Here is a 144179-nt window from a genome sequence, read left to right as displayed (position 1 = left end):
ACAATTCGGAGGGTTTTTGCCTTCCTACTATTCAACGTGTCGCAAGATTCTATTTTCATTCCTACCTCGACACATGTGTGACCCATAAAGAGCTATTTATTATTGAGAGCAACTTCATAAAACCCTTTCTTGTGAGGCAGAGTCAAGACTTTCGAGCACTCCGAACCCGAATTTCTTTCGAGAAGGGATGGTTATTTCTCTCTCAACTTTTAAGGATGAGATTGTGTTCATTTATGTGTCTAACTTCTTATGACTAGTATGCAGAATCTCTATGTATTCGTAGCGCGTTGGATGCTATCATTTCGGAGAACTAGTAAGTTGGTAAAGTAGGTTTTGTGGGTATATCTCTAGTAAGCCCTCACGAGACTATAACTCGTCCACTAGGGACACCTAGGGGTTCAAAGGCTTGTTATACGTGCTAAGTGTGACTGTAGCCTCGACGACACGGAGTTGTATGTATGTTTTAGAAATAGTTTTGTTTGATTTTCTCGAGGACTAGCAAAGTTAAGTGTGGGGAATTTGATAGATGTGATAAACACCTTGATATTTATCTATTGTTTATGCTTTCTTTGCGAGTTTTCATGTAAATTATGTATCTTATGTGTGCTTTTGAGTGTTATAGGTACTTTGGAGTCATTCGGAGCAAAAGAAAAGAAATTAGCCATTTGGAGCGAAAATGACAAAAGAATCAATTCACATGCGATATTTGGGACAAATTAATATTGCCCAAGAAGGAGCGATGAATGAATTGTCAGTTTTCTGAGGCCGACAGGCCTCATATTCGGACTGTTAGCCCTTATCCAGTAGTGTAGGGTACCTGGATAAGTCCCGTGTCTATTACCAAACCCAAGTGGGGTGGTGTCTTTATTACAAACCACCTGAAATTCAGAGAAGCGGAGAAAGAGAGGCGCGCTGTTGTCTGTTCTCTGAGAGTTAGAGATGCAGTAAAAGGAAGAGATTCACAGAGAAATCTAAGCAGAAGGAGTTGGTGATTGATTGAGATTTTGAAGGAGGATATCGGATGAAGAACGGATCTGTGTTGTCAATTGAATTTGAGAAGATGTTAGGGTTTTGAATTCGAAATGGATTTGGGAGTTTCATAGAAATTAGAGTCCTCGGATGGAAGATAACGAAGAAATCAATAATGGATTTTGGTCGAATTTGAGCAGAGATGGAACTGTAGGTGAAATCAGGGTTTTGAGATGGAGAGTGAGATTATGTTTCTGCTGCAGACGAAGTTGGTGATTCTGTTGGTGCTGTATTTGGTGGAGGCTGTTGAATTGTGAGATTCAGGAAATAGATTTGAGTTGATTAAGGTGTTAAATGTCATGGGTATGTGTTGGATTCAAGCTACAGGGAGAGGAACTCGAGAATTGAAGCCAAGAAAGTTGCACGGATAGTGAGCTAATGGGTCTGTGGAATTGGTGGTGGTCTTGATGAAATTGCAAACTGGTTGTGCTGTTGTTGCCATGGGACTGAAATGGGCATGCTGGATAAGAAGCTGAGGATGGCAGAAGAATCATTGGTTTCCTGCAATGGGTTTGTATGGATGCAGTTACAGATGTGTGTGTTGGTTTGCTAAGATTCAAAAGAAGAAATTAGAAGTTGAAATGAGATTTTGGTCATGAATTGGAGAATGGGCGAAGCTCTGTTGGAGATACAAACTGAAGGAATTGTGTATGAATGCTTTGCAGGAGATTTTGTGTTGTTGCAATGTAAAGAATGGCCTGAACTGGATTTTGCAGCTGCAAGGAGTTAACTGGAGTTGTAAGAAATGAATTGAATGGATGTGTATGTGAAGCTACAGGAAATATGAAGTTGCGGGGAAGCGGCGCGCTGAACCGCAGTGTGCAAGTGAGCCGGAGTTAGGTTGTGGTGTTCTTTAGATGAATGCCTAGGTTCAGGTGGCAGTTGCGGTACTGTGGAGCTGTTGCAGTTGAGGCATTGCAGGTCATGGGTTCTGTCAGAAGTTACAAGGTTGTGCTGATGCTATAGAGAACAACACAGAGACATGGAGGAAGAAGGTTCTGATGGGTGTTTGCTTTGTGTTGGTGACTGAGCTGCAGATAATGGAAGTTGTGGATTACAGGGAAGATGCAGATGTTGTTGCTGTTGATATAGAGACAATGATGGAGTTTGTGAACTGAATTGAAGCTACAGAAACTGGTGCTTATATGAGATCAAGGAATGGAACTGATGTTACAGAAGGCAGTTCAGGTGCGGGCTTTGACAATGGTGATTGCAATGGAACTGTGGGGTTTGTGCTCAACAGGAAACTGCAGGTGGAGTAGGTACTGGATGTCTAAAAGGGTTTCAGGCAAGGAGATGCAGAGAGCTGGCTCTGCTGGTTGCCATGCCATTGCAGGAGGTTGTGTTGGTGATTATATTAGATAAGATGGAGCGGGCGATACAGTGTTGTCAAGAGTTGGCTCAGATTTGCATTTCAGGAGTATTGTGCTGCAATAGATGAACTTCAGGTTGCAGGGGAAGTAATGTACAATGATGGTGCAAAATGGCTTAGGCCTGTGCAAGAGAAGCTGGCAGCAGGCCAAGATGGAGCAGCAGAAGACTGTGGCCTGAGCAATTGCTCAGGCCTGACCTTACTCAGACCAGTTAGCCTAGTCAGTTCACCTGACTATCTGACTCATGTCTGACATGGTTATGACTCGTTACTTTGACCGAGTCGACTCATTCTATCTGACCAAGTTGACCAACTATGACTGGTGACCGGGTGAACTTTGCCAGGCACCTGAGCTACTTGCAGGCGACTTTCAGGCCAACTTCCGGCACCTTCACCAGTTTCCCGGCAACTACTTTTGGGACATAATTTTACATGGGTATTTCTCACATATGGGCTTGGTGGACATTTTGTATTGGACTTGGGAGATTGGACCTAATTTTAGAAGTTGGAGAAGAACTACAAAAGAAAGAGTCTTCTACTTCTTTGGGTATGACGTTTTTTTATTCTTCTTGGAGCTTTGGAGAAAACTACTTCTAGGGTTTGCTTTGTTTTCATCTTTTTCAATTATTTTATGATTATGATTATGATGAACTCCATTATTATGAGTAACTAAACTCAATTATTGGTTATGGGATAAAAGTTGATTTCTCAAGCATGTTATTTAAATCAATGAATTAGTTTTGTCTCAAAACTTTATTGTTTATGATTCATGGTTGATATTGTTTTATGATTTGAATGCTAGTTTGGTTGAGTCCGGAATCAATTAGATTAGTCTTCATCTCTATTGCTAGATTAGGGTTTTCAATACGAAATAGTTGTTTATCCCTGATTCTAAGTAGCATAGTGCCATTATTATTTGTTGTGATACATCTTTTTAATTGCTTATGAATCATAACATTTGTTAAAACGAATTAGTGCTTTTACACGTTTGTTTGCATTGATTAGTCTTATTTCATAGAACTTATTTCTCTTAGGGAATTAAACTTAATTGTGCTTTTACGCTTTAGGTTGCTTTCTAGGTAGATTTCACAATAGCATCTTTTAATGTTGTTTGTGATAAAATCGGGAAATAAACGGGATATTCTTGCGATCAAGATATCCTAGGACTTCTAATAGATGAGAGATTAAAATTCCAATTCTAGTCATTGATGAAAATACATGTTTGTGAATGATACTATCCTGTGACCAATATCTTCTCCGTATTGATTATTCAATTATTTTATTGCTTTTAATTTACTTTCATTGCTTTGTTTATTTAGATAAAACAACCCCCCCTGGTTACTAAGAAACTGAAAATTGATAACAACAAAAGCCTCTCTGTGGGAACGAACTTTTTCTTATTTGCATACTATATTTATTTCTAGTTGAGTGAGGAAGTGAATTATATTTGCACGGCTGACAACCGGTCACAAAACACCAAAATTTTTCGCCCAAAATTCCCTCTCTTTCCGATTTCTAAATTCCTCAAATTTATTTCCCTCTCAAATTCCCCCCAAGTCTTTATCTCACACCATCAAATAAATTTGAAACTAAATTCATATAATCGACATCAATTCCCACTATTTATTTTGGTTCCCCCCATTTATTTGGGTTGTCTTAAATTTGGACAATCTTTAATTATTTTTTTTGGTAAACATCTTTAATTCTCTTTTATTTTGTATTTTATTTTTCTTTGATAAAATTCGGTCTTGGTCTTAACTCTTAATATTTCGTTTCTCTCTCTCATATTTCCTTTCCTTTCTTGTGTCTTTCTTTCTTCTCTCATTCTCTTATTTCCCTTTCTCTTCAGGTCAAACAAAGAGAAATCGAGCGCGAGAGAAATCGAGAGAAAACAGAGATCAGATCAAACCTTATGTGTTTAACTGACTTTGTAAACCTAAACAGCTTTATGAAAAACCCTATTTTATAGAGAAATCGATAGAAACAAAATTGATTTGTTTCCCCAGCTGCGCCTCTCTTTCTTCAGAGAGTAACACCTCTCTTTCCATACCATATCTCAAAGCCAAATTTATACCTAAATCGACAAAAAATCCTTCTTAGATCAATACCTTTAACCCTATTGGAACTTACATTTATTCTTCTTCTTCTTCCAAACTAGCTAGTTTGTCTTGTCTAAATGAGGTACAATTATTTATGAGTAATTGGATCCTGATAAGAAGCAGAGGTAATTCTTATCTTTTTCTGACTTATCAAATCAAAGGGAAAATTGCTTCGGGCAATTATTGGAAAAGCGGGGGTATAACAACCACACCCACTAATTCGTTCGGCAATCTGTATGGACTAAACTCCAATATAATTCTGGGAGCACCAACTTAAAAGCGAGCTCAATAAGGAGATATATTAAAGAGTTCTATCTCTATTTATCAATGCAATCAGCAAATCGAACAGATAGAAATTCGTGAGCCTGATTGATATGAGAAATAACTTGGACGATACCAAATACCAATGCCAAATTGTTAATCAAATTATATCCAACAAACAAGGTCGGATTTATCAACTGCTTAAACTGCGCACAACATGTGATATTTCAATTATATAAATAAATATAATGCGGAAAAGAAATAACACAGACACCGGAAATTTTGTTAACGAGGAAACCGCAAATGCAGAAAAACCCCGGGACCTAGTCCAACTTTGAACACCACACTGTATTAAGCCTCTACAAACACTAGCCTACTACAAGTTAACTTCGGACTGGAACGTAGTTGATCCCTAACCAAGTCTCACACCGATTAAGGTACAGTCGCATTCCTTACGCCTCTAGAACCACGTCGAATTCTGCGCACTTGATTCCCTTAGCTGATCTCACCCACAACTAAGAGTTTCTACGACCCAAAGTCGAAGACTTATAAACAAATATGTCTCTCACAAATATGTCTATTATTTATTCGGTTTTTGTTCTGTCTTTTGATAAATCAAGGTGAAAATGAACCAATTGATAATCCGGTCTTATACTCCCGAAGAGCAGCCTAGAAATATCAATCACCTCACAATAACCCAACTGATTAATAGAAAAATTTATTATGGAATCACAAGAGTCTGAGACGAAGAACTGTAGTGATTACTTTTTATATCTTACCTATCGGCCATGAATCTTGAGCAAATCTTAGAGAAGATAGTACTCAACACGATAGAACAAGTAAGATCAGAATACACAACTACAAATACATATGGTTTACGGATCATTATGTAAGGGGCAGTGGTTTTCATGTGAGATGAAGTATTGACAAAGGGGGAGTGATACATATCACCATAGTATTATTGTCAAAGTTGTGATACAATTGGACTTTGATGATGTGTAATAATACTATGACGATGTATAACAATGATTGAGAGCTACTTTTTTCTCATTGTTATAGCTACAGATCCTCAACAACTATGATGCTGAGTTGAACACATTCAGAATCACTGGAGTACTTGGAATTGACGAAGATTTCGAGTAACGTTGAAGAACCAAGGAAATCAAGCATTTGGATTAAGAGCTACAAAGTTTATTTATTTTGTATTCCATATGTATTGATAGTTTTGTCACTAAAACTGACAAAGGGGGAGATTGTTAGAGCACTACTCTGTCGAACTCGCAAGCGTTGCTATCTCAAGCTTGTTTGTAAAGTTTAGTTTCCAAAACTATAAGTCTTGATTTTTAGTCTACTTATAGCTAAGTCTTAGATTAGGATAGAAAGTGTAGTTGAGCAGTAGACCTCACGACGTTCATCGATTGAAGACGAAAACTACTAAGGGGAGTTTGTGGAACTTCATCAACAAAAGGTATATGGATACTTGAACTCGTCTATCACTCAAAAGTCTATCTACTCTATCTCCTATTTGAGACAAAAGTCGTATAGCTATATAGACTTCAATTATATACATTTGATATTTCGAGCTGAGTTTAATTCGCTTACATATTTCTCGAAATATGTGTTGGTAAGATTTCGCTTTAACCAAGTTCATCTTATATTCGTGATGAAAGTCAAAAGATGATCATGTGAAATCTCCTGGTAACATCTTACATGATTTGTGTGAGACAGTCATTTGATGTAGACTCGGAATGTTTCGTATTGATCATTCGATCACTTGAAAATTGCTTTGAAGCTAATAATTTGTGTGAGACAGCTATTGTCGTCTTCCAAGAATGTTTCAATGGTTGAAATAAGAGTTTAGAACAATTGGATATAAGCAGAGTATGCGTGCTTGCATATGTGTGATCCAAGTCCGGGAACCATGGTATGCATACCCGTATGCGTGCTGATTGGTTTTGTAGAGGTCTGAAAACTAAGTACGCATACCGGTACGCATACTGGCGTGAGATTCAAGTTCTGGGACCTAACTGAGTTTGGTGGTATGCGTACCCGTTCGCATACTGGAGAACCCAAACTTAGTCCGACCACTAAGGTATGCGTGCCCGTTTGCATACTTGAGTGGATTATGTTCTAAAATCGGTTTGCTCATGAACTAATACAGTTATATAATAAGGAATGCAATCCTTTTCCAACCGTGGCTATAATGTTCATGACTTGATTCGAGTGTATCAAAATAGATTTTGCTTCAATTGTGTCTTGTATAATTCTACGAGAATATAAACAATTGAACAACTCTAAAACTAATTTCATTTGAGTCATTTGAACTAGTTTCATTTGGGTCATTTGAACTAGTTTCATTTGACCATTATTCTTTCTCCGCCAAAAGAAACCCTAACTTTTGAGACCTGTAGAAGCGTCAAAGCACTTTCAACAACTAAACTTGAGGAGATCGAAGTAGAGGTTAAGGTACAACCTCACTGTTAATTGAATTTTAGGGGCTTTAGTTGAAGTTAGTTGGGGGTATAACTTATTTTATAGCAGTAGGGAAACTAATAAGGTGATTGATTTGATTAAGAAGTTCCATTATAAAGGTAACTTTTGTAGTTCTCTTTTCAAACTTATAATTTAAAAACATAACCAAACATTAGGATCATGACGAACACTATTTATGGAGATAAATGTTAGAAATTGTGCTTGATTTATGATGGAGATATTTTCTGAGATAAATATCGTGTAAGCAACTTCTTTCAGACCATAATCTCACCTAATATAACTTAACTTTCAATACCTTTTCAAGATAACCTTCTGACATGTAAAAGTTATACAATGATGATCCCTGCATCACCATAATGATTATATTTGTTTGACTTTTAAAATATAATCCTTAGATTGGATTTGTTAGAATTTTTACATTTGGCTAATTAATGTATCATGGAAACATGATGCCTGTAAGTTGCTCCAATGATTTCCTTGAACCAGTATTGGTATGGACTATTGATGATAACCGAACTATGATGTTGGAGACAGGGACATCTTAATCACTCAGGATGATTTGGCATTCTTTAGCAAAAAAATTCATGCAACCCAGTATTGTCTCAATGTGGGGGTGGTAAACCAAGATACCCTTTACTCCTTGATTTTTGTAGTTTGCTTCTTAGATTTAAATAGTAATGTATAACTAAGACTATCTTGGTTTCACGCAAGTGTTTGTACTTTCAGTGAACAGTTTTAAGTTTTGTCAACTTTTGACCGCTCGACCACTCTCCCTAAATTTGGGCAGTGAGGTAGTGAACTACGCATCACAAATCAATTTGATATCAATCAAGCATCGTTAGCTATGTCTAGATGAAATATAAGGCGTACTCTTTTGATAAGTCAATTATGTTTGATGCAAAATATTTGTATCACTAAAAATAGTTACATTTATATTTTAAATTTACGAAGAAATGGATTTATAAGTGTATTTTACTGATGTCAGAAGACATTCTCCAAATTACTATCTTTTGTTCTCATAGTGTTTTGTAGTTGCTTTATGGCTTAGTTTGGTGTTATTTTCTAATGACATGGCTTATAGTGGTACAAGTTTGTTTAGTAAATTTGATACAAATTTTTCGAACATTTATCAAACTGAGGACTAAAATGTTGAAGTCTGTTTATTAGTCAACATTTATGACTAACACGATTTATAAGAACTGTGACAAACAAAACCTAAGGCTATGTTTGATATGGCTTTTAAAAACCGTTCTATGTTTTAAAACGGAAAACAGAATGTAACACGTTTGCTAAACGTGTTTCCTGAAAACTTTTCTCCATTGTTTTCAGGTTTTAAAAACGAAAAAAAAACAATGGCTTATCGTTTTCTCTGTTTTTTTTTCCTTTCTTATTTCAAATGAAAGGTATGAGCTATGGTAAAAGAGTTGGAGGTATGATCTCTTCAAAAATATATTTCATGATTAATTTATCTATTCAAACATTTAATCTTCTATTCACTTCAATTTCCAAAATAGGATGTTGTTCCTTTGCTTTCATGTTATATAAGAGGATGAAAATGATAAGGGAATTAAACCCAGGATCGTTGCCTATACCATATTGCTCAGTTGTTGTTGCGAATTAAGTCAAATTGATTATGAGTTTTATTTGTTTTGTGAGATTTTTAAGAGACATTACGATCATAATATTATAATGATCACTTTTCTGACCAAATAAATGGAAGATTTGTAATGCGCATGAACTGTTTGGTAAAATGGCTGAAAGGATATTAAAAATTAATAGTTATAAAAAAATTCATCTTGCATTAGATCCACTAATTATATAGAATTTATAATCAGTTTTGAAGTATTTGATGGAGTTAGCTAGTATGAACTGTTGTTGGTTATAATTTATAAATAAGTTTTGTTCTTAAAAAATATATTTTCCAACACAGTTTTTAAAATTTCACACCAAAAACCATTTTCAAATCTAATGGAAAATGAAAACAAGAAAAAACGATATGTTTTAAAAAAAAACAATATAAAATGATTTTTGAAAGTTGTTTTTGAAAATTGTACCAAACAAGCCTTAACTTTTACACATATAACAAAGGAAGTAGAAATCGTATGAATACTATGAACATTTCCAGATAAATATTTGTTTATCATATTATTTACATGTGTTTTTTTTACCCAAATGTATCAAAACTAACCGTTACTTTTTCAAATGAAACTCTATATGTTCTTATTTTTATGGGGTCCAATGTTATATTTTCAAAATGTACTAATCTTCATACACCATACCGGAAAAATTAAAAGTCGAGATGTTTAATTTGTTTTATCTAAACAAAACCTGGCATACTATTTTCATACACCATAAGGAAAAATTAAAAATCATGATGTTTAATTTGTTTTATCTAAAAAAAACCTACATGCTAGACAAACAAAATGCCATACAACACAAATCAAATGAAGAGTAATAGCAAAATCCTCGACAGGTCACTTATCACCTACATGCCTTGCAAAATCTCGACTTTTAATTTTTCCAATGTACTGAATTAAGGAATATTTTTTTAATAGGTTACAAAAAAAATTCGGTGTAATAAGTTGTCCTTATCTATTATGTTTTTTTTATTTTTTTTTTCCAAATGAAACAAAAAAGTAAAATTTTTTGAAAAACTGAGTGGTGGTGGTGGTGTGGTGAGGAGATGCAACAACAAAGAAAAAACAACATAACCTTTTAACCATCTCAGAATATATATCTTGAGAAAGCTAGAAAATCACATATTTAAATACTAATTAATATATTAACTATAGATCAACGATCTTACAACTTTTTACCCACGGTACAACATAACCATCGTTGATTTTGTTTAACTATTAATGTTTAACTTAACAACAGTAAAAACACTAAAACACTACTAATTAACTAACCGAATAATCTAAACATCACCAACAGAGACTCCATGATCCATACAAACACAACTACTCGTTACCATCACCAATACCCATCACCAAACACACATCATAAGACAAACATGACCAAACACCCATCATCAGACAATCATCAGATTTACTATGACGCCCCAACCTAATCACCTTCTTAGCTAACAGGATTTCAACCTAAATCAAAGCATCAAACCTATATACCGATCTCAAGAAAACTCGGTTACATAAGATAATTCCAAAGACAACTCATACACTCTGATATTGTATAAATGAAGAACTCTCTTGTGATATGAATATATTAGTGTGTTGTTTCATAAAAAGAACTAAAGAATAAAGATATATAAAAGATTCATAGTATCTTTAACATCGCAAAAAACTTTAAGTTACGATAATTCACGCGCACCATTTCTTCTGATTACTGAAACTGAAGTGGGAACGAGTGAGCACATCATCCCAAAGGGGTTCCCAATGGAAACATATAACCTAGAAGTAATCACTAACATGCCTCACAGTTCTAAAAGATAATGAAATTAAAACAGATTAACAGAAGAAAACAGATAACACCTTTTACACACAACACGAAACAGAAGATTGCTTCAACTCTTATCCCCAGATATTGCGTCCATAGTGGAAATATCCGTGAAAGATCCACCATCGGATGGATCTATGAGAAAAGATTTAAACAACCTAAACATATGTTATCCCAACCTCGTCTCCCTCAATGGAGAAGAAGATGTTAGGAATAACTCCAGTCTCAAATGATAACAGGAATCCAGGTACCGTAAGATATTAACGTGGAATGCGTACACATCATAAATCCCAATGCCACCATCTAATTCTAGAATATAATAAAATTTTGATTACTATGATCTGTGACCCCCACAACAGGTTCACAAAAGGCTCGGTCATTATTCGTAGACCGAAGTCTCCAAATAATAACCATATCCAGTCATGAACCTAAAATTTCTTCATAAGTCAAGGTCATAGTAACCCAGTCATACTACTAAGACTGGACAATCAAGTATGATATGCACGGAGTGATATCCCCAAATAAAATGTAGTATATATACTATTAGCCGGGATAAAGCCAGACTACTAGGTAATAATCAACCGGGATAAAGCCGGACTACTATCTTAAGACAATAAAAAGTAATAATATTTATCCGGGGTAAAATCGGGCTACTAAGTGATATTCAAACAATGTAGCATTGCCCTACTAAACTTAGCAAAGAGCTATGGGGAATCACAAACAATCTTCGCGGGGAACCACCCAACGCATATCGCACAACATACCCATTCAATTACAAACAACATGCTCAAAGAAAATAAGGACTCATCATGCTCGAAGATAAAGTAACTTGATGATTACAAAAAAGGTTACAAGGTTCCCACCTGTTTTGATGACAAGCCACGCCTACATTGTATTCCCAATTCGCTGGTATATTATTTGAATCGATCGTTGTTCATAAAGATCAATTGTTGATCATATAAATACTCTAAAAGTTTAGCCAAAAGGCTCACACAAGACTCATAACATAATTTCATACAATTCTCTAATTATTGGCTAAGTAAAATAATTAATGATTCTAGTTCTATTAATTATTCGATAACCTCGTATTAAGTGTTCCAGGCATAACTTAATATCTATTTACCCGTGTGGGGTCAATTGGATGTCATCGTAAATCCTCGAAAAACTCCACAACTTTGCAGAAGGAACCGAAAGCTAATTCGGACTAGAAGTTGTCCAAAAACTCAAATTAATGTTTCTATCACTAAGCCCAAGCCCATTGGGCCTGACCCATGTCCGACCCATCAATCCGGCCCATTAACCTACTTGGCTGGTCCATCGGGTCGATCCACGACCCGGTCCAGGCCCGAATGGTGTGACTCGTACCGAGTCAACTATCTGACTCGATCATCTTCTTCACAATTTTCAGAAAATAAACCAAGTGTTGGTTATTAAACTCAGCTCATGTAGTCATATTCAAGGGTCTCTAGATTACAGTATATAAATCCCAGTTACACAATCTAAGGTTAAAGAGAATCAAGGGATCACCCTCTACAACTTTATCCTAAAGAATATATTTCAGTTTTAACTCTAACCTAACTTACCAAGCACAAACTTATGTATCATCGTGACTGATTACACCTGGGTTTTTCTGCGTCGACTAGTTTTCAGGCATCTATATATTACTCGATACTCAACCGATTTGGACAAACTTTATATATTAATAATCTTCACCTGGCGTACTACAAATTCTATTTATAGATCTAAGTCTAATTCAATCCCTAAGGTACCTAGAAAAGTCTATAGATTATGACCAGTGAACAAAAACCCATACATAAAATCATGATCTTCATGCATAAGAATATAACTGATTTCTAACTATCTTGTAAATCTAAGAGCTACCCAATTAATATAAACACACTAGAATCATCTAGAAAATATTACCTTGATTGGTTTAACTAGTTTGCAACATCATCACTAGACCATTAATCCTCACCACCATGATCTTCATTAATTATCTCCTCAAGAACACCCAAGAACATTCACCAAGATTATTCTAACTCCACTATCATCACCATACTTTGCAATAACTCTACTTTTTTGCTCACTCTAACAATCTCTCAACTTCTTATCAACTCATCATCAACTAATTCTATATGTTCTATCCAACTAACATTCCTGTATACTATTACTCTCTAACTATATCAACAAGAACTTTCACAACATTTCTTTCTTTTCTTCTATAAAAAGAAAACTCTCGCAACTCTCTTTCTTACTCACTAGCTCTCTGTCAAACTCCCCTTCACTTCTTATCTCTACATGGTGAAACAGGAGAATGAAGAGATAACTCTTCATCCAAAATCGGTCCCAAAACTAAATAATTCAAATCCTAATTAAAGCTTTACTATTCAATATCTAAAATAACACTAAGGGGTAACCTACTGTTAAACAGAGATACAAACAAAATTAAAGGTCCGGTAAACTAAGCTCAATGGCCAAAGTCAGGTTATGGTTCGTCGGTCAACGTCAAGTCAACTCCGGTCAAACTTCAACATCTGAATTTCGAATTGCGATATCTTTCTCATCCGACGTCCGAACGGCGCGTTCGAGTAGTCCATTTCACATAACATTTTGAGATCTATCCGAAGGTACTAGTTTCATGTCCAAATTATTATTTTATCAATTATTATATTTAATGTTAAAATTTGATTAATCGAATCATTAACGGTTAAATCGTCTCTTGACTAGTCTAATAGCGTTGATGAGCTTGAGGGTCACTACATTTACATCATCAAACGTCTTCGTCTCATCGTTTGTGATTCCACAATATCTTGTTTCACTACCATACGATTAAGATTATTGTGAGGTGATTGATATTTCTAGGCTGTTCTTCGGGAATATAAGTCGGGTATATCAATTGGTTCCTGTTCACCTTGATTTATCAAAAGACGGAACAAAACTCATAGGTTTATTTGTGAGAGATAGATTTATCTATTCAATAGACTTTTCTGTGTGAGACAGATTGGTTTATCAAGTCTTCGACTTTGGGTTGTAGCAACTCTTAGTTGTGAGTGAGATCAGCTAAGGGAATCAAGTGCGTAGAGTCTTGCTGGGATTCATAGATGTAAGGAGCGCAATTGTACCTTGATCAATGTGAGATTGGTTAGGTCTCAACTACATTCCAGGCCGAAGTTAACTTGGAGTAGGCTAGTGTCTGTAGCGGCTTAATACAGTGTGGTATTCAAATCAGGATTAGGTCCCAGGATTTTTCTGCATTTACGGTTTCCTCATTAACAAAACTTCTGGGCCGTCTTTGGGAGCTTTGACTACATAAATCTTAGCTAGGGAATTTTTTTCTCTAACTTGAGCAGGATTATCTCAAGATGTATTAATAAAGATGATGTTTGTCTTTCCGTTATATCCATCACGGGTTTATCATGTATTATGTTTGTCTCTCCATATTTTAAATCTGTATTTTTATAAAATAATTATGTATTATGGATAAAATTGTCGGAGAAAAAAATAAAAACATAACAATAAAGTTAAAAAAATTGAAAATATTTTGATTAATTAAAATAACTACCTCTATAACCGTCTAACCCAGGCAAGGATATTGGTATCCTGGCTAGTTTGGAGAATAACATAACCTTGCTTTTTTAGCTTCCTAAAATCAAGGAAGATTTAGTTGTTCATATCCTAGACTAGAATTAGAACAAGACAAACATAATTTAAATGTATTTTGTTGATAACCCAACCTAGGATAGGCATTTCCAAGGGTCCAAACACGACCCTGATGTCTGTGTTATTTCTTTTCCGCATTATATTTGTTTATATAATTGAAATATCACAGGTTGTGCGTAAGTTCAATCAATTGTTAATCCAACCTTTGGTTATTGATTAAATTGGTTGACACTTGGATATTGGTTTTTGATACCGTCCAAGTTATTTCTTATATTCAATCGGGATCGCAAATTCCTATTTGTTTGATTGCGGATTGAATTAAGAAATTGACATATAACTCTTTGATATACTTTTCTAAAGATTGAGTCTGACTGTCTAGTTGATTCTCTTAAAAGTACATTGGAGTTAGTCCATATAGATTGCTAAGCGAAATATTGGGTGTGGTTGTTAGACCCCCGCTTTTTCAAAATGTTTCAAGGCAATTTTCACATGATCATCTTTTGACTTAATATTAAGTTTCCAACAAATAAATTGTCTCCAACTAAACTCGTCAAGAATAATGATGAACATAGTTAAAGCAAAAATCTTCCAACACATATTTCGAGAAAATATAAGCGAGATAAACTCAGCCCGAAATATCAAATGTGTATAATGTAAAAGTCTATATAGCTATACGATTTAGTCTCATTAGAAGATAGAATAGAATAGACTTCTGAGTGATTGATAAGTTTTAGTCTCCACATACCTTTTGTTGATGAAGTTCCTCCAAGCTATCCTCAGTAGATCTTCGTCTTCAGTCAATGAACACCGTGAAGTCTAAAGATTAACTACACATTTTATCCTAATCCGAGACATAGCTATAAGTAGACTAGAAATCAGGTATATAATTTTGATCAACTAAACTTGACAAACAAGCTTCAGATAGCAACGCTTGCGAGTTCGAGGTGAGATCCTTGATATTCCTTAGTGAGTAATTTAAACATGAGCAGAAATATTATTTATTAATTGTTCAAAGATATTCCTTGATACTCAAGGTGAGATCCCAAACAGAAATGTTTGAGAATATTTTGAGATTTTAGAATATATATGTTTTTGTTTTACCAGCAAACAAAACATATCTCGGGAAAGATATATTAGTTAAGTGCTAGCTAATATTGAGTTGTCCAAGAGGGATTTCGGTTATACAGTTGGATATTGGTTGAAATAAGACAAAACCGAAAATAGGAATATATTGCATATCTTTTAATATTTTCGGTTATGAGAATTCCTTGGTGTCCACACTACCTTGGTCTATAAATAGTGAAGTTTTTTATTCTTACAAACTTATCCAGAGGCAGGCACTTCGTTTCATATTCACTGTTATAGCCGAATAATAGTATTCTCGTAATACTAACTTGGAGAGGAGAGTAACCTAATTAGGATAAATCTTTTACATCCGCTAGTTTAAATACTTTTTAGGGATCAAGAGCGTCTAGATGGTACTGTTAGTGGGAAACTAGAATTACATTGTTATTTTGGTTTTCAATTATTGATTTGATTGACTAACGGTTGTTAACTCTTGATTGCACCTAGTTTGATTAATATTGGGAGCCTTCTCTTATGACATAAGCTCACTCAAACTAGATCAAGAGATTAGCGGTAGTTCAAATATGATTTTAGATCTAACATCGACTTGTGATCATCCATTGTTAACAAACTTCATTCTATGTGAGATCGATCATAAGTTGGAACCAAGTTTGTTAGTGTGCAGGTACAAAAGAAGACTACTGAATATTTGAAGACAAGAAGATTTTCTTATTGGTTTCATATCTTTGTGATTTGCATCGTGCACTTACTTTATCGGTTGGGATCCGACTAAATCTCGTTTATATTTGATAGACGATTGATTGATATAGTCGTAATATATCAACATCTATATTTAGTATCTCTTTGAGATCTATTTAGATTGATTGTGAATCCAGATTTGATTATTTTGGTAATCTTGATTGATCTAAACCCGACAAAGGAGTTTAATTGATTTTAAACAGTAGATCCTTTGTCAGAAACTCAACTATAATATCTCTGATTAACTTCTTGAGATAAGATGATTGGTTACCAAACAGATTAGTATTTTACTTTTTGGAAGATGATCCAAAGGAGTTGAGTGCATAAAGATTTGAGGGAGGATGAAATAACTTAAGATAGTGGAGTCTATCTTAGTATTCACATGCGTTGGCTAAATTGGTTGTAGGCGCAGTGATACTGAGGAAACTAGGTGACTAGGGGTAGTTTACTTGGTCTCAACTATACGAAGTTGGTAGTGTCTTTGTATAGCGGCTTAATTCTGAGAGTACTCAAAGCTGGACTAAGTCCCGGGATTTTTTTGCGTTTGCGGTTTTCTCATTAACAAAATCTTATATGTGCCTTTACTTTTACTTTCCGCAATATAATTATTGTTTTAGTTTAATTAAAAGTAAATATACTGTAAGTTAATCCCACACTTGGGTTGATCCCTATAATTGTGTTTGGTTTCAAACTAGAAACTTTATACGAAGTGTACACCATGTGTTTTGCTATTGTTGATACATGAAAATAACCAATCCTAGAATAGGCAACCCTTTAATCCATTAAGGGTTACCTTTTAGGATAAAGAGACTTGGGGACTAGGCCAAACCCATTAAGATAGGGAAGCCATAGTTTACCCAAGAGTACACATGGATAGTTAGGCCTTGGCCTAGAGGGAGACGCCCTTTAGGGTTTGATATTAACTTAAGGAAAGAAAAATGGCAAGTTTAGTAATATGGTAATCTTATGGGCACTTATCCATAACAGAGATATTATAAAATAGAAAGAAGGTACATCTCTTAAGGCATCATTAATTCCCTACTACTTCCCTAAACCTATCCACTCCTTGGGAGTACTTTCTGTGATTAGGGCTAGTTCCTCCTTCCCACATTCTACCCATCAACACTGCGATCACAGTGGGAGGTTCTTAGCCTCTTTTCCAGCATGATACTCTCAGGTGCGAGTCAGGAAGTACCAGCGGCTGGAGCAATACCTGATCCGAATGGCGTTACCGTAGAAGATGTACAAGGGGAAAGTGATGAAGAAATACATTTCCGAGAAGTAGTCACGACACCTATTTTACAAGGGGGATGATCATCCAGGGTGAAGGAGCGCTCCAGAAGAAAGGAGAAATTCCTAGATAGAAAGCCGCAGCTGAGACCAGCGAGCAGGAGATGTCCGAAATACAAGAGGAGTTAGACGCGTCCATTAAAAGGCAACAGGAGCTGCGCGAACGTCTGAAGCGAGCAAGGGAACAAAGCGCGGCAGCCATTAGAACAGTCATCACAAAAGACACAACTCTGGGCATGACATAAGACGCGATCGCCAAGTATCTAGAGGCCCATTATCGAGTAACGAAGCACAATGCTTACGATTCACTGGAACCCCCGTACTCTGCAGAAGTCGTTGATTACTTATATCCTGAGGATTACACATCGCCAAGATTCAAGACATATGGAAGAAAGGGGAATGCGCGGGAACATGTGAGCCGTTTTATATCAGCAATGAATGCGTACGCTCAGGATGAGATCCTCTGCATGAGAGAGTTCCCTAAGTCACTCACGGACAACGCTTTTACCTGGTATGATAACTTGAAACCCGGAAGTATCAGCTCGTGGACCACCATGGTACAACTTTTTCTGAAGAAGTTTTACTCTGCACAAAGAAGAGTCACAACAATAGACTTGGGAAGGTGCACCCAGCGTGTCGGAGAAGAAATTGGGACATATATCACTCTCTTCCGAGATTTCACAATGGAATGTCACGAGGACATCCCAGAGGAGCGCTTGGTGGAGATTTGTATTCGAGGAATGGATGCAATCTTCCGGCTAAACTTGACGAACTTCAAGTTTCAAACTTTTGTGGAGGTCGAAGAGGCTGCAACCTGGATATCAGACTGTGCGGATGTTATGAACTCGGGGACAAGCAGAAACAATTGACAATTACATTCTGTTAACACTGCATCCAATGACCAAGGAGGTGGCAGAGGAAAGGGAGGAGCTGCCGCTTTCAGCCCCTACTGAGGAGGAAAATCCGGCAGAAGAGGGGGAATAGCGGATGGAGGAAGATCAAACCCGCCACCACCACTGTCGTGCAGCAGGAAGTAGATAATAGGACTTCTAGAATAATAGGTGGCCAAAAAAGAAGAAACTTTTTAGCATGTGGCTACAGAACCTACCGCGGCAGAAAAGATGCACGAACGATACTGTCATTATCACCGGAGGGTCCATCATCCGACTGCGGAGTGTTTTTCTTTGCGCTACATAGTGCGGAGAAAACGATCCAGATGCGAGATAGAAGTAGGAGAACAAAGCATCCAAAAGGACCCACTCCCTCATCACCAAGTTATGATGATCTCCCATGAACCCGCAGAAGGAGAAACCTAGAGACCATGGGAAGACGCGGAGGAAGAGGAAGCATGTGAGGCGTCTGAGACAACCATATTTTCAGACACAAATGGAGTCGCTAGCAAATTCTCCCAAAACGTTTTGGCCCAACAATTCTTCGAATCCCTTGGTTTCAGCGAGGATCAAGTCCGCGAGGCATCCAAAGCCATGACAGCAATTGCATCTGGAAAGGTGTACAATCTGATGCCTAAGGAAGCTATTACTTTCACTGATGAAGATATATGCTATCCAGGGGAACACCTCCAGCCCTTGTACCTCACGATACATATTAACAAGCAACCCCTCAAGCGAGCTTTCATAGACGGCGGAGCTTCCCTTAATATGATCTCCCTACACACATTGGAATCTTTATGAGTATCAAGAACGTCGATCAAAATGCGCAAAATGATCGTAAGAGGATTTGGATGAAAAACTCAGACGACAATGGGAATAATACATTTGATGATGAAGATCGGGCCTATCAGAGCGCTCACCCCTTTTTACGCGCTTGAGGATGATACCACGTTTCATGTTTTACTAGGGCGAGGATGGATTATGAACCACAAGGTAGTAGCATCTACATATCACCAGTGTGTCAAGACTAACATTGGAGGAAAACAATTCCAGATCCCAGCCACAAGTAATCCATTTGGTCCTGAGGAGGCTTACATGGCAGACGCAGTTTTCTACACGCAACCAGTCACGGACCAATTGGGCAGTCGGAGCATTTCACCACCCTCCCTAAGTGGGAAGAGTTCCAGCCTGAGTCACAAACGAAAGGAAAGGATAAATCAGTCTTTAGTCCATCTCGGATGGGACCTGCCGTGGGGACTAAGAGGGTTGTAGTCGAAACAAAGAATAGTCAATTTAAACGCTTCTCACGTCCAAAGGGCGAACATGTTTACCGTTTATAGCAATTAGACGGGGAAGCTTCCAATCGACAACATGACTGCGCTATGTCATCGAAGGACGAAGAAATGATGGAAGGAACCCCCAATGATTGAATATTTGCAGGAAGAGGTAGATCCTTTGATCTCAGAAAAAGAAATAATAGAAGGTTTACCTGAAGAAAAGACAAGACCCGATCCGACCCTCGATGGATTAGAAGAAGTAAACCTTGGCACGGAAGATGAACCTCGCTGCGTGCGCATTAGCAAGCATCTGGAAGGAGAAGAAAGGTCACGACTGGTCAACCTGCTCTGTGAGTATCGGGATGTGTTTGCATTTACTCATAACGAAATGCCGTGTCTTGATAAAAGTTTGATCGCGCACAACCTCAACGTCTCGCCCGAGTATCAGCCTGTGAAGCAGCGGAGGCACAACTTTCCGGAGAAGATAGAATTGGCGATCAAGGAAGAGGTGGAGAAGCTGTTGAAAGCTAATTTCATTAAACCGATCCAACAACCCATGTGGCTAGCTAACATCGTACTAGTGGAAAATAAGAATGGTAAGGTCCGGTGATGTGTCGACTACCGAGATCTGAACCGGGCATGCCCTAAAGATGATTTCCCAGTACCAAACATCGATATAATGGTAAATAACACATGCGGGTATGATATGTTTTCTTTCATGGACGGATTTAGCGGATATAACCAAATTAAGATGTCCGCGGAAGATGCGCACAAAACAGCTTTCCAGAACCCATACGGGAATTCCTATTATACTGTAATGCCATTCTGGTTGAAAAACACGGGCGCGACCTACCAACGGGCAATGGTGGCTATCTTCCACGACATGATGCATCAAATTTTGGAAGTTTACATAGATGATGTGGTGGTGAAATCCCGAGCAAGTAAAGATCACCTCAGCCACTTAAGGCATGTCTTCAACAGATATAGAAAGTATCACCTGAAGATGAATCCTCTCAAATGCGCTTTTGGAGTCACCTCCAGAAAATTTCTGAGGTTTGTTGTTACCGACAAAGGGATACAAATCGATCCGGATAGAATTGAAGAGATAACTACTATGAGGTCACCCGCAAACATAAAAGAGTTGCATACTTTTATTGGTAGAGTGTCTTATGTCCGAAGGTTCATCCCAGGGCTGGCACAACTGTTATGTGCATTCACACCACTGCTAAAGAAGAACAAGCAGTTCCAGTGGGGAGATGAGCAGGAGCAGGCCTTTTAGAAGCTTAAAGAACGTTTAATCAGCGCGCGGGTCCTACGACCTCCAGTCAAAGGCAAGCCTCTATACTTGTACACTGCATTTACCAATGTAGCGATTGGAGCACTGTTGGATCAAGACCTCGACAACGACCAACTGTGCCCAATTCACTATATCAGTAGAGGGTTCAGGGATGAGTTTCGATATTCGAAGGCGGAGCAGGAATGTTTAGCGCTTATCTAGGCCCCACAAAAATTACGATCATATTCGCTTGCTCATGAAACCATAGTGGTGGCCACAGTTAATCCGATCGCTTACCTGGCGACAAAGCCAGTGTTATCCGGCAGAACGGACCGTTGATTACTACAGCTATCCGAATTTGAGCTAAAATATCAGCGGTCGAAAGGAGTGCGCCGGCAAGCATTTGCAGATCTGCTAGCCGCGTTCCCAGGTATGGATATGACAAAAATAAGTGATGAAATGCCCAGAGAAGTTGTGGAAGTCCAGGGGGAGAACGTTGGACGATGTTTTTCGACGGATCGTCCTACGACTCTTACGGAGGAGCATGGATAGTATTTGAGACGCCCAAGAAAAAATTATTATCATTCGCTTTTAAGATGGACTTTGAATGTAGCAACAATGTGGTAGAGTATGAAGCTTTGATTCTTGGGTTAAAAATGGCCGAGGAACTCAATCTAGGGGCAATCGACGTCAAGGGAGACTCGAAGTTAGTCACAAACCAAATATCGGGTGATTTTCAGGTATAAGAGGCACATTTTGCACCATACAAAGCGAAAGCTCAAGAACTAATAGCGAGGAGAGGAAGTACCGTCATCGAGCATTTGAGACGCCCAAGAAAGAATTATTATCATTCGCTTTTAAGTTGGACTTTGAATGTAGCAACAATGTGGCAGAGTATGAAGCTTTGATTCCTGGGTTACGAATGGCCGAGGAACTCAATCTAGGGGCAATCGACGTCAAGTGAGACTCGAAGTTGGTCACAAACCAAATATCGGGTGATTTTCAGGTAAAAGAGGCACATTTGGCACCATACAGAGCGGAAGATCAAAACTAATAGCGAGGAGCGGAAGTACCGTCATCGAGCATACTGGAAGATCCACCAACAAGCATGCGAACGCATTGGATACCTTAGCAGCCAAGCTACAGTTAAACGAAGCCGACGAAGGCACCATAGTGGTAAAAAGAAGAGCACTGCCCAGCACATGAAAAGAAGATGCAGCGTTCGATTAAAGGATGATTGGAGAACAACGTACATCGAAGATCTGACTAGAGAGGCGGATGATCAGTTATTTCCCGTTAAAGTGCTGAAACAATTTGTTGTAATCCGGGGAGCATTATACTTCCGAACATCCGGAGGCGCTTTATCATGATGTGCAGGAAAGCCAGAGGCGCAGGAAATACTAAATCGCGTCCATGAAGAATCATGCGGACAAACAGGAGGAATCTTGTTGTACCGAAGGCTACAAAGGATGGGCGTATACTGTCCGAATATGGCAGTCCAAGCAGCCGTAGTCCAGGATAAATGTGATGATTTTCAAGCACCCCCACAACAGACGGAAATATGTAGTGCGGAGATAGGGGACTGGAGACAACCTTACATAGACTTCATCCAGTACGAACGCCTACCTCCAAATAGACAAGAAGCGTTCAAAATTCAAAGGAAATTCGGACGATTCTTCATGAGTGAAGGCATCCTCTATAGGAAGAGTTTCGGGGACAACATACTACGTTGTCTGTCACAAGAAGAGGCGAAGATAGTCATGGCTACAACTCACGATGCCGAGCATCAAGGTATGAGAAAACTCTTCCTACAGTTGCACGAAGGTGGGTATTACTGGCCCACGATGAAGTTTGATACGGCCGAGCATGTGAAGAAGTGCCAGCAGTGTCAAAGCCATGGATCATTAATCCATGCCCTGCATACCTTGATACATAGTGTCGTCACCCCATGGTCTTTTCATAGCTGGGGACTTGACATTATCGGGCCGATACGCCCAACTTCATCCGGACGGCACAAGTATATCATCACCGCGACCGAATACTCTACCAAATGGGTTGAAGCTATTCCACTCCGGGACTACTCAGGTGCCACGATCGCTGCATTTATCAAAGAACACATCATATGTCGATTTTTTTGTGCACCTATGATTATACGCTCGGATAATGGTACTTCTTTTGTTAATCAAACTGTCATGGATCTGTTGAACCAATATGGGATCAAGTTCCACACTTCGACTGTCTATTACCCTCAGGGGAACGGGAAGGCCGAAGCAACCAACAAAACACTGTTAAGGATACTAAGCCGGACAATGCATGATCATCCAAGGGGCTGGCATGAACAACTACCTCTTGCACTCTGGGCATATCGCATCTCCAGGAGAAGTTCAACTGGTGCCTCCCCTTATTCCTTGATGTACGGAGAAGACGCGATACTGCCAACAGAAATTGTGATACCGTCCGCATGCGTGGCTATGGCCAGCCTCACAACCCCGGATGAGGTTAGTCGTTTCGCTCATTTGGATACCTTAGAGGAACGACGAGCCAAGGCTGAACGTTTCGCGGATAAGTATATGCAACGGACGACAATATATTATAACCAGAAAGTGAAAGAACGAGTCTTCAGTGTGAATGATGTAGTGATGAAAATCGCACTGCATGCCCAGCGCAATGAAAAAGCAGGAAAATTTGCTGCAAATTGGCAAGGTCCTTATATGATTAGTGAAGCAGCAGAGAGCGGATATTACTATATGAATCGAATGAATGGCTCACGCATCAATACTCCTATCAATGGTAAATGGCTTAAAAATTATTATGCTTAAGTAACCTAATGTACGCCGGATGGCTGAGAAATAATAAAACAATTATCTTATATTATCTTTTGAGTCACGTTGAATTCTCGCTTACGACCCGACATGACGCGCCAATAGTCCAAGAAAGGACAACTCTGTGTATGGCTTAGATGAAGTGCACCAATATCCCGAGAAAGGGCTAGGCTCCGTGCATGGCTTAGATGAAGTGCACCAATAGTCTAAGAAAGGGCTAGGCTCCGTGCATGGCTCAAATGAAGTGCACCAATATTCCAAGAAATGGCTAGGCCCGTGCATGGCTTAGATGAAGTGCACCAATATTCCAAGAAAGGACTAGGCTCCGTGCATGGCTTAGATGAAGTGCACCAATAGTCCAAGAAAGGGATAGGCTCCGTGCATGGCTTAAATGAAATGCACCAATAGTCCAAGAAAAGACTAGGCTCTGTGCATGGCTTAGATGAAGTGCACTAATAGTCCAAGAAAGGACTAGGCTCCGTGCATGGCTTAGATGAAGTGCACTAATAGTCTAAGAAAGGGATAGGCTTCGTGCATGGCTTAGATGAAGTGCACCAACAGTCCAAGAAAGGGCTAGGCTCCGTGCATGGCTTAAATGAAGTGCACCAATAGTACAAGAAAAGACCAGGCTCCGTGCACGGCTTACATGAAGTGCACCAATAATCCAAAAGGAATTAAGCCCTGTGCATGGCTTGACAAAATGCACCAATAGTCCCGGACATGACTAAGGTTCTATACTTAGCTTGACAAAGCACGTTAGTAACTCCGGAGGATGATACCTTCTGTGCATGATCAGTAAAGAACGCCATAAGTGTAAGTCCTGACTAATCCAAATGATAAGATATTTCATAGAAGTAATATTCTTAAAGGAAATTACACGTGTATATGATACGTGATAAGCACGAAAGTGCTACATTTTATGCCCATATTTATATTAGCTAGGACTCGATATTTTGGCTAATAATATTGTTTTAAGGCTTTTGCAGGAATTACAAACAAATCCAATCACCTGAGAAATAAGTGGTTAAATAAACAACAAATGACATTTGCGACTAAAATGGGTAAATGTGGCTGGCCTGGTATTCCTATGTATCAGCACCACTGCGCGGCACCAAACATAAACGGATCTTTATGAACTTGCAAGGAAAAAGGAGTACATGATTAAGTTCACGATTCCTATAGACGTAGGCAGAATTAAAATTCAGTTGGCTAGTGTCACTGGCTTGGCACTCACGAGTTCACAACGGGCATACAATTCTTAATCTCAATTAATGCATGGTGAAGCGAGTCGATGTCAGCACACTGATACCACCTAAGATTGGTCAAGAGTGACTTTATTATTGTTAGCATAAGAATGGAAAAATATCACCTCCATGACCACGTGCAAATGAAGAAAAGGGAAAGATTAATATATCTTGTCCTTACATAAGTTCTCTTACTATATTTATATAAAGAATCTGAAGGAATATTTGAAGCCAAATGACGTCATTTTGCAAATACAGTTAAGGTGGGACCCAACACATGCAAGAAAATATCATGCTTTCTAAATGAAATTCATATACTATGGAAAGTGGAGATTCGGTGATACTTTACAATGTCTCGTCATATTATGACACGCAACACAACATCATTGGGTGAATTTATATTTTCATGACATGTGGCAGACTTCTATTGGGAGGTGATGTGGCGACGAAGAAGAAAAACGTGAATTTATTTGTGATCTATATTTATGTGTTGTTTCAAAATATACCAGGGAGGAAGCCGGAGGCGGCTGCAGAGCTGGGAAGAGGAGAAGAACAAGGGTTTGCCGTTTTGATTTTTATTTCTCCATGGTTGGCTAAATCGTTTGTTAGGGTTTAGATGGAAGTCAATTTAATTTTATAAACTCTACGGTGATATTTCTAATAATGATTCATTGACTAGTAGTTTCTCTTCATATAGCTTGGTGTTTAATCGTTTATGTGATTTTCTAGATTATTTATGCTTTTGAATTGATACTGCGTGCTTCGGTTAAATCCCTTGACGTGGTATGCAAGGATAGATAGGTAATGCTTTAGAATCACTACTCATGAAGCGAAGACAACTATAGCGGAGAAACAGTATTTGAAAAAGCATGGAATATACTTTTAAAGATTAGTAGAGTTTGCATAATTAATTGGTGGAAACCGAAAATCCTAATAACCCACACTCGTTTTGTTTATCTTTAAATTATTTATCATTTCATTTTGTTCCGAATTTCTAAAAATCCTTAAAACATTATCTTGTTGATTATTTAATTTTTGGTATTAGTTGGTAGAGTATTTCACACTCCCTGTGGGAACGAACCGCATTTGCTATCTATATTACTATTGACCTGTGCGCTTGCGGATATAACTGGGTTTCATTTAATCATTAATTTTGGTTATCTAAAATCTCTACCAATACGCGGAAAATAGCACAAATAACATGCTCATAAGCGTCCGACACGACATACAGATAAAATAATATATTCTGTGGCAGAATCCACTAAGTCAAAGAAATGAAGATAGAACTAAGTGCGCGCGCCTCAGTCGACCACGAGCAACATCCAAGCCTTCTTTGCATTCCATCCGGTCACGAGCGTTAGCAAATGCTTCAAAAGCCTCATCCACAGCCATCACACTTTCTGTTGAAGGATCAATCCGAATAGTACTCAGACGATCCACATAAAGATCCATAGCATGGAAATACTACATCTGGCTAACCCCAAATAATTCCTCACATTCATGAATGAGATGGGCATTACCAACAACAGTAGCTTGCAACAGTTCCATTTTTTGTTTCCTTAGAGAAAAATATAAGGCACTGACTGATTCTTCCATTAGGGCTAAAAAAATAAAATGATGAATGAATGAGAGGAGAACTTTTACCTGGAATACTTAGGCTATATACAAACAAAACAAAAAAAAACGGGGAGAACTTTTAAGTCGATTTAGTTATGAGCATGCGACAATGCGTGATTTCTTGCTCTACATCGCGCATCATCACAAGCGCTTCTTCACATTGAATAGTAGCTACAGTCAAAGCTGCCCGCAAATATCCTAGCACCTGATCTACCTCATGCAAAATCCTCTCAGACGCATTGTTCTGGCGAGCCATGTTGGAAGTCTCATCCTGCTCCTCGAATGCCTTACGTGCAGTTTCTTGCAAAGCTAACCTATGAGTTCGCAAAATTCCCAATTCACCCTCCAGGACTAGTAATCGTACCAATTCCACCTATTTATTTGAAGGATGCACCAAGGCGCGTATCATGCACAAAGACAATGCATAACCATGCATACGACGACTCGGCAGATGAGACGTGGATATATCATAGTCCGCGATTACCTGATCAATATCCATGATCATGAGATTTATCTCTTGCAATAGTCCATCAGCTTCATGGCGAGCGGAGACAGCATCATCCAGTGCACTCTGAATCCTGAAAGAAACTGGCCCGGACACTTGAGTCTTCCGAGCTGTTAAAAATATCTTATATTGTTTGTCGAACTGAGCGCGAGCTTTTGTACGACTCGCCAGCCTTCTCTCCCTAATCAAATCTATCTCGGCTCTTACGAGCCGCAAGCGAACTAGTTCGGATCCTCTCCTATACGAGGATACTAATGATGGCACAGAAGCCACAGACAGCACATAACCATGCAAGTGTTCATCCATGTAGCAAATAATAGCATAGACAACGAACAGAGTACAAAATGGAGACTTCATACTAACACAAATAGTATATTTATAAGAACTACGCTACCCAAAAAAAAAAAAAATCATCATCATGGTAGCATATTAATCTCCAAGCGAACCTCAGCAAGGGCCATCTCAATGTATCTAACACTGTGACCCGCCTCAACACATCGAAAGTGGGTAATCGTACGTTGCTCCCCGCAATAACCATGATACTCCAGAAGGGATAAATCGGGAAGACCACCTTCGCTCTGAATCCTCTTTACCAGATGATCCGCAGCAGACAGTTGCTCATGCCAACTTGAGTTCTCGATCTCGAAAGTATCTCGAGCAAGGCACATCACCCGAAAAAGACGATTTAGACGTTCCAATTCAAGAACTAATCTCACACGATTAACCATAAATCCAAAACAAATGAAAGAAAAGGAGAAACAAAACTCAAAGAATTTTATGGTGATTAATCAAAAAAAAAACGTTCATATATATAATCAAGAAAACACAATATCTGAGGAGACAAAAAAAAATCTTCAAGATGAGGATGACCCATATATAAGCGAGCGGCAGTAGGAAATGTCTTCGTCCAAGTCTTGCATCATTAATTGTGCTTCCCCATACTGGGTAGTGGAATCGGTATAAGTATTACGCACCTACTCCAATACTTGATGAACCTTACGCATAACTTCACCAGAAGCACACGCTTTTTGAGCCATATCTAGTGTCTCTTTATGCTCGTCATAAGCTTTGTGAGACTTGTCCAGAGCGATCAGGCGATGAGTCTGTAGCATCCCGACTTCATCCTACAAAATCAACAGACGCGCCAACTCCTCTTTCATGTCGGCAGGACGAATAAGAGCATACACGACACACAAAGCCAAAACACACCCACGGAGATTCGTACCCGCCTGTTGAGTGATGAAAGCGCGGCAATCAGCTATTGCCTGTTCAAATCAGCGCTTCCTGAAATAGGCGCTCAGCTTTGTCCCGGGCAGCTATAGCATCACCCAGTACACGTTGTACGGATAAAGTTATTCGTCCGGGCACCTGTGACTCGCGAGCCATCGAGTAAGTCTCATACTGCTCATTAAATATCGCACGCGCAGCCATTTTATTAGCCATTATAATATCTCTAAGTACATCCACTTCAGCTTCCACTGACAACAAGCGAGTCATCTCATAATCCTTTTTATGAGGGATAACCAGTATTGGCACCGGGGCTAAAGCCAAGGTATATCCGTGAAGGCGATGAGTCATCAGCTGCACAAAAAGATATACATCTAACAACCAGAGGGTGAAGGAAATACAGAAAGAAACTTGAGAGATGTCGTAGCAACTCCATTCATCCCTACTTATAGAAATGCATAGTGATACCATATTAAATACCACCCAACCATAATAATAATTGAAGTTAAACCATACAATAAAATATGTCTTACAAAAGAAAAGCAAACCATAAAATCCTCAGTATCACCAAAACAAATAAATTTTTCAAGAAATCATCATCAGAAAATATCCAGAGAAACCAGCTCGGCCCTCTTGCTAGTTAGGCGCCCATTGACCTCCTCGGCAGCATCCCGAGTGGTCTTCAGATCCTTCGTAGCTCGACCCACGTCCGCCATGAGTTGATCATAAGTTTCCTTCTTAGCATTTGAAACATCGAGTAGCTGCCTGTGTTCCCGCTCCAACTCCTCGATCTCACAAGGTAACGTAGTCCGCGTGTTGTGGCTAGCCTTCGCCTGGTCCAACAGATTCTTGAGCCATAGAATGGGGAATCGAAGAACTAGATAAGTCTGAATGGTAGCGTCCCACTTCCTCAAGATATCCGGACTAATTGGAGTTTCATCCGCCAGGGAAAGACCCTCTGCTTTGATAAGCAGATCCCCATTAGCTACGATCAAAGAATTGATGGGCATTTCCTCATGAACACACATGTAGCCAAACTTCTCAACTATGCGCCGATAGGTGGCTGGTTTGGACGAAGGGACCCAAAATCCGCGTACCAGCGCATAACAGTTGTCCACACCAGCCTCCGCCGCGGAAATGGTACGGGGATATTTGAACCGAGGATCCTCAAGAACAGCCATAAACTCAGCATCTGCATCCACACTTTGAGAAACCTTAGGGGTCGGCTTGGAAGATTTCTGTCGCTTGTCATTGGCACTGCCGGACTCGCTGCCTTTGACCTGCTGGTTCGAGTCACTTCCTTTACCATGAGCGTCATCCCGTTTTCCCATGTTCTAAAAGAGGGGGAAAGAAGGAGAGACAGAGGGGGAAATCATAAGCAAAACATCCTGATATGATAAGGAAACAAAATTCGAATAGAATATATATATATATATATATACCAGAGCGGGAGAAAGAGGAGGACTAACTGGAGAATGAACATATTGGCGAGAATAAGAAGAAAAACTCGACGTGGCCGGCTCCGAGTGACCTGATGAAAGAAAGAAAAAGGAAGAGAATAAAATAATCTTGACAAGAAGTACAGGAAGTGAAGATGTTTATATAGATCACCAAATGCATTTAATAATCATAACAGGAATATTGCTACTGGCACGTGTCGGTATATGGAACTTAACAATTATGAATATAGTATACTCACGGGATTTGGAAGGGGAAGAGCTCTGATTCTGGGCGCCACCTTGAAGACCACTACCTTTCGGGGAATAGTCACGCAGAGAATGATCCGACTCAGACTCATCCCCTGCATCTAACATATCGGAAGGAGTGTGAAGAGGATGATTGGGATCTTTAATTGTTTGTACGATTAAGAGAAGAGTAGAGTGAAGAATCAAACGAGAGAGTATCTCAGGACCACTTTGGTTGACTGATCGACCAAGTTGTCGTTCCACACGCTCGATGAAGGTACTCACGGATGACGACCCCACTTTGGTATCGTGCGTGGAAAACGGAGGAGAGATATTAGCAGTGCGGATGACAGGCAGACACGGAATAGGAAGCACGCCGGCGTCCCGCTTCATCTTCTTAGCCAACCGATCGTCCCTCCATTCGTTAAGAGGCAAGTTGACGTACTCTTCAAAAAAGAGACCTCTGGGTTTGCATCCGATAGGCGGATAATTCTAAAAGAATATGGCAAACTAGCATAAAGAAACTAAGCGCGGAACCAGATTAAAATGATAACCAAAGGAGAAAAAAGATACCTTAGCAGGAGGAGGTGCAGCCGATGGGACATGCAAAGGCGTCAATGATGGAACGTGCCTTCTTTTCTTGGAACCGTACGGAGGTAGAGCGCTACCCTTTCCATATTCTTGAGAAGACAGGGCCCCCGAAGGAGGGTGCCAGCTGGTAACTATCGGACGAAGAGGACGACCCTTGTTGCTGGAAGATACTTCTTAGCAACCTCAGCATTTAGCTTTACGCGACCTGATGCATACATCTCTTTGTGGTCTTCCTCGGTTAAAGCTATAGGTGCAAATGGCTCTTTGATGAGTAGATTCAGCACGCTCCGATTAACATTATTACGATAGCCTAGCCACTCGTTGGTAACACTCACAGGTCGGCGTAGCTGAGGTTGGAAGAAATCAAAGAAGCATGCGCAGTCGCTCATCTGGAGACCGCTTTTAAAGACAAAGCGATCAAAGCTTTTCCGGACCTCCTTATCCTCATCTATTGAAGAAGGAGAAGGGTCATAAGGAACTCCTTGGTCAAACCCCAGCTGTCGCGCCACACGGACAGTATTGTAAGCCTCAGAAGAGAACTTCCCACCATGAAAGCTGAGAAGACGCCTAGGTAAAATAGAAACAATCATATCAAACTACTCAGCCGAAGGTATGTCCGCTGAAGATATCCTCCTCCGGGATTGGCTAGCAAAAGAATAGTGAAGAGAGCCAGTGCGACCGTCCTGGTAAGTGATAGGGTTGAAATACGCACCCTTGTCCATGTAATCCTTGAGCTTTTCCTTTGGAAGATGACCCTTCTTGTGGTAAAGAGCCATCCGAGGATGAGACTCGGGTTCTGTCACTAGCCACTTGGAACTATCCTCTTGAACAACTTCTTCTTGCCGAGAAAGTGCACGGGGATTCAGCTGAGGGGGCCTATACTTGGGGAAACGTTCCCAAGCCCATGCCTGGATGAAGTTAGCAGGAAGAAAAGTTTCAACCTCATGGGATCCGTCCACGCGACGGATGTCACCTACCAGCAAATCCAAATGGTGGTACAAACCACCCAGGAACATGGGAGCAAGCAGGAACGACACGCCGCGGGACATCATCATGGCCATAGGGATCAGTTCATTCTTGATGGTGTCCCGGGGAATGTATTCGAAAACGTCATGACATAGCCAGAAGAGGAGGAAGGCAGCTAGCTCCGCTCTATCTGTCTCCCCCTCTCGAGGAGGAACACCTTTGTCAGGACCAGACTGCAGAGGAGCCCAGTATTTGATCCAGCACGAGAAGGAAGCTCGACGTTGTCCGGATTTTGGCTTCTGATCGCTCTTCACTTCTTTCACATCATCAGCTTCTTCCGTAGCATAAGGCTCTGGTCGAGCAGCTTTTATTGCGGTCGCCATGAATTTTGAAGAAGATGAGACATTTGAGGGAGAACCTTGAGAAGCTGACGCGGTGGCTTTACCCTTCCCTTTATCCATTGAGACTCCAGCCTCGTCCGGAACTTCAGCCTTAAGCTCTTCGGGGATCTGAAAGGTTATAGAATTCTCCTTGGATTTAAGCAAACGGTCACGAAGGTCTCTGTCATCCTTGTTCAAATATTTGTAGAGACATCAACTGTCTTAAACTACGTCACCGTGGATGGGTAGACCCGTGAGCGCCACCACGTCCTCAAGGATACGGGTCGCTTCTCCCCATGAAAATATGAATGTATGAGGGTCGATCCCCCAACGTGCACATAATCGATTTATACTATCATGGTCCCGCCGAACGTATCTAAACTTGGAGGCCTCTAGAGCTGCTCCTATACCTAGAGAGAGGATGACCCTTGCATTCTCCGGATTGGAGCGAATGTAGTCAATCCAGGGATCCCAAGCAGCATGAGATTCAGCGGACGAACGTAAATGGATCGTAGGAAAGACATAATCCCCTCTATGTACCGCCAAGCGGGGAGAGTCCTCAAAGGAAGGCGCAAGGGGTGATTCTACCTGAGGCAGATAAGCCATTCTTCTGACCCGGACGGAGGAAATGGATGAGGATTAAGCATGCGAGCAACCCAAATATCATCGGTTGGGAAAAGAGTAGTACCATCATCCGCAGAAGGCGGTCGGATGTCATCCTTGAGACGAGGATTGCTCATGAACTTGTCAAGTGTATAAGATTCAAGCCGGGGAGGCGAGTCGTGGATAGGAGATTCGTTAGACATGGTAAGCAGCAGGGAGACAAAGAGAGAGGAAAGAAGACAGTGAAAAGATGAGATTTTGGGGCGAGGTCTCTTCTATTTATAGGAGGGTAAAAGAAGTAGCAGTTACTGAGCAGACCAGTAACCGTCGTAACCTAAAGGTCGTGAGCATTAACCGCCTATAACCCCCAATGATAACCGCAGCACACCAAGAGTCGTGAATCAAAACTGCCCATAACCGCCTATCTCAACTGAAGCATCAACAGGTGACTGTTGACGCGGTCCATGACCAGTCAAACAGTCAGGGGACTAATGTTGATACATGAAAATAACCAATCCTAGAATGGGAAACCCCTTAATCCATTAAGGGTTCCCTTTTAGGATAAAGATACTTGGGGACTAGGCCAAACCCATTAAGATAGGGAAGCCATAGTTTACCCAAGAGTACACATGGATAGTTGGGCCTTGGCCTAGAGGGAGAGGCCCTTTAGGGTTTGGTATTAACTTAAGGAAAGGGAAATGACAAGTTTAGTAATGTGGTAATATTATGGGCACTTATCCATAAGAGAGATATTATAAAAGGGAAAGAAGGTACATCTCTTAAGGCATCATTAATTCCATACTACTTCCCTAAACCTATCCACTCCTTGGGAGTACTTTCTGTGATTAGGGATAGTTCCTCCTTCCCACATTCTACCCATCAACAGTTATCTTCTTGATAGTCTCTGTCCATATTAGGTCACGCAAGGTATCAGACTTATAGGTGTATATCGAAAAGATTGTGGCGTACTTGGTACCCTCGTCATTTCACTACCCAAATATCAAAGGCAAGCATGAAGAATAACCAAAGACGTGAAGGATGAGTACCATCAGTACTACGGACATCCAACCGAAGCCTGCAAGCATTTGATACACACTTTACAGAGACTCATAGGTGAAAAGAAACTCACGGAATACGTTCAGTTACCACTCGTACCCGCAGGGAATCATTGCAAAAAAGGGTATAACTCACCGAAAACGGAAAGTTCTTGAATATCATCATGTATTTGGCGCAGGATCCACCTTTATTACCCAAATACGTTTTCTATATTGCTCGAAATAGCAAGAGGATCAAATCTCACGAGGTATTTAAGCTGAACGATGTTCCTATGAGCACGTGCAAAGATTGGATAGTGACACCAATAACATTCTCAACAAAGGATATCAACCAAGAAGTCAAAATGAATATTAACTCTTTACTGTTGACATTTCCCATCCACGGATGGGATGTCACGAAGGTCCTCATCAATGGGGGTATCTCCATGTATGCACTTTTTGTTTGAAATTTTCCATGGGATGGGTTTGAAGGATGAGAAAATATATTTGTTCAGTTGCACTATCTAAGTCTTTAATGGAGTTATATCCAGACCAAAGTGTGAGATTGTTTTGCAGGTACGAGCTAGACCCATGGTAACCACATCAATATTTTATATAGTGGACGCACTCTCGCCCTACAATTTTTCCATGGGAAGGCTATGGGTCCATTATTTAAGATAAACTACTTCGACGTATCATCAGTATCTGTGTTTTCCTACACCCTTAGGGGATATGAAAATCAAATGGGATCATCATGATTCGAGGATGTGAAACTTAGTGGATGTAAGTCTGAACGAAGAAACAGTCGAAGCACGAAGAAACACCAGAAAAAGAAAAGGAGAGGCAGGAAAGGAAATGAAGCATGGAGGTTACAATGCATCGATAACTTCAGCAGAAAATATCGCCAGCATCTTACAGATCCCTACATCAAAAGAAGCGTAGAAATAGTAATTTGTATTGTTCTTAGTAAGTTGGAGATGAAATCAACGGAAATTGAACGGACAATTATCGGATAATAGTAACTCTGTCGGAGCATCCTTAAACTCTATCAATTCATTCTTACCCAAAACAGGGTTTCATTACAGCTTAAATACTCCAATGATTGGAGATAAAACCCTAATGATAACTAATCTAAGCCAGACACGTGTCTCAATCATAACAGGCAACAACTGCCAAATAGTCAGTTGACACGTTACAATTATTAAAGGAAAATGATAAGGGAAGACGATGTTTATTTGGGCAGCCGAGTGTAAACTAGAGAGATAGAAGGTATACGACAACACCCTACCCATGAGAAAATCCTTGTCCTCAATGATGGAATTTTGGAAAATGGTGAGCTATGTGTTTGGCATCCTTCTAATTAGCATCCTCGGTTGAAGAGTTTGTCCATTGTCTAAGCAGCTGAGGTACCTAAATCCCATTGCGCAGAATAGTTCTTGAGGATAGAGCAGCAAGAGGGATTACAAGAAACTGACCATCTGCATCTAAAACAGGCAGTTTTGGAGATGGAATGTGAGTGGCACCAATGTGCTGCTTCAGCTGAGAAACATGAAAGACATTATGAATTCTGTCTTTAGCTGGTAATTGAAGTTTGTAAGCTACATGACCAATCTATTGTAAGATGGTAAATGGGCCATAGTACTTGGCTGCTAGTTTCAAGTTACTTCTTAGAGCCACGGTCGCTTGTTGATAAGGTTGCAGCTTCAACTAGACTTTGTCTCCTACAGAGAACACTCTGTCATATCTCTTTTTATCAGCAAAGAACTTCATCCTTTCCTGGGAATTGTGTAGAGCTTCTTTGAGTAATTCAAGCATAGCATCCCTCTGTTTCAAGTATGACTCCACCTCAGCAACAGAAGTGATGGCAGTGGAAGGAAAATCCAAGTGTGGTGGGAGATAGCCATACAAAGCCTGAAATGGGCTCATCTTCAAGCTGGTGTGGTAATTAGTGTTATACCACCATTCTGCAAGTGGAAGCCATAAATGTCATTTCTTAGGTTGATGGCTGCACATGCATCTCAAGTAACTCTCAAGGCAAGAGTTTACTCTCTCAGTTTGATCATCTGTTTGTGGATGGTAAGCAGAACTGAGTTTTAGCTGAGTGCCTAGAGCTTTGAATATGTCTTTCCAAAATTTGTTGGTGAAGATTTTGTCTCTGTCAGACACAATAGAAGATGGTAGACCATGAAGCTTGAAAATATGAGCAATGAAATCCCTTGCAACAGAAGAAGCAGCGAAGGGATGATGTAATCCAATGAAGTGGCTATACTTTGTTAATCTGTCAACCACCACTAGAATAACAGATTTCCTCTCACTCATTGGAAGCCCTTCAATGAAGTCCATGGAGATATGCTTCCAAGCATGGTCAGGTATGGGCAATGATTGTAAGAGACCAGCAGGAAATGTGTGTTCTCCTTTATGTCTCTGACACACATCACAAGTGGAAACATACAATCGAATGTTTTTGTAGATGGTGGATTTTCGACAAGGGATAAAATCGTAAACTCATAATTATACGAAGCTCTGATCCAGCAATCAGACGTGAGTATCGAGACACGGGTCTCTCATCGAATTCTCAACGGAGAGTACTTTCTCTCAGATTACATGTAGATATTTAGTCTCATGAATGGAAAACGGCATATCTCATGAATACTGAATACTTTCAGTGATTATTTCTATATAGTATCACGAGATGGACGGCTCCTAGACAGCTTGCTCTGCTAGTATAGAGCGATAACTTCTTCAGGAACAAACAACGAGTGTACCCTGACTATATAAAGGATATGACTTACCGACAAGCTCATATCGGGATAACTAATGCTCCTAGACAGCTTGCTCTGCTAGTATAGAGCCACAAAGTTAATTATTCTTAATTATATTTGCTCCTATTCCATGGTCGAATCCACGACTGGTCTCATGGAATGGCAACAACAATTGATCTTATTCCATGGTTGAATCCACGACTGGTCCCATGGAATGGCAATAACAATTGCTCCTATTCCATGGTCGAATCTGCGACTGGTCCCACGGAATGGCAATAAACAATTATTCTGATTCTATGATCGAATCCACGGGTTGATCTCATAGAATAGCAATAACTATATTATCTCATTACTCTGATTTCATGATCGAATCCACAACTGATCTCATAAATGGTGATTGATAAATCTTAATTACTTCGATTCTATGGTCGAATCTACGATCCCATGGAATGGTAATGCTCACTTTATCATTCTGAATTCGTAGTCGAATCCTCAGCTAATCCTATGAATTAATAATAAATATCTTATTACTCAGTTTTGTGAATTATTCTCCACTGATTCCACAATTAGTAATAAATAATCAACAACCGGGCGTCTGAGCTACCTCTAAGTAAGCCCCGATTCAAATGGTGAAAGTGTATTCAACGACGATACACTAACAGTCACCGCACGAACGAGTATTTCAAAATACAACGAAACGATGAACCTATGCAAAATAGGGAAAAAAATAATAAATAATTAAAAATATTGACCAAGGTGCTGGGAACACGGACACACGACCTACCGACCGTGTCGTGATCAGTTCCACGCCAGTTTTATATTTTTAATACATTTTTATTATTTTCCATGATTTGATGAAAATTCTCTCATCCGATCAAATCTCCTTCGTCTCGAGGAATCTCCTCGGTTTCATGGTACTTCCATCAATCCATAACAAATAATATAAAATTAAGGAAAGGAGTGTGGGCCTTGACCATTGGCCAACCGGCCACGCCTTGGTCCCAGCCGGCCCCACACCCCACGATTCCTTATTATTTTATTATTATTATTATTATTTCTCTAATTTCATGAAAAAACTCCTTGATTTCATGGTATTTTTTGCACAAATCATCATATAATAATAAAATAAAATAATGAAAACTTGTGGGACCGGGCCACTAGCCGGCCGGCCATGCCCTAGCCGGTCCCACACGCCCTTTGCTTTATTATTTTATTATTATTTATCCTATTTTTCCTTGAATTCATCAAATTCCTTGATTTTATGGTATTTCTCTCAAATTAGGAAAAATTCCCTCAAATCATCAAAAATACCTAAAAATATTAAAAAAAATTATGAAAAACTCGTGGGACCAGTCCATAGTCGGCCGGTCATGCCTCCATGGTCCCACATGCCCATGTTTTTATTATTTTAATATTTTGCTTCCATGAACTCATGAAAACTCCTTCAATTCATGGAAACTCCCTAAATTCATCAAATTTCTCAAAATTCATGAATTTTTCATAAAATCATCAAAATATTATAAAATTAAGGAAAAGGCACCACGGGACCGTGGTCACGACCAGCCGACCATGCCTTGACCAAGGCGGTCCCACTCCTACTCATTCCATATTTTATAATTATTTTTCATCATCTCACGGTGTTTTCCTCAGTTTCGTCGAAACCCTAATTTTGGCATATTTTCTCGAATGGATGCTCAATTGCACGCCAAAAAATATCAAAATTCTCAGAACTGAGACGCGGACGCCTTGGGGACACGAGAACGCTATCTTGATCGACCAAGATTGGCTCTGTGGCTCACGGAAGCCGGTCCCATCAATTTTCACAGTTTTGACCTAATTTGCACAATTGCTCGTATTAGGTCCAAAACTCTTCCAAACACTTTGGATTTTCATGAAGTGACCGTCAGGCGGTCACGTGACAACCCAGGTCCGGTTTCATGACTCCATGTTCGGTCCCTCGCCTCGTCATAATTAATTAGGTTTTCTCACCTAAGGCTCAGACAAGCATTTTCGAATAAATGATTAAACCAGCATTTGATCACCAACAAATCGTCAACTCTTCAGGAGTTCTTTGTATTTGCTCACGTGGGAATATGGACACTACATGGTTGATCCACGGTCCCATGTAGTCGCTCCCTCCTTCGTCCCATGGTTAAAATTCTGACGAACCATTAATTGATCATCAATTGATCAAATTAGGGTTTCTGAATCCAAGGATCATCATTCCAGATTCCAACCTTAATAATTTTATGACGACCTTATGGTCATTAATTTTATTAATTATGCTCGGTTCAATGACCAGTATTCTAATTAATATTTTTTGTACGCTGCTAATAATCCATCAGATGAGCAACACGTGCTCAGATGATCAAATATTCAACAATTCATCACATGAGCAACACTTGCTCAGATGAATATTTGCTCAAACCAAGGAATATTGGTTCAACAATCAATATTCAACGATCCATCGAATGAGCAATACTTGCTCACTTCATCGTAAGAACTATACCTCTGTCTCATGACATGTTCAACTCATGAGTTTCAGAACATCATGTTCAACTCAGCAACTACATGGACTCGTCGTCCCATCAAACCACGAAGTCATCAATTGACTAACATACCACGAGACGTCAATCGTGTCACTTTGGGGGATATCACTTAGGGTTTTGGTCTGGCAGTCTACGGCACGTGTGTTCAAACACACGACGGAATGTGAGCAAGTCGTGCAATCAGTTGAAGGAATTCACGAGGTAGTGGGTGAAAAATCGACCAAGTCTCCACACGTTGAGCAACTGGTTTCAAACACGATCTCCACTTCCCCACTCCTTGATTCCATCAACTGTCACACTTCATGGGATCATGGTGTCTAAAATTCCAGCAATATAAATAAGTCTCTGAATCATGATTGAATCATCAGCATCAACATTGTCATCAATCTCACGTCTCATCGAAAACACGAGATCATCAACTCATCAATTTAGCAACTACTCTCGATTGAGCAATTTCAATCATTCAGAGCTTATCATATTCAGAATTCACACACCCATAATCTTTGATTACCATTGATTCCACACATTTCTGAGATTTCCTCCTACAGATCAACCCATCCTCTCTTGTGACCGAATTTACTCTGGAACGGTCATTGTCTTGATTTAGGCCGGAGTACTACAGATTGATCTCTCGAATCTAAAGCACCCCCTTTGCAGCGATGCATCTGTGTGAGGTTTAACATTTCGCTCGGTTCGAGGTGTCTCCTCCGTACGGTCGTCTCCTCAATTCCTTAAAAACTAGCAAATCGTTTTTCCCCATCCACAGTCTTTTTTCATAGCAGACCAAAATAAGTAATATTTGGCTCTAAGGTAAGTAGCATGCATACCTGAATGGCCACCCACAACTGAGGAATGAAGTGAGTCCAAAATTTTGGACTTTTTTGTGGAAGAATTCCCTACATACAGCCTAATCTTGTATCTCAAAACCCCACTGGAGTAAGTATATTTTGGAGCCTTGTCAGGGGTAAGTGTGAGCTGAGTAATAAGATGTTGATCCTGAGGATCATCAGCATAGCTAGCAATAAGTTCATGTGCCCAAGCTGGTTGAGATAGAGATAATATTGAGCATGTGGCTTGCAGGTGAGCTCTTCTAGATAGGCCATCAGCCACTTTGTTGTCTGATCCCTTCTTGTACTGTATTTCATAATCAAAGCCTAAGAGCTTAATAAGCCATTTTTGTTGTAGGACTGTAGAAATTTTCTGTTCTAAGAAGTAGTGTATGCTCTGGTGATTAGTCTTGATAATGAAATGTTGTCCTAGTAAATAGTGTTTCCACCTAGTGACTGCCTGCACAATTTCTAGAAGTTCCTTCTCATAAGTGGACAAAACAGCAGCTCTTGGTCCAAGTGGTTTGCTATAAAAAGCAATAGATCTTCGTTCTTGCATAAGGACGTCACCAATGCCTAAGTCACAAGCATCAGCTTTGATGGTGAATTGCTTACTGAAATCAGGTAAAGCCAGAACCGGTGTAGTGGACATCGCATGTTTGAGTTTATTGAAAGCTGAAGTTGCTGCAGGGGACCAAGTGAAATCATCCTTCTTCAAAAGATCAGTAAGAGGTCTAATGATAGTTCCATAATCTTTCACAAATTTCCTATAATACCCTGTGAGCCCCAAAAATCCCCTCAAGGCCTTGATTTAGTTGGTATAGGCCATTCCACCATGGTAGATATCTTTGCAGGGTCATCCATAACTCCATTGCCAGTAATTATGTGTCCTAGATGCTCAATTTCAGATTGGCCAAAAGAGCATTTTGAGAAATTTGATGTCAGCTGGTGGCTTCTAAGGAGTTCCAAAGTAGTCTGTAAGTGAAGCAAGTGAGTCTCCAAAGAAGGACTGTATACCAAAATGTCATCGAAGAAGACAAGAATGATTTCCTGAGATGGTCTTTGAAAATGTCATTCATGAGAGCTTGAAATGTTGTTGGGGCATTAGTAAGGCCAAAAGGCATAACTTTGAACTCAAAATGACCATGGTGAGTTCTAAATGCAGTCTTGTGGATATCTGAAGGAGAGACTCTAATTTGATGGTAGCCAGACTTGATATCAATCTTAGTAAAATACTTTGAGCCATGTAATTCATCCAAGAGCTCATCAATAATGGGTATTGGAAATTTATCCTTGATAGCGAGGCTGTTTAGTTTTCTGTAATCCACGCAAAATCTCCAAGTATTGTCCTTCTTTTTGACAAGCAATATGGGAGAAACAAAAGGACCGTTGCTTGGTTGGATAATGCCTGAGTTGAGCATTTCTCTGACTAAGTGTTCAACCACTTATTTTTGGACATAAGGACATCTATAAGGCCTGAGGTTGGCTGGTTCAGAGTTTGGTTTGAGAGGGATTTTATAATCCAAAGTTCTTGTAGGTGGTAGAGTTTTTGGCTCAGTGAAAACATCAGGAAATTGGTGGAGCAAGTTGGTAAACTGGGATGGAGTGGTGGATTGAACAGATGAGGAGGAAATGGAAAATAGTTGGCCCAAAATACCATGAGAATGTTTTTGAAGGAACTTCTTAACTGCAGAGCCAGACATCATGCTGAGTGAAGATTTTTGTTGAGCACCAGTTAAAGTAATATTCTTACTTCTATGTTTGAATGTAATGTTGAGCTTGGATAGGTTGAAGAGAACATCACCCAGATTTTTAAGCCAAACAGCACCCAAGACTATGTCACAACCACCAAGGGGAGGTAACCTCAAATCTCCACAGAATTTGTGGCCTTGCATAGACCATTCTAATTGAGAGCAAAGACCAGAGCTCACAGTTTTGTCACCATTTGCCACTGTGACTAATAAACTAGCAGTTTGGGAAATAGGACAAGCTAGACTGGTAGCCAAAGCAGAATCAATAATACTATGTGTGCTACCAGTGTCAATAAGAATGGAGATAGCTTGTTTCTTCAAAAGGCCAGGAATTCTGATAGTATCCCCAGAGATAGTACCAGTTAGAGCATGTAATGAGATCTCCATATCACGTCCAATGGTGGATCCTCATCAGTATCATTTGGTGTTTCACCCCCTTGGTCAAAGATCTCCTCAGCTTCATCCCCTATAATGACACATAAATACTGTTTTTTACAAATATGGCCCCTCTTGTAAGTTTCATCACAGTTGAAGCATAATCCTTGTGCCTTCCTGGACTGTACTTATTCAGGATTTAATATTTTGAGTGGTAAGGTTTGATTATCTTTAGGTGTAGGGAGTTGGGTGGATGAAGTGGATGGCAGAGTAGTAGGTTTAGGGGAGAAGGTGGTAGGTGGAAAAGGTCTAGTAGTGGAAAATGAGCTAGAGAAAGCTCTTGGTGTAGGCTTGAGTGTTTTTTGTTGCATTACAAGGGTTTTCTATTGCATTCTAGCTAGTGAAAAAGCATGTAGTAGTGTTTTGGGATCAAACATTAAGACTGAACTGCGAAGTTCTTCCTTTAAACCCCCAATAAAGCTAGCAATGAAGTAAGATTCAGGAAAATCTTGTTGAACACTCAGTAATAATGCCTTGTAATATTCAAACTCTTCAAAATAAGCATCAACAGTGGTTAGTTGGGCCAATTTATTGAATAAGCCAATTATGTTATCTTGAGCAGGGTTCTCAAATCTTGCAGACACATTATCACAGAAATAAGGCCATGGAATATCAGGTTTATTAAGACAAAAGTTATCATACCATTTATGGCTTTACCATCCAGATGTATGGCCGCCATCCTTGTCTTGTGAGTCTCATGTATATTGTGCATCTGAAAGTAGTATTCACATTTCTGGATCCAATTTTTGGATTATCGCCATCAAATCTAGGAAATCGAGCTTAGGCATTCTATGAAATTGATTAGAATCTCGACTACCAGAGTGAAAATTAGAAGTAAATCCTCCAATATTTGAACCTGAAGCTTCATTTTGATTTTTGTTTAGATCTCGATTAGAAAAAAAATTCTAACTGAGATTGAAAACTCTTTTCAATATCTGTCCTGAGTGTTTGCATATTAGTACTCATCTCTAGCTTCAGCGACTGTAAATCATCTTTGATAGACATAATACTGAGTTGCAGAGCTAAATTGTTTACCTTTGAATGTAAGGTATTGATCTCATGTTGTTGTCTATTGTTGGTTTCTTGTAGCTCCTTGCAAGTCTGAGCCACCATGATGCTAGGACGGAATGGCTCTGATGCCAATTGTATTGTTCTTAGTAAGTTGGATATGAAATCCACGGAGGAAAATGAAAATTGAACGGACAATTATCGGATGATAGTAACTCTTCCGGAGCAGCCTTAAACTCTATCAATTCATTCTTACCCAAAACAGGGTTTCATTACAGCTTAAATACTCCAATGATTGGAGATAAAACCATAATGATAACTAATCTAAGCCAGGCGTGTGTCTCAATCATAACAGGCAACAATTTCCAAATAGTCAGTCGACACGTTACAATTATTAAGGGAAAATGATAAGGGTAGACGATGTTTATTTGGGGCAGCTGAGTGTAAAATAGAGAGATAGAATGTATATGACATAGTTACTTAAAATCACTCCTCTAGGACATCGTAAGCCAACCTTTGCATTGGTAGATCCAACTAAGAAAATTAACATAGGTTCATCAGATCAACCAAAGATGATAAGCATCAGCACCTTGTTAAGAGAGGAAGAGGAAGTGAAACTACATCAACTACTCAAGGAATACTCGAATATCTTCTCATGGAAGATGAAAGATATTCTCGGGATCGACCCTTATATGGTGTTATACACCTACAAATAAAGCCGTACGCAACACCTTCAAACAATGCACATGTAAAGTGGCTCCAATTCCCCACAACGATGTGGATAAGAAGTTGCAAAAGCTTCTAAAGGCAGGATTCATCAAGGAAGCAAAGTACCCCACATGGGTATCTAACATATTAATTTTCCCAAAGAAGAATCGAGGGGTCGAGAGGTTGTCCTTCATGGATGACTACTCAGGTCATAATCAGATTGAGCTAGCTAAAGAAAACCAAGAGTCACGGTGAACATATTTCCAAGCAATAGATTGGAAAAATCCTTGAAGTTTACGTAGATGGAATAATCATGTAAAGCAAATAAGCCAAGAATCACCCATCGGACTTAAGAGGAATTTTTGAGGAAATGTGAAGTTGCCACATGAAAGTAAATCCGGAGAAATGCACATTCAGGGTAACCTCCGGGAAATTTCTCGGATACCTGGTGACAAAGAGGGGGATTAAGGTATATCCTAAAAAGGTCTGAGTGGTAATGAAGATGTCATCCCTTAAAACCTTAAAATGAGTTCAGAAATATACTCAACATTAAATACGCAGTTCCTCAAGAAGTGGATAGGCATACTCATCGAACGTCTCTAAGGAAGTTGTAATTCTTTATAGGTAACATGGTATACCTGCCAAAGAGACTATGTAAGCCGATACTCTAAAATTTTGTTCTGCAACAGGCAAATGACCAAGTACGCGGTCTTCATTCATATATATCCAATATATGTGACATTTTATGGTTGGATCAGGTGAACGAACAATGAATGTACAACATATGCACATACCATCCAACCTCAATGAACCTAAAGATAACGAAGAAGTATGACACCGAGATAAGACCATAAATACTCAACTTCACTTCAAGAGAATGGACACTCAATTACTAATAGAAAACTAGACCAGAGCTTATACATGTAATCAATACTAAGAGAAAGAGCATAATACTTGATACTTTCTAGATTTATTACCTTTGATATTAGTAAAGATCATTTAACCTCACTCATAATATTTTAAAAGAATAGATCTCATTATCCCGTGGACGTAGGCGAAAGGCGAACCACATAATCCTCTGTGTTGCTTGATAACTTAGCTGCACTTACATTACTTATTTTAATCGCTTATATATATCCTTAGTTATATTAGTATTAACTCGTATTACGAACGCATAATTACTTCTTAGCATCATATCAACTTAGGCATCAATACTCATATAATATTCGATTCTCTGAGTTAATCTCATTAGGTAGGCATTCAGAAAATTACAAGTTACGGAACCCAACATCAGGAGGAGTGGTAAACGTCGTAGAGGTGAAGTTGACCATCATGGGGTGTACGACTTTGCTCGATGCACCTACTTGTTTCCCCCAAGTTTTTCTCCATTGCGTGTCACCAATCTAAATATTAGATTTAGGAATGGTGAATTCATTTGGAATTGGTACACACATAAAAGACATGAGTAACCAATAACTTGGTGATACGTATTGGAAAAAACTTTGGGGACAAAGGTAAAGGTCCCCATACTCATATCATAGTTAGATATTTGGCAATGTATTTTTATTAAGTTGTTCATATATGACATATCAACTTTGTTAAGCTTTCTGTGGGATTGAGAATAAATTGCCTTTGAAATTCATAATTAACAATTTGTACCCGGTCTCCTTCGATAATCAAATTAGTAGTTTTACCTCCGTATTGTAGTTGGGTTTCCAATATAACACCCTAAGATTAGCCACAAAAGGTTTGGGATGTTTGCTTTTACAACTACGGACCATTATGGTACCACAATTCAATATTGCATTCAGTATATCTTGCAACGACTAAAGCTAAGGAAACTACTTTATATTAAAACTTATTTTAGCATTAATCAAATCTAGGAAGCACACAAACTTTATAAGTTGTAAAAGCAATATTTTAATTAGATACTTAATCGTGAACTTCAACATGAATACCCACATTACTAAAAAACACTTAAGCTATACAAATTATAGGAGAGATTCCTCTCTTTAATTTTTCGACCCTTAACTTGGAGGATAAGGATTCTTATTATATATGGATAATGAAGATAGACCCTCATGATTATGTGTTACATAGGTAGTATGCAAACTCAGTTAAATACATATTCTAGAGTATCCCAACTAGTGCATTTGGGATTGCCACATAGGTCCACTGTACATCTAACAACTCTGCATATTTTTTCTTCATCTTTTCAGCGGTTATATTTAATGGGTGGGTAGTAAATTCCCTAAGCCATTTTCGATGAAAATGTACCACTAGCTTGTTTGTTGTATGGACTATTAACTTGAGCTGTAGGAAGAAGTTTTAGCAACTTGGACAACTCACATCTCCATCTTAAATAACATAAATAAGTTTATCTCTTGTAGGCAGGATGTCTTTGACATGTTTTCATAAATATTGATTGATTCTTAGCAGCAAAGGAAGCTTCCGGAATTTCTTGATTATCACCTGCATTCTTCAACCCAATGAATAATTTATATTCTTCTCCTCAAACATTTTCATATAAGCTGATTTTACAGAGAAAAAACCATTTCTTTTAAGAGTCCAGACCATTCTGTCTTCATGTTCATGATGAATTAAGATATTAAGAATGAACCTTGATGTAGTAGATTCAAACAGGGAGAAGATAAGCGGATAATCCCAACTACCTGTTGTTTGTGGGTGAAAACTGTTTCTGCTGATTTTGGTAATTTTGGGTGTGTGGATGAGAAACGAACCTAAACCCTAAACAATGCACTGCACGGGAATACTTTTGATTCGAGAGATCAATCTATACAATCCTGGCCTACACCAAGAAATGGTCGCTCCAGGCTTGCTTCGGTCACAAAGTGAAGGAGAAGGGTTGGTCTTAGGGAGGGAAGCGAAGAGAGTGTTGAGACCAGAATGGTTAATTCTGAAGATGTGGCTTGTTTTATGACTTGTATCAGAAAGTGGAACTGGCTTGCAGAGTGAAAAGCTATCATTTCTTGGTGATTTCTGGATACTATGTTGTTGCCGACCAAAAAACCTTTTGTTTGGTGGAAATAGGTGAAGCCTATTTATACAAGTCATATTGAAACGTACCCTGGTCTCGTAGGAAGTGGGAACGATTGGGTGATGGAAGAGTGGAGTAACGTATAACCGTCAGAAACCCATGCTTCCATGATGAAGGAAGTGGATCTGTTTACACCCGTTACTTCTTGCCGCCATTAATTGTCCCGCTTCATGACACTTTCTTATAACGGGCGTATTGCACGCCGCACGCTGTAAACCGCCAGACCAATACCCTGATGAGTATCCCCCAGTTTGTGACATGTTTGATGTCTCGGGTGTTTTTGTGGAAAACGTGTAGCAGTTTGCTACGTGTGGCAAGTCAAAGTCAAGGGACTTACCGCAGGAAAATAACATGTGATGTTATTAGGCTCGTTTTGGCTGGTCGCCTAAAAATTTCCACAAGTATGTTAGTTCGTTGGAGAACTTCAATGGCTGAGATCGCATCTCAGGAGGAAGGGTAGCCGTTGATTATGGCTACCTTGTGTTGGCGCCTGATAATGGCGCAGTGGAGTTTTGGTGTACGCCATTGGCAATGTGGCATGGCTGGCACGGATCGTGCATGCCAGTGGTGTAAGTGGCGCCTGGCGTAGCCATGACCACTAGATTTAGGCGGTTGGTCGCCTAAAACTTGCCACAATCCTGTCAGCTGGGTGGCGGACTTGGATGGCTGAGATTGCATCTCATGAGGAAGGGTAGCCTGATAATGGTACAGTAGCGCCTTTAGAGCACGTCAGTGGCATTGCAGCATGGCTGGCATAGTTCGTGCATACCAATGGCGTGGTGGAGTGGCTGGCATAGTTTGTGCATGCCAGCGGAACGATGGTGTAAGTGGCGCCTGGCGTAGCCATGGCCACTGAAATTTTGGCACGTTGGTGTTAGACTCAAACGTGGTGTGGCAACATCAGTTTTAATGGCCACATTTATCCCCATGTTCTGTGGAACATTGTTTGGCTCGGTTGGCGTGGCAAATTTTCCTAAATTAGGTGGCCGCGGCATGGCATTTTATACAAACGATGCCATAGTCATGCCGGAGCAGCCATAGGCAGGCCACCATGTAGAAACGACCACAGGAACAAATATTTCCACGAGTGGCCATGGTGTGTCGTCTTTTTTAGGGCTTCCTAAATTCGTACGGCTTGCGGCATGTTGGGGGCTCGAGGTGACATATTTTTGGGCCACGATTCGAAATTAAGGTTTCATCCACCGCCACTAGAGCATGGCCGCGCCTTTAGGCTATCCAAATTGAAGCCCGTTGTGAAGCTGGTCACGCACAGAGAGTGGGCTGGAAAGTTTTGGCATGCTATCGCGGTAAGTGGCGCGTTTGGCATGTGCACTTGGCATTCCTATTTGGCGTGTGCGATTGGCATACTGTTTGGCATGTGCGCCTGACATGTTTGTTTTTGGCATGTATGGCATGTCGTTAGTATGTTGGCATGGTTTTTGGGAAGCCAGCTTAGTATGGTGACCTCTTGACACAATTTTCACCTCTTTTAAGGTTGTGGCAGGTTTAGAGCAACCTGATTGGTCAATGAAAGTAGGGAGCCGTCCAAGCATGGGTGTGGCTACCCTTTGGGTGCGCGTGGCAGGTTTAATGCGACCTGATTGGTCGATGGGTAATATGGCAGGCAAGTATGGGTCCAGCCACAACTCATGGGAGTGTGGCAGGTTTAAGGCGACCTGATTGGCCGACAAAGAAGTAGGGTCGGTTAGGTAACATGGGGCGAGGCCAAGTGGCGCCGGCTGGCCTGTGGTGTGGCCACGCTTCCTCTCATTGTTTCTCCTTCTCCGTGGCTCCGTTACTCTTTGTTTTCTAATTTTGGGCAGGATTCTGCACCTATTAATCCGCGGTGGATCAATTGCTCAGTTGCTAAAGCGTAATTTCGACCAACGGGGTCTAATATACTGCGCAGGGCGCAAAAACCCTAATTTTGCAAATTAGTCAGGTTCATGAGTTTTTTGTGAGTTATCACGAAATTAATTGGATTTTGTGTGCTGCCACAAAGTTCCTTATTTACAGACTGCAGTGTGCTTTCTGTCTGAGCGTTTTGTGCAATGGCCTTAACTTTGGTACTTGGAAATCCGTGCTACTCTGCTGCGAGTGAACACAAATCCGTCATGCCATACCGATATTAAGGTTTTTGCCGAGGAACATAGCACAGGAAAGGTACTCAGTGAATCTTATATTAATAAGTAATATAGGCATTGCGCCGAAATTTACAAAACATCTGGAATGGTTGCTACATGCGCCAGTCTGGATAAATTTCATGTAAATATATTAAACGACTCAATAAATATGTCAGTGGAGAGGTTAACACTCACGGCTCTGTTTCCTTACAGAGTGACGTCACATCAGATGCAAGGTTTTACAAATTTAACCCTAAGCTAAAAACTACCATCAACATTAAGTCCCATGCTTATCTCGGAACAGTGGTATTGTTGCGGGGTAAGCATGAGATGGTGACAGACAAGGAAAAAATCGAAACGGCAAGTCATGAAGAGATTTTCAGGAAGATTTGGCTAACCTTTGTCATGAGGCATGAAAAAATCTGTGATCCTTGCATTGGCGGCTTTGCATAAATTCGGCTTGGCCATGGGGTGTTGGCATCAGCGCTGCAACTTTGGCTATTGATCGGCAGAGGTGGCACTGCAACTTAGTCCTTGGAACGGGCGCTGGCTGGCTACGGAAAGGTGAATGGCGTTGTTGGTTAGGGCGTGGACTGTTGGCGCTGGCTTGGCTGCGTACTGATGGCGAGGGCTCGGGTGTGGCGCTGGCTGGGACACGGACTGTTGGTGCTAGCTTGGCCGCGGCCTATTGGCGCATGGAGCTTTTCCCGCGCGGGTCCGGTTTCCTCTTTCCGTGTATAGCCCAAAACAAGAAACCTTCCTCCATTCGAACTCCAAAAGGTGTTATGCCTATAAAAGGCTTCACCTATCCTATTTACCTCATATTATTGGCTTTGTTTCCACGTCTTGGTGCTAGTGGCAGAGTGGTAGCAATAAATCAGGCGAGCATATTCCAGGTAAGTATCTCTGTGTTTCTTCTTTTTGTTTGCTCTTCTGTCGTTGGTGTAAACCCTAGCCATAGGCATGTCCGCCATAAATTCGTAAAATACTTCAATGTGAATAATTCCTCTTTGGAAGTAGTATCGTAATAATATCAGCCACCATGTTAATGGTAACGAAGCCAATTGCTCATGCAAAGTAGATATGCACAAACGGGTAGCTGCCGTTTAAACCTCTTCCACAAAAACCTAGCTTTAGGGTTTCCTTTTTTTTTTTTTTGAACGCAATTATTTACGTGGCATCCTCTTGGCCGAAGGTATATTTCCCGTGGCATAAAGTTGGGGTGGATGCCAGTCTCCACTCCTTCGGCTACCACTCCTCTGACTGTGTGCCCTTTTGGCCGTGCATGCTGCGGCTTGCGACCAAATAAATTGGAATGTGACCAAGATAAATTCTCCGCCATTGATAAAATAATCTTTATGTACCCTTTTTCTTAGTAGTAACTCTTCTTGGTTTTTATTCGTTGTAGTTACTTCGAAAGTGAAAGCAGCATAAGGGAATTTCGTTAGGATGTCGCCTGAGAACAGTCCCGCCGCTATGTTGAAAAACGTTGACAACTCCAAACCAAACATGGATGATGACTTCTTTACAAGGTCTGCCACGGTCAAGAAAAACCATCCCAAATATGTGGTTATCCTTCTAACCGGTTCGGAAAATGAAGGAGACGTCCAATCGGTTCGGCCAGGGCGCGTGATGCGGTTTTGTCTTCAGAAAAAAGAGTATCCTGCTTCTCCCATTGACTTCAGGGATTGTCAGAGTCCATTGCGCTCTTTTGATAAATGGATGCAATTCATGATAAGTCAAGACCGTATAAGGGACAATCTGACCAGGGCGCAAATCATCAATACAGTCATGGATTCTGCAACACTTCGAATCAGGAAGGATATCGCGGGCTTGGTCACTTTTATCTCCAGATGGTGTCCGGATACTCACACGGCCATATGCAGGTGGGGTGAAATGACCATTTCTTTAGAGAGTGTAGCTATCCTGCTGAACCTTCCAATAACAGGGAATCTTGACATTACCTTGTCCGATGGAGAAGAAGAAATGTGCACCATTCTTGTCGCAAAGTTAGCAAAATTCGTCCCGAAGGATTGTGGGACGAAGTGCTTCTAAAGCTGATGGGTGTCTGAATGGTTCCCGGACGAATCAGAGCCGGATCAAGTGAATATTACGCATCATGTTGCGGCGTTTTTGGCCCTGTGTCTATCCAGAGATATTTTTGATGATGGCTCCGGCAAGAAGGAGATAAGACAGGAGCTCATCAAACTAGATATCAAATTGGCGAAAGGTGTTGTTCTCCCCATTGGTGGCTTGTTTCTTGGATCTTTGTACACCCATCTGGATCACTTGGCTGCGGACATGTATGCTTCTAATGGTTATATGAAAGTAGACTCGTATGTCTACGTTGCCTTTCTCAAAACGTGGTTGTGGGAGCATTTCAAAAATTATGCTCCCAAGCCGCTGGCCTCATTTCCTGCCTCCTACGGCGGCTCCAGGTATTCCGATGGTTGAACAAGCGCCCAAAATATGGCTCAAAGCTCATCGACTTCCTCGACAATGCGTATAGAGTTAACTTTCGTCCTTGGGCTCCGGTCCATGCATCCATAGCTCAGCCGAACACTTTTGCCTCTGCCCCAAACATGACTTTGCTTTCTGCTGAAAAGAATATGAGCATTGGAGAAATTGTATTCGTGCGGAGCTGTATACCCGGACATGTGTCGTCTTTTTCAGAGGATCCTATGAGGCGGTTCCTTATAATATTGACAGGGCCGCCCGACATATGGGCTTTGACCAAGGAGTCCCATTTCTTCGTCAGTTGGTGGCTCCAGAAGAATTGTTGTCAGCTGCTTTTGATGTCAGTGTTCTTGCGCCAGGTAAAAGCCTCCCTTTCCTCCTCTCGGAACGAAGCCCGTCAACGACCTCCAAATACAGCGTGTTCTGGCAGGATGAATTTTTTTCCATTCATGGATTCGTGAATGACGTGGTGAAAGATCCTCGCAGCAAGCCTTCTCCTGCGATTTTAGCAGAACATCCATTGTTGAGGGAGCCTTCCTCGATCAAACGAAAGTCCCCTAGCCCGGATGCAGACAGTCCCCAGGAGAGAGAGCAAAGGTCAAAAAATCGTGCGGGTGGGTTTCGGTCAGATTCGACGGCTCTTGTGACCTTCAGCTCCTCCAACATACGGGTATGTATCACCTTCTTGCTGACTTAGCCGAGTTGCATAAATATTTTGTTCCGTTACTGAACGTATTTCCTCGTCTTTTACTCAGGGTCTCAACAGTGTGAACGCCTTTGCCAAACTTGCGCGTAACCAGAAGACTGCGCCTCTCGAGGAAGAGGGTGGCGACACTGATCTCCCCATGGTGAAGGAGAATCCGAAAAGAAAGAAAGCTCTGAGTCCAGTGATGATGAGGATAGCTCTTCTGAAAGATATCGAGGAAGAGGGTGGTGACACTGAGTCTCCCCATGGTGAAGGAGAATCCGAAAAGAAAGAAAGCTCGGAGTCCAGTGATGATGAGGATAGCTCTTCTGAAAGCAGCGCCTAGTCTTCCTCCAGTGGGTCTGTCGGTGAGTCGGTGACTCTTCCACATATTGTTTTTCTTTTTCTTCACCACATACTTGCAATAATCGGTGACGTTATTGGATGAAACCACTTCTGGAGATAGGCCTGAGACGGTGACTCGCTATAGTGAAGATATGGCTTCGTCTTCGATGGTAAAAGCCATACCAGCTAGTAATCCAGAGATGGAGATTGACCGTCATGAAGATTTTGTTGTGTCTCAAATGGTGAAAACCACTCCCACAACTGCTGGTGCGATTGTTGTCAAGGAGCCTTTGCTGGTCATGGGCTCTATTGCAGGCGTCATTTTTGATCCCCCTTTCCTGGTTCCTTTCCAAGATCACGTGTTGGTTGGAGGTTTCAGTGTGCCAGCCAAGTATGCGACACTGTACACTAGGATATGGGAAAGGTACAGACATTTCGCCACAACCAAAAAGATCACTAGCCGGTTTGCGCTGGTTAAGCGCATGGAAGAAACCTTATCTTTCATCCACGACATGTGCAATGTGACTGGCCATACCGTTTCTGAAGATGTAATCTCAAGCTGGAAGTTTCACCGGGATATGTGTGTAAACTTCGAGTTTAACGCTTCCTGGTTCTACGAGGGTTTTTCCGAGATCCAAAGGTTGCAGGCTGAAGCGGTCGAAGGTCCCTCTGCAGATGCGATCAACCAACAGGAAGTAAAAATCGAAAGGTTGTCTCAGGAGTTAAAGTTGAAACAGGCGGCTCTTTAAAGCGCGAAGGATGCTTTCTCCGAAAAGAACAAATCATTGCTGAATAATTTCCCTTGAATATTTTCTGTCTTCTAAACTTCCTTTGCTTAGGTTTTTTTTTTAAAGGAAAATGAAGCGCCTAGTTCATGGTTTGATTTTCTGTGTTTTTTTTTTGGATTGATGAATGATTGTTACCTATGAGGGTTTTGGATTATTTTACTTTTTTGGAATGGGTTATTTTAAAATGATGTCGTTTTAATTATGACCGTAAGTAGCACAAATATTTCAGGAGAGTCATGAAATCATGGATGTTGTATGACAGTGGAAAGTATGGGATGAAATTTGAGAATAACATAGCTATCGGTTTCTATTATCAATGTGGAAACCCGAAGCAACAGGTTATGTACTTTTCCTGACAAGACTTACTTGATTTTAGGGTCTCTCAACAAAATGGATCCTCAGGGCGTAAGCCCGAATTTTATGGGTGACGCCGTCCTGACCGCAAGAAGTCCCCAGTTACTCCTTGTCGTGTGATGACTGATAACTGAGCCGTTGATTTCCGAGCGGATAGAAAAACGAAATTGGAAATTGATATTATAACCGAGAGACTAATCTCCCACTGTGGTCGTCAATTGTTTGTGGGTGAAAACTGTTTCTGCTAATTTTGGTAATTTTGGGTGTGTGGATGAGAAACGAATCTAAACCCTAAAAAATGCACTGCACGGGAGTACTTTTGATTCGAGAGATCAATCTGTACAATCCTGGCCTAAACCAAGAAATGGTCGTTCCAGGCTTGCTTCGGTCACAAAGTGAAGGAGAAGGGTTGGTCTTAGGGAGGGAAGCGAAGAGAGTGTTGAGATTAGAATGGTTAATTCTGAAGATGTGGCTTGTTTTATGACTTGTATCAGAAAGTGGAACTGGCTTGAAGAGTGAAAAGCTATCATTTCTTGGTGATTTCTGGATACTATGTTGTTGCCGACCAAAAAACTTGTTGTTTGGTGGAAATAGGTGAAGCCTATTTATACAAGTCATATTGAAACGTACCCTGGTCTTGTAGGAAGTGGGAACGATTGGGTGATGGAAGAGTGGAGTAACGTATAACCGTCAGAAACCCATGCTTCCATGATGAAGGAAGTGGATTCGTTTACACTCGTTACTTCTTGCTGCCACTAATTTTACCGCTTCATGACCCTTTCTTATAACGGGCGTATTGCACGCCGCACGTTGTAAACCGCCAGACCAATACCCTGATGAGTATCCCCCAGTTTGTGACATGTTTGATGTCTCGAGTATTTTCTTGAAAAACGTGTAGCAGTTTGCTACGTGTGGCAAGTCAAAGTCAAGGGACTTACTGCGGGAAAATAGCATGTGATGTTATTAGGCTTGTTTTGGATGGTCACCTAAAATTTTCCACAAGTCTGTTAGTTCGGTGGCGAACTTCGTGGCTGAGATCGCATCTCACGAGGAAGGGTAGTCGTTGATTATGGGTACCTTGTGTGGACGCCTGATAATGACGCAGTGGCGTTTTGGTGTACGCCAGTGGCAATGTGGCATGGCTGGCATGGCTCGTGCATGCCAGTGGCACGGTGGTGAAAGTGGCACCTGGCGTAGCCATGGCCACTAGATTTACGCGGCTGGTCTCCTAAAACTTGCCACAAGCCTGTCAGCTCGGTGGCGGACTTGGATGGCTGAGATTGCATCTCATGAGGAAGGGTAGCCTGATAATGGTACAGTGGCGCCTTTAGCGCACGCTAGTGGCATTGCGGCATGGATGGCATAGTTCGTACACACCGGTGGAGTCGTGGAGTGGCTGGCATAGTTTGTGCATGCCAGCGGCACGATGGTGTAAGTGGCTCCTGCCGTAGCCATGGCCACTGAAATTTTGACACGTTGGTGTTAGACTCAAACGTGGTGTGGCAACATCAGTTTTAATGGCCATATTGATCCCCATGTTTTGAGGAACATTGTTTGGCTCGGTTGGCGTGGCAACTTTGCCTAAATTAGGATTTGTCATGTCGAAACCCTAATTAGCATATATGGCATGTAGCATGCGGTAGGTGGCCGCGGCATGGCATTTTATACAAACGATGCCAGAGTCATGCCGGAGCAGTGATAGACACATTTTTGTGTCTAAATTGTCCTCAATGTCTGTTTTGTTGGAACTCGATTTTTATACTAATATTGTGTTTTTATGTATTTTTAGGAAATAAATATTGTTGGAAAATTCGGCTCGAAAAGTTGCTCGGAGCACCCCCGGAGGACATTTGTTATACAGACCCTCACTTTGGATAAGGGGTAACCTAATTACTAAGGGGCACCCCATTTCTAGGCAGCTTCTAACCGCACCCCAGAACCGGATAGGGGGCAACCCTTCTTCTTCATTTCAAATTCATTTTTTGCCGGGAAGAAGAGTTCACTCCTGGCAGTTTTCTCGATCGGATTTTGGATGGGTTAGAGGTAGACTAAATCGCTGAAACTTAATTGGTGGACGTGATATAGCCTAAAAGGCTTGGTATGGGCCTTTGGTTCGATCCAATTTGGCTGGATATTCCGCGAGAAGCAAACAGAGCTACACGTTCTTGGGAGAGTTTTTCACGGGATTTGTTATGAATTGTGTGTGCTGCTGGGACTCTAATTCGTGTACTGAACGTGTATGGAGGACTCTTAGTTGCGATAGACGCGTGAAGCAAGTAAAGAAGGATATAAAACCATAATTTTGGAAATAATATATTCCCGAGTAATGGCTTTGCTGTGAGAGAATTTGGAGACATTACTGCGAGATATTTTGGTCCTGTGGAGTATATATAGGGTGATGGGGACTCAGAGAGGGTTGATGAATAGTTAGGGAGACTTTAGAAGACAACAGAGGCGAGAAATCAAAGTTGTAGAGAACTCCATTGTTGCTGCTGGTGAAGAACACACGAAGAACAACGACCCACAGAGAACCGTCGTTCATGCTACAATGGAACGGCAGACTTATTTGCACAGTAACAACGACACTAGGGCAGACTTATCTGCAACAGTGACAGCGACACAGAACCGTGGGTCTTAGAGAAACAGTAACACATATAACTGTTACAAACCCGGTTTTCATTGTATTTCTCCCTTTTTATCATTTGTAAACCCATCTTTGAGCATAAATGAAATCAACTTTTGAGCGTGTTTCCAACATGATGAGAGGCTAATTTCTCCCACAACCAACGCAGTGAGGAAGCTATTTACGCATGAATAATTGGTAATCATTTATTTCCTCTAATTTATAATTTATAATTCACTCAATCACTGCTTTTGCAGAGTTTTTAATTGTTTGCAAAAAATTTCTTCATTAGTTGTGATTCAATCAGATAGGTTATGCTTTGTTTAGATAATCTATGCTTAGGGATACAATTAATTTTTGAGAATTTCTTAAGAAATAAGAGTCTTAAAAGATAATTAGAGTTTTGAATTGTTTACCATAATTTATTCATGTGTAATAGTGAAATCAGTGTCTTGGTTGTTTTCTAATATCTTGAAGTCAATTTTGTAATAAGTTTTCTTTGTTTTTAAATTTTTATTAAGTCTAAAATTCATTGCCTTCACAAGTCTTAAAACAACCCTTTTATCACTATCTACAACAACTTTGAAAATACATCAAGCAGCCATAGGTAGGCCACCATGTAGAAACGACCACAGGAACAAAAATTTACACGAGTGGCCATGGTATGGCGTCCTTTTTAGGGTTTCCTAAATCCGTACGGCTTGCGGCATGTTGCGGACCAGAGGTGACATATTTTTGGGCCACGATTCGAAATTAAGGTTTCATCCACCGCCACTAGAGCATGGCCACGCCTTTAGTCTAGCCAAATTGAAGCCCGTTGTGAAGTTGATCACGCACGGAGAGTGGGTTGGAAAGTTTTGGCATGCTATCGCCGTAAGTGGCGCGTTTGGCATGTGCACTTGGCATGCCTATTTGGTGTGTGTGATTGGCATACCGTTTGGCATGTGCGCCTGACATGTTTGTTTTTGGCATGTTTGGCATGTCGTTAGTATGTTGGTATGGTTTTTGGGAATCCAACTTAGTATGGCGGCCTCTTGACACAATTTCCACCTCTTTTAAGGTTGTGGCAGGTTTAGAGCAACCTGATTGGTCAATGAAAGTAGGGAGCCATCCAAGCATGGGCGTGGCTACCCTTTGGGTGCGCGTGGCCGGTTTAATGCGACCTGATTGGTCGATGGGTAATATGGCCGGCAAGTATGGGCCCATTCACAACTCATGGGAGTGTGGCAGGTTTAAGGCGACCTGATTGGCCAACAAAGAAGTAGGGTCAGTTAGGTAACATGGGGCGTGGACAAGTGGTGTCGGCTGGCCTGTGGTGTGGCCACGCTTCCTCTCATAGTTTCTCCTTCTCAGTGGTTCCGCTACTCTTTGTTTTCTGATTTTGGGCAGGACTCTGCACCTATTAATCCGCGGTGGATCAATTGCTCAGTTGCTTAAGCGTAATTTCGACCAACGGGGTCTAATATACTGCGTAGGGCGCTAAACCCTAATTTTGCAAATTAGTCAGGTTCATGAGTTTTTTGTGAGTTATCACGAAATTAATTGGATTTTGTGTGCTGCCACAAAATTCCTTATTTACAGAGTGCAGTGTGCTTTCTGTCTGTGCGTTTTGTGCAATGGCCTTAACTTTGGTACTTGGAAATCCGCGCTACTCTGCTGCGAGTGAACACAAATCCGTCATGCCATACCGATATTAAGGGTTCTGCCGGGGAATATAGCACAGGAAAGGTACTCAGTGAATCTTATATTAATAAGTAATATAGGCAGGGCGCCGAAATTTACAGAACATCTGGAATGGTTGCTACATGCGCCAGTTTGGATAAATTTCATATAAATATATTGAACGGATTAATAAATATGTCAGTGGAGAGGTTAACACTCACGGATCCGTTTCCTTACAGAGTGACGTCACATCATATCCAAGGTTTTAAAATTTTAACCCTAAGCTAAAAACCACCATCAACACCTGTATTTTGAGAAAAAAAGTTTGTGAGCATAAATGTAGTTAAGATGATCAGTCACCCATTTTTAGGGGTTGGTGGACCTTCTAGTTCCTCAATCCATCTGTGTTTCCAGATAATAATCTTTTTCCCATTACCAACACTCAAGCAACTGTATATTTTTATAAAATCTAACTCACTACTGATACTTGTCCAAGACCATGTGGAAGTACTATTTTCTTTGGCATTAAAGACCTCCCCATCTGGATAATATTTAGCTTGTAAGGTTTGGCACATATGAAAGTATTATCAGTACACATTTTCCAAATCAGAGATCTCTTTCTTTTCTAATATCAAGTTCTCTAACTTGTAAAATACCACTAATAGTTTAACAGGATGATGGAGCCATATTTTTACTGAAGAAGACTGCATATTTATGATAATTGATAAGCTGACCTGAACATGCACTAAAGTATTCAATCACTTTGAAGAAGCTTATGTACTTGGACCATATTTGTCTTACATAAGAGTAGGCAATCATCTGCGAACAGTAAGTGATTAATTTTTGGAGCAGATTTTGAAATCTTCATACTTGTAAGCTGATTAGTGAGTTCATAATGGTTTATTCGACTTGAGAAAACTTTCATAGCTAAAATGAACACGTAAGGGAATAGGGGATCCTCTTGACTAATACCTCTTGTTGGTTTGAATGATTTAGATGGCGAACCCATCATCATAATCTCCACTTGAGTAATGCTTATGCATTAGTAGATTGGTGTATTTTCAAATGTTTTTGTAGATTGTGGTAAAAGATGGGTTCTTTTCGAACTTCTGAAGGTAACTCTTCTTTTTTTTAAGATTTAAGCAAATAAATAAATGAAGGAAATTGATAGTAATGTCAAGATTTTAGAAGGATTAAGGCTCAGGATTCACTACCACTTCAAGTTGATTGGTTATAAATAATATTTCAGAAATTATTATTAAGCTCTTTTTCTTATTAAATCACTTTTTAATTTAAAAGGTGTCCAAATATTAAGTTGTAATCCTTAAGCATGATTTATCAAAGAATTATTCTAATCATAAAACATCAAACTGATTCACAACTAATTAAGAAAACAATTTTATCCTTTTTTTTATATTTATCCAAGTGAATTAAATAAAGTAAATAATTAAAGAAATTATGAATAAAAATATTACCAATCAAACATGAGTGAATAGGTCCTCCATTGCCTCAATCACCAAGAATTTATCCTCTCATCATGTTGGAAAAATACTCAAAATATTTTATTAATGCTCAAAAGTTGATTACAAATGATGAAATAAGAAGAAGACGTTTTAAGACCGTTCTTTGCGATCAACAGAAAGCGTCAGGGAACAACGGGACTTTAAAAGTGCTGTAAGCACAACACCGAAGTCGCGGGAAAGGAACTGATAATTGTCGCAAATATGCGACACTAGTCAACGACACTCCTGGACTGTACAATGTTCTTCGTGTTCTTGGCTGAGCAGCAGCAGAACTTCTTCGCCTGTCGACCTCTTCTTTTGATTCTCTCGGCTCTAACTCTCTCCTAATGACTCTCCAAACTTGCTAGCTTCAATTGTACGTGTATTTATAGTAAATTAAGGCCAAAAATCCGACCATTGATTGCGTATATACTCTCTTTAATTCGATTATTCCTTGCTGCCAAAAATAACGATAATTTCCATTTTTAAGCCCATGCACGCGTTAGATTTGATCCTGCACGCTCTAGTTAGCCTTCTCCACGTCTCAGCACTCTTCCAACGCTATTAGAACTCGTCCATGCACACAAGAACTTCAATTTTGCTCGTGTTACAGTACACGTGCTCTGTTTTGGGTGTGTGAATCATCACGCGTTTTCCAGCCAATTCCGATCGAACCCACTACCCAAAATGTGTTCCTTAACCTATATCACATATCTCTATCAAATTTCAGCCATTGAATCGACCCGTAACCCCTTCATTTTTGTGATCAAACTTCTGCCAGTTGAGAATTTAATTTCCCGCCAAAAAAACGAATTTGAATGTTGAAGATGATATGCCCCCTATCCTGAACTGGGGTGCGAATAGAAGATTCCTTGGGGGTGCCCCTTAGTAATTAGGTTACCCCTTATCCAAAAGCGAGAGTCCGAATAACACTTGTCCTCCGGGTGCCAAAATCAACTTTTCGAGCAGAATTTTCCAAAAATGTTTATTTCCTAAAAATACATAAAAACACAATATTAGTACAAAAACAGAGTTCCAACAATACGGACATTGAGGACAAATTAGACACAAAAATGCGTCTATCAAATACCCCCAAACCTATTATTTGCTAGTCCTCAAGCAAATCTAATCTAAAAAATAAAATGACTACACTTAGCACGTGCAGCAAGCCGTTAAACCACTAGGTGGCCCTAGTGGCGGAGTGTTGTCTCCGGAGGGTTTACCAGAGGTGTACCCACAAAACATTTATACTCCAGACCCTAGCTATCTACAACGAACCTTGGAAGGCACTAAAGAATCTCCTTGGTTGGCATACTTATTGACTACAAGAGGAAGTACCCTGATGCGAAATTCCAATTGATGTACACGAGTTTGCACTCAAGCATACTAAAATTCATATATAAGTGACAGAGCTCTACTAAGATAGTTTCACGATGGACATCATACTCGGAGTCAGACTAATCACATGAAAAGATTAAGAAGATGGAAAAAGAAAAATGTAGATGGTTGAAAAGTGAACGGTGTTTCCCATATCTGTCTGAAGGCCTCTGCCAAGGTGAACCTAACCTAAATGACTGAGATACCGGTCTGACTAATATTAACACACTGGCATATACAAGGGAACCAGCGGTCAATAACTTAAATCTAGATCAACAAACTGGCAAATACAAGGGAACCAGCAGTTGACTACACAGAACAATAACCATTTTTTTTTTAACTTAACGGCATGAATAGATCTTTTTGATCCAAGCGCATGCTTCTTGTCAGCAGATTACACGATAGTTCCCACGGGTCCTGCATTCCACGCTTGATTAGGCGACGGAAACAGGGAGAACACACACATATTGTTATCCAAGTGTTAGTATTTATTCCGAATGGCCTACTGGTCTGGTCTAATTTTTTTTTTTTTTTTTTTTTTGGAAAGGTAACTCAGTCACTCTATTTCACCATAGCAAAGGTAACAACTTGAATCGTGTGCCCCACCAAATCACTTGAAATAAAAGAAAACTAAAAATAGAAAGTGAAAAGGACTCGACGAGATATGGCGAAACTATCATGTTAATTCTAACACCTGAGCTCTGTGCTTTTATGAATAGACTATATAGATGTTTCCATCTAGTCAGATTGGTTCCTCAACTCCTAAAACAAAAATGTTTCCATCCACTTAGATTGGTTAGTGCCATCCTAAATACGCATAAATTTCTAGGCTCTGGAGTTTATTTATTGCAACTAAAAAGTTTTCTCCCATACCCCCAAACTTAAATCTAACATTGTCCTCAATGTTCTAAAGATGAAATTAAAAGCATGAACAAGGAGAAACGGTTACTATTGAAGCAAAAGAGTTAAGGAAGGATATTACCGTGTTGCATGAGATTGGGTTACCTTCCAAGAAGTGCTAAGTTTAAAGTCTTCAGCCAGACATCAAATATCTCAAAAAGGATCTTCACATTCCAAAGTCATATACCAATAGCCGAAAAAGTTGTGGGTCCATAATACCAAATAGAGCTAACACCAATATGAGACAACTGCACTGGCTCAGAAAAATGAACAGAAGGAGCACATCCTCATCTAAGGTTTCTTGCAACACAACCGGATCTATCCAGAGCCTCCAGTTGGGCTTCATAAGAGTGTCTTGAAAAATAGATTCATCCGAAAAACGGGTTTCTAATATATGGATTCCCTCCTGAACAGTATCAGGCGGATCAGGTTGTGGAGTCTGAATAGACTCAAGCGATACCTCAGATGCACTAGGCTTGAGTCCCAAGTTAGGGACTTCTACTGGGGATAATTGACACTCTCTACCCCCAAACTTAGAGTTTTGGGTGTCTCTAGATAAACTAGTCACAATATTCCCAATTTCTAGACTATCCGGTTCCTGAAAAAGGTCAATTGCTTTCTCTGAGTTATAATCAGGTGGTTCATCCTCTAAATTCTTTTGAGGTATACTAGCTATAGGACTTATATGTTTCATATCCTCTATGGTCATCCCTAGAGTTTCCTTATTGTGTTGAAGCACGGTTACTGGCCAAATCTCATGATCACTATCCAAATCGGAAGTTATAGGCAAAATCTCAGATGGGCCTACAAATGCATAATTGGGGTCCAACTTAGGAGGATCTTTAGGCTCTTCGAAATAAGGGCTTAAGGTAGATTCGGTAGCTAGTAATGGTTCAAACCTAGATTTCCATCTATCGGTATCTAACATAGGAATAGAATCCAACAGAGCATTTACTTGTTCAATGTTGCTATCATCGTCGAAATCCATGCTAAAACGGGCTAGACAACTCTCTAATGGATCTTCCGATTCGGTGTTTGGTACAGACTTCGGAACTAAGGTTCCTATCATGTTGACCTCTTCAATGCACGTGTCATCTAGCTCAGAGGGTAGCTTACTAATATTAAAAATGTTCAGCTCAATAGTCATATTACCAAAAGACAAATTCATAATACCATTTCGACAGTTAATGATCGCATTGGATGTAGCTAAAAACGGGCGACCTAAAATCACTGGTATTTGGTTCTCTGGGTCAGGGATAGGTTGGGTATCTAGGATAACAAAATCCACCGGATATAAACTTGTCGACCTCTATGAGAACATCCTCGACCACACCACGAGGAATTTTAACGGACCTATCAGCTAACTGAAGTGTCATCTGTGTAGGTTTCATCTCACCAAGTCCTAGCTTAAGGTACACATGGTATGGAAGTAAGTTCACACTGGCTCCTAAGTCAAGCAACGCTCTCTCAACACGGTACTTACCTATTGTACAAGCAATGGTAGGGGACCCTGGGTCTTTATACTTAGGAGTAGTGGTATTCTGAATAATAGAACTCACATGACTAGCTATGAAGGCTTTCTTCTGGACACTGAGCTTACGCTTTCGCGTACACAAGTCCTTAAGGAACTTGGCATAAGAGGGAATCTGCCTAATTGCATCTAATAATGGAAGGTTGATATTAACCTGCTTAAAAACCTCCAATATATCATTAAAGTTGGACTCCCTCTTAGTCGGAACTAGCAGTTGTGGGAATGGGGCTCTGGGAACAAAATTAGACTCAACATGACCCTCATTGGTCTCTTTAGAGACTCTATCAGTCTCTTCATTCTCTGGTTTAGATGGGTGAACTACAGCATGTTCACTTTCAGGTATGTCGACCTTATTATCAACTTTCCTTCCACTCCTAAGGGTCGTAACAGAGTTAACATGACTGTACGATTTCTCTCCTCTAGGGTTAGGATCAGTATGACTAGGGAACCTTCCTTCCTCTCTCTCATTAATATACTTAGCTATTTGGCCGACTTGAAGTTCTAATTTAGCAAAAGACTGGGCACTATTCTTAAAATTCTGTTTGGTTTCCTCTTGAAAATTACCCTGGCTTTTTACTAACATTTCCTGGCTTTGTGATAGCATTTCCTGGCTCTTCCTTAATATACTAAGGGTTTCCTCTAAGCTAGTTATTCTATTCTCAGATGGGTTCTGGGTCTGTCCTGAAGGGTTCTTAGTATAACCAAAACCTGGGGGAGGCTGAGAATTACTAGACTGGCCTTGATTCTGGCCCTTAGACCAAGAGAAATTAGGATGGTTTCTCCAACCAGGGTTGTAGGTCTCTGAGTAGGGGTCAAACTTCTGACGGTTCTCAAACCTAGCATTGTTATAGACAGCATGAGCTTGCTCTTCACTAACCTGACCTTCCCAAAATGAGTTATCGGGCTCTATTCCACAACTAGAGATTTGAGAGGCTCTATTAGGTTCAACAAGGGACTTATTTTTAGGTTGACCCATTTCCAACGCTTCTAACCTTCTAGATAAAGCAGCAAACTTGGCATCTGACGCAAAACTTGTATCTATATTGGTGCTACTTCTATTGACTAAGAGTCTTTTAGGGGGTTCCACACAAGACTCCCACTGTTGGGATTTCTCAGCGATAGCTCCTAAGAAGGTAAAAGCATCATCATCAGCATTTTTACTAGTGAACTCACCAGCGCACATAGACTCGACCATGGCTTTGGTCGAATAGTCTAAACCATTATAAATAATCTCTACAAGTTTCATCTTATCAAATCCATGGTGAGGACACTGGGATAGGAGATCATTGAATCTCTCCAAAAACCTATAAAGAGACTCTCCCTCTTGTTGCACACTAGTACTAATGTTCTGCCTAACAGCTGCAGTTTTATGCTTAGGGTAGAACTTCATATAGAAGGCAGCGATAAGTTCCTGCCATGTTTCTATGGATTCAGATGGTAGGTTGTTCAGCCAGGTCTTGGCTTTATCTCTCAAGGAAAAGGGAAACATCTTAAGTTTCAAGACTTCATCAGTAAGGTCTTTTATTCTAATTGTCCCGCAAATTTCCTCAAAGTCCCTAATATGGAAATAAGGGTTCTCATCATCTTTTCCTAAGAATATAGGGATCATCTGGAGAATACTAGGTTTTATCTCGAAATTAGCCGTAGTGGCTGGCAATTTAATGCACGAAGCTCGGTTGGTCCTAGTTGGGAACATGTAATCTTTCAAAGTTGCCATCGTTGGCACAACTGGAGTACTAGGGGTACTTTTGTCACTTAGAGATAAATTCTCAAAACTGAAGTTTCCAAAAACAGGGCTCTCAAAAGAACAATCTTCGAGCTCCCTGCTTATATCAGAAGAACTACTAGGTTTTTCGCTAATCAATCGACCTAGAGTATCTCTTTTCCAAGCCCTATTAACAAAATCGGGCATACACTAAAAAAAATCAAAAAGAAATAAAAATCCTAACAGGAAGGTTCTAGCAATCACACAGCAGGCTGACTCGACTTTACCACAGCAAACCTAGAGATTTCTAGCAAACAACAAGCATGATGGCTCACTTAGATTGTTTCTAGACCAGCTTCTATCTTTCGAAAGGGAATTCGTTACAATTTAAGCAAACCCCTCTGGAATCAATCCGAGTCAAAGTAAGTTGAATTGAGGCGAGGGAAGCTCAGTGGAGCTTTGATACCCAAGGCCTCACCGCAGTACAAGGCGGCGCAGTCACGCATTCAACTCACAGAAACCGTCATGAACTTCGAAGTATGCTAAAAGAATAACCAATATCCTTCGAAAATATTTCCTAACAAGCTCGATACCCTATAGGTCTCTTTCTAATCAGATTTTAAAGCTTGGGTTCGCGTTAGGTTTTGTTCTCCTAAAGCGGGCAAGAAGGGAGCGGTGATGAAATCCGAACCCTTATCTTGTTTAGGCCAGGCCTCGCCCTTTACTAGGAAAATAAAGACAGTCCAAATTCGTCCTCAATCAATGATCACCTTAAGGAATACAGTAACTCGCTTACAGGAGATTCGCGAGTGTTTCGATTGGACTTACCTCTCGTACCAGACGGGGGATGAACCGTTGTCGTCGACTCGGGCCACGACTCCTATGTCGTGTGCGAACCCGAGGGGCCGAGGTGATATTGTAATCACCGTCCTTCCCTGCACACAGTTTGTATTTAACTACCCTTCCGTAGGGTTTAAAAAAAATAATAATAAAGTCCAAGAGTCCAGTCCAAAGTCCAAATAAAGTAAAGTGCAAAAGAAAAAGAAAAATAACCTAAAAAAAAGAATACAAAAATCTCTCTTTTTTTTCCTCTCTTTTCTGTATATACAAAAAAAATTCCTCTTTTGCTCCTTTTGCTTTAAGCTTTTCCTTCCAAGGTCCTTAGTACTCCACTTCGAACCTGCAAATCAAAGATAAAAAGAAACGTAAAAAGGAAAAAAAAAAATAAACCTAAAAAAAAAATTCTACCTAAGCACAGATCCGCGTCGGCGGCGCCAAAAATTTGGTGTATTTTCAAATGTTTTTGTAGATTGTGGTAAAAGATGGGTTCTTTTCGAACTTGTGAAGGTAACTCTTTTTTTTTTAAGATTTAAGAAAATAAATAAATGAAGAAAATTAATAGTAATGTCAAGATTTTAGAAGGATTAAGACTCAGGATTCACTACCACTTCAAGTTGATTGGTTATAAATAATATTTCAGAAATTATTATTAAGCTCTTTTTCTTATTAAATCACTTTTTAATTTAAAAGGTGTCCAAATATTAAGTTGTAATCCTTAAGCATGATTTATCAAAGAATTATTCTAAGCATAAAACATCAAACTGATTCACAACTAATTAAGAAAACCATTTTATCCTTTTTTTTATATTTATCCAAGTGAATTAAATAAAGTAAATAATTATAGAAATTATGAATAAAAATATTACCAATCAAACATGAGTGAATAAGTCCTCCATTGCCTCAATCACCAAGAATTTATCCTCTCATCATGTTGGAAAAATACTCAAAAGATTTTATTAATGCTCAAAAGTTGATTACAAATGATGAAATAAGAAGAAGACGTTTTAAGACCGTTCTTTGTGACCCACAGAAAGCGTCAGGGAACAACGGCACTTTAAAAGTGCTGTAAGCACAACACCGAAGTCGCGGGAAAGGAAATGAGAATTGTCGCAAATATGCGACACTAGTCAACGACTCTCCTGGACTGTACAATGTTCTTCGTGTTCTTGGCTGAGCAGCAGCAGAACTTCTTCGCCTGTCGACCTCTTCTTTCGATTCTCTCGGCTCTAACTCTCTCCCAATGACTCTCCAAACTTGCTAGATTCAATTGTACGTGTATTTATAGTGAATTGAGGCCAAAAATCCGACCATTGATTGCGTATATACTCTCTTTAATTCGATTATTCCTTGCTGCCAAAAATAACGATAATTTTCATTTTTAAGACCATGCACGCGTTAGATTTCATCCTGCACGCTCTAGTTAGCCTTCTCCACGTCTCAGCACTCTTCCAACGCTATTAGAACTCCTCCATGCACACAAGAATTTCAATTTTGCTCGTGTTACAGTACACGTGCTCTGTTTTGGGTGTGTGAATCATCACGCGTTTTCCAGCCAATTCCGATCGAACCCACTGCCCAAAATGTGTTCCTTAACCTATATCACATCTCTCTATCAAATTTCAGCCATTGAATCGACCCGTAACCCCTTCATTTTTGTGATCAAACTTCTGCCAGTTGAGAATTTAATTTCCCGCCAAAAAAACGAATTTGAATGTTGAAGATGATATGCCCCCTATCCTGAACTGGGGTGCGAATAGCATATGCCTTGGGGGTGACCTGGGGGTGACCCTTAGCAATTAGGTTACCCCTTATCCAAAAGCGAGAGTCTGAATAACACTTGTCCTCCGGGTGCCAAAATCAACTTTTCGAGCCGAATTTTCCAAAAATGTTTATTTCCTAAAAATACATAAAAACACAGTATTAGTACAAAAATAGAGTTCCAACAATACGGACATTGAGGACAAATTAGACACAAAAATGCGTCTATCACAGATGAGTTGACATAACTACTCACTAAAACCAAACTTCCTTAGAACTTCAAGTAGGAAGTCCCGCTCTAATTTGTCAAAAGTTTTTGACATGTCCATCTTTAGAGCTAGATGACCAGTTCTTCCTCTTTCCTTCTTTATAGATTTGAGAAAATTCTTGAACTAAGCAGATGATTCATAAACTAACCTGCCAAGAACATAAGCTGACTGCATGGGAGAAATGGGCATATAATATTCTGAATTATGAGTTGTTGAGCATTTAGGAATCAAAGTGACTCTAGTGTTATCGATTTTCTTGAGTACATAACTATAATTGAAGAAAGCCTTTATCATCTTTCAAACATCCTCCTTTACAACTTTCCATTGTGATTGATAGAAACCAGGGGGGAAACCATATGGTCCTGGAGCAGTAAGGATCCATAATCAATAAAGAAGCATAAATTTCTTCATCAGTTGGGGAAGCAGTTAAAGCATCATTGTCTTCATCAGAAATACAAGTTGGAATGGGTTTAAGAAAGTGATAAATGTCATCTAGGCTTGAGGTTTATCTTATCTTCTGAAAATGAGTAACAAGGAGTCTTCAATAGAGTTTCTATCTTGACACCAAGTCCCATCAAGGGCCAACAAAGAATATTTCCTAGTTCTAACTCTTCTCTGGTTTGCACTTAATATTTTGGATTCTGTCCATGTCATTATAGAAATGATCTCTAGACTTCTGGCTGTTATAACTAGCTTGAATATCATTTATCTCTTCAATCTTTTAGAACTTCAGAAGTATTACTGCCTTGAACATCTGTTACTTGCAAGTGAGTTAAGTCTTGTTGAAGCTCATTATCCGTGTTTTCATGTGGCCAAAAGTATTTTTGCTCCGAATAAATAGAAAATGTCTAGTATTAGACTATTTGTCAGATAGAACATAAGCTGCAGACCCTGTAAGATTAGTTTTCCAAGCATTTGCTATTTCACTTAAACAAGTATCATTTTGGAGCCAATGCTCAAAAAATTTCCAGTTTCTCCTTGTATTCACAGATATACTATAACGAAATAACATAATAGGGGAATGATCAGACCCTAATTGAGGGAGATGAGTTAAAGTGGCATCTAGATAGCTTAGAGTCTACTCACTATTTATCAAGCCTCTATATAATCTGGATTTTATTCTGCCTGTTCCATGACTATTACTGGTTCATGTGAATGGGTTACCACTGAAACCCATGTCATGCAAATCAGCCTTTCTAATTTGGTCAAGAACTTCCGTAAAAGTAATGTTTGTACTATTATTACTCTCAGAAGTGTCCATAGTAATATTTAGGTCTCCTATGAGAACCCAAGATATGGATGTATTGCCATTGACTAAGTTGATCATCCTTATAAGGAGTACCATAGATGCATGATAGAAACCAATCACCTTTAGTAGGATCATTATTAACAATTGCATGAATCATATTAATGGGGGAGTAGTGCACAACATCTAGATTGAACCCATCCTTCCATAAGAGGATAATCCCACCATCTTGACCCACAGAAGGTACATAATATTTATTAAGAAAGTTTAGAAAACTAGTTAACCTAATGATTCTATCATCGTTAATCTTAGTTTCTGGCAAGAAAATAATGCCAGGGGACTGCAACGAATTTAGGTGAAAAAGGAGGTCTTTAGTTTCTTTTCTTAAAAACCCATGGCAATTCCAACATAATATTTTCATTGTGTAAGCTGTAAATTTTGAAAGTGACTTGATACTATTTCAACATTAAACGAAACAAAGTGCAATAAATGACATGCAGAAAAAAAATGTTAAAAGTGACTATGACGTGATTATGCAAATTGAAGTAATTTATGTGATAAGATTGAATGTAAAAAAGAATTATTACGAGAATAGTGGGGCCTGTGTCATCTCATGAGAATTCTCATTTGCCTCAATCTCTCCTTCTTCAACTAAATCATGTTCCACTTCATCATTTGAAGCTGGGGGATTAGTGTTCTAGTATTGCTTTCCGTGATATTTTGTTATGGATCTTTTGTTATTTCTAGTATGCAAGTCATGAGAATCAGAATCTTCAACCTCGGTTCTGGATCTTTTGTTATTTCTAGTTTCCTCCACATCCTTTTCTTCAGTTTCTTCATTAAGCTGGTTTCTACTAGCTTCACATATTTGTTAGAGAAGAAGGTCCAAATCATCAATAATCTATATTCCATAAGTTGTGGCTAGCTCATGAATATAAGAGATATACTCCTCATGTGTGAATCTTCTAATCATTAGATCATCAGCAACATTATGACATTCAGCTTCATTATGGGCTATATTGAAACACCTTGGGCAAAGACTATGTGGTTGTCTTTCCCGATGAAAGCATCCCCATTTGGATCCTCATGCAGCTGTGTTCCACCATCCTCCTCTATGAAGGGATTTAGATAAGTTGATGTTGATTCTAACTGTAATCGTACTTCCAAAAGTTGGTTTACAATTCTCAGGATCTGTCCATATTTTTGTACTTGGTTCTGCAATAACTTCATTGACAATAACTTCATTCACTGCAATCGCAGCATCATACTTCTTGAGATTTAGGTTACACTTGATAACATTCCAAGGGCCTTAAGTACATCATTCATAACCTCCACTGTGTGAAGACAGATTGGACTTGGGCCTCTCACCTTAAGAGGAAAGCAGCAATTTTACAAGAACGGTTTTTTGGGGACCAGCCTTTTTTGGGGGGGACCATTGTTTTATTTTGGGTAAGACATTAGAAGTAAATCTAGGTCACCTCTTATCTCAATATTTATATTAATACCAAAATTATCCTCCTGATTATTTTTGTATAATGATTAGTTAATGTGATTAATCATTAGTTAAGGTTAAATTAATAGATGATTGTATTTAAAAGAAATAGAATTATTGAGTGACCAAAGTAATAGAAGAAGAAGAAGAAGATGGAGAAAAAAATTATTTTGAGATGGGTAAATATGGAGAAAAAACATTCTCTCGGTACCGAAATATGCTTGTAACTTAGTGAATGTTGTTATAAATGGCCTAAAATATTTTCAAAATCAAAATTGTAACAAAATTTTTTAACCAAGTCAACAAAGTTCGGTTATATTATATGAAGAACATGTAACCGAACTTTCTGCAAATGTAGTTCGGTTAATAAATCCAAAATCACAGGCAACCGAACCAAAGCTTTAATGGAGTTTTTGTTTCTGCAAATGTAGTTCGATTGGGACATTTTTTGCGACGTAACCGAACCCAAAATTCGGTTGAGAAATTTTTTCGCGACGTAAACGAACTTTTTTGCGACGAAACCGAACTTTTTTTCGCGAAGCAGTTGAATTTTTTGCGACGTAACCGAACTCGAAGTTAGGTTGGGACATTTTTGCGACGAAACCGAACTTTTTCCGACGTAACCGAACTTTTTGCGACGAAACCGAACTTTTCTCTGGAAAAAGAAAAATCTCCATTAAAGTTGAGTTCGGTTAGTTCGACAAAGTTTTTCACATAATTCCTAACTGAACTTCTCTCTACAACTTCCATTATCAACTCATTTTGGTGATTACTTCTCATTTTTTTCAACCAAAAACTATATATATATATATATATATATATATATATATATAGAGAGAGGTGATGGTGGTAGTCGGAGATGGTAGGTGATGGTCGGTAGTGGTGGCGGCGGCGATGGGAGGAGGTGGTGGTTATTATATATATATATATATATATATATATATATATATATATATATGTGTGTGTGATTATTAGGTTAGTTTTAAATTAAGTTAGGTTAAGGATACGTTAGTCATTTTCACATTTTAGGACACCCCTTACAACTATAGGGAAAGTGGCCTGGTAAGACCATGGTCCCCAAAAAAAATCATGGTCCCCGGAAAAACAGTTCTTTTACAAGAGAGTACAAGTGAAAAAGAGGAGCTCCATTTTGTCTCCCGTGATATGCACAATTCAAGCTAAGAAAGAAATAACGCAACTATTTTTTTCTGCACAACTAGTAAAACTTTAATGCTTTTTTTCAGGGGTGTAAATTCGGGCAGGCCAGGCCGCCCGGCCCAAAAACTAAGACAGGCCGGGCAGGCCAGGCTTAACATTTGTGAGCCCGTAAACAAATTCAGGCCGGGTAGGCCGGGTAAAAGTAGATAATTTGCTACCCAAAGATCGTCCAAAATCCGTTTTTTATACGGGCAGGCCAGATCGGGCCGGACATGCCATTATTTTGAAAAAAAATTTCTTTTATTTTAAGTTTAAATTTTCAAATGAATGGTATTAAATGTATTTATTTTTAATACAATATCCTTTCCTTTCTAACATTACATACCGTAAATGATAGTATTATTTTATATTTAAATTACAATGACAAACTTTTAATTTTAGCCTATAATAAATAATTAATTATAGTACAATAAACTTTCTAATAAGAAAATTTATTACCATTAATGTTTTTAAAAGGCTAATTATAAGTAAAAACAACTATATATTTTATTTTTCTTGACAGAAAATTGACAATAATAAAATGGTAACTTTTAAGTCTTTTTAAGAGGATATTAAATGATTAATGGCACATAGAAGGTTTTAAGGCCGGGCACCATGCCGGGTATCAGGCCGGGCATCATAATTAATTGCAAAGCCCGAGATCGCCCAATAAATTAATCCAGGCCAGGCCGGGTGGCCCATCACGGGCCATAACAGGCTTTGAGCTACTTCGGGTACATGCGGGGTCAGGCGGGTACAGGCAGGCCGAGTATTTTCGGGTATTATTTAAACCCCTACTTTTTTTTATCAATTTATCAAAAACAAAAACAAAAAGAGGAATTTTGCATTAAGTTGCAAGCTTAAGAGATTATATATGTAGTTAAATCCAATCATGATTGATTTAAACTCATAAAGACAACCTTTAAGAAAATGCAAAGAACGGAAACCTGCAATACACTGGTGATCCTAGAAATCAATTTTTGTCTTCTTATCTTCTTTAATCACTGATATAACTTGTTGAGATCATCTTTAAACTTAGATTTTATCTGTTCCCTTTTCAACTTGAGGGCAGCCGTCACTAATCCAGACTCTGGTGTCCATGGATCCGGCAACAACTTAATCTTTGCAGGAGATTCAAATTTGTCAAGTTTTGCAGCCTTCGCAACCTGCATAACAGACAACGATCGAATAACTTTAACCAAAAGTCTAATACAGTTTATGCATGAGAGTGGTTCTTCATAAGCTAATGAAACAAGACGAAAAATGTTCCGAGTTTCTGAAAAGTCTAGACAAGAGACTGCGGTAACCTTAACTCTTCAGACTTGGTGAAACTGTTGATTTTGGTTACCTCCTAAGAAGCTTTGCAGCACCAAGGTTATCTTACTTCCCTTTTCTACCAAGTTGCCTTCACTTTCTCTTACATTTAATGTGGGTGGTGAGTGATTTCACAACAGAAAAATAATTGTGCTCTATGCAGTCAAGAGTGTGATGCATTTTAGAGCATGGAGGGCCATGCATGAATGTACATTATCTAGTACGCGAATATGGAACAATGAAAATGAAGGATTTTCTCTGGAGAAAATATGTAATAGAAAGACACAATGGACTAACCTTGAGAAGAGATTGTTGGACTTCACGGACTGCTTCCGCTTTCTTGCACAGATCTGAAAAATCGTGGTACTCGATTCCAGCTCCATGAGCCCAACTCTCAATTGCATGCTGCGAAGGAACCACCAATGCTACACAGAAGCTGTGGAATGGGTCTGCATGGACCATGATGCTATCCACATAATTACATGAGGCCAAGGCTGCTTCAACCTGTAAACATAGAAAATCATAGAAAAAAAGGTCCATAAGAATTATAATTTATAACCAATCTCTTTTAATTCAACACCAAAGGTTCTTTTGCTTTTCCTGCACGGACATAAACTACACATCAAATGCTTCCAACCAAGAAATATATTGATATAGATCTTTATTGAACTTCTGGGTTTGGTGGCCTGAAGAGGATAGATATCTGTACTGTGTGCTTCACAAATGGAAATACAGTATATTGAAATAAACAAATATCTCATTTTTGAACTTCCTTTACTGCAAGAGTATCTTTGGTTTTGTAATTACACACCTTTCCAAGAGATATGTACTCCCCATGTTGAAGTTTAACTATATCTTTTTTCCTGTCAATAATTTCCAGGCATCCGTCCGGGTGAAATTGTCCTATATCACCAGTGTAGAACCATCGCATTCCCTTTTCATCAACCTGTTGTACATACAGGATCATGAAGGACGATAACATGGTTTGAACTAGCTGATAATATTTCTAGAATGAGGGAAAATCTTACTTTGTACACCTCGTTAGTTTTCTCCTCATTTTTAAAATAACCTAAAGTTATGCTGTGTCCTCCTACTACAACTTCACCTCTGGGCATTGGTTTATCAGTGATCAGGTATCCACCTTCTTCCCAAGAGACGAGCTGTAAATTCAAATAAAACATATGAGAAGCTTAAGGTGCAAATTTTTCAAGGAAACATGTTTGTAAGTTTAATTAGCAATATAATGTTAAAGACATAAAAAAATTGAATTGTAGGTAACCCAGTATAAATATCAAATGATAACAATATTATTAGTCTATCACCATTAAAAGCAAGTAGAGAGTAGTGACCATAGATGGATTACGTTAAGCTCAGTAGAAATTCAGGACATTACAACTATTTCCTCTAAAGAATCCAGGTTATGTTTCCAAAAAGATTAAATGCCATTAAAAGCAAGTAGAGAGTAGTGACCATAGATGGATTACGTTAAGCTCAGTAGAAATTCAGGACATTACAACTATTTCCTCTAAAGAATCCAGGTTATGTTTCCAAAAAGATTAAATGCTACATACCTTAATGTAGCCACACGGAAGAGGTGGACCAGTACGACCCACAGTGGTGTCATCCGCCTCAGAAAAAGCTGCTCCAGCACATGTTTCAGTCAATCCATATCCTTGACCTATAGGAATCCTGCAGAAAATGTTAACAAGCTTAGAATATCAAGTGAACTTAAGGAGGAAATTAAGGAAGAAAAAAGAAAATCCATGGGAGTTTTATTCAAGCAAAATCACTTTGTTTTGAAACTTAACTTATAACTTAATTCAGACATTTTGGTCATTTACCAATCACATTTTGCTAATCAGAACTATTTCTTTAATGTAATCTCATGTATGAGTTAACTTCTCCATATCTATTTCTAACCAAAACATCAGGCTGGCAGAATACCTATTGACATCTATGATTTAAGACTTCTACAAGTTCGCAGTTCCCTATTTGATTTCTATTTAATGAAGGATGTATGTCATCCTCATCTCATCAGGCCACCCTTAATTCATCTTTTCATCTTAGGAGTTTCAGCCCATTTAACTATAAAGAAGACTTCATATTCAGTTATGCTATAAGAGACACTAAATTATGGCGAGAAGAAAACTGAGGGACCTTTTCGGGGAAAATGCTTCTCCATTTTTTTTAACAGCCGGGCATTGAGGCTCTCGAAATAACTAAGCCAATTCATTTCTCTCCCTTTTAAATTCTACTCAGCAACAATTTGTAAGTAATTATAACTGGGTAATCTGTCTACTTATGCACCTATGTCCATCCACAGATTCCAAATGGTTCATTCCAGCCTTAGTTTAATTTCTGCTAACCCAGTTTTAAGTGTACATCACCTATCATTACCCTTTCAGGAATTCCCAGATGGAGTTGAATTGTATGGGGAGACCTTCTAAGTTACAAGAGGGAGATAACCATTTCATTAAAGACCTTCTGTTCACTATCTACTATTATATATTGATTTAAGCAAGTCTGTAAAGATAATCAATTTAGGACTTGACTTCTACATAAAAACAAAAAGAATTAACATATTATGCTGTTTCTGCATGATCAGGTGTATCTCAAATGTTTTAGCAAGACAGTCTTTTTAGATTACGCCCCTACATCCCCAGTCAAGGAATCAACCATAACTGCTTATTTAAGGACTTAAAATGCTACTCATGAAGTGATTCAGGAACTCTGTTAACCCAAGTGACACTAGATAACCTTTTAAGTGCTGGGATTTCATGGACAATCACAGATAATAAACACATGAGAAGAGAGTATGATACCCTAGGCAGACATTCATGAACCGTTGTGTGTCTCTGGACAAAGGAGCTCCACCACAAAGCATAAATCTCATACGGCCTCCAAGAATAGATCTTATCTTTTTGAAAACAATGACATCCAGAAAAGTCTTTTCCAGACCCCAAGCCCCAAACAAGCTTCCTTCTATAGCAGATAATCGACGTTTGTATCCGAGGTTGAAAAGTTTTTTGGTTACTCCACCCTTCTCATTCACCTATATAAAAAGATATGGTCCAAACAAAAGACACTTAACATTAACCGCAACCACACAGTCACGAAAATAAGAAGGCGATAAACCAACTGTAAGCCCCACTAAATTGTAGTCAACTCAAACCTTTTTCAACACTCCGTCTCGAACACGATCTAAAATAGCTGGAACTGCTGCCATAAGGGTGGGCTTCAATGCAGAGGCATCTCCCAGGGTTCCTTTCTTGATTTTATTTGAGGTGTCGGTTAGGGTCAGAGCTGAACCATAACCAATGGCAGCACCTGCTGTCAACATCACAGTCTAGACAACCAGAAAATACAAAAAATTAAAATAGAACCATTTGGTGCTAATTAAGAAATAAAAGAAATGTTAAACATGTAAGGACCTCGGCTTCCAGCTCAAAAACATGAGCCAAGGGTAAATACGCCAAGTAAACATCTTTGCGGCCTATTTCTGGTATAACTGTCATGACTGCTGCTGCTGTTGATACAATGTTGCCATGAGTCATCATGACTCCCTGCATTATCAAATGTTACACTCTGTTAGGGATGGAAGTACAGGGACGAAATAATTTGAAAACTTAGCGTCCATAGAAGTCTTGTTATCTTTCAGTTTGTTGTCATCCAGAAGTATCTCTTTGTTAGGCAGGTGTAGTTCTAGCAGACAAAACCAGCTAGCAAGTTCTAGGGACAACATGCAGGACAGAAATGGAAATCGACCTAACATAAAGCATGGGGAGAACAGTTCGGATGTACCAAATCTGCAGTTCATTTGTGAGCAGCATATACTACTAAAGCTCATAAAAATACTCCTTTCCAGGGTTATGAGAAGGAAAAGCAATAACCAACCTTGGGTAACCCTGTACTACCACTTGTATACATGATGACAGCAGTATCAGTTTTTGAAGGTAGTCTGGGATGAGCAGGATTTTCTTTTCCTAGCTTCTCCACTTCAGAAAAAGATGTAAGTGTAAAGTTGTCGAAAGATGAATCAACTGTGGTGTCATCATCTTCAAAATAAATGATGTGCTTAATAGATTCCAGGCTAGAGCTAATTGCAGCCAATTTCTTCAATTGCTTTGGATCACAGATCAAGGTTGTTACTTGTGTCTGCCAAACAAGAAATTTTTTTCTCCAAGTTAGATTAGATTGAACATCAGTAGAAAAATAAGTTGGAGTCTGGTGAAAGGCCTACTATCCTTTGCCTGATTCACTGGCAGGACCGAACATTCAATCGCAAAAGGATGGAGATTTTCTCACCTCATTAAGGGAATGTATAAGAGCCTCCTCACCTAGCGAAGCATAGATAGTCACAACCGTAATATTCTGCCTGAAGCATCCCTGGTATGGAAAAAAGTATGTATATTATATACATAAAACCAAAACCTACAAACAGTATGTAGGGAAAGCAGGAAAGTCAATATTACCTGAAAGGCAAGTAACCACTCTGCCCTGGAATCAGCAAAAATAGCAGCACGACTATCTGCACTATGACCCAATTTTACCAAACCAGACGCAAAGTTGCTAGCTCTCTTAAAAGCTCCTTCGTACGTCTCCCATACATATTCTCCCAGGTGTAACTTCTCAAATTTCCTTCCATCACCACCTGTAACTACTTCCCTACTAATCACCTCCCTTGTACCAAGACACCGTTCGTGTGCATTCTTCTTACAAGATTGCTCAAAAAGAGCCGCCATAGTAGTAGCTCCTTCCCAAGGAACTTCAATTAATGTCTTAGATCTATGGTTACGAATCGCGAAACCCGTCTCGCCACCAACTTGCACTGGCACTCCCCTTTGTTTAGTTCTTTTCATCCCAATGAGTAACAAAGGTATAAGAAGACCAATTGTAAACGCAACAGCAATACCAATCGACTCATTGCCGTTGAATATTGACATGTAATTCTGAACCAAGTTTTTCAGCACAGGAGAATCTAAAACACCTCCATTAGAATCTCCCATTGTGTATACTACTCCCTCCGTTACTTTTTAATAGGCTGATTTGGTTTTTAGAGAAAATTAAGGAAATTAAGTGAAGTAATCATTGAAAGTGGTCCTCACGACACTTGTCAATAAAAGAAGTGAAGTGAAGTGGTCCTCATGACACTTGTCAATAAAAGAAGTGAAGTGGAATGGTCCCCCATGACACTTGTCATCAAAAGAAGTGAACTGCAAGTGGTCCCAAAAAATTAAAGTAACATTTGACTTTCCCAATTTAGAAACTGGCCTATTTTTTTGAAATTTTTATTTATAGAAACTGGCCTATTAAAAAGTAACGGAGGGAGTACTATTTTGTATAGTTATTGACAAATACTGCTAAATTTGCACCATAAATTCACCTGGAAGTAAATAATCACAACAGAAGTAGAAATATAAGTATCAAACAAAATTCATGATTCATAATTCAAGAGTTCAAAATAGTAATCATATTTAGGCACAGAATTCAATTCGGATACAGCATCAGCAAAAAGAGTCAGTATTGTCGTCAAAAGTGTTGAGTCTATGAACAAAATATATTCTCGACTAGGTACCATGGAAGTAGGTAGAAAGTGAAAAGGTGGAAATTAGATAGAACCACTAATCTAATGGAGGAGTATAAATCTACTGAAATTTAATCCGATTCCAAGCTGCTTACATAAAATTGAAAACAAACACTAACAGTTATAACTCTGAATTAATCAAAAGACGATCCCGAAATTAGAGAAAAAAAATTGAAAAAAACCAAGAATCAAGGAAGATGATGAGACGAGGATCAAAACCAGGATTTGTAGGCTTTACCTTGTGAAGGAGGAGAACTTGGAATTGTTTGGTTTATGGTTTGTTTCTTCTTCTTCTTTTTCTTCTTCTCTGGTCTAAAAGAAGAAGTATAAGCAAAGTGGAAGAAGGAAGGCCTCCTATAATATATATAATATATAATATTAGAATAATAATGGGTATGATTCGTATGAACATGGATCCAGTTGAAACAACCCAAACACTTGTGCAATTAATAGTTTAATATATACAGTGGAAACGGATACATTTTTATTTGTCACCGTGACGATGCTGCGTAACTTCGAACTTCTTTTTTCTTTTTCTCCTTTTTTGATAAAAATTTCATCAAAATTCTGACTTCAATAAAAAAAATTCATCAAAATTCTGAGTTTATGTTTTGGTCAAGACATTTTTTTTTGTTCGTCTCCCAAATCTTTGTCGACAGAAAAATTGGGTCACGTGTCACAGTTACAGTGGTACCACATTGCTAACCCTCTCTGGTTAAACAGGTGGTTCCACTTCCAGGTGAGCTGAGTTCGGCATCACATAGGCTTGGGGTATATTTACGATTCATATTATCCAGTGTCATCGACGGACAGGTGCATTAATAGTAGTGATTGTTGGGAAATGATGTTATTTTTGGAAACATAAAAATTTACCGACAAGATTCAAGAGAGATGGGTAGCCATCATCATTGTTTTTGCGCGCATGGTTGCACATTTCCAATGACTGTTGAACAGAACAAGATAAACTGCACGCAATTTTAAAAAGACCAATTTCAACTACTCGTTTACTGGTCGACAATAAGTGTTTTCGGAAGTTGATCCTCGGCCTCTGGATCGGTCGACCAGTTGTTTCTGTTGCTCAGTCAAATCAGCATAAGGCTGGACATGTAGGCCTTGCCCGGTGACAAACAAACAAACTAGAATTTGAAAGGCTCATGTTGGATGGGACTCTTAAGGCCACAATTCCCGGTACTCTTTAGTTGGATGACATATAGGGCCCTCAGTACATTTCCGACTCTAATTGCTAAGTGATATGAACCACCCGCAACCATCCGTAATAACTAGATAATATGGACCACCTTGAATACGTAACATTGGTCAATTCTGGCTCGATAAACAGATGATATGGACCTTCTAGAATAGGTGACAATCATCTCCAGTATCGTATCATGTACTACCTCTGTTTCCGGAAAAGAGTTACTTGAAAAACTGATAGTAACTCTTTTCCAGATAGGGAGGTAGTATTACTTATTACAAGAAACACCCATCACTATTTCTATTCGAACGATTTTTTGAGGACCATGGTCTTTTTTGGGACCATGGTTTTATTTTGGGTAAAGACATTAGAAGTAATTTTAGGTCACCCCATATCTAGTTATTTATTTAATACCTAATCTACCCTCTTAATTAATTTTAGGCTATGATTAGTGAATGATTTAGTTAAAAATAATTAGTGAGATTAAATTAAAAGATGAGTTTATTATTAGTTGAATAGAATTATTGAGAGAGTAGAGTTAGAGAAGATTAAGGAGAAAAACATGGAAAAAAAAAATCCAATTCACTAAGTTTGAGTATTCAAATGATGAAAACTCATCTGATTCTTCATCTCCATCCTCTCCTAGAATATTTGTTAATCTTCAAAATGATCCGGATTTGAACTGGATTTTGAACAATTCGGATACTTTATATGAAGAACAAGTAACCGAACTCATCTGAAGCTGTAGTTCGGTTGCCCCGTGAGATGAACAAGTAACCGAACTCATCTGAAAGTGTAGTTCGGTTACTTGTTCCAAACACGCAGGTTACCGAACTCTCAAATAATAGAATTTCTAGGAGTTACAGCGTTATGTTTGGTTGGTTCTCAACTAACCGAACTTTGGTGTACAAAGTTCGGTTGGTTAGCAAACTGCATGCACTTTTGATCTAACCGAAATTTACGTAATATAAGAGTATATAAGTTTACAAAGTTCGGTTCTTTCGCAAACTTGAACCTAACAGCTAACCAACCGAACTCTGAGTTCGGTTTCTGCGATAAAATTGTGAAGTTACCGAACTTAACAAACAAAAAAATGTGAAGTTCCAGCGTCTATTGGCTAAGTTCGATTACTTTGTAGTTTTAAAAGTTTTTGCGAACAAACCGAACTCTATTGGCTAAGTTCGGTTATTTTGGAACTCAACATAGTGGCCACAACAACACAGTTCGGTTAGACTGGATTTGTTTTTTTCGATTCTAAGGGTGGAGTTCGGTTACTTTGTAGTTTTAAAATTTTTTGCGAAACAACCGAACTGAGAATTCGGTGACTTAGTTTTAAATCCAATAGAACCGAACTGTTCTTCGTGTTCTTCATTTTCAAGAAGTTCGGTTAGTAAACTAGGGTTTTTCGGAAAATCGGCCTAACCGAACATGGCTCTGTAACTCCTATTAAAACCCTATTTTGATGATTTCTATTCGATTGAAGCAATCAAAATCAAATTAAAGTGAAGGGTTTGTTGGAAAATACCTCCGGAGTGGTCCCATGGCAGAATCAGGTTGCGGCTGGCGTCTTTATACTCGATAAAATTATTATGTAACCGAACTTAATTGTGATTGCATTAATGTTGTTACATTTCTTAAATAGGCGGTGGCGGTGGTGGTGGGAGGAGGTGGTGGTGGTAATCGGTGGTTGGTGGTGGTGATAATCGGAGGTGGTGGTGGTAATCGGTGGTTGGTGGTGGTGATAATCGGAGGTGGTGGTGGTGGTAATCGGTGGTTGGTGGTGGTGACAATCGGAGGTGGTGGTGGTGGTGGGCGACGGTGGTGGGAGGAGGTGGTGGTTATATATATAGGTGGTTATTAGGTTGGTTTTAAATTAAATTAGGTTAAGGGTAGGTTAGTCATTTCAACGTTTTAGGACACCCCTTAGGGAAGGTGGCCTAATAAAATCATGGTCCCCTCAAAAAAACCATGATCCCTAAAAGATCATTCATCTATTTTGCTTTTACCCTTACAACCCAGTGCAGCACATTCAATTGCCAGAACCTCTGAACCTGGTATCAAGAAGACAATTCACACTTCATCCCTGATACATCATTTACCAATCTGAGTGAAACATATAGGAATCACTAACAAAAAACCCTTATACGGGAGGTGTAATACCTCCTCCATTTCAAGGAAGATATCTTCCAGGACCTGGTATAGAGTCTGGAGCAGCAGGAACTGTACTATTAGTACGAGGTACACTACTACACCTGTTCCATTACTTAACGAAAATTAAGAGTAATATTCATCGTAAATTCATTGTAAATAACAAATTACATTCACAAGGTTTATGACATTTAACTGATACATTTTACCTCATCTACCCAAAGACATGAAGATTGCCTAGTCCTTTTTTTTTTAATGAAGGATCGGGACCCTTCCACGAGGGGATATAAGAAATGATAGACAACTAGCAGCTTCCATAACGATTTATTAGCCCAATTAAAAGGATCCAGAAAAGATTCAAGAAACTTAAAGAATGGGAAAACATACATGAACTTGTATGACTACTTGATTTGAACATTGGGGCTGTTTAGTAACCATTATTTTAATGGATTATCAGCTTATGATCCATTATGCATATTATAATGGATTTTATATGTGTTTGGTAACTATTATAATAATTATTTATTTTAATCATAATGAAAAAAATTCATTATTTTCATAAATAAGAAAAAGTTGTTTTGAAAAATTATTATAATCAATTATTTTTTCTAGCAAACTCAAATTGAATTTTTTCTTCTTATTTTCTCTAAACTATCAAGAAAGAGGCAAAAAAAACAACATAGGACTAAAAAAAATTCTATATGACTAAAAAAAATCCTAGATCATTGTTCTTTCTTCTCCTTTTCGAGATCATCATTCTAAAATAATCAATTATTTGAAAAGAAGTGTTTGGAAAATTTTATTTTTAAAATGATTATACCAAAATCATTTATCTATTTATGATTATAAATAATCATAAATAGATCATCATAAATTTTGCCAAACAAGGCCATTGTGTATTTAGCATCCTGAATCAATTACTTGTTTATAAGTTATAACAGCAGATACATGCCTGAGAATAAATACATACCATTCAATAGCAATATGTTGTAGAAACCTATCCTCAAATTCATGGCAAAGCTTCGACAGTATTACCCTTGTACCAGCACTTTGGACTAGTTGTTCTCAGAGCCTCACTTGGTCATCAGTGTACAACTACGTGGGCCTTACTCAAGACACTGTCGAGTTGTAGACGCCATCGAATTCTAATATAACAGCAGTATTAGGATTATATAATTGCAAATATACTAAGAAACATCACAGCCAGGGCATTAGTATACATTCACTCCTGGTAAGTTTTTGAACAATCACTGCAGAACCAGAAGTAAGTACAAGGTGGAAAACATAACTAGGCGAAAAGGAGAAACTTATAGCAAGACAACACTTCCCAACTTACCACCCCATTTTCATATTCAGCTGGAAGGATTTGTAAATCACCGACATCCTACAAGCAGCAGAGCCACATGGTTGTCTCCCTTTTAGACCACTCTGCTGTTTGAATCTTCAAACTACTACCGCCTCCTCCAACTATAACAGAAAATATCCCATACTGTATAAGTAACCTGTCCAATAAATACATTACAAGTTATCTCAGACAAAATTGTATGAGATGGATTGTCTGCAACGAAGACTAATGTCTATGCTTGATTGCAAAAAATTGTTTCTTACGAAATGGTGCATTCTGCTCGTACTAGTAAAGACTCTCTGGTAAGACAAAACTAATAATAACAGGTAATAGAGAAAGAAAGAGAAAAACTACGCACCTGGTAGTAGTAATTGAGTCAGATGTTGGAGGAAGGGATGAATTGTAGCAAGCTCCATCAAAATAATATGGCCAACAACAGATGAATTGCTAGTTACTCGTCTCTTTGAATAAAATCAACTTCGAGTTCTTCAAGAAACTGTGAGTGACTTCTTAAGATCATAGGGTATCGACTCCTTATTTAGTTTATCGCGTCTGCAGATCTCTAATTTCCGGAGAGAAGTGCATAATCGTAAATCCGGTAGAGACGTTAAGACAGGGCAATTTACCAACCACAGCAGCAATGATTACTTCAGATACTTCTATCTTACTGGCTTCAATCTCAAAGAAATGAGCCTATTTAAGCCTGAGGTAACCAAACCTGGTTACAGTTAGGAATGGAAGAACACATGTTGGCTAGCTATTTGAAACCTTGTTGATCTTAATATTTTTGTTCCACTATCAATTGAAAAAGTGTATAATGTCGAACTCCATCATATCAGTTTTCATATAAAAAACATAATAACATTCACAAAACTTCTTCAACTATCTGTTTACATATTTGAGAATGCTAAAGACGTAACCAGAACCCAGTTCTGGTATCCCCAACCCTTTGGGGATTTTGCATTGTAACATGGTTTCCTGAAGTCAATGTCTGATTATCCTCACCCATTAGGTGATCGGAACTTCCAATACCATTAACAGCATCAATGGGATAATGCAAATTACTAACGTGATCTATGTTAGGTTGAGTAATACTCACCTCTTCCTCGGCTTCTTTGTCCAGCTCTCCAATTATCATCTCCATAGTAGATTTCGCAGTTTGGTAAGCATTTATGGATATTGCAGACTTAGCACAAAGATTAAAAGTGAGTTGGCAAAGATCGTTAAAACGCAAGGCTTGAGATTTCTGACAGTCGTCTTGCGCTTTCCTACATCCTTCACCCAAGAAAACCCCAACTTTTGCCTTTTTTGTCCACCTTTTCCTGATGTAGACATCTGGAACCAACATAATATTCCGCACAGTGAAGACTTTAAAAATATGCTTACAAAGAATCCCCATGAACTCAAAATTCTGACAATCACAATTCACTCGTATGTCATTATTACAAGAGCTGAAACTAACAAGGCAACTCCTATTTTGACCCCACCTTGACACCGCATATGTCCAATTTGTTCCTACCCTTGCTGTTTCTTCAGCAATGTAGCTAAAACTCTCACAAAACTCCTTATGGAACTCTTTAAAGACTGATCTTGTGTACAGATCAGCAGCTTGTTGTTCCATTGGAACATCTAACTTCAAAACAGGCCGTGTTTCAAGAGACTGAAAGTCTTCCGATATTTCCTCATCCCGTCTATGATCAAGCGCCTTCTCGTACTGCTTGAGAAACTCATAAAGAGGAAGTGGCTCATTCACGAATCCATCGAAGTAAGAATTTATACTCTCGATGCATTGAATCGTCATCATATTTGCGTGGAAAACATGCCTCGAGTACACTGGAGCCCACATGTGCCGTTTCTTGTACAAATTATCCAGCCACTCATTTTCATGAAGCTTGTACTTTTCATGTAACAATGCCCAACTTGACTCAAATTCATCACACCATTGTGTATCATAGATACATTTCTTCAAATCTGTAATAAATGCATCCCTCATATTTTCCAAATGACTAAAATGATTGGAAGCATCCACGAGAATCTCCCCTAAACATAAACTCTGACGGGTACCTGGTAAAACTTGCTCAATTGCTTTCATCATTGCTGCATCTCCATCAGTAACTATTGCAACTGGACGACGTCCAGACATGGCTTTCAAAAATGTCTCCAATAGCCATGTTAAGGACTCCTCATTCTCGTTCAATAATATTGCACAACCAAATAAAACTGTCTGAAGGTGATGATTTATACCTAGAATCGGTGAAAATGCCCGTCCGTACTTGTTGATCCCATAGTTACTCTTGAAATAGACCACATCACCGAAGTACCCATAATCCATCCTTGATCTCGTATCAGCCCAAAAGAAGTTTAACATTCGATCATCTTTACCACCTTGTATGGCATAAAAGAAGGATGGACTCTCGGTTTGCATTTCCCTAAAGTAATTTAGAAGAGCCCTTACATCTCCTTTTTCTGGTTTCTTTATCTTACAGTCACTCATGCTCATGTCTACTTGAATAGATTGAATGCGTCTTTGAGACCTCAGCATATGCTTTTCCCCTGAATTAGCACATTCATGGTTGTGTTCTTCGTCAAATTTACGCACAACCCATTTACCATTAGTAACCCTTTTGACATCCAACTTGGCACTGCAACCCACTCTTATAGACCTTACATTTCGTCTTCTCACCTTTACTAAGACACCATCTTTCATTTTCTTTGGTTCCTCGTCATCATTATCCCGCCTCTTTCTGCGATGACCTTCCTTAGAACAACAAAATCGCTGAAATATAAGAGCTCCGTCTATATTTGACCTACGGTTTTTGGCTCTTCGAATGCTGAAACCAACAGCCCTAGCATATTCATTGTAGTAAAAATATGACTCATCAAGAGAGTCAAATTCCATTCCGACAAATGGTTTATAGAACGTCCCATCATTGGGTACATCCATTTCAGCTTCCTTAAGTCTCTGCTTGATCCACTGCTTATAGCCAGAGGAAAAGATCAGCTCTTGCTGATTCACTTGTGAAGGTGGTGTCTCTTGTGACGCCAGGTAGATCTTCTCATCTTCTTCAGTAGCCTATAAGAACATCAGATACCATAGCTTATGAGCACACAGTTTTTAGTACGAAAACCCTCGTAATAAAAGACGGTTCTATGGAGAAAAGGGTTGTTAAACCTAGTTGGCTTATATAGATCGACTGCGTGCTTATGATTTTCTAAATGAAGGTAATAAACCAAGAAAAACATGTGAGAATCATTAAAGCACAAGTACAGTAAAGCACCTCCTTTTGTTATTTTAGATGTTCCCGTCAGAACTATGAATCAAATAGTCCTAACCTTTGAAGAAGAGACCTTATCGTCCTTCACTTCTGGACCATCTGGCTTACTTAGATCAGATTCTCCAACTGACAAGCTTGGGATCACAAACCCGTCAGTGTCTGTGCAAGATAAATTCAAGTCAAGAGTTTCATCAATGTGTGTGTGAAATAGAAGCAACTGACAAGTACTGGATTATGATTAGAACACCTTGCTTCCAGATTCACAAATATTCTAAGCACGTGAACAAACAAGATATTACCATGTGTTGCCTGCTGTAAATTTCCATGTAATAATCTTAGGAATTACTATTAAGCTTAACATCATACCGTACCCACAGTTTGAATCAATTTTACAAGAATCAATATTGAAAAGTTTAACTTGGCCAGACAGTTTTATCCACTGACAAGAAGAAGCATAAAGATAAGACAAAGAGTAATCACAAACCAGTGCTTGTGAAGTAACTCGTAAGTTCAAGCCTTAAAGATGATACGGATTTAAAAGACCACAACATAGCGGAAGAAGCAATGCAGTCCACAAAAATTCCACTATATAATGAACCATTTCCCACACAAAAATTCCACTATTAATGAACCCTTCCCCCACAAGCAATGTGGACAGCAGAGAAGTTGTTTTGTCTGTTGTTATTGTTGTCGTTCTTTAACATATCCAGTTTTTCCTACTTTACTAATCAACACATGTTTAAACTTGCTTACCTTGTTTACTGAGCAAAGTTAATAACAGATGTTTTTCTTAGAAGGTTAGCCTAATATATATGAAGGGGGGTCCTTGAAGAACAAACGAACTCGAAGTCACGCTGAAATAATGGTATTACCAAGGATAGTAGATGCTCATGGATGAGCAATTCCTGGACAAGCCTCCTTAAAAGTAACATACAACTAGTAGGTCTTCAGAACCTGAGAATAGGTTTCTCAGAGCCTTCCAGAAAAGGTTGAATAGGGGAAGATAATGGCACTTTTATAATCATCCAGTCTGTTTCTAATTCAATGAATCACACAGCTTCGATGATACAGAAACACATCAACAGTCTCCAAAACCCCAATAAGAAAAGAACATTTTATTTCTTATAATATAAAATTTTAAGAAATGCCCAAAGAACAATTAATCAGAAATTGCCCTAGTTGTATGATAAACACAGAAAATGAAGAATCAAGTAAATTTGAAAAATTTCAATCAGGTTATAAAATATGACAAAAACAAAAATGATTGGGGACTTACCCCACTCATCTTCTTCGATTTGTTGAACAGTATTCTGCCTGAACAGAAACGATCATGGATTTCGATGGCTTCAGGGGTATGGTGCCCCGAGTTCTCAACAGAACTCTCAAGTATCTAAGTTAAGAATACAGATTTCTCTAAAATTCACTTAGGATGGTGGCAGCTGAAAAAGAAAGAGAAACCCTAATAAATGCTCAAAATACCATCTCGATTGCTTTTAGTTTGAGATTAGTTGTTACAGTCTTACATTACATACAGGAGATCTCCGGTTGGGTTCTGATAATGGAGGGCAAAATAGAATCGAGTGTTGTTGTCTGATAGACCAAAAACAACCAGTTTGTGCTTTTCTTTGTAGCATAAAAATTTATTTCCACCCTACTTTGACCTAAACTGACCAATGCTGGGGTGCCATTTTTCTTGGATGTACCAAATTGCATATAAGACAACGGTCCGCGAGTTATAACCCCAAAGTGTCACTATCCATCCATAAAAAACCCATCAAAACAAAAGTAATACAAAACCCCCAAAAAACAAAAGTAACACAAAAATCTCAAAAAATTTGATGAAACCAATTTTGAAATTTGGGGTTTTTGTATCAATTTTTAAAAATTTGGGGTTTTTGTATCAATTTCGTTTAAGATGGAGTTTTAATGAATCCCAACATTTGAGTGGGGTTTTTGTACCACAAGTTTGGTCACCTTGGGTTTTTATGACTAGCTCTGATAAGACAAAGCATGTTTTGGTGGGTTGGTACACCCCCAAGCAAAATGGCACCCCCATTAGCAGCCATGTAAACTGACATCAGCTAAGCTTGTGATTTTGGCACTAACTTTTTGACCTGAATTTAAGTTTCGCACAATTTTTTTTAGATGTGCACTACGCAGCCATAAACAATGACAGCATTTTCTGATATGTAAAATTAAAATTCTACTGTTGAATTTCAACCGGAGATAAACAACATATTATGTAGTTTTGTATATATGGCAAAATGTCAAATTTCCACTGTCGATGGAAATAAAAAAACAATTGTATACAGCCCATTGTGTTGCATGGGGTTACAGCATTACTGAACATTCTGCTCCTGATTCGGGTCTGGGACCATTTAAACCCAGAACTGCACTTGATGAATGAATTAACATAGCAAAAGGTCATTCTAACATGAACTCCTTCAGCAATGCGTGAAACCTAGATGCTTGTAAATGATCTCCATCAACTGTATGGGGTCACAAATTCACGTTAACCCAAAATTCTAGCTAACAAGCAAACTTCATCTGAGTTTAGAAAGAGCAGCAGCAATGCTTCCGCCAACAAGTGCGTTGTTCTTCACAAGTGCAATATCTGAAGCTTTGTTAAGGAGAAATAGGCAGCAAAATAAACTGAATGATAGCTTCAATATTGTAGTTTCATCACGCATTTGTAATTCAACAAGGAAAGATTATACTAAAAAAGTGCACCCATCAATGCCTAACATAGATCAGAACCCAAAACCAAGAAAACACCCGCCATGACACCAACTCCACAACCCATCCCCCACCCCAGTAACACTCACACCCTTAACTCATCATCTACTCTTACAGTTCATCTAATGTCAGATAAATACTTCATTAGAGAAGACCTTGCGACTTAAATTATTAGCTGTAGCATAGGAAAACTCGTGACAAATGCAACTATGGAATAAAGTTTTGCTAAAGATGATCCTGTGATAACTTCAAACGTATGATACAACGAACAATACAGATTTATAGCATATAATACATATTCTTTCTCCTGCAATGACTATAAATTCTTAACTGATACTGGTATAACTCTAAACTCTGAAGAAATTCTACCATAAAGGCTCTGACCATTATATCACAGTATAGCCAAACATATGACACCAGGAAAAGGATACTTGATGCCAGTGAGGCACCTTTAGTTAGTTCGTTCACTTTTGCGAGCAAAAAAGGTGTTTCAGCATTTCCAGACACATTTTTGTCCCTGAAATTTACACCAGGTTGAGAGAAAGAAAAAAAACATAGCGAAGTCCAAAGTCAAATTAATGTGAACAAAGAATAGAGATTAAAGTTTAATGAGGCTCGACTAATGTATACCTTGCTTCTTTTAGGGCAGTTTGTATTGCAGATTCTATCATTCTTCCTGAAGCAGCATGTTCTTTCGGTATTGGAACACCAATTAGGATGCCAGATCCAAGTCCGAGTTTCAGGTTGGCATCTAAAAGACAAAATCAACTTAAACATATTACCAGAAGTACAAAGAGATACATATTATAGAAAGAAAAGGAACGGGTCATGCCTATAAGCCGAGCGCAGTCTTCGGGAGAATCTACACGACACGGCACCTATAGTTTGCATGGCACGCAAAATAAAATCAATACAACTCGAGAGTCCAAAATTAACCGAAGAAAAATAGAGGTCCACAAAAAGTTAGTGATATTGAAAACACGGAAACAAATATAAAGTTCCGATAGTAGCACCTGGCAGCCACTTGTTTCTGTAAAAAATGCTGGGAACTCATGGGTCTTATAAGACGCAACTGTAACACCTTGTGTTTCCTGTATGGAGATTTCAATTGAGATGCATTAGTATCTTAATATATAATTTTATGTGACAGCAGTGACATTAAAAGATAAGTTGGGCGTTATGTACCAAATATTCCAAAGTTCTTGGAATATCTAATATTGATTTGATACCGGCAGATATTACTGCAACCGGAGACCTTCCAAGCTCAGTCAGATCAGAAGATATATCCATAGCTGCAAACTCAATAAGAGCATTTTACTTTTACAGAATGAAACATTGTGATGATACTTCGATGTTCACAAACCCATTAGTATAGCATAAGATATGACAAAAGGCCACAGTTCCAACTAACTGCAAGCCAACAATAATCTTTGACTCCTAGTTAAAAAGAATCAAGATGATAGGTCTTACTCTGTTCACCATGTCTGTGCACCCCTCCAATTCCTCCGGTAACAAAAACAGGGATCCCAACCTGCACGAAATTGGGTAGAGTTTGAATATTTAGTTTCTTTTTTGGTAGGTAAAGAGATACTTCAGTTATCGAAAGGAAAGGTTTATGAGATATGAACATAGAAGGAGAAAGATGAAAAAATAGATATATGTATAATTTTCTATGGACGACAAGGAATCCAAGAAAACGAAAAATAGAGAAAAGCTGGGAAGTTAGTTACCTTAGACGCAAAGAAGATAGTTGCTGAAACAGTTGTTGCGCCATTTCCTCCACTTGCCACCTGGGAAGGCATAAATCAGAATCTTTCTTATCGCCCTTAAATAAATACCTGACTTTTAAAAACAACTAAGAAACTGAAATATTTCAACAGCCTGTTGACTCTGATTAACTAGTTAGTCCTTTGCCAGCAAGGAATTTGAGGACAGGTCAGGTCTTGCAAGGATAGACATGGTATCGCAAGGTTTTGCAAATCTTCTCAACAGTTTGATTATAGATACTCTGAAATTTGAACAAACTAAGGACTGATCAATCAACATATCCCAGATTATGACTCACAATATGTGCAATGTCCCTGCGAGCTGTCTTTTGAGCTTTAGTGCCAAGACTTGCAAGCCTCTCTAGTTGTTCATTGCTAAGACCTGAACCAGCAAAGAAGAAAAACTAATCATAAAGATAGTGATAAAAGAACAAGGAAGGGTTTTCCAATAATATTTCGCAGTCCTAAACAAAATCCTCAACTCAAGAATGTCACTGATGCTACAGTACATATTGAAATTGAAATGATCAAAAATCAACCGTTTTATATCTCTATTAACATCACGAAATGTAAATATATCAATCATCAGAACACCAACACAATCAACATATAGTTAAACAATACTGTATGAGTTCATTATTGAAGACAGTTCTAAATCATAAATGAGAACCTATGCATGGTATGCCGTCTAAAATAGCAATTGTGGCTGGAACTGCTCCATTCTCCCTTACAATTGCCTCCACCTCCTTTGCAGTTTGTAAGTTTTGCGGATAAGGCATTCCTGAACTTAAAAGAGAAAACAGATAATCACACTGTGACCTAAAACTAAGAAGCAGACAGCTCAAAACAGAAATATAAAGACAAAAATCGATTAGCATACCATGTGAAATTATAGTGGATTCGAGAGCTACAACAGCACGGCCATTTGACAAAGCATCAAACACTTCTGGTGATATCTTGACATCCCCTTTACTAGAACCATTCTCACTCTATACCCCATTTCACAAATTCACGAGAAAACACACTAATTCAGTAAGAAAGAAATTGAAGTCTTTCAAAATCGAATCCCTAATGGTAAGTTACAATTCAACATTGATTTGAAAGATATTACCCGTTTTGTTTGTTCAAATTGCCTTTGGAGATTAACCAATCTTGAGAGGGCTGAAGATGATGACATTGCCAAGTGAGTGGTGATTAGGGTGTGTGAAGATCCCACAGTACACCCAAAGTAGGTTTTTATGAGAAATCGGAGGTTTTGATTGGAGTTGCAAGTATGAAAGTTAACTACTACACACAGAAGCGATTTTTATTTTTTTATTTTTTTTTAGAAATTGACGTTTAATCCCATATTAGTTGGGCTTTAGACATTCTAGTCCTGTCCCCTCAGGCGTAGTACTAAGAATAGTACTAAGAGGTCCAAATTTACCAAATTCTAAACGAGTCAGTCCATTGTTAAACGATTTAGTCCAAAATATGTTTTTTTTATGACAAAAGTACCCCATAAAACAAAATCCGTCATAATCATTTTCAATTTCCTGGTTTCATATGTCGAAACTCTCTAGAAATCTCCATATCTATTCCTGTTGAAGACGACGGTTACAGGAATTGATAAAAACTCATCTCAAATTCGATTCATGATCAGGTTTAGATCATTTTACGCTCCTCTACCTTTCCTATTTTTCTCAACTTCGAAGAATCTCTGGAAGAAAATTTCAAAACAAACAAATCTGATAAAACATCATCTAAATCTTTTTAAAAATTCATTAAATTTTACAGAAGTGTTTTGTTTTTAATATCTCCTCTTAAATCTTATTACAATTTCGGTTACGATGCTTTATGTATTCGTTTTGTTTTCATTTGTTATCTTTCAATTAAACAGAGTTTTGATCGAGGAGAAACCGAGAAGGAATTGTAAATTTTGGTTTCATGGCGATTCATTTTGAGTAATCCACTAGTATCCGCAATTACTGGTAATTGCATCCATCTGATTCCTTTAATTTCTGTAAATTTGATCTCATTTGTGATTTTTTTGTAGGGATTTAGGTTGTTTTTTTTTTGTTGATTAGTTATAGATTTCATACTCAATGATGGGTTTTGGAGAAAACACACGAGCTATTCTTAGTAATGCTGATTGTTATGGCGTTCATTTTTATTTTTGTATTCGGTGTTTGTTTGCCAGAACTGTCCAGGGTCACCAAAGCAAAAAAATGATAATATACATGCAAAACCTCCCTTGTCGATTACGTCTCAGATTCGCAATGTTCAAGCACCGTGTAATACATCTTATGGCCTGGTGGATATATTTCCAGTAGAAGATCGCAAAAGTGCTCTACACGAGGTTAATTGGTTTTGCTTTTGTTTTACATGATTCCTTTATTTAGTTTATCTGTTAGTGTACTCATGATATTATCATTATGCTTCTTGTCTTGCTAGTCACTCGTGGACATCAATGCTCAAGTAGCCACTGCCCATGACAATGGAGGTATATTAACTTAATCTTGAGTGCTTTGTGTATGATGTTGATTGGGTGGCAGAAATATAGTACCCTCAGATGTACTTTACTCCATTAGTTGCGAGATAGTGACAAGTTTTTGAAATATATCCTATAATGCATTCAAGCAAAAGTCATAATGTAAGCCCAAGCACCTATTTATAGTCTGTCCTTCTACTGGTTTTTATAATTTGTTTCATGAGTTTAGGGTATTAATATGATTGAATACTGGTTTTCATATTACCTCTAATTCTTTACCATCTAAAACGGGTGTGTGGACAGTGAGATGGATCATATTGTTATTATTACTGACAACCATAACATCTGCTGATACAAATATGAACATTTTCACTATCAAAACCAAAGAGTATCATGGTAGTGATCTGAAAATTGTGAAGGAGATTTAGGTGGTAGTGACTGAAGTGCAAATGGGTAATAATAACATCACAATATGTGGAAATTCTGAGATTTGTTTGAAGTATAAAATTACAAATGTTCTGATTTTTTTGGGGCTATTGATGAATGGCATTTGTGTCTGATGCTTCTACAACCAGATGTTAAAATTGCACTAATTTGATTTGAGATCATCTATATGTTATTTTCTACTGAACATATTTCAGACTTGCTCTTTGAATATCTCATTTTAAAGATAGAGAATTAACAGGATTGTAGGGATTTAGATAATTTTGGAAATCACTGTGATTTTCTGCTTGTATTTGTTAGGTTTGATTAATTTTAGCTGAATATTATAAAATTGTTCTGTTTCCGTTATTCATTTTGTTGGTATGGCTGACATGTTAGCTGGATTTTGTTAGAATTTAAATCTTCTTAAAAGCAGTTCCGCGTAGTTATTATCTACATAATGAATATTGTTGTTCCCTAGTTTGATGATGGGTTGTCTTAAGAGCGCGTGCATTTTCATGTCCCAATGCATTTTAATAAATTAAACAAAATAATCCTTTTTAGAGGTTTGATAGAGAAACCAAGATGATTTGGAGGCAGAAAGGGATGTATTCTTCTAAAAACTATAGTAATTACATCGTTTGTCCACAATCTGTTGTGGGTGGCGTATGTACTGATTATCTTTGTATGTTTTTTCCAGTGACCGAGCAGCTCCATTTACAAATACTGATTTAAAATTATGCACACTGCTCCTGAAATGCGGAAAGATGTAAAGTTTGTGGAGATATGATCCCTGCAAGACATGCTGAAGAACATTATCTTGATGCTCATGCTCCGGTATGTTGATAAGCAATTTCTTTTTAAAAGATTTTAGTGTTTTAAAGCCGAGAAAAAACATTTTACTGTTTTAACTAATGCTTCAATTAAGATAATTCTAATGATCGATTATCTTGATGCTCATGCTCCTTAACTAAATTGTAAATAAATCGTTCAATTTTTCAGTCAATATATTCGCTTATGGGTAATCGAGGAGGTGTTTTTCTTTTAAATTTTGATGTGTCTCCAGTTAAATCGTTGTTGCTATTCAAGTCTGTATGTGTACACAGTTGTGCACATGTTGATTATTAATGTGTACATAGTTGTACACATGTTTATTACTAATGTGTACACAGTTGTACACATGGTGATGTCAGTGCTGATGATTTGAAGGGTGAGAGAAGATCTGATCTGTTCTTTCTACATAGTTTTACACATGTCGATTACTAATGTGTACACAGTTGTACACATGGTGATGTCAGTGTTGATGATTTGAAGGGTGGGAGAAGATCTGATATGTTCTTTCTACCTTCTTTTGTATTCAGCATCTTGAGAAAATAGATTCTTTGCAAGTACTTCAAAACTTCTGGTTTTGAGTTTGGATAACAATTGTGTTATTTTTATTGTGCAGGCCAAGGCTATGAAGGATCCAGAGATTCAAAACAATCTATCCGATCTAGTCAGGAGACAGGTATGTGAACCATCAGTAGTTCATCTAACTTCAAACTTAACTGAAGTTACTCATCATATGCTAGATTTGCACTTAACATGCTAGATGATCGCAAGGGGCTCGTATAGATTCACATCTATTTTATTGATATCGGAGCTTAGGCATCTGAACACTAATAGATGCTAAAGTAAGATCAGAGTTGATGTTAGTCTTTGTCAAAGTGACAAAAAAATGTAGCACTTGATATTCTCTGAGATAATGTTTTTATTGACATATGAGCTTGTTGTGGTGTGTTCATTAGAAGTGTATTTTATGTAAGGAAATACGTGAGCTAAAGTTGTTAGTGTACACCAGTTGATTGTTAACGTGTACATAGTTGTACACCTGTTTATTATCAATGTGTGCATAGTTACACCTGTTGCAATGTGTACATAATTTTACACTTGTTTATTATTAATGTGTCGTAATTGTACACATGATGATTATTAATAGTTTTTATTGTTCAAGTTTAATTTCGCATAAAGTATCAAATTATGTTAATATCGGCATTTGGTAGCAACATTTAGCTGCAGTTTCAGAAATAGGGAACCAAGTGATGCTTTCAACTGTTAGGAAATTTTTACTCATTTTTTGCTTACACATGGTTTCTTAGTTGTGTCTGAATACGTTATCAACGGTTTTAGCTATACTTGCATATGGAATGAACTTATGTATATGCCATGTGGTACCTATACTTTCATTGAAACCCTTTAGTTTTTTATTCATTTTTTGAATTTTGATGATCAGAAAGGTACTAGCTTTGGTGAATTTAGGAGGATTTCTAGTGTTTATATAATGTCGGTAAGTGTGTACTTACTGGTACACCTTTGTGATTCCCATGAAATAGAATTGTTTGTAGGTGTATACTTTTTGATTGGTTGCATGTTTTGTAAGGGGTGTAATTTTTGGTGCACCAGTGTATTTTCCATGAAAATAAGTCTATGTATGGGTATAAATGACCGATTTGATGCATGTTTTGTAGGTGTGTACATATAAATACACCTGAAAAAGTAGGTTTGTGGGGGGTTTTGAAGGATCAATTTTATGCATGTTTTGTAAGTGTACACATTGGTGCACCAGTATAATTTCCATGAAAATTTTGGTTTGTGTGTGATTATGAATGATCAGTTTTATGCATGTTTTGAAGGGGTGTACATATTGGTGAACCAGTGGAATTCCCATGAAAAATATGTTTGTATATGGTTATGGTCGGCTTGATTTTGCTGATATGAAAAGATTTATATGTATGTAGAAGCCAAGAACCCAGCAACAAAAGAGGTAATGAAGAAGAAAACATACAAGAACAGGTCAGTCTTTTTTTTTCCTCATTTGGGATTTTCATATATTGAGCAAGTGTCAAACCTTTTTCTGTCAGTTTGCGTTTCTGTTGATTTATAGTAATCTATCTTAGCTTTTATTGAACTAGGTTTTGTTTAAGATCCTATGTGTTCTATTGAGTTCCGCAGTAGGGTTCTTGATTGTTTCTTTGTTTAGGCTAATGAAAGATATGTCAGATCTTAAGAAAATCGTCGTATATTAGTACTCTATGACCCATTTAAAAGAAAATGTGATTGAATGGTTATCATATCTTATGACATGAGAGTGACTTCTACTTTATGTATATGAATATTAATCTAGTCTGTTATATGCTACTATTCTATATTTTTCTTGGCAACGTTATGGATTGTTCCATGACTGCTACATGTATATGCGCACATGTTGTTTAATGTGTACATAGTTATACACACGTTCATTCTTAATGTGTACATAGTTGTACACCTGTTGATTCTTAATGTGCACATAATTGTACACACTTTGATCACTAATGTTTACGTGATTGTATAACTGTTGATTTTTAATAAATAAATGTGATTAAATAAGGGAGAGAACATCATGTTTTAACCTTTTTGATCAACATATATCTTGCAAATTTTCGATGATAGCTTTAGCTCAGGAATGAAATATTTTAAGCTCTCTGTGATACTTGAAGTATAAACATAATCTTGCATGTTTAAATTGAAATTTTATTATAAAGCTAAGGTAAAACAATGTCTTGCTTCTTTGTAAGCTTTCTATAGGAGCATGATACATAATAGCTTGAGTTTAATTACAACTACTTCATTTCATCTCCGTTTATGCTTGAGCTTGCCTGATAACAAAATGTTGCAGAACAATTATTCTCAGTTCTTTTTAATTGTTGGTCTTGTCTGGAAAAGGGTTCACTCTTTATCCAACATTTGTAGATAGTTGTACAAATGTTTATTGTTAATGTGTACATGGTTGTGCACATGTTGATTCTTTTTGATGCTGACCATCGTTTTAGGATTATGAAACCCTTGACCTGACTTTCAATCTATGATTATGGTCGACAATTGGACTTGATCTCATACATTGGGGGTGACTTATGGGATGGCATAACCTGAATATTGTTTTCTATATGTTTCTTTCGATGGAATTTACAAAGAACATCTTGACGACATGTATGTAACTACAATTTTTCTTTACTAGCTGGTTTTTTGTTATCTGTACATATTATTTTGTTTAATATTCGTATTTAGCTGCAGACGTCCAAGTGGTGATAAAATCTACAATGTTTCCAACAATCAACTTCCCGCAGCTCTGGAAAATTGAAATTTGATAAGCAACTCGGGGTGGAGAACGTATGAAGGATAATTACTGAAGTAGATGGTTACCAATCACATCACCCCTGAACAAGCATATCGATGTCTCATTGAATCTGCGTTAATTGTTGTTAGAGGTCATTCGTTAATTGCTATTAGATGTCATGCAGAGGTAGCAATGATGCAGTATGCATTACTTTAACTCGGTGCCTATAATCCATGTCAAACATAGCTGTACACACCATTGTAAATTAACATTTTTTTTTAAAATGAAAATTATAAAGGCATATGAGTACTCTTTTTGTAGATCTCGGAAAGAGCTTTCCGAATATATAAGGTTTGTGAATTTTGGATGAGCGGTTCGAAAGATAAATTGTTTTTTAATAATTTATATATTATTTAAAATTTCTGACATCATCATGAGTCATCGTGGACTAAACTGTAAATATTTGGATTAAATTGTAAATAATAAGGGTCATTAGTGTACTTTCCCATATTTTGGACTAATCTGTACCTAGTTGATTCAGGTTGGACTAAATCATATCTTTGGACTGACTTTTGGACTAAACCGTTTTTTTCCCTTTTTATTTTTGATAAAACAGAAGCAACTTTTTAGTGTGGTTTGGTGTTAAAACCTCCATCCACGGGGATGGTCACAAACTCACAAGCCTTTTCTTTTCTCTCTCAAAGCTTACTCGGCCGATGACTTGTTTTCAAGCAAAGATATGTTGGACTCTTTTTTTTTTGAAACTAACACGAAATTACACGGGGAACTGTGTCGCAAATCGTTGATTACAAATTGTTTCAGAAAATCTGGGATGATATATTCCCAAACGTTGGCCTGTAATACTCCATGTTGGCTCTTATCTGCCGCATAGTTTGCAAGAGCATCTGCAGCCTGGTTGGGATGTAGTTGTGTTGGATTTTGTATTGAGGTATATCGCCTAGTCTTCTTGTAATTTCATCAAGCATTCCTTTGAGGTACCATGAAGTATCTGATTGGTCGTTAATAAATTGTATTAGCGTATGTGAGTCTGATTCGATGTAGATTTTATTCCATTGGTGGATATTTACCGTTCTTAGGGCCATGAGGAGTGCCCATGTCTCTGCTATCAGTGCAGTGGTGATTCCCAAAGGTTGAGCCATTGCGACAATGACTGTTGTTGTTGAGTCCCTGCAAATAAAACCTCCCCCCGCTGGTCCTGGATGTCCTCGGGCAGCTCCATCAGTGTTGATCTTGATCCAGTGTGGTCCTCGAGGGATATACTCTCTTACAATCCCTTCTTAAAGATCGTGAAGAAGATGTGCGTTCAAATAATTCTGAATGTGAAAATCTTCGTCGAAATCTCTTTGTGTTGAAAGAAGAACTTGCTGAATCAGAATCTAGATGTAACTCTCAACAATGTTGTTTTAAAGACAGACAAAACGTTTTTCTCTCACGAGAGAAACAATTGGAGGATGAGCTTTCTGCTGCTCAGGTACTGTTTGTCGTAGGAGTCATGACGGGTAGGGATGGAGGAAGCACTGTATTCTCCCATGTATATTCCTAATGCATATGCTTTGCTATGTTGACGGTATCGGTAGGAGTTAGGCGTTTCCTTCCATATATGAGATCATTGCGGGAAAGCCATAGTTCCCAAAACAGAAAGCAAAATGAAGTTGTGGCAGTCGTGGTTTGGTTGATCTGCAGTAATTGAATGATGGTGGATAATTGTGTAATTGGTTGTGGTCGACGGTGTTGGAAGAAAGGAGACGTCGCATGGTGATTGAAGAGAGAATCCCAAGCCTCTCTAGCATACCGACTTGTAAGGAGTATATGTTTATCTGTTTCTGGGCAAATATTACTTCTAGGACATAGGTTTGAGGGGGTGAGGTGTATTGTATGTACTAATGTGAAGGTAGGTAAGCCTTTATTTATAGATTTCCACAAGAAAAGCTGTATTTTTGGGGGCCAGGTTAACGTCCAGATGTATTTTGTTGGTTGAAGCTGATGGGTAGTTGTGGTATGATTTTGAAGTTGGGTTAATAAACGGTATCCCGACCTTACTGTATAATGTCCAGATTTCGTGAACGGCCAAAAAAATTTGTCTAGTAGACCATCTTGCAGTAGGTGGATATTAGTAATTATGTCCCTAGCCGATTGCGGAAGTTGTGCCAGAAGATCATGGTTCCAAGAATGTGAATTTGGGCCAACTAGATCGGCAACCAAAGGAAAGTCTTGGCATTGGTTCTGGTGTAGTGGAGGGTGATTCGGGATCCAGTTGAAAGTGGTCGGGATAGTGTCCCATTCCCAATTTGGTGAAAAAGGTGGAGTGTGATAGATGACATGAGAGAAAAAAGTTGTTTCCAAAGGGGTCTAGCTGAGGTTGAGGGTGGTTGGGGGGATTGGAAAAAAGTTGTATTGTTGAAATACTTTTCTCTGCACATGGTTGTATAGATCGAATCAGGTTCATCTTGAAGTTTCCAGACTCTTTTAAGTAGTAGCACTTTGTTGTGTTTCAAACTTTTCCAAATTCCCAGGCCTCCCTCCGGTTTAGGTTTAGATAATTTATCTCAACCCATAGGATGAAGTTTCCTATTCGACGAGTCATGGCCCCAGAAAAAATTCCTAGTTATCTGGTCTATTTTTTATGCACATGTACAGGTAGAAGGTTTGTCTGCATTATATGATTTGCAGTAGGGAGGAGAGAGGTTTTAATGAGTACTAACCTTCACAAAGTAACACTGACCCCCATATCCATAGTTGAGTTATTCAAACAAACAAAACAATGCTTTTCAAAAACAACAATACAAACTCTCTGCAATTACTCAAAGCAATTGTCTTTCTTACATGAACAAGAAAGAGAAAGGCAACTATAAATACAAAGACACCAACGCACATAGATGACCAATCAGGTCTAAATATGAAAGCACCAATGAAAGAGTTACACGTCACAAGGAGTGACAGCTAGCGGTGACAGGGAATGACAGGCTGTCACATAACTAGAGAAATGTAGAGGATTTACTGAGAGTGTGGTTGAGTGTTACTATTAGCCCCCCTTAAGTTGGAGTGTTCTGCAGAGACCACCTTCAACTTGTCCCTAAGATAGCAAAATCTTGGTGCAAAAATCCCTTTTGTAAAAATGTTTGCAATATGTTCAAATGTGCAGATATAAGTAACATGTAAATCCTTAGCCTTCACAAGTTCACGCACAAAATGAAAATCAGCAGCCGTATGTTTCATACGACTATGTAAAACTGGATTGGCAGAATAGAATGTGTAGCAGAAGTTCTTGCAAACCTGGAATCAATGTTGAGCCATAGATCACGAGAAGAATCGGCACCAACCACATATGGAATCACTGCATCTGAAATTGTCGATTGAATCCATACAATCAATGTGTTGTCATCATCAATCCGTGCAGTGTAGTGTGGATTCACATTTCTTTGTTCGAGATCATCCTGATTAAGATATTTGGGAGGACAGATGACAGAACCATCAATTAAACCAAGAACTTTGTATCTCTTCAGTAAAGGTACAAGTAAATTCTTCCATGTGATGAAGTTATCATCTTTGAGTTTGGAGTTGATGATACTGGAAATCCGATTGAGAGGAATGTTGGAAATTCGTGGTTCGTAAGCATTCAACACCATTGATGAATCGGAAAAAGAAATTTAAAAACAAGATTTGGTAAAGTAAAAACTAAAGAAACGATCGGAGAGATGAAGCAAAAGTGAGGATCTTTGGTCCCCTTGATACCATAGTTGAGTTATTCAAAGAAACAAAACAAAGTTCTTCATGTTAGAGCATAGCTCGTTGAACCTACCAAGCATTGGTATGTCAAGTTTGGTTGTCATATTTTAGTGAACCAAAACTCATTTAAGAGTCGCTTGATTAAATGTACTAGAGTCAACTTCGTATAGGTTAGCTTGAAAGAATTAGGATATGAGACATTACAAGTATTGCGAAGACTTGAAGAAGTGAAGAAGTACGGAGCTACAACCACAACACCATCCTTTCACTTGAGGTTAGTGATATGACTTGAACTGTTTCATTCCCTAATGTATCTTTCAAGTCGTGCATATTGAAAACAAAACTGCGAAGCATGAACACTCTAGATAGACATAGTATTAAGGAATTCAATACGAGGTTTATTGCTTAACCATTAAACTTTGTAGATAAGACATCAACATAATGGTATGAATTTTATTGTGATTATGTATGGGTACGAGGTGAGGATTTCATCCTAGAAAACAATGTTGTTACATGTGTTTTAAGGAAGTAAGTTCATGAACTTTGTTTGTGAACCGAAAAGGAAATCGCCAGGCGTTATTAGGGTTGTTCTTCATTGCATATCTTATGGACGACCAATATGTGTGATTAGTATAACCGCTCATGACTTGTTTGTGTTCTTGGTAAAACTATTCACATGAGGCCTGACTTTTGTATTGGTATGACTTTTATTAGTGAAATCGATCTTAAGTAATCACCTGTTGGTATGATCTAGTTTGTGTAGTTTGTAAGACCTAACACTGGGTAAAGGGGTACCGATCCTAGTAAGAGGTGCAACACGTCACAAAGGGGAATCGATCCTTGTATGGGGTGCAACAAGGTTTATAGCAGAAAGGGAGACCGATCCTATGGACATGTGCAACACGTTTTTAGGCAAAGGGGAACCGATCCTATGGACATGTGCAATACATATGAGTTAGATACCATATATATGTGGCGAACCGATCCTAAAGCTAGTGTGACTATGCACAATACTCACATGGAGGTAGAACCAAAACTTGTTTTGGTAGAACCGTTAAACACATGATTTGTGATTGAGAAGTTCTTAATCAATCGCATAGCTCTTGAAAGTCAGATGAACCAATTCTAAACTTGTTTGGAAGTGTGGTAAATCGGTTTTAAATGAGCAAGTATGAAAGAGGACATACAAAGAAAGGATGTCGACACACATTGAACACATGTAATAATGCGTATATTTTTTATTGTTCAAAGATATTCCTTAACGGCTAAGAAGGAAGTAAATCCCAGGATCGAAATTAAATAAGTTAAGAATTTTTTAATTAAGGTTTTTAATTATATATGGAAAATAAGAATTAGTAATGTGAATTTGCTAGTTAAAGATTTTCCAAGGAGATTTTCGATCATTATTTTGGACAGAGCATTCTCAGGAATTATGAATACCGAATATGAAAATTATTATAGAATATCTTGAGAATATTTTCGGTTTTGGGAATTCCTTGGTGTCCAAAATTCCTTTTCTATAAATACTTGAAGTTTGCCTTTCTAGCAAACTAATCTTTCGTGACAGTAAACTTCCTCTTTTGTACTGTTACTGGTGAAGCCGCCTATTCGGAGAGGAGAGTAACCTAATTAGGAGAAATCTCTTACGGTCGCTCAGTTTAAAGTCTTCTTTGGGATTGAGAAGCTCTAGCGCGTACCGTTGGTGGGAAACTAGATAATTGCGGTTTATCTTTTGTTTTCATATTGATTTGATTGACTAACGATGGTTGAACTTTGATTGCACCTAGTTTGTTTATGCTTGAGCATCTTCTCTTCTGATATAAGATTCACTCAAACCAGTTCAAGGTTTCGACAGGGATCTTTAGACTGTTGTTAGAGATAAAGACGATCTTGTGATAATCCATTGTTAACAGACTCCGTTCTGTGTGTGATTGATCACAAGAGATTCAACTAGTTGTGTGCAGGTATTTATTGAAGATCTAAGAAGATTTGAACACAAAGAAGAGGTAGAAGATTTCTGACTTGGTTATATAAATCTTTGGTGTGCACAATGTTTCGGTAAAAGAGGATCCAACTATAATCGATCTATCCTTGTGGTATTTTGATAGAATAGTTGTGTAGATCGACATCAATACGTTTCCTTGGTATTAAAGGTATTGATTGCAAAATTGATGAGTGCCAAATATTGTATATATCTATCCCTTTTTGTTGGCATTTAACTCATCTTTTGTGCATTAATTCTACATTTTATCCCATATTCTGTATTTTCATTGTTTTCGAGAATAAATATTTTTCTTACTTAATTTTGCATTTTTAGGTAATAAATAAAGTTCGGATGACTTGCGGAGCAAAAAAGAGCAGAAAAGTAGTGAAAAGCCGGGAGGAATTACGCAAGGAAGCCGCAAAGAATGGAGCGCACGTCCAAAAAGCTGGAAATGGGCTCAAGAAGGAAGAATTGTTCTTAAGGAAGATATGGGCTTGGCATACCCAAGGCCCAAAACCCTTACCCAAACCCATTTTCTATATCCATACCCGCCTCCATTCTCAGCCGTTAGATTGGATCCATCTCATCATCCAATGGTCGCTTCTTCATCGTGCATCAAAATCTGAAGTCCCTGCAAAACACTACAACACCTAACTCCATCTGGTGTCGTTAATTTTGTTGTATTGTATAATCCAACGGTCGCTACAGGATCCACTTCATCTCACCGTCAGATTGATCTTTCATCTCCATATCCCACGGTCGAGATTCGCCAAACATCTAACTCGATGATCCCGATACACACCATAGGGACCGAACCCTACACCCATTAGCCAAACACACCCTTCTCCCAAAACCATCGAATCCATCTTCTTCCCCTCTTCTGCAACAGTGACGCTCCCCCCAAATCACTCCACCATCTTCTCCCACAAACCACCTGCTCCACCATCTCTACCACCTCACCTCTGCAGCGCCATCACTTCTTCACCATCATCACCCGACACCACACCATCCCCCTAGCCGAGTTGCTTTAACTCCTCTCACCAACTGACCTAGGTGAGGGTTGATAAAACACCTCGAATTAGGGAGCAATTGACGCAATTGGAGGCAGAGAAGGACCGAGAGAGAAGAAAAGAGATAAAGCATGGCTCGACGATGTGGTGAAGACCTGTCAATCAAATTAGGTAAAAAAAAAATCAAACCCTAGGTCTGTAAAATTAGGGTTTTTAATTTAGGGTTCATAGGTCCCTTTTTGTATAAATTGAACACAAGGGTGTCGAATAGAAGGTGTTCTTGGACTAGCCAAGTTACCAATTAGGTTTAATTTCACTGTTAATTTTTAGGGTTCTTGTTTTGCAATTTTCATTCCCTGTTTAGTAGTTTACATGTTGTGTTGATCCTGTTCAATGTGTGATGTTCCTGTTAATGTTAAATGTTGTTTACATATGTTCCTGTTAATGTTAAATGTTGTTTACATATGTCCTGTTAATATGTGTTGTTCCTGTTAAATGTTGGTGTTCCATGTAATGTTAGTTTAGTGGAATGATAGGCTAGAAATCTCAGTGCATTGTGTTGATTGAGTAGTGGGGAGAAACTAGTGCTCACTAGTGACAATGAGCAAGCTAGTTCTCTTCCCACTCTAGATGAATGCCTAAAGCCATTGCCTTGGCTTTGCTTTTCTTTCCTTTTTTTTTAACTGTTTTGTTACTTCTTCTCCTCCCTGCCCTTGGCTAACAGCCTTGGTTTATTTGGTTTTGTTTCCAGTTACCTTTGCTTCACTATCACATTTACTTTACTTTCTGTCACTAATTCAGTTACACCAAAACAGCTCAGTTGTGTTTTAACACAACACAAAAATCTCTAGGAAAACAACAATAGCTCCCTCCAAGTCCCTGTGGACAAACCCCTGCTTATTCACTTTCTACTTTAGATCCTGTGCACTTGCAGGTGTAAATATAACCATAGTTTTAGGTTTAATTCCTTAGCTATCAAAAATCTTAACGATTACCTTTTGGTAATTGAACATAAGATAGATCTTGGAACCTGGCAAAGGAGTTTATGTTAAGATAAACAGAAGAGTCTTTGTCCAACTCATATCACTTGGTTGAAGAGAGTTGATACAAAACATATTTGTTGTTCCTTTATTGTTTAGAATACGAACCAAAGGAATTGGTCCAAGTACGTGACTTGTTTACAGGTCGGAGGGCGTGGGAATACAGACGGAGCTAGGTGAACTATAGGTTTAGTTGCTTGGTCTCGACTATATGAAGTTGGTTTATTTTGTATAGCGGCTTAATCCTGGGAGTATTCAATTCTGGACAAGGTCCCGGGGTTTTTCTGCTTTTGCGGTTTTCCTTGTTAACAAAATCTTGTTGTGTCATTTACTTTATATTTTCGCATTATAATTGTTTTATTATAATTAAAGTAAATTATACAAACTTTAATTCATATTTACTTGATAAGCAATCCTATTGTGTTTGGTTAAGTCTGAACCTTTGTATCAAGTAAACATACTTCGTTGTTGTATTGTCTCGACTCAGTCCATAGACAATCATTTTCGAAGAAAGGACTTATAGGAAGGAAAAGTTTTAGCTTGAGGTATATTTGGGTACCCTCGCCTGTTCACTTCAAGAACAACATTACAGACTCTCTGCAATTACTCAAAGTAATTGTCTTTCTTACATGAACATGAAAGAGAAAGGCAACTATAAATACAAAGATACCAACACACACAGATGACCAATCAGGTCTAGATCTGAAAGCACCAATGAAAGAGTTACACGTCACAAGGACTGACAGCTAGCAGTGACAGAGAATGACAGGCTGTCACAGAACTAGAGAAATATAGAGGAGTTACTGAGAGTGTGGTTGAGTGTTGTTATTAATCCAGAGCTTAGATGATTGAATAAAAAATAATGAACCATACTCAAAATTACAATTAACCACCTCTCCAAGAATCTTTCTTGCTCAAATAAAATCTCACGATGATGACTTTGTAACCCTATGTCTACGCCTCCATCAGTTGGCCTATCCCATAAATCTTTCTTAAATGTAAATTAGATATTTTGGTTGAAAATTTGATGAATAAAAAGTTTTGAGTTTATTTGGAATGGCAGGCGCATCCCTCGTGCGTGTTATACTAGTTCATATAAATTTAAGTACTTAACTGATGGTTGATTTATTTGTTTTTAGGTAATGCTTTGCCATGTGATTCATTTTTTTCTCTTTTGTGCAAGTCAGTTTCGCTTGTTGGTGTCTCTGTAGCCTATAATATATTGTACGTTATGTCTTTTTTTAAAGAAATGAGAAAATGAACTTCAAAATCTGGAACTAATTTATGAACATGATAATACTAGTTGATTCTAATAATGGTTAGAATTTAGACTCTAGCATTAACCGTGGCTAGAGTTTAGGATAGAAAATATAAATTCTCCTACTTTAAGATTTTTCTAAAATGAAAACAAAGAAAATAATTACAACGGTGGGATTAAACCATCCAATCAAAACTATTTTTTTTCACACTCTTTAAAAAATTTATAACGATGCACAAAAGTGGACATGACCCATCGTGTGGAAAAACATGACACGTCATGACTTTACATAGGATTCTAGATGCCCTGTAAGGGTTGTGGCTACCAAGTATCTGAACGTCACTCCGGAACAAGGGTTGGGTAATATGGAAGCCGGACAACAACCTGAGGATCGTGTTAATGCAAATGCTTTACAAGTTCAAAGTAACTTGAAATACTTCTCCCACTCTGTCTTCATACTCTATTATCTGATAGCAGGTAATATGGTTGGAATCACCACTCTTCACGTTTTCTTCAACCCACTGCCTGATGTCATAGCCGTGTTCACTGCAACTTTGGGGTTGGTTTATGTTGTTTTGAGGCTTATATTTGCAAGGGTCAAAGGAAGAGGAGATCCAGTCTCAGGTATGAGTGTGTTCATGAGGGTGTTTATGAGGATGAGTATCGTGTATGGGCTATTTCGTATCTTAAAATTCAGGAAAATTAACATACATTAAAACTTCTGTAAAACAATAGGCTTGAGACCACCCTAATCCTATTATTTTAAAGAGATATTACTTAATTGATAATTTAATAATTTATTATTTTATAAATATGTTAAAAATATATTAACCTAAAAGAAAATACTCTATTGATATTATAAAAGATAATTCTTAATTTTAAATTTTAACCACTATGATTTGAAACAAAGTACGTAGGAAGTGTAACCATTGGCTAATTTGATATAAACTTCTAGATAATGAAACATTGGAAATTGTATAAATATTAATATTATATTACATCCAATGTATTTCACAAACCCTAACTTAATATAAATAGTATTTAACATATAATTTACATATAAATTTGATAGGGATGAAAATTATTTTTTATTTTCTAATAGAATTATTATTTTATATAACATTTGGGACATAATAATGCATAAGAGAATGTTTTGGAATGTATTATATTATAACTAGGGCTTAATATATACGGCATGGGCATAATTTTTATTTGAATATTCATTTTCCGATGTTGGGATATTAGATTTAATACTTATTATTCGCCGTATTACTCTCCTTATCAAAAGTGAAGATTGATGCTTACGGTCTTTAGTCTACAAATCCTTTCTCATGTACCCATATATGATTTATTTCTAGTATGTTTGATAGTTTTACATCTTTCCAAATATGTCGAAGTTATATCCTCAAGCTGCGAATTTATCATAATTAATTTTTCACACTGTCTTTCAAAAACAAAACAAAACAAAACAAAAACGTTAGTGTTTTATAGTTTACAAAAGTATCTTATAGATTATTTGAAATGATATTGTCCTTATGAATTTCCCTTATTTAGGTGACCGTGAAAAACCTATACATTGAAATATGTTAGTTATTAAAAAATTACGTTGTCTGAGTTTATTCATCCTGGATAGTTAGATATGCCTTAAAAATGGCCCTATCCTTGTTGACTTTCTTCCCTTTGAGTAGAGACCAAAAATATTAAAACTCAGTATGGACCCAATAATAAATATTACATTCTACGTTCTTACGAATTCAATAACACAATAAATACTAATTTAAGGTTTTTAATTTACTTAGTTAAGCCGTGTTATATAACGTTAAACCATTTCAGATGGTAATCCATAATACTCAGATAAGATGTAACTCCAGTACTTCAAAACTCCTAGAATTCTACGATCTTTACCTTCCAAATGTGAAGTTATTTACTGCATAAAAATGATGAAACCATGGTTAGCTAGTCCCTCAAATGGTAAACCACTTAACCTAATAACAATAGACCTTGTTATCCATCATTGAATAAACATGACGCTAAAACATTAAGTATGAAATTTTTCTTTGTGAAATGCCTTATAGAATCTCTTGGATACGATAATTTTTATGATCAAATTTTGTTATCTTTTAATTTATGTTGACTATAATATTGTGACTCATCAATTGACATAATTTTTGCGTTTATTTCAGGATAATTTAAAATCATATAAGCATAGCCAAGAAAACCTCTTAGTAAGGTAGGAAAAGAGTCTTGATTATATCAGGATGGCTATTTGACCAAGCCATGTAAATTTGCAGATGAGTATGAAACTGAACTATTTAAGCATCTAAAATATACCGAGTCAAATGAAGAAAGGGATGTTTCTAAGCACATGAATATTGGGAGTCTTTTTTTTTTTTTTTTTGTAGAATCTATGTTTTTGATGCAAAGACTTAAATTAGGATCATATGCTTGAGATCGAGGGGGAAATGGGCAAAGTTGCACTAACAAATCAGCTATCCGAAGATGATGAGTCCCCTATTCGATAGGTAATTTGGTATGACAAAATAATAAAGCATTTGAAAGTTCTATTGTGCTAGATGCTTCTTTCCCTACATGAAAATATCAATTTGATGAAACCAAAAATGAAACGACGTGAACACTTTTAGGAACACATGAACATTGACAAAGCACGAATGAAATGGATGATTTGCAAAACATACAACACATTATAATTCATGTAAAGAACAAAACTGGTAGATGGTTAATTAACCTAAGATAAGTTGCTCATTTGGTATAGAATCAATGATTTATGATTCTTAATATTCATTTCCACCAACATTAAGGAACTTTTTTTGGAGCAATCTGAAAATGAAGATGGAAAAACGAATGGAAAAACAAAAAGGAGAAAATAATCAGCATCACAAATTAAAAAGAGTATGAATAATAATGAATAAGCAAAACAATCATACTCAATATTGTTTAATGGGTTCCAATTAATTACTCAAAGTTTAATTCAAAATAATTAATAATAAACAAAAAATAATAATAATATAGATAACCATGGAAAATACATGTTCGGGGAAGCAAATTTCATGAAAATAACATAATCTATTGAAGGATTGAGAAAAATACCATCGCCTCCCAATTGTGCTTGTCGAATGCTCGGTGGAACATCCAAAATAAAATCATACCATGTTCGATGAAATAATAATAAAAAAAATTTATTCATTGGTTCTGATTGAGGTTCAAAGTCATATAAAAATAAGAAAAGTAAATAAAACATGACTCGGGAGCAAACAAAAAAGTGAAAGTGATCTTAGACTATGCAGCTAACTTGATTTGGAGAAATAAAAAAAGATTAATCAAATACTTGCTGTTATGGTAGAACGACATGAGTGCATTTTATTTTTCACCGGCCACCGTTGTCCATAAATAGTTACCACCAACACAACGCCATCCACTACCACTCCTGCTACCGAAACAGCTTCTGCCACCGCTTTCTATAACACCATAACGTTTTTTTCCATCTCCACTGCTCACCAACTCCACCACTATGACCATTTATATAACTGTTAGCAAACTTAAGTACTAGTTAATAAAAATATATTTATATAATTACTAATAGAATAATTTATTTATTTATCATTTTTCATAAGTGAAAAGACGAGTGTACCTAAATATACCTCAAACTATAACTTTTCCACCTAAAAGTCATTTCTCCGAAAGTGATTGTCTATGGACTGAGTCGAGACAATACAACAAATCGTTTCACACTTCGTGTGATCGTCTACGGATACGAGATTGAGACAATACAACAACAAAGTATGTTACTTGATAAAAGGTTCGGACTTAACCAAATACAATAGGATTATTTATCAAGTAAATATGAATAAACGTTTGTGTAATTCACTTTAAATTAAAATAACAACAACAATTATAATTGCGGAAAATAAAATTAAATGACACAACAAGATTTTTGTTAACGAGGAAACCGCAAATGCAGAAAAACCCCGGGACCTTGTCCTGAATTGAGTACTCTCAGGATTAAGCCGTTATACAAAATCAAGCCAACTTCGTATAGTTGAGAACAAGCAACTAAACCTATAGTTCACCTAGTTCCGTCTGTATTCCCACGCCTCCGACCTGTAATAAGTCACGTACTTGGAACAATTTCTTTGGTTCGTATTCCAAACAGTAAAGGAAAAACAAATCTGTTTGGTATCAACTCTTTTCAACCAAGTGATATGAGTTCGACAAAAGGCTCTTATGTTTATCTCAATAAACTCCTTTGTCGGGTTCTTAGATCTATCTTATTATCAACTACCAAAGTAATTCTTAAGATTTTGAAATCAATACTTTTAATCACAAAGAATTGTATTGATGCCGATCTACACAACTAACCAATCTAATCTACCACAAGGATAAACCGATTATAGTTGGATCCTCTTTTACCGAAACAAGTATTGTGCACACCAAAGATTATGAACCCAAATCAAAAATCTTCAAAGTCTTCTTTGTCTTCAAATCTTCTTATATATTCAATAAACATCTGCACACAATCAACTTGAATCTCTTGTGATCAATCACTCACAGAACGGAGTCTGTTAACAATGGATTATCACAAGACGTCTTTAGATCTACAATCAGTCTAATGATCCCCATCGAAACTTCGATCTAGTTTGAGTGAATATTATATCAGAAGAGAAAATTCTCAAGCATAAACAAACTAGGTGCAATCAAAGTTCAACAACCGTTAGTCAATCAAATCAATCAAAAACAAAAGATAAACCGCAATTATCTAGTTTCCCACCGACGGTACTAAGAGAGCTTCTCAATCCCAAAGAAGTCTTTAAACTGAGCGGTCGTAAGAAATTTCGCCTAATTAGGTTACTCTGCTCTCCGAATAGGCGGCTTCACTAGTACCAGCACAACTAAGATAATTTTGCTGTCTCTGAGGATTAGTTTGCTCGAAATGCAAACTTTGATATTTATAGACCAAGGAATTTTGGACACCAAAGAATTTCCAAAACCGAAAATATTCTCAAGAATGCAATATATTCCTGTAGATGGTGGATTTTCGAAAAGGGCTAAAATCATAAAAACATAATTATACATGCTCCTGATCCAGCAATCAGACGAGTATTGAGTCTCATGTCTCTCATCGAAGCATGAAAGCTCATGCCATAAGAATCTCTGATTGAGAATACTGTCTCTCAGAGTATATGTAGATGTGTAGTCTCTCAGCTGAGGCAACGACATATCTCATGAATACTGAGCAATTTCAGTAATTACTTCTATATGGAATCGAAAGATTGGACGGATCCTAAACAGCTTGCCTGCTAGTATAGAGCAATAACGTCTTCAGGATGTAACAATGTTTTTCCTAACTATATAACAGAAATATGACGCTTCAACAAGGTCATATCGCTCAATTCCTGAATAATTAATGCTCCTAGACAATCGTACTAGTATAGAGCCATCAATTAATTATTTCTAAATCATTAGATTCATTAATTGAATCCCTAGAAAATATTTTACATTATTCACAATATTTGGTTACTTCAATTCATGGTTCTTCCCAGCAAAATTCCATGGGTTAGTAATAAATATTCAATGTACGGGCATCTGAGCTCTATCGAGTAAGCCCCGACCAAAATGGTATATGGATACGAGATCGAGACAATACGACAACGAAGTATGTTTACAAGGTTCGGACTTAACCAAACACAATAGGATTACTTATCAAGTAAATAGGAATTAACGTTTGTGTAATTTACTTTAAATTATAATAACAATTATAATTGCGGAAAATAAAAGTAAATTACATAGCAAGATTTTGTTAACGAGGAAACCACAAATGCAGAAAAACCCCGGGACCTTGTCCAGAATTGAATACTCTCAGGATTAAGCCGCTTTACAAAATCAAACCAACTTCGTATAGTTGAGACCAAGAAACTAAACCTATAATTCACCTAGTTCCGTCTAGATTCCCACGCCTCCGACCTGTAATAAGTCACGTACTTGGAATAATTCCTTTGGTTCGTATTCCAAACAGTAAAGGAACAACAGATTTGTGGTATCAACTCTTTTCAACCAAGTGATGTGAGTTCGACAAAAGGATCTTCTGTTTATCTCAATAAACCCCTCTGTCAGGTTCTTAGATCTATCTTATTATCAACTACCAAAGTAATTGTTAAGATTTTTCAATCAATACTTTTAATCACAAAGAATTATATTGATGCCGATCCACACAACTAATCAATCTAATCTACCACAAGGATAAACCGATTATAGTTGGATCCTCTTTTACCGAAACAAGTATTGTGCACATCAAAGATTATGAACCCAAATCAGAAATCTTCAAATCTTCTTAGATCTTCAATAAATATCTGCACACAATCTACTTGAATCTCTTGTGATCAATCACTCACAGAACAGAGTCTGTTAACAATGGATTATCACAAAACGTCTTTAGATATACAAACAGTCTAAAGATCCCTGTCGAAATTTCGATCTAGTTTGAATGAATCTTATATCAGAAGAGAAGATTCTCAAGCATAAACAAACTAGGTGCAATCAAAGTTCAATAACCGTTAGTCAATCAAATCAATCAAAAACAAAAGATAAACCGCAATTATCTAGTTTTCCACCAACGGTACTAATAGAGCTTCTCAATCCCAAAGAAGTATTTAAACTGAGCGGTCGTAAGAGATTTCGAATTAGGTTACTCCCCTCTCCGGATAGGCGGCTTCACCAGTAGAAACACAACTGAGATAGTTTTGCTGTCTCTGAGAATTAGTTTGCTCGAAATGCAAACTTTGATATTTATAGACCAAGGAAGTTTGGACACCAAGGAATTTCCAAAACCGAAAACATTCTCAAAATATGCAATATATTCCAAATTCGGTTTCCAAAATTCCTGGAAATTCTTTATCCAAATAATGACCGAAAATCTCTTAGAAGATCTCCAACTAGTAAATGCACATTACTAATTTTCATTTTCCAAAAATAAAATTAAAAACCTTAAATAAAAGATTCTCAATTTATTTTATTCGATCCAGGATTTTCTTCCTTTAGCTATTAAGGAATATCTTTGACCAACTAAAGATAAGAGTTACTGCACATGTTCAAAGTATGTCGACATCTTTACTTTATAAGTCCTCTTTCATACTTACAATCTTGAAACCGATTTGCCACACTTCCAAACAAGTTTATAATTGGTTCATCTGACTTTCAAGAACTACGTGATTGATCAAGAACATTCAATCACTAAACATGGGTTTCACGGTTCTACCAAAACAAGTTTCGGTTCTACCTCCATGTGAGTACTTTGCATAGTCACGCTAGTTACCAAAATTCGGTTGACTAGGTACTAGGATCGGTTCCCCACATATATATGGTATCTAACTTGTACTTGCTGCACATGTCCATAGGATCAATTTCCCTTTGCTTAAAAACGTGTTGCACATATCCATAGGATCGGTTCTCCTTTCTGCTAAAAACTTGTTGCACCTCATACAAGGATCGATTCCCTTTTGTGATAGGTTGCAGCTCTTACTAGGATCGGTTCCCCTTTATCCAGAGTCGGTCATACCAATAACACTAAATCGATCATACCATCTCAGGTGATTACTTAAGATCGGTTTCACTAATAAAAGTCATACCAATACAAAAGTCAGGCCTTTGTGAATAGTTTTACCAGGAACATAAACAAGTCATGAGCGGTTATACTAATCACACATATTGGTAGTTCAAAAGATATGCAATGAATAACAAATACCAATAATGCCTGGCGATTTCTCTTTCGATTCACCAAACAAGTTCATGAATTTGCTTCCTTAAAACAAATGTAAAACATTGTTTCCAAGGATAAAATCTTCACCTTATTCCATACATAATCACAATAGCATTCAAACGATTATGTCGATGTCTTATCTACAAAGTTTAATGGTTAAGCAATAAAACTCGTAACTATGTCTAACTAGAGTATAATCATTCATGCTTCGCAGTTTTGTTTTCAATATGCACGACTTGAAAGATACGTTAGGGAATGAAACAGTTCAAGTCAAATATTACTAACCTCAAGTGGAAGGATGATCTTGTCGTTGTAGCTCCTTACTTTTTCACTTCTTCAAGTCTTCGCAATACTTGTAATGTCTCATATCCTAATACTTTGAAGCTAACCTATACGAAGTTGAATCTACAACATAATCAAGCGAATCTTTAAATGAGTTTTGGCGCACTAAAATATGACAACCGAACTTGACATACCAACGCTTGGTGGGTCCAACCGAGCTATGCTCTAACAATATGACATAACAAAATATTTATTGTGAGAAATTAATAAGAATTAGTGATATGGTGTTAGATGCATTTTTAATTTCAATCATAACCATCACTTATGAGAAAACAACCATTAATAGTTTCTATTGATATCTCTTTATTTAATACTTTGAAAATCAATAAATTTTACAAGAAGTTGGTAGGGAGTCTAGCGACAAGCTGAGGCCTTATACCTTTCTGAATGACAATTCCTAATCTATGAAAAAGAGAACTACCTACTTTATAGTTGGCATCATGACTAGCCATACAATTCTTCAATCTCTTACAGTATCGTCACTGAGCTCTCCAAAGGTAGATGTTGCAAGGATACCGAAGCCATAACCATGCTCGGAACACTTTGTTTGATATAGTTTTTAGTAAATATATTTATTAATGAAATTATGTATTTATTAGATAAATCAAGGGAAATAAAAATTTAATAAATTATTCATCATGAGCAATTAATGATACACCAATTAATAAAATAATTATTATAATATCATTAAAGTTGAACAAACCACAACCATAGATTTATCTTTTTCCTAAACAAATCTTGACCACTCTTTATCTAGGCAAAGTTAGCCAAACTTTGTTTTGTATTTAAGATATTATTGAATTTATTATTTTAGCACTAGAGGCCCGAGTCAGAAGCATAACATTTAATTATTTTAGCGAGAATATTATATTATGAAGTATTATATTAAAAAAGTTTTATTGTATTTGGAAAGCTCTTTGAATTATCTACATAATTAGTAAAAATAAAAACATTAAATTTTATTTTAGGAAAGAAATATCATTGTAATCAAGTTTGATGTTGTTAAAAAAGTAAAATTCAAACATTTGCATGGCACATGTGTCTCTACTAGTAAAGAATAAAAGAAACCACTTAAAATAAATGCATCCAATATGCCCCTAACGTGCTATCCCACACAGCTGCGTGGGATGCAATTATAAGCAAGCGGGTTGCAACCATTGGATATTATTGGATCTCATAATTCCTATTTTCTAGAGTAACCATCAAAACAAACATACCCCACAAAATATTATTTCCTAAAGTAATTTCGTCTCTTTTTTTCTGAGAATCCTATCGATTGAGCTTTTGGTTGTTGTTGCTGTTGGTGATCTGCCATTGATGAATAAGAAGTACTCTTCTTATACTCGAATCAAAAAGACCCCTTTTAAACTAGGTTCAGTAGACTGACTATAGTTGTTGCTGCTCAAAACAGAGTTGATTAATAGTTGCATCGAAACCAGTCAGTTTTATCATCAGTCCAAAATCAATATGCCTCCTTTGAATCTAGAAGACCCTATCTAACTTGAACCTCTTTTGAAATATGGAACAATGAATTTGTGTTCTGATTCATGATTATGTTAGGGTTATTTGGATAAATAACCAACTGTCAATTACTTAAAAAATTTATACTCAAAATGTTCCACCAAAATCAAATTCACCGAAAACCCAGAAAGTCAAACTCCATCAACAATATTTTGTCCCATGAATTTCCTAAAACTTGAACAAAAAAAAAATTAGACAGTAGTTTTCTTAAACTAGTTTAAAATGGGTTGATATTTTTTTCTTTTAAAAATCTTACTTGATTTTAAATATATTTTTCTCTATTTGGTTATATGATGATTATCAAACCAATAGTTATACTTCAAAATCAAAAAATGAAAACAAGAAGTTAGCCACTAGAAGGCAGAGAAAATAATGTCACATAGAGAGACTTAGGAAAGAAGAAAGGATATCTTGGTTACTTTATATGTATAGTTTTTTTCTTAGATCAGATAACATCCAACGGCATCCAACCAGCTTGCTTATAACTGCATCCCACGTAGTTGCGTGGGATAGCACAGCTCATAGTCAACTGTAACTTTATCATCCAGCTATCAGTGCAAGCACTTCTACATGACTTCATTTGCACCATAAATCACCTTTCGAAACTAAACGAACATATAATTTCTCTAAGTGACGACTTAATAAAATTTCACAGAAACCTAGATTGTTTCTCATAGTAAGTAAAAAGAAAGCACAATTAAACTCAAACTGAATAAAAACCTAGAAACTGAAACTTAAAAATTGAAAATCACCATTCACCAAACAAACCTAAACCGAAAAAATAAGATTGTAGAAACTTTTCTTACCTTTGTTGTGATGAATGATTTGTGACCAGAGATTTGGATTAAGAATCAGTCGGAGAAACTATGGATTTTTGTTTTATTTGGAGGATTTCAATCTATTTAATCCCTATCAAAAATATCACATAACTACTTTTCTTTTTCTTTACACTCACAACTAAGACTTCGTTTACTATAACCCTAACATCACATCAAAGATTGTCCCAACTCTGGAGTGAACTCAATCTTTAAAGAAATTTACCCTAACCCCAAATCAACACCACATACCCAAATTTCAGTAGAACTCACAACACAAATTACAAAAGCAGAGAGACCGAAGAAAACGAAAAATATAAAGCTAGCTCATATGTATCCTGATCTTGCTTCGATCTATATACCTTGTTTGAGTAGAAATCTCCAGATTATCTAAGAGAGACTGAAGAAAACCAAGTGAAACTGAAAACAATTTTCGATTTAGGAATCATATTTTTTTTATGACGAATTTACTGAAATGCCCTCATCCCGCCCGAGTCGTACCAGCTGAAAGGAAGGTAAAATATATATAGAATTCAATAGCATTGCCGTTTTTTGCAACCCTGCTCGACAGTAAAAGGACATGTTTACGGTCTACTTATTCTCCCATAGTTAATAATCCATTTTGCTTATCGGCATGTTCCATTAATTTGATTACTAAAACTAAAATGATAAACTAAACACACTCTCTGGACTCTGGAGTTATCTTTTGAAGAAAAGGATAAAACACCCGTGCAAAGATTAGTTCAAAACCAAAACTACTTAGCAAATGATATATGTGTTTGATGACGCTTTGCAAAGACCTAGGCTCTAATGGTCATGATCTGATGTCAAATGGCCAAATAGACGTTCTACGATCATAAATCTCTTTCTTAGGCTTCGTCTAGCGGGCATCCAAGATTTAAGATTTTGCTTTAGAACTGTCGTTTTCTCGTTGAATTTCACCGAGCGTTCATCAGTTTTGTTGAACGTGAGATGGAATCAAGATAGGAACGCCAACCCGGTTGATACCCCAAAATTTTCTTAAATGCCAGATAGCGTCCAGGAAATACTTTATGGAAATTCAAACATCAAGATGATATAGACCGTTGAATTTATAGTTTTATTGGTGATCTAACGGTTGATACATCATACGTCAAATGGCTTGGCCTCGGTCACCATTCAGTTTGGCATTTTTGTTTTGAAATTTTGAATTCCCATTATATTTGGGTGTTGAATTTTGATGACACGTGGTGAGCGTAAATGATGAATCATGGACACCCATTAAACTAAGTCTTAATGTTGAATCATGGACACTCATTAGACTAAGGCCTAGTTTGGTATTGCTGCGGCTTTTGCAAAAGCATTTTTCTGCTGTGCGTTGTTGTGCTGTGCTGTGAGAAAAAAGCAGTTAGACGTTTGGTAAAATATTAATTAAAGTTAAAGCCGATTAACAAAAGCAATCAAAGTGTGTTTGGTAAAATATCATATTCAACCATTGTTGTTGTAGCAAATGACAAAAACAGACGTATATCTGAAAATAATTTTGTTTCAATTTTATTGGCTTTAAAAATAATTAAATTTTTTACTATTAAATATAAACATATATAATATTAAATTTACTTAACCACTTTTTAATATATATATATATATAAAATAATTTTCAAACAAAAAATCAAACTAAAATTAAGGAATTATTTAATATTATTATCAACTGTGTTATTAAACAAATATTTTATTATATAATATATTTTTTTTTTATTTTACAATATTCCGTGATTCACGATCCCCAACTTGGAAATCATTAGACTTGATATTTCATGATTTTTCCACACTTGGAATAGATTGGATTCCACCATAAGACTTGCTCTAATTAGGTGGGTTCGTCAGCCATCACACTCCCCAAACAACAAGAACGTTACATACATATCACCGCGATGAAAACTCGGATCACGTCCACGGACCCACATTATGGTGCTCACTTATCTAGACGCGCCAGGCAAGTTTTATCAAGGAAACTGATGGCAGTAAAAAACGTGATGAAAACGTCTGATCCATGGAAGTCATTTAACTATTATACTTTTTGGTGTACAATATCACTTCACTTTATTTGCTGGACAAAAACAAACTTACTGTACAAAATCGTTGAGAATCTCTTTCTCAGAAATTCAGAACCCATTTTCAGCTTTTTCCTCACCTCCATTAATACAAACTCTCTGGTTTTTCTTTGCTTGAGAGAAACGCTATGGTTTTACTCGGTCCTCTGTTCTACTACAGCTCTGACGAAGAAGAAGAGGAGGAGAAACAAGAAGAAGAAGAAGACATTCATACATCTGAACGCCATGATTTAACAACAAATCATCTAACTCGAATCTTCAACGTCACCTTCTTTGGAAAATCCATTACTACTACAGTAACATCAAAACCTAGCGAGATTAGGAAATGGATTTACAGCAGTTTGTATTACAGTCGTCGTAATCGACACAATCTTGTTGTTGGACTTGGTGTTCAATGGTTCCCAAACACTTATGGTTCTGATAATGATCCAGCAGAAACTCTTCAAATCTGCATCGGTACTGGATGTTTGATTATTCAGCTTACTCATACTCCTTATGTTCCTAAAATTCTTCGAAGGTTTTTGGCTAATGAGAAGATCACTTTTGTTGGGATATGGAATTATTGTGATAATAGTAAGCTTATGAAATCAGAACATCAATTATTTGTTTCGAGACTGATTAATCTGAGTGAGTTCGGAATTCAAAAGGAGTCATCTAGTGGTTCTATGGAGAATTTGGTTAGGGCTCATCTTGGTTTTAATGGTGTGAGAAAAGATGGAAATATTGGTAGAAGTAATTGGAATGCTAAGAATCTCAGTGTTGATCAAGTTCAGTATGCTACTGTTGATGCTCATGCTTCATTTGAGATTGGTAAGAAACTTGGAGCATGGAGGTTTGAAGACTGAGGTTCTTGTTATTTCTGCTTAAAATGGGGTTTTGGTGCATTATGAGGTTGGACTAATTTTGTTAATGGCGGTGGATATTGTGATCAAATGGAAGAAAAGTACAGTTTCTTCTTCTTTTGGTGTTTCATCAATTGCAGGACTAATTAGTAAGTGATCTAGATGATAATTTCGTTACATTTTGCTGTTGATTATCCAGGAGGTTTCTTTTTGGTGGTTGAATATATGGGTTCTTGAAGTTGAAGGGATATTTCATGATATTTAGGTTGAATTACTCTGTGTAAACAACGTTGAGATTGTTCGGCTAATATATATAAGAGGAACTTTTATTACAAATCTTGTTTTCATTTTCACTATGGATAATTGGATATAGTTTTGTTGTCTTCAATTTCTTACAATTCGTATTTTGCAATTCCTCCATTAGTGACATTTTAATGAGAAAGTAGTACTTTCTGAACTTTACGATGGTGAAGTTCTTGGCACTTGTAGGACTTAGATGAGGAAGGATCATAAAACTTACGACACATGGTGAGAATTCTTACCTGATGAGTGTTGTCTAGATGGAACAGTGAGCCTGTTGATGATTTCCTTGTATCCTTCAATAATCAACTTAAGGTTGTCATCCATCTTCTCATATATGCATTCTTCACTTGATGAAGGTTTCACATCAAGGTTATCATTATCTCCATTTCTGACAGGAGAGAGAACATGAGTTCTTCTTGGACGATCATTGTCAACGGGTCTATTCTGTTTTTGTGCATTTGAGGAACTCACTGAACTGACTTTCTTGGTAGGAAACACAAGACGTGTACAAAAACCAATTGGTTTAGACATTTGAATGTCAGTTACACCTTTAAAAATCAAATCTAAGGTGTGTTGAAGTTGAATTAACGATTTGTTTTTCAACTTGGGTTTCCTCGTTTGCACTCTATGCCCTTTTGATTCACAAAAGAGACACACTTTCTGATCACAGAAGTGATTAGAGATTGCAGACCTAACATTATCGTTTGGAGATTTCTCTCTTCCAATTGATGTGTGAATCCCTTGTGCATCAGTTTGAGTGGGAAGACAATCTGAAGTTACTTCTGAAACTGGAGCTCTTTCAGTTTGTGTAGAAGTAGATGGTATAGAGGACCTTTTTGAACATTCTTGAATGGAGAGTTTACTCAAGAGATGTTCAATTTCTAAAGCATCCTTTTTAAGTTTTGCCTCAAGTAAGATACGAGTTGATCGAACTTCAGGATTTTCCTTGTAAGATGCCTTTTCATGGGAGCCACGGTCTTTTACTACACCAAGAAGAACATTGACATGTTTTTTTAACTGTTTGAATCTATCAGCTTGAATTCTAACAAGATTTAGAATTAGTTTACTCTCTCTAGTTGTTTCCTCTTGAGCAACAGAGTCAGATTCATCAGGATAACACATGTCAATACTGGTCTGTTTCATTTGAACACTAGGTTCGTCTATAACCGAGATTGACGGATATTTCTCTTTGATAGACCTATTAGAAACAGAGTCTTTATTTCTGGTGACGCGTTTATCAGAGATAGTACCTCTGTCCATAGAGTCAGATTGCTACAAACACAGAATTTTGAGGTCTTGAACGTGTTTGCCTGCTCTGATACCAATTGAAAAAGCAGGGGTCTAACAACCTCACCAAATATTTCGATTAACAATATGTATGGACTAACTCCAATATATTTTCTAGAGAATCAACTAGACAGTCAGACTCAATCTAGATAAAAGTATATCAAAGAGTTAATATCTCAATCTCTCGATTTGATCTTTACTCAAGCAAATGGAAATCTGCGAGTCTTTATCAAATACTAGAGAGATAAACTTGGATGGTACCAAAAATCAATATCTAAGTGTCAATCAATTTAAATCAACAACCAAAGGTTGGATATTCTAATTGATTGATCTTAACGCACGGCCTAGGAAGTTACTGTCAAGTCAAGAGTAATGGCATTTTTGATAGTTATACCTACGACAATTTACTATTCAACTTAGCAGCAGGTGTTTGCCCAATAAGCTATGCACTTTCCCACTACGGTGACACTACCTAACAAAATGCAGCGAGTTTGAAAAAAAGAAAGATAAGTTGGAACTTGAAACGATCCCTATCCAAGCCCAAGGACGATAGCTGCCTAGACACACGGTCCGTAAATCACTGTGGGCGGAAACCAAGTTTCCGCTGCACCCTTCATTTTAGTATTTTCTTTGACCTTGGTCTCAAGCCACGGCTTTTCAATTAATTCAGTTTCGGTGGAGGCTAAACTTTCGTCAAACATTGTTCAAGCGGAGCAGAAACTATCTTGGCTAAATGTAACCAGGGGCTATATATTTTTTTTTTTTTAACCAGGGGCCATAGTACAGTAGAAACTCTTTTAATTAATACTCGATTAATTAATAAACTCTCTTATATAATATTTTTGGCGGGTCTCAAGTCGGGGACAACGTGCCAAATTAACAATTCGCTAAAATTATAAGATAATACTTTTTTAATTAACTATGTAGACCCCATATGAAATATAAATTAATAATGCATTATATATATAGTCAATACATTAATGATTTATGAAGATTTTTTGAAAAACGATTTAATTGTTTTCTGTTTTTTTTGCTGAAACCAATATCGCATTGAATTTTATTTCTAATTTTTCATATCATTGTAAGAATTTTTGGTGTTGTTAGATTATCCTTGTTGTGCTTGCATAATGCTCTGGAAATTTCATCGGTCATTGTTGATTTTTTGACACCTTCAAGATGCTCTGGAATTTATGGATTCGATATTTGATGTATGAATATTGTTATAAATAAAAATTATGTTCACTATTTACAACAAAATTTCTATGGTACAATGGTAAAGGGTGTTCCCTGGGAAGCAGGAGCTCTCAAGCTCAATCCTTACGAATATTTTTCTTAGGTATTCAAAAACTATTATGAATATTTTTCTAATTGTAAACTAGAGTCGTCCTCTCCTGCAATTAGGATTTTTGAATCCCTGACATTCTTTTTGTGTGTCTTAATTGCAAACTAGAGTCGTCATCTCCTTTAAACGTTTTTAGATTTAGCGACTAAAATGACTTCGCTTAGGGATTCGTGAAGCCAGGTCCGACTATCTTTATCTTGATAGTTCGTGTATCCTGATTTTGCTACTGATTGTTGAGTCTCATTACGATCAGGTAAGATAGACACAAATCGTAAAGTTCTTCGTCTCAGACTTTTTGATTCCACAAGTATATTCCTCCATAACGATTCTTTGTTGAAATCAGAGTAGGTTTTACTTGTGAGGCGAATAATAATCTAGGCTGCTCTTCGGGAGTTGTACGTACCAAATTTTGATTTTTGCTAGACCTAGTTTACTGCAAACGATTTCCTATCTCACCTTGATCTCACGATCTGAATGGAAATCACATATAGAATTTTCTGTGGGAGGCAGATTGGTTTAAAGTCTTCACTTAGATTGAAGCAACTCTTATGCTGTAAAGGAACTCAGCTAAGGGAATCAATTGCGTAGAGTCTTGCGAGATTCAAGAGGCGTAAGGAGCGCGATTGTAACCGAATTACGTTGACGGTGGATTCGGTCTCAACTACATTCCATTCCGAAGTTTTGACAGTACGCTAAAGTCTGTAGCGGCTTAATACAGTTTGGTGTTTAAGTCTGGACAAGGTCCCGAGGTTTTTATGTATTTGTGGTTTCCTCGTTAATAAAATTTCCGGTGTCTGTGTTATTTCTTTTTCGCATTATATTGTTTATTTTTATAATTTAAATATCAGAAGTTGTGTCCATCTTAATTGTGGATACGACTTGATTGATCTTGGATATTGATCTTTGGGATCGTCCAAGTACTCTCACGGTATAATCAGGCTCACAGACTTGTTTTCGTTTACATATTGAATGTGAGAGAAAGAGATATAAACTCTTGATATAGTTCCTGATTGAGATTCATTAAGTTGTAACTCTCAGAATTGTATTTGAGTTTAGTCCATACAGGTTGCCTAAGAAAAAATTGGTGATGCATTTTGGTACCCCGTATTTTCAGTTGCAAAAATATTTCCTATGACTAAGTCTATGTTTTTTAATATCTACGACTTGTAGTTCACCAACTACTAGCCTTAGACTTGTTTGTTCTTTGTAAGTGAATAATTAACCCAGATGCTGCTTGGAAATGTCATCTACAACCTAGTCGTAGATAGTCTTTCTTTTGAATTAGGCCAAGCACCATGGTGTGTCATTTCCCTTAGCTATAGCTTGTTTGAAGCTAAATGAAATGGGCCTGAGGGCAACCTCATTATGGTGTTGTGCCATCCCTTAGCTATATTGCATGAAAACTTTGTTTTCGTATAAATAAATTTCCGTTTTTTCTACCCCAATTTTTTTTCCGGTATGAGTAGTTGTTTAGGTTAAAAGATAGTAATAATTAAGAGAAAAAAAGGAGATATGATAGGTAAAAGAAAAAAAAAATTGGTAAAAAAAAAAGAGTGAAAAAAAGTTTTAGTGTAAAACTAGGAAAACCAGAAACGAATACTTAGTTTTCGTGTAAAATGCAACGGGTGCTCAGTATTCGTTTCATCTCAAAAATGGGAACTTGGTTTCCGTAAAGTGAAAAAGCAAACACAAACTGAGTTTCTGGGCCATTTCCCTTAGCTACAAGATGCATCCGATCTGATCAAATTTGTAAAGTAGTTAAGGGATATCGCTACTCTAAAGCGATACGGAATACCACAGCAGTTGCATTTCCACAATTAAGTTATACCGTAGTGAAATAATCAACTGTAGTGCTCGACCTTAACATTTTTTGATCATCTAAAAAATCAGCTATACTCGAACCTTTGTCTAGGGGTATAAATATATTACGACCGTTGTGACATGGGTTTTACCAACTTCAAACTTCTTCCTGGATCATTTGTTTGTTTAAATATTCATTTTTTACGGCTTACAAATATATTAAAAAAATCTTCTTATTATTCTTCCCCATTAAAAATTCAAAATTTTATTCTAATCTTCAACGTCTATCAATAAATATTACTATACTATTTGTGTTTTTGTAAAATAGATATTATCACTTTTGCAAAACGGAAATAGGTAATTTAAAATAATTAACTAAACTTATTAAAGGAGCATAATCTCAAAATAATTAACCAAACTCATTAAAATCATTAATACAAATTAAAAGAGGTTATTTTAGATATTACCAATTTATTTATTTTTTTATCAGAAAAGAGGAAATAAGCCCTCAAACAACTTACATAATTTGAGAACTGGTGTTGCTGAGAAAACTTCTAGTTCTCTCCAAACTTAAAACATTGTTTTCTATGACTGGAGATAAAAGTACTGAAACATTGTTTTGAAATCCTATATGACTAGAAAATAGATTTTCGGAGATAATAGTAATAAGAGCGTGTTTAGTAATTTGGTCTCGTAACCTATCAAAATTGTAATATGTGCTTAACATAGCCAAATTGACCGCCAGGTGATTATCCCTATATTTGATTGTGATCCATGTGCCAATCTCAAAAACTTCCTTCTCATCATGGTTCAGAGTGAATCTTTCTCCAATCTTCTCTGCATGCAGACTTCTGATCAACTTTATTATTTGGCCAGAGTTTGATTCAAATTTCATTCAGCTTCCTAATTCTGCTTCCCAATTGTATGCATCGGTTGTTGCCTATTTTCTCACAACATCTGGTGAGCTTTTCTGCAGGTTTTCCCCTCCATCTCCTCTGCAGTTTCATGTATGATCAAAAAGAAGCAATCCCATTCCAAAGGTGTTAGTCGCATTATTGAGGATATATGCTATATTGATTTTCAGAGTGAAAAGAATCGGTGCTTTCCATGTTGTTCTGAATTCAATAACTTGCGCATCAGCTTCTTTCTTAGTATACTCAACGTTCAGTGAGTTGTTTTTCTTTTTGTATCTAGCATCCTTGTTGTTATTAATGTACATAATGATTTCCTTAGCTATGATTTCAGCATCTGGTATCTGCTTTTTAAAGGTCAGATTGCGCCTTGCCTTCCATATGTGTCATATCGCTATTGCACATAATTCTGGCCAGCCTATAAGATTTTCCTCATTCTTGCTAACAAGGATAACAGAAGTGAGCCAGTCATGAAAATCCCATTTTTGGTTTATAACATCACAAGGATCAAAGAAAAACTCCTTCCACACTTGTTGTACCAGAGGGCAATGGATGAACAGGTGTGATATGGATTCCTTATAGCTGTTACAGATTTTGCAAGTGGTGTCTATATATTTCAAATGTTTACCCACTCTTTCCCCTTTGGGAGGATTGAGTGAGCAAATTTCCATAAAAAGACTTTGATCGAGGGAGAGACATCCAGATTCCAAATAGCCCTCCAATTTTTCATAGTCTGTCCATATTGACCTTTATGGGTCAGTTTATTGTACAGAGACTTTACAGTGAACTTTCCATCTTTAGTTAGAGGCTAAATTACTCTATCCTCATGATCATTATGGATTATGGTATTTTTATTTTGTTGCCTATGTTATTGTTGAAAATCCCCTTTATAAGGGAGTTGTTCTATTGATTGTTGTTTATTATGAGATTATCAACTTTCTCAATATGAACAGGGCAATTGTTAGGTTTGATGCTTTGTTCATCTAAACCAGATACCCAATTATCTGTCCATATGTTTATGTTATCTCCAGTCTGCCATGTTCCGTATTTTTGGATGTTGGCGATTCCCGAAAGAATGCCTTTCCACACCCAGGACTCAGTTGGTTTAGGCAGAGCTGACATATGCATTATGTCCTCTTTATCAAAATATTTTGCCTGCATAACCTGAGTGATAGACACATTTTTGTGTCTAATTTGATCTCAATACTATATATTGTTGGCACTCGATTTTGTACTAATTTTGTTATTTTATGTATTTGTAGGTATTTTTTGGAAATAAACATTTTTGGAAAATTCTGCTCGAAAAGTTGATTTTGTCACCCGGAGGACAAGTGTTATTCGGACTCTCGCTTTTGGATAAGGGGTAACCTAATTACTAAGGGGCACACCCAGGTCACCCCAAGGCAGCTGCTATTCGCACCCAAGTTCTGGTTAGGGGGAGGACATCTTCTTCCCAAATTCAAAAAAACAAAATTGGCGGGAAAAAATTGTTATCAACTGGCAGATTTAGGGTTGGAAGTTTGGACGGGATTAAAGGAGATTCAATGGCCCAAATTAAATGGGTTTGTTCCTAGGGCCTAGATAGAGCTGGTATGGGTGTTGGATTCGGTCAAAATTGGTTAGATAACCGGTGGTAATCAAATCAGGGAAGATATTCTAAAATAAGAAAAATATTCTATTCTTGGAATTCTTGGATGGAAGAGACGTGCATGGGTTGATTTTATTGGCTGGAAACAATCCATAAAGCTCAAGGATGACGCGTGAGAAGAGATAAAACATGGAACAATCCGTAACAAATCAGAGAATTAAAGAAAAAAAATATCGGGAATATTTTCATTCACTGCCGAGTAATGGGAAGATTTTTTGGATTAATGGAGGAGATTCAATGGTTCAATTACGTATAAATATGTTCCTAATGTGCTACAGAGAGGCTGTCGAGAGTTTGGGGAGGTTTGGAGGCGAGCAGAGAGGCGCAGGAGGAGTTGCAGAGAAGTTACCTGCTGCTGCTGCTGCCATTAACACGCCTGAAGAACACGAAGAACGGACTCGCAGCAGCAGTCGTTCCTCAACAGTGAAATCGACTGTCGTCTGTGGGTCGTAGTTCTTCAACGACAACAGCACCTCAGCTCTGTCGTTGATTCTGGACGCCTTCTGTGGGTCGCAGAGTTCTGTTTTACATCAATTTCTTGTATTTCTCTTCATTGTAAAACACTTTTGAGCATCAATGAAATATTTTAGAGCATTTTTACTATGATGAGTTAAACCCCAACACTGGGGCGACGGAGGAGGCCGAGCTTCATAAATGGGTAATTTTTTAATTCTTTTTAAGACTTTTGCATTAAAAATTAAGTGAAATATGATTTGATTAAATTGGGTGTTATTTGATTAGATGGGTCATGCTTAGCTTAGGTGATTTGATGTTCCATGCTTAACATTTACAACCAATGTTTTGAGAATCGACTTTGGCAAAATAAGAGTCCATATATGTTTTGAGCTATTATTGTTGAGAATAAATCATTAAGCCTTATGTTATGAAGATTGGCCGAATCATTAGTCCCAGTACCTCTCTACCAATTTGTCAATATTTGTATATATATTTTTAAATATAAAAATCCATTACCTTCACAAGTTCGAGTTTGAACGATACCCCTTATCATCATTACTACAACCACCAAAAATCTTTTATCAAAATGGCGCCGCCGACGCGGATTTGTGCTTAGGTAGAATTTTTATGTTTATTTTTTTTTATTTTTTTTCTTTTTTGTTCCTTTTTACTTTGTTTTTGTCTTTGATTTACAGGTTCGAAGTGGAACACTAAGGACTTGGAGAGGAAAAAGCTTAAAGCGAAAAGCGAAAAGAGAAGAAAAAAGGACAATTTTAGGATTTAATTTTTAAATTTTTAATTTTTTTTTTTTTTAGAGTGTGTGAGGAAAACTGTAAATTTTTTTTTTATTCTGGACAATTGGACTTTATTCTTTTTTTAACCATACGGAAGGGTATTATTATAAATTATAAAAAAAAATATTATAAACTGTGTGCAGGGAAGGACGACGATTACTATATCGTCTCGGCCCCTCGGGTTCGCACACGGCATAGGAGTCGTGGCCCGAGTCGACGACAACGGTTCATCGCCCGTCTGGTACGGGAGGTAAGTCCAATCGAAACACCCGCGAATCTCCTGCAAGCGGGTTACTGTCTGCCTTAAGGTGATAATTGTTTGAGGACGAACCGGACTGTCTTTATTTTCCTAGTAAAGGGCAAGGCCTGGCCTAAACAAGATAAGGGTTCGGATTTCATCACCGTTCCCTTCTTGCCCGCCTTAGGAAAACGAAACCTAACGCGAACCCAAGCTTAAAATTTGGAATAGAACGAGACCGATAGGGTAACGAGCTTAATAGGAAACTCGTTCGAAAAATATTGGTTGCTCTTTAAGCACACTCCAAAGTTCATGATGGTTTCTGTGGGTTGAATGCGTGACTGCGCCGCTTTGTGATAGCGGTGAGGCCTTGGGTATCAAAGCTCCACTGAGCTTCCTTCGCCTCAATTCAACTTACTTTGACTCGGATTGATTCCAGAGGGGTTTGCTCAAATTGCAACGAATTCCCTTTCGAAAGATAGAAGCTGGTCTAGAAACAATCTAAGTGGAGCCATCATGCTTTTTGTTTGCTAGAGATCTTTAGGTTTGCTTTGGTGGAGTCGAGTCGGCCTTGTTTGTGATTGTATAGAATCCCTCTGTAGTTTATATTTCTTCGGTGATGAATCCTTTTGAGGAGACGCCACCTGCGATGACGTTGCGAGAATATATGTCTAGAAATTCTCGTTATCAAGAGACGTCTTCGGAAATGACTCTTGGTGAATATATGGTGGCAGCGATATATGGACTCCAACTTTTATTGAGGAATCACCTCTAACGATCTATGAGAAATATTATAAACATAGACCATGTAGTTTGGAACAAAGATTGAGAATTCTTGAATTTCAAAAAATTGTATCATGATGATGAAGAATCTGAAATATGTGGGAATAGTGATCAGGAATTTGTTACCCAGTTGAGCCTTATAATGATTATATTATTTCTGGTTCAGATCCTAATAATTTTAAAAATTATTCACCTATTCAAAAGGACGAGGATTTGACTAGAGATACCCCCGTTTCAGACGATGTAGTATGTCCTGTTTACGAAACCGATGATGGTTTAGAGGAACCAGTTTATCTTGAGATCGAGTCAAACGATTTAGAAACAATAGTCTTAGATGAACTCGTAGAGATTAGCGAGGATGAACCTGACTTAGAAAAATCAATTGCCGACCTAGAAATTAGGGAGGTTATGACCAGTCTATCTAGAGACGCCGAAAACTCTAAGTTTGGGGGTGAGTATCATTCTCCATATGCTTTAACTCTTAGTAAGGTCCCTCACTTGGGACTTGACATCAATGCCTCAACCATCTTACAAGATTATCTTCATAATCGTTTTCCAGAACCTAATGATATCCAACAAGAGTCTCAAATGTTAGAAACCCATCCTCTGGTTGATGTGGTTAACCCAGGCAATAATACCAAGATTGATTTTGTTTTCCCACCAAATAGTTTTCTTCCAACTGTGGGAACGTTTATATTCCAAATGTGTCGAATATTAAGTTGTGAGACTAAACCTGAATGCCTTAGGAAATTAGAATCGATACATTTGCTTAAGAATGACCACTATTCTCACTGTGGTCAATTTTGTAAGTCATATCTGATTGACTTAGGGATCCGCAATTATTTAGGTTATTACTTTGTGATTCCAAGTTCTTATTTGAGTTTTTCCAGACTCTAGGACCTAATAATTTGGATCCAACCTATGAAGAAACGCAGCCAATGAAAATATTCTATTTAGACCCTTTCATAGAGCCTGAACCTGAACCACAATTAGCGATAGTTATCAGGAAACTAGGTAAGGGCATGCTAGTGTTGTTCATTTCGTTGGTTCACTGCAGTTTCCTTTTGTCAGCTCTTTTTGGTTTTAAAGACCCACAGTTATTCCGGCTACTTTTATACGGTTCGAGTTGACTAAACTTTCCTACGTCTGGCTGAAGACTTTAAACTTAGCACTTCTTGGGAGGTAACCCAATATTCTTGCGACATGGTAATATCCTTCCTTATCTCTTTTGCTTCAAGTGGTAACAATTTCTCCTTGTTCATGCTTTTAGTTTCATCTTTAGAACATTGAGGACAATGTTAGATTTAAGTTTGGGGGTATGGGAGAAACTTTTTAGTTGCAATAAATAAACTCCAGAGCCTAGAAATTTATGCGTATTAAGGATAGCACTAACCAATCTAAGTGGATGGAAACATTTTTGTTTTAGGAGTTGAGGAACCAATCTGACTACATAGAGGGAAACATCTATAGAGTCTATTCATAAAAGCACAGAGCTCAGGTGTTAGAAATAAACATGATAGTTTTCGCCATATCTTGTCGAGTCCTTTTCACCTTTCTATTTTTTAGTTTTCTTTTGTTTCAGTGATTTGGTGGGGCACCGATTCAAGTTGTTACCTTTGCTAGGGTGAAAGAGTGACTGAGTTACCTTTTTCAAAAACAAAAAAAGACCGACCAGTTAGACCATCGAATAAGTATTAACACTTGGATAGCAATATGCGTGTGTTCTCCCTGTTCTCCGTCGCCTAAGAGCAAGCGTGGAATGCAGGACCCGTGGGAACTATCGTGTAATCTGCTGACAAGAAGCATGCACTTGGATCCAAAAGATCTATTCATGCCGTTAAGTTAAAAAAAAAAAAATGGTTATGGTTATGTGTAGTCAACTGCTGGTTCCCTTGTATTTGCCAGTTTGTTGATCTAGATTTAAGTTATTGACCACTGGTTCCCTTGTATATGCCAGTGTGTTAATATTAGTCAGACCGGTATCTCAGTCATTTAGGTTAGGTTCACCTTGGCAGAGGCCTTCAGACAGATATGGGAAACACCGTTCGCTTTTCAACCATCTACATTTTTCTTTTTCCATCTTCTTAATCTTTTCATGTGATTAGTCTGACTCCGAGTGTGATGTCCATCGTGAAACTATCTTAGTAGAGCTCTGTCACTTATATGAATTTTAGTATGCTTGAGTGCAAACTCGTGTACAACAATTGGAATTTCGCATCAGGGTTCTTCCTCTTAAAGTCAATAATTGTATGCCAACCAAGGAGGTTCTTTAGTGCTTTCCAAGGTTCTGCGTAGATAGCTGGGTCTGGAGTATTGGTTTTTGTGGGTACACCTCTGATAAACCCACCCGAGATTAACTCGGTCACTTTTCAAGAATAAATTTTGCTCGAGGACTAGCAAATAATAAGTTTGGGGGTATTTGATAGACACATTTTTGTGTCTAATTTGATCTCAATACTATATATTGTTGGCACTCGATTTTGTACTAATTTTGTTATTTTATGTATTTGTAGGTATTTTTTGGAAATAAACATTTTTGGAAAATTCTGCTCGAAAAGTTGATTTTGTCACCCGGAGGACAAGTGTTATTCGGACTCTCGCTTTTGGATAAGGGGTAACCTAATTACTAAGGGGCACCCCCAGGTCACCCCAAGGCAGCTGCTATTCGCACCCAAGTTCTGGTTAGGGGGAGGACATCTTCTTCCCAAATTCAAAAAAACAAAATTGGCGGGAAAAAATTGTTATCAACTGGCAGATTTAGGGTTGGAAGTTTGGACGGGATTAAAGGAGATTCAATGGCCCAAATTAAATGGGTTTGTTCCTAGGGCCTAGATAGAGCTGGTATGGGTGTTGGATTCGGTCAAAATTGGTTAGATAACCGGTGGTAATCAAATCAGGGAAGATATTCTAAAATAAGAAAAAATTCTATTCTTGGAATTCTTGGATGGAAGAGACGTGCATGGGTTGATTTTATTGGCTGGAAACAATCCATAAGCTCAAGGATGACGCGTGAGAAGAGATAAAACATGGAACAATCCGTAACAAATCAGAGAATTAAAGAAAAAAATATCGGGAATATTTTCATTCACTGCCGAGTAATGGGAAGATTTTTTGGATTAATGGAGGAGATTCAATGGTTCAATTACGTATAAATATGTTCCTAATGTGCTACAGAGAGGCTGTCGAGAGTTTGGGGAGGTTTGGAGGCGAGCAGAGAGGCGCAGGAGGAGTTGCAGAGAAGTTACCTTGCTGCTGCTGCTGCCATTAACACGCCTGAAGAACACGAAGAACGGACTCGCAGCAGCAGTCGTTCCTCAACAGTGAAATCGACTGTCGTCTGTGGGTCGTAGTTCTTCAACGACAACAGCACCTCAGCTCTGTCGTTGATTCTGGACGCCTTCTGTGGGTCGCAGAGTTCTGTTTTACATCAATTTCTTGTATTTCTCTTCATTGTAAAACACTTTTGAGCATCAATGAAATATTTTAGAGCATTTTTACTATGATGAGTTAAACCCCAACACTGGGGCGACGGAGGAGGCCGAGCTTCATAAATGGGTAATTTTATTAATTCTTTTTAAGACTTTTGCATTAAAAATTAAGTGAAATATGATTTGATTAAATTGGGTGTTATTTGATTAGATGGGTCATGCTTAGCTTAGGTGATTTGATGTTCCATGCTTAACATTTACAACCAATGTTTTGAGAATCGACTTTGGCAAAATAAGAGTCCATATATGTTTTGAGCTATTATTGTTGAGAATAAATCATTAAGCCTTATGTTATGAAGATTGGCCGAATCATTAGTCCCAGTACCTCTCTACCAATTTGTCAATATTTGTATATATATTTTTAAATATAAAAATCCATTACCTTCACAAGTTCGAGTTTGAACGATACCCCTTATCATCATTACTACAACCACCAAAAATCTTTTATCAAAATGGCGCCGCCGACGCGGATTTGTGCTTAGGTAGAATTTTTATGTTTATTTTTTTTTATTATTTTTTTCTTTATTTTTTGTTCCTTTTTACTTTGTCTTTTTGTCTTTGATTTACAGGTTCGAAGTGGAACACTAAGGACTTGGAGAGGAAAAAGCTTAAAGCGAAAAGAGAAGAAAAAAGGACAATTTTAGGATTTAATTTTTAAATTTTTAAATTTTTTTTTTTTAGAGTGTGTGAGGAAAACTGTAAATTTTTTTATTTATTCTGGACAATTGGACTTTATTCTTTTTTTAACCATACGGAAGGGTATTATTATAAATTATAAAAAAAAATATTATATAAACTGTGTGCAGGGAAGGACGACGATTACTATATCGTCTCGGCCCCTCGGGTTCGCACACGGCATAGGAGTCGTGGCCCGAGTCGACGACAACGGTTCATCGCCCGTCTGGTACGGGAGGTAAGTCCAATCGAAACACCCGCGAATCTCCTGCAAGCGGGTTACTGTCTGCCTTAAGGTGATAATTGTTTGAGGACGAACCGGACTGTCTTTATTTTCCTAGTAAAGGGCAAGGCCTGGCCTAAACAAGATAAGGGTTCGGATTTCATCACCGTTCCCTTCTTGCCCGCCTTAGGAAAACGAAACCTAACGCGAACCCAAGCTTAAAATTTGGAATAGAACGAGACCGATAGGGTAACGAGCTTAATAGGAAACTCGTTCGAAAAATATTGGTTGCTCTTTAAGCACACTCCAAAGTTCATGATGGTTTCTGTGGGTTGAATGCGTGACTGCGCCGCCTTGTGATAGCGGTGAGGCCTTGGGTATCAAAGCTCCACTGAGCTTCCTTCGCGCCTCAATTCAACTTACTTTGACTCGGATTGATTCCAGAGGGGTTTGCTCAAATTGCAACGAATTCCCTTTCGAAAGATAGAAGCTGGTCTAGAAACAATCTAAGTGGAGCCATCATGCTTTTTGTTTGCTAGAATCTTTAGGTTTGCTTTGGTGGAGTCGAGTCGGCCTTGTTTGTGATTGTATAGAATCCCTCTGTAGTTTATATTTCTTCGGTGATGAATCCTTTTGAGGAGACGCCACCTGCGATGACGTTGCGAGAATATATGTCTAGAAATTCTCGTTATCAAGAGACGTCTTCGGAAATGACTCTTGGTGAATATATGCGTGGGCAGCGATATATGGATACTCCAACTTTTATTGAGGAATCACCTCTAACGATCTATGAGAAATATTATAAACATAGACCATGTAGTTTGGAACAAAGATTGAGAATTCTTGAATTTCAAAAATTGTATCATGATGATGAAGAATCTGAAATATGTGGGAATAGTGATCAGGAATTTGTTACCCCAGTTGAGCCTTATAATGATTATATTATTTCTGGTTCAGATCCTAATAATTTTAAAAATTATTCACCTATTCAAAAGGACGAGGATTTGACTAGAGATACCCCCGTTTCAGACGATGTAGTATGTCCTGTTTACGAAACCGATGATGGTTTAGAGGAACCAGTTTATCTTGAGATCGAGTCAAACGATTTAGAAACAATAGTCTTAGATGAACTCGTAGAGATTAGCGAGGATGAACCTGACTTAGAAAAATCAATTGCCGACCTAGAAATTAGGGAGGTTATGACCAGTCTATCTAGAGACGCCGAAAACTCTAAGTTTGGGGGTGAGTATCATTCTCCTATGCTTTAAATCTTAGTAAGGTCCCTCACTTGGGACTTGACATCAATGCCTCAACCATCTTACAAGATTATCTTCATAATCGTTTTCCAGAACCTAATGATATCCAACAAGAGTCTCAAATGTTAGAAACCCATCCTCTGGTTGATGTGGTTAACCCAGGCAATAATACCAAGATTGATTTTGTTTTCCCACCAAATAGTTTTCTTCCAACTGTGGGAACGTTTATATTCCAAATGTGTCGAATATTAAGTTGTGAGACTAAACCTGAATGCCTTAGGAAATTAGAATCGATACATTTGCTTAAGAATGACCACTATTCTCACTGTGGTCAATTTTGTAAGTCATATCTGATTGACTTAGGGATCCGCAATTATTTAGGTTATTACTTTGTGATTCCAAGTTCTTATTTGAGTTTTTCCAGACTCTAGGACCTAATAATTTGGATCCAACCTATGAAGAAACGCAGCCAATGAAAATATTCTATTTAGACCCTTTCATAGAGCCTGAACCTGACCACAATTAGCGATAGTTATCAGGAAACTAGGTAAGGGCATGCTAGTGTTGTTCATTTCGTTGGTTCACTGCAGTTTCCTTTTGTCAGCTCTTTTTGGTTTTAAAGACCCACAGTTATTCCGGCTACTTTTATACGGTTCGAGTTGACTAAACTTTCCTACGTCTGGCTGAAGACTTTAAACTTAGAACTTCTTGGGAGGTAACCCAATATTCTTGCGACATGGTAATATCCTTCCTTATCTCTTTTGCTTTAAGTGGTAACAATTTCTCCTTGTTCATGCTTTTAGTTTCATCTTTAGAACATTGAGGACAATGTTAGATTTAAGTTTGGGGGTATGGGAGAAACTTTTTAGTTGCAATAAATAAACTCCAGAGCCTAGAAATTTATGCGTATTAAGGATAGCACTAACCAATCTAAGTGGATGGAAACATTTTTGTTTTAGGAGTTGAGGAACCAATCTGACTAGATGGAAACATCTATAGAGTCTATTCATAAAAGCACAGAGCTCAGGTGTTAGAAATAACATGATAGTTTCGCCATATCTTGTCGAGTCCTTTTCACTTTCTATTTTTAGTTTTCTTTTGTTTCAAGTGATTTGGTGGGGCACACGATTCAAGTTGTTACCTTTGCTAGGGTGAAATAGAGTGACTGAGTTACCTTTTTCAAAAAAAAAAAACCGGACCAGTTAGACCAATCGGAATAAGTATTAACACTTGGATAGCAATATGCGTGTGTTCTCCCTGTTTCCGTCGCCTAAGCAAGCGTGGAATGCAGGACCCGTGGGAACTATCGTGTAATCTGCTGACAAGAAGCATGCACTTGGATCCAAAAGATCTATTCATGCCGTTAAGTTTAAAAAAAAAAAAAAATGGTTATGTTATGTGTAGTCAACTGCTGGTTCCCTTGTATTTGCCAGTTTGTTGATCTAGATTTAAGTTATTGACCACTGGTTCCCTTGTATATGCCAGTGTGTTAATATTAGTCAGACCGGTATCTCAGTCATTTAGGTTAGGTTCACCTTGGCAGAGGCCTTCAGACAGATATGGGAAACACCGTTCGCTTTTCAACCATCTACATTTTTCTTTTTCCATCTTCTTAATCTTTTCATGTGATTAGTCTGACTCCGAGTATGATGTCCATCGTGAAACTATCTTAGTAGAGCTCTGTCACTTATATGAATTTTAGTATGCTTGAGTGCAAACTCGTGTACACAATTGGAATTTCGCATCAGGGTTCTTCCTCTTAAAGTCAATAATTGTATGCCAACCAAGGAGGTTCTTTAGTGCTTTCCAAGGTTCTGCGTAGATAGCTGGGTCTGGAGTATTGGTTTTTGTGGGTACACCTCTGATAAACCCACCCGAGATTAACTCGGTCACTTTTCAAGAATAAATTTTGCTCGAGGACTAGCAAATAATAAGTTTGGGGGTATTTGATAGACACATTTTTGTGTCTAATTTGATCTCAATACTATATATTGTTGGCACTCGATTTTGTACTAATTTTGTTATTTTATGTATTTGTAGGTATTTTTTGGAAATAAACATTTTTGGAAAATTCTGCTCGAAAAGTTGATTTTGTCACCCGGAGGACAAGTGTTATTCGGACTCTCGCTTTTGGATAAGGGGTAACCTAATTACTAAGGGGCACCCCCAGGTCACCCCAAGGCAGCTGCTATTCGCACCCAAGTTCTGGTTAGGGGGAGGACATCTTCTTCCCAAATTCAAAAAAACAAAATTGGCGGGAAAAAATTGTTATCAACTGGCAGATTTAGGGTTGGAAGTTTGGACGGGATTAAAGGAGATTCAATGGCCCAAATTAAATGGGTTTGTTCCTAGGGCCTAGATAGAGCTGGTATGGGTGTTGGATTCGGTCAAAATTGGTTAGATAACCGGTGGTAATCAAATCAGGGAAGATATTCTAAAATAAGAAAAATATTCTATTCTTGGAATTCTTGGATGGAAGAGACGTGCATGGGTTGATTTTATTGGCTGGAAACAATCCATAAAGCTCAAGGATGACGCGTGAGAAGAGATAAAACATGGAACAATCCGTAACAAATCAGAGAATTAAAGAAAAAAATATCGGGAATATTTTCATTCACTGCCGAGTAATGGGAAGATTTTTTGGATTAATGGAGGAGATTCAATGGTTCAATTACGTATAAATATGTTCCTAATGTGCTACAGAGAGGCTGTCGAGAGTTTGGGGAGGTTTGGAGGCGAGCAGAGAGGCGCAGGAGGAGTTGCAGAGAAGTTACCTGCTGCTGCTGCTGCCATTAACACGCCTGAAGAACACGAAGAACGGACTCGCAGCAGCAGTCGTTCCTCAACAGTGAAATCGACTGTCGTCTGTGGGTCGTAGTTCTTCAACGACAACAGCACCTCAGCTCTGTCGTTGATTCTGGACGCCTTCTGTGGGTCGCAGAGTTCTGTTTTACATCAATTTCTTGTATTTCTCTTCATTGTAAAACACTTTTGAGCATCAATGAAATATTTTAGAGCATTTTTACTATGATGAGTTAAACCCCAACACTGGGGCGACGGAGGAGGCCGAGCTTCATAAATGGGTAATTTTATTAATTCTTTTTAAGACTTTTGCATTAAAAATTAAGTGAAATATGATTTGATTAAATTGGGTGTTATTTGATTAGATGGGTCATGCTTAGCTTAGGTGATTTGATGTTCCATGCTTAACATTTACAACCAATGTTTTGAGAATCGACTTTGGCAAAATAAGAGTCCATATATGTTTTGAGCTATTATTGTTGAGAATAAATCATTAAGCCTTATGTTATGAAGATTGGCCGAATCATTAGTCCCAGTACCTCTCTACCAATTTGTCAATATTTGTATATATATTTTTAAATATAAAAATCCATTACCTTCACAAGTTCGAGTTTGAACGATACCCCTTATCATCATTACTACAACCACCAAAAATCTTTTATCAAAATGGCGCCGCCGACGCGGATTTGTGCTTAGGTAGAATTTTTATGTTTATTTTTTTTTTATTATTTTTTTTCTTTATTTTTTGTTCCTTTTTACTTTGTCTTTTGTCTTTGATTTACAGGTTCGAAGTGGAACACTAAGGACTTGGAGAGGAAAAAGCTTAAAGCGAAAAGAGAAGAAAAAAGGACAATTTTAGGATTTAATTTTTAAATTTTTAAATTTTTTTTTTTTAGAGTGTGTGAGGAAAACTGTAAATTTTTTTATTTATTCTGGACAATTGGACTTTATTCTTTTTTTAACCATACGGAAGGGTATTATTATAAATTATAAAAAAAAATATTATATAAACTGTGTGCAGGGAAGGACGACGATTACTATATCGTCTCGGCCCCTCGGGTTCGCACACGGCATAGGAGTCGTGGCCCGAGTCGACGACAACGGTTCATCGCCCGTCTGGTACGGGAGGTAAGTCCAATCGAAACACCCGCGAATCTCCTGCAAGCGGGTTACTGTCTGCCTTAAGGTGATAATTGTTTGAGGACGAACCGGACTGTCTTTATTTTCCTAGTAAAGGGCAAGGCCTGGCCTAAACAAGATAAGGGTTCGGATTTCATCACCGTTCCCTTCTTGCCTGCCTTAGGAAAACGAAACCTAACGCGAACCCAAGCTTAAAATTTGGAATAGAACGAGACCGATAGGGTAACGAGCTTAATAGGAAACTCGTTCGAAAAATATTGGTTGCTCTTTAAGCACACTCCAAAGTTCATGATGGTTTCTGTGGGTTGAATGCGTGACTGCGCCGCCTTGTGATAGCGGTGAGGCCTTGGGTATCAAAGCTCCACTGAGCTTCCTTCGCCTCAATTCAACTTACTTTGACTCGGATTGATTCCAGAGGGGTTTGCTCAAATTGCAACGAATTCCCTTTCGAAAGATAGAAGCTGGTCTAGAAACAATCTAAGTGGAGCCATCATGCTTTTTGTTTGCTAGAGATCTTTAGGTTTGCTTTGGTGGAGTCGAGTCGGCCTTGTTTGTGATTGTATAGAATCCCTCTGTAGTTTATATTTCTTCGGTGATGAATCCTTTTGAGGAGACGCCACCTGCGATGACGTTGCGAGAATATATGTCTAGAAATTCTCGTTATCAAGAGACGTCTTCGGAAATGACTCTTGGTGAATATATGCGTGGGCAGCGATATATGGATACTCCAACTTTTATTGAGGAATCACCTCTAACGATCTATGAGAAATATTATAAACATAGACCATGTAGTTTGGAACAAAGATTGAGAATTCTTGAATTTCAAAAATTGTATCATGATGATGAAGAATCTGAAATATGTGGGAATAGTGATCAGGAATTTGTTACCCCAGTTGAGCCTTATAATGATTATATTATTTCTGGTTCAGATCCTAATAATTTTAAAAATTATTCACCTATTCAAAAGGACGAGGATTTGACTAGAGATACCCCCGTTTCAGACGATGTAGTATGTCCTGTTTACGAAACCGATGATGGTTTAGAGGAACCAGTTTATCTTGAGATCGAGTCAAACGATTTAGAAACAATAGTCTTAGATGAACTCGTAGAGATTAGCGAGGATGAACCTGACTTAGAAAAATCAATTGCCGACCTAGAAATTAGGGAGGTTATGACCAGTCTATCTAGAGACGCCGAAAACTCTAAGTTTGGGGGTGAGTATCATTCTCCATATGCTTTAAATCTTAGTAAGGTCCCTCACTTGGGACTTGACATCAATGCCTCAACCATCTTACAAGATTATCTTCATAATCGTTTTCCAGAACCTAATGATATCCAACAAGAGTCTCAAATGTTAGAAACCCATCCTCTGGTTGATGTGGTTAACCCAGGCAATAATACCAAGATTGATTTTGTTTTCCCACCAAATAGTTTTCTTCCAACTGTGGGAACGTTTATATTCCAAATGTATCGAATATTAAGTTGTGAGACTAAACCTGAATGCCTTAGGAAATTAGAATCGATACATTTGCTTAAGAATGACCACTATTCTCACTGTGGTCAATTTTGTAAGTCATATCTGATTGACTTAGGGGATCCGCAATTATTTAGGTTATTACTTTGTGATTCCAAGTTCTTATTTGAGTTTTTCCAGACTCTAGGACCTAATAATTTGGATCCAACCTATGAAGAAAGCAGCCAATGAAAATATTCTATTTAGACCCTTTCATAGAGCCTGAACCTGGACCACAATTAGCGATAGTTATCAGGAAACTAGGTAAGGGCATGCTAGTGTTGTTCATTTCGTTGGTTCACTGCAGTTTCCTTTTGTCAGCTCTTTTTGGTTTTAAAGACCCACAGTTATTCCGGCTACTTTTATACGGTTCGAGTTGACTAAACTTTTCCTACGTCTGGCTGAAGACTTTAAACTTAGAACTTCTTGGGAGGTAACCCAATATTCTTGCGACATGGTAATATCCTTCCTTATCTCTTTTGCTTTAAGTGGTAACAATTTCTCCTTGTTCATGCTTTTAGTTTCATCTTTAGAACATTGAGGACAATGTTAGATTTAAGTTTGGGGGTATGGGAGAAACTTTTTAGTTGCAATAAATAAACTCCAGAGCCTAGAAATTTATGCGTATTAAGGATAGCACTAACCAATCTAAGTGGATGGAAACATTTTTGTTTTAGGAGTTGAGGAACCAATCTGACTAGATGGAAACATCTATAGAGTCTATTCATAAAAGCACAGAGCTCAGGTGTTAGAAATAACATGATAGTTTCGCCATATCTTGTCGAGTCCTTTTCACTTTCTATTTTTAGTTTTCTTTTGTTTCAAGTGATTTGGTGGGGCACACGATTCAAGTTGTTACCTTTGCTAGGGTGAAATAGAGTGACTGAGTTACCTTTTTCAAAAAAAAAAGACCGGACCAGTTAGACCAATCGGAATAAGTATTAACACTTGGATAGCAATATGCGTGTGTTCTCCCTGTTTCCGTCGCCTAAGCAAGCGTGGAATGCAGGACCCGTGGGAACTATCGTGTAATCTGCTGACAAGAAGCATGCACTTGGATCCAAAAGATCTATTCATGCCGTTAAGTTTAAAAAAAAAAAATGGTTATGGTTATGTGTAGTCAACTGCTGGTTCCCTTGTATTTGCCAGTTTGTTGATCTAGATTTAAGTTATTGACCACTGGTTCCCTTGTATATGCCAGTGTGTTAATATTAGTCAGACCGGTATCTCAGTCATTTAGGTTAGGTTCACCTTGGCAGAGGCCTTCAGACAGATATGGGAAACACCGTTCGCTTTTCAACCATCTACATTTTTCTTTTTCCATCTTCTTAATCTTTTCATGTGATTAGTCTGACTCCGAGTGTGATGTCCATCGTGAAACTATCTTAGTAGAGCTCTGTCACTTATATGAATTTTAGTATGCTTGAGTGCAAACTCGTGTACACAATTGGAATTTCGCATCAGGGTTCTTCCTCTTAAAGTCAATAATTGTATGCCAACCAAGGAGGTTCTTTAGTGCTTTCCAAGGTTCTGCGTAGATAGCTAGGGTCTGGAGTATTGGTTTTTGTGGGTACACCTCTGATAAACCCACCCGAGATTAACTCGGTCACTTTTCAAGAATAAATTTTGCTCGAGGACTAGCAAATAATAAGTTTGGGGGTATTTGATAGACACATTTTTGTGTCTAATTTGATCTCAATACTATATATTGTTGGCACTCGATTTTGTACTAATTTTGTTATTTTATGTATTTGTAGGTATTTTTTGGAAATAAACATTTTTGGAAAATTCTGCTCGAAAAGTTGATTTTGTCACCCGGAGGACAAGTGTTATTCGGACTCTCGCTTTTGGATAAGGGGTAACCTAATTACTAAGGGCACCCCCAGGTCACCCCAAGGCAGCTGCTATTCGCACCCAAGTTCTGGTTAGGGGGAGGACATCTTCTTCCCAAATTCAAAAAAACAAAATTGGCGGGAAAAAATTGTTATCAACTGGCAGATTTAGGGTTGGAAGTTTGGACGGGATTAAAGGAGATTCAATGGCCCAAATTAAATGGGTTTGTTCCTAGGGCCTAGATAGAGCTGGTATGGGTGTTGGATTCGGTCAAAATTGGTTAGATAACCGGTGGTAATCAAATCAGGGAAGATATTCTAAAATAAGAAAATATTCTATTCTTGGAATTCTTGGATGGAAGAGACGTGCATGGGTTGATTTTATTGGCTGGAAACAATCCATAAAGCTCAAGGATGACGCGTGAGAAGAGATAAAACATGGAACAATCCGTAACAAATCAGAGAATTAAAGAAAAAAATATCGGGAATATTTTCATTCACTGCCGAGTAATGGGAAGATTTTTTGGATTAATGGAGGAGATTCAATGGTTCAATTACGTATAAATATGTTCCTAATGTGCTACAGAGAGGCTGTCGAGAGTTTGGGGAGGTTTGGAGGCGAGCAGAGAGGCGCAGGAGGAGTTGCAGAGAAGTTACCTGCTGCTGCTGCTGCCATTAACACGCCTGAAGAACACGAAGAACGGACTCGCAGCAGCAGTCGTTCCTCAACAGTGAAATCGACTGTCGTCTGTGGGTCGTAGTTCTTCAACGACAACAGCACCTCAGCTCTGTCGTTGATTCTGGACGCCTTCTGTGGGTCGCAGAGTTCTGTTTTACATCAATTTCTTGTATTTCTCTTCATTGTAAAACACTTTTGAGCATCAATGAAATATTTTAGAGCATTTTTACTATGATGAGTTAAACCCCAACACTGGGGCGACGGAGGAGGCCGAGCTTCATAAATGGGTAATTTTATTAATTCTTTTTAAGACTTTTGCATTAAAAATTAAGTGAAATATGATTTGATTAAATTGGGTGTTTTTGATTAGATGGGTCATGCTTAGCTTAGGTGATTTGATGTTCCATGCTTAACATTTACAACCAATGTTTTGAGAATCGACTTTGGCAAAATAAGAGTCCATATATGTTTTGAGCTATTATTGTTGAGAATAAATCATTAAGCCTTATGTTATGAAGATTGGCCGAATCATTAGTCCCAGTACCTCTCTACCAATTTGTCAATGTATATATATTTTTAAATATAAAAATCCATTACCTTCACAAGTTCGAGTTTGAACGATACCCCTTATCATCATTACTACAACCA

The 144179-nt window shown here is 38.0% G+C and overlaps 4 protein-coding genes and 2 long non-coding RNA genes across 9 annotated transcripts; 2 read left to right on the top strand and 4 right to left on the bottom strand.

Moving 5' to 3' along the window:
* Window positions 1-72374: 72374 nt before the first annotated feature.
* Window positions 72375-77991, bottom strand: LOC113348903 (long chain acyl-CoA synthetase 8-like). Its single transcript, XM_026592807.1, has 11 exons — window positions 77337-77991; window positions 77170-77250; window positions 76759-77019; window positions 76296-76427; window positions 76037-76210; window positions 75687-75916; window positions 74436-74553; window positions 73893-74024; window positions 73676-73810; window positions 73162-73368; window positions 72375-72716 (listed from the first exon to the last, which is right to left on the bottom strand). Exons 1-11 carry the CDS (start codon window positions 77868-77870, stop codon window positions 72552-72554), a joined length of 2169 nt encoding a protein of 722 aa, XP_026448592.1. The 5' UTR covers window positions 77871-77991; the 3' UTR covers window positions 72375-72551.
* A 164-nt stretch (window positions 77992-78155) lies between these two features.
* Window positions 78156-79002, bottom strand: LOC113353838. The gene is made up of 2 exons (XR_003361566.1): window positions 78687-79002; window positions 78156-78247 (listed from the first exon to the last, which is right to left on the bottom strand). It is a non-coding gene; the product is annotated as an uncharacterized LOC113353838 (long non-coding RNA).
* A 4267-nt stretch (window positions 79003-83269) lies between these two features.
* Window positions 83270-88000, bottom strand: LOC113348902 (protein FAR1-RELATED SEQUENCE 5-like). Of its 3 annotated transcripts, none has more exons than XM_026592803.1 (4): window positions 87688-88000; window positions 86415-86570; window positions 83495-86209; window positions 83270-83293 (listed from the first exon to the last, which is right to left on the bottom strand). In XM_026592803.1, exon 3 carries the CDS (start codon window positions 86078-86080, stop codon window positions 84044-84046), a length of 2037 nt encoding a protein of 678 aa, XP_026448588.1. In that variant the 5' UTR covers window positions 86081-86209; window positions 86415-86570; window positions 87688-88000; the 3' UTR covers window positions 83270-83293; window positions 83495-84043. The 3 variants fall into 3 exon arrangements, with proteins under 3 accessions (XP_026448588.1, XP_026448591.1, XP_026448589.1); XM_026592806.1 differs by having other exon boundaries at window positions 86470-86570; XM_026592804.1 differs by lacking the exon at window positions 87688-88000 and adding an exon at window positions 86711-86911.
* Window positions 88001-88601: 601 nt separating this feature from the next.
* On the bottom strand, window positions 88602-92223 carry LOC113348901 (pseudouridine-5'-phosphate glycosidase-like). Of its 2 annotated transcripts, XM_026592801.1 has the most exons (12): window positions 92025-92223; window positions 91794-91902; window positions 91584-91694; window positions 91213-91295; window positions 90878-90937; window positions 90618-90678; window positions 90333-90439; window positions 90161-90238; window positions 89980-90025; window positions 89778-89898; window positions 89579-89664; window positions 88602-89025 (listed from the first exon to the last, which is right to left on the bottom strand). In XM_026592801.1, exons 1-12 carry the CDS (start codon window positions 92088-92090, stop codon window positions 88955-88957), a joined length of 999 nt encoding a protein of 332 aa, XP_026448586.1. In that variant the 5' UTR covers window positions 92091-92223; the 3' UTR covers window positions 88602-88954. The 2 variants fall into 2 exon arrangements, with proteins under 2 accessions (XP_026448586.1, XP_026448587.1); XM_026592802.1 differs by lacking the exon at window positions 92025-92223 and having other exon boundaries at window positions 91584-91699.
* Window positions 92224-92462: 239 nt separating this feature from the next.
* LOC113353837 lies at window positions 92463-98160 on the top strand. The gene is made up of 8 exons (XR_003361565.1): window positions 92463-92555; window positions 92793-92883; window positions 93093-93251; window positions 93347-93395; window positions 94507-94643; window positions 95254-95313; window positions 96584-96638; window positions 97896-98160. It is a non-coding gene; the product is annotated as an uncharacterized LOC113353837 (long non-coding RNA).
* A 21487-nt stretch (window positions 98161-119647) lies between these two features.
* On the top strand, window positions 119648-120364 carry LOC113351808 (Werner Syndrome-like exonuclease). Its single transcript, XM_026595736.1, has one exon. The coding sequence runs from the start codon at window positions 119648-119650 to the stop codon at window positions 120362-120364; it is 717 nt and encodes a 238-aa protein (XP_026451521.1).
* Window positions 120365-144179: the final 23815 nt, after the last annotated feature.

This window comes from Papaver somniferum, chromosome 2, assembly GCF_003573695.1.
Source record: "Papaver somniferum cultivar HN1 chromosome 2, ASM357369v1, whole genome shotgun sequence".
Taxonomy (NCBI): domain Eukaryota; kingdom Viridiplantae; phylum Streptophyta; class Magnoliopsida; order Ranunculales; family Papaveraceae; genus Papaver; species Papaver somniferum.
Note: the sequence above shows the minus strand (reverse complement) of the source record. Positions and strands in the feature narration are given on the sequence as shown.

Excerpts from the sequence above, each read along its gene's own strand:
- LOC113348903 (XM_026592807.1), bottom strand. The coding sequence starts at position 77,870 with ATGGGAGATTCTAATGGAGGTGTTTTAGATTCTCCTGTGCTGAAAAAC. Across the intron at positions 74,025-74,435 it reads TTCCGTGTGGCTACATTAAG|CTCGTCTCTTGGGAAGAAGG; the intron begins GTATGTAGCATT and ends TTGAATTTACAG. Across the intron at positions 73,369-73,675 it reads AGTACATATCTCTTGGAAAG|GTTGAAGCAGCCTTGGCCTC; the intron begins GTGTGTAATTAC and ends CTATGTTTACAG.
- LOC113348902 (XM_026592803.1), bottom strand. The coding sequence starts at position 86,080 with ATGGATGTACCCAATGATGGGACGTTCTATAAACCATTTGTCGGAATG.
- LOC113348901 (XM_026592801.1), bottom strand. The coding sequence starts at position 92,090 with ATGTCATCATCTTCAGCCCTCTCAAGATTGGTTAATCTCCAAAGGCAA. Across the intron at positions 91,695-91,793 it reads ATCCACTATAATTTCACATG|GAATGCCTTATCCGCAAAAC; the intron begins GTATGCTAATCG and ends TTTTAAGTTCAG. Across the intron at positions 89,665-89,777 it reads ACTGCCCTAAAAGAAGCAAG|GGACAAAAATGTGTCTGGAA; the intron begins GTATACATTAGT and ends TGTAAATTTCAG.
- LOC113351808 (XM_026595736.1), top strand. The coding sequence starts at position 119,648 with ATGGTTTTACTCGGTCCTCTGTTCTACTACAGCTCTGACGAAGAAGAA.